General features: G+C 41.2%; 1 protein-coding gene and 1 long non-coding RNA gene across 2 annotated transcripts; one reads left to right on the forward strand and one right to left on the reverse strand.

Moving 5' to 3' along the window:
* Positions 1-17,068: 17,068 nt before the first annotated feature.
* LOC307197894 (thymosin beta-4-like) lies at positions 17,069-17,470 on the reverse strand. Its single transcript, XM_079944409.1, has one exon. It carries the CDS (start codon positions 17,415-17,417, stop codon positions 17,283-17,285), a length of 135 nt encoding a protein of 44 aa, XP_079800535.1. The 5' UTR covers positions 17,418-17,470; the 3' UTR covers positions 17,069-17,282.
* A 17,007-nt stretch (positions 17,471-34,477) lies between these two features.
* LOC307198560 lies at positions 34,478-61,411 on the forward strand. Its single transcript, XR_013831644.1, has 3 exons — positions 34,478-34,618; positions 57,274-57,372; positions 61,172-61,411. It is a non-coding gene; the product is annotated as an uncharacterized lncRNA (long non-coding RNA).
* The last annotated feature ends 82,768 nt before the right edge of the window (positions 61,412-144,179 follow it).

Genomic DNA, 144,179 nt, shown 5'->3' on the forward strand with positions numbered 1-144,179 from the left:
TTTCTCAGTAAGCTTTTATGTAAGCTGTGAGAAACGTTTGAATCAAGTTAACAGGGGCACATCATTCCGCATTCCTTTTCAGACGTTTCCCTCATATTCTCTTGCCCTCACTCACTCTGTTGATAACAGCACATGACCTACTGCGTGTGACTCAGACTCACACACACATCCACCCCCTTTGAAGCATCAGCCCCAGAGCTCTGTTGAGACCCGCGTCTGCCACTGGAGTCGGCTAGTACGTTGCTGGGTTAAACATCCATCCAGGATTTCAGAGGGACTTGAGAATCATTGTTTTTGGCTGGAATCCTGGGTTTGAGGTTTCTTCATGTAGGACTCAGAAAAAGGATTTGGAAATGTTGTCTCTAATCCCAAAGTATGTATTTGGGAGGCTGCCTTCACCATTACCCACCTAATAATACAGGCTCCCGGAGCTGTTTCGCCCAAGGGCATTCACTTCTTTAGTAGACTCAAGAGGAACTGATCCAGGGGATGGAAGACCTGGGTTCCAATGCCGGTTTTGATGGGCAAGTTATTCACTGCTTGCAGCCCCGTTTTCCTTATCCTAAAATGTGATGGTTGGAATGGACAGTCTCTACATCCCTGTCCAATTCCAAAATTCTGAGTGGGATTCCGAATTCTGCTCTGCCACCAACAGTGTGTCCTCGGAGCTTTGCCCATTACTCATGAGAATGTCAACATTTGGGTAAATAGATATTTTGGGGTCAGCTCTATAAAACCCCAAAGTACGTACTGCATGTTGATTTTGGCACGTGGACAAGCCTGAGCAGAGCAGTGTCAAGCATTTCACCATGATAGCTGCTGGAAGGAAAGGCCCAGGGTGGGGCGGTCTGGGTGAACCACTTGGGATGAAGAGACTAGCCTGGGTCCTGTGGCACAGATGACCCTGCAGGAGAGGATGAGGGAGAGGCCCAGGAGTGAATCTAGGTATCATAAAAAAATCATTAGATCCACATTGGGTCTATGACACTGTCTCAAAGCCACATTCTTGGGCAACAAGGAAAGCTGTAAATAGATCCACACAGTTATCCAAGCATAGCAGAATAAAACGACAGGATGCCAGATCAAACAGGCTCAACCAAAGTTTTGGGTGAAGTCGTTGAATGTTGCTCATGCCTTCAGAGTGGGAAACTCTGTTCAGAAGACTCACAACTGTGGGTGCTTTGGAGACAGCTCCAGGCTGCTAGGCTGGCTCTCCGCTCCCACCAGGAGCCACCTCAGCATAGAGGAACCAGAGGCAAAGACACTTTCTAAGGGGTGGCCTTGTCCTTGGAGGACTTGTAGCATAGCTCTATTGTTACTCAAGTGAAAAAAGAACTTAAAAAGCGTTTGAGGCTCCCAAGCCTGCATGACTGAGAATTATAGTAACATGGTGGCATCTCAAAAAATTTTTTATTTTAACGTAATTTCAAACTCCCAGAAAATTTGCAGAATTATACTGCATACTCTTTACATTCAGTGTTTGACCAGTTCTCCCTCCCACGCTTTTTATCCCCCTCTCTCTTTTCCTTTCTTTCTTCCCTCCCTCCCATCTTTCTTTATCTTCCTTTCTTTCCTTCTTTCTTTTTTTTTCCTGTCTTTCTTTCATATATACATATATATTCCTCCAGAACTGTTTGAGGATAACTCATAAAAATAATGACTTTTTACCCTTAAATATTTCAGTGCATATTTCCATATTTCCTGAAAACAAGGACACTCTCTTATATAATCATCGTGCCATTATCAGAATCAGGAATTAACACTGACATAGCACTATTATCTAGACTTCATTCAGGTCCCCAATTGTCCCAATAATGTTCTTTATGGTAACAGAAAATCCAGGATCTCCTGTTGCCTTCAGTTAACATGACTTTAGTCTTTTTTAATCTGGAAGAGCTTCTCAGTCTTTCTTTGTCTTTCGTGATATTTTTGATGAAAACAGGCCAATTATTTTGTGGAATGTCCCTCAATTTGGGTCTGTCTGATGCTGTGGAATTTCCTTTTTGCTTCATGAGCCGCCTCCTGAAGTACGAATGCCGAGTTGAGATGGGACTGGCTGCAGGAAACAGCTTCCCCAGCCCAGCAGTCTGGAGCTCATGCAAAAAAACTCCCCTTTGCCCTGTCTTGGGGGTTTCCTCACCATCCTCCTCAAGCACTGTGGTTTCTCCCCCTGCAAGCTTTGTGGGAAAGTCAGAAAATTTGCTTGTTGGCAGTTGGACTTACCATATTGTTGCCCACATACATAGTGTTGGGTGCAGCAGATAGATTCTTTGATTCTATCAGAGTCAAATAGGAGGAGCATTAAATACCTATTAAAAGGCTGGGGAAGGGATTCAGGATGTGTAACAACTTCTTTGGGAAGATAAACTTTGAGTTCTAAATAAATCTACGTACAAATTAATTTCTGGAGCTTATAGAGGACTCTTTATGGGTGGGTTTCTATTTGTTTTATGGTTAAATTTGCTCTCATATGATCCCATCTTGGACTCTACTTGGGTAGGTTTCATTACTTAGGCTTTACACATAGCTTTACTCTAAATGAGTTTCCCCTACAAGTTGGTCCCGTGGCATGAAATCTGGAAATGAAAGTGATGTAAACTTCCAGTGAATCTATCCATGATTTATCAAGCTCACTGACCCTGACATTTCATTATCAAACGAAGGAGTTGGAAGAAAATGGGATGGTGTGGAATCAGAGATGTACTCCAAGTGCTTCATCTGTGACTTGACAGACAATTGAGGGTGTTCTCTAGGATTGGGGCATTTCTCAACAAACCTGCCAGTCAGCTGAGGAATTCTCTGGATGAGAATCACAGAGTCCGAGTCTTAGCAGTGCAGTGATTCTTACAAATTGCAGTCAAATCTGAGAACTGTTTCCAATGTCATCCCTGAAATGAACTTAGCAAGATCATCTGGGTATAAGGAGTGTCTCCAGCTTTAACCAATAATTAGAAGCCAACATATATAAACACTTGAATGAATAACAATTCTCAGGACACAAATAAGAGTTAAATTAGTTCTTGAAACATAATTCCAGTTCTCAGGTCTTTGGAGTCATGGGAGATTTGTATAGTTATGATTCTGTATCGTGTGAAGAACAATCTCATGTTTTACAGGTCACTGTTGACTGTGGATATACCTCCCTTTTAATCAATCAGTCAATTATTATTTTAGGGGTAGTGTAAAGAATACTGTTCTAGAAATCAGAAGGATGACATCCTAATTGTTAATCACTCGTCAGGCACTGGGTACTAACTGTGTGATAGATACTACGTAGCCCCTAGGGATCGAAAGAGAAGTGAAAAATAGTCCCTATTTGCAAGGAACTATAACTGTAGGAGAAGAAAAGATAAACTAAAAAAGAGATAAGTTCCTCTTTGAAGTGTAGTGTGAGGCATTAAAAATAGAAGGAAGCACAGAGGATCATGGAGGTAGAGATGGACAATAGCTAACTCAGCCAAAATTGGTGTGAGCAAAACTATGGCGAAAATGCCCAGAGGAAGTTATGATTGAGCTGAGTTTACAGAATGGATAGAAGCCAGGCAAATGGATGGGACAGGGAGGGTGGGCATCACAAGCAGAAGCTATAACATGTTTAGCACATAATGGTGGGCTGCTGGCTGGGACTTTGGGGGACTGTAAGTTATTCAGTATGGGTGGAGGTAGGGGAGAAGCAGGAAATGAAGCTGAAAGAATAGGAAAGGGAAAATTATGGAAAACTTGTAGATCGCATATGGAGCTTGAAAAGTCTTCTCAAGGTTACTCAGAGTCATCAAAGGGACTTCAAAAAAAGGCAGGGTTGTTGAATGGCAGGGGTTGGAGGGGCCAGAGATTAGAGGTGGGCACAGCAGCTAGGGAACTGTTGTAATAGAATATCAAGCAGTAATAATGACCTAAACTAAGATAATGGCCCTGAGGATAGAGAAAACGGTGTAGATTAGAAGGATGTTTCAGAGATGGAGGCATTAAGACTTGGTGATTGATGGTATATGAAGTTTATGAAGAAGCATCAGTGAAAGATGACACTAAGATTTCAGTCTTTGGTGACCAGGAGGGTGTTGTTACTGTTCACTAAAGTAGGGAAACTACTAGTTGGTTTGGGGGAGAAAAAAAGATGTTACATTCAGATTTTTGTACATGCAGAGTTTGACGTGCCTGAGGGACATCCAAGTGATGATATAAGAAGTTGGAGGTTGAGTTCCAGATCACTGAAAGAAAGTTGAAAGTTGAAGATAAGACATTTGGAAGCTATTGGTACAGAGGTGGTAATAAAATTAATAGGACAGGGCTTCCCTGGTGGCACAGTGGTTGAGAGTCCACCTGCTGATGTAGCGGAGACGGGTTTATGCCCCGGTCCAGGAAGATACCACATGCCACGGAGCTGCTGGGCCCATGAGCCATGGCCACTGAGCCTGCGCGTCCAGAGCCCGTGCTCCACAACGGGAGAGGCCTCAACAGTGAGAGGCCGGCGTACCGCAAAAAAATAAATAAATAAATAAAATTTAAAAAATTAATAGGACATATGAACCCAGGAAAATATGTATGGTGAGACAAGAAGGATACAGAGAACAAGCACTACAAGAGTGGGATTAGGAAGAGTCATCTGCCAAGGTGAGGCTGAAAGGAAGCAGTAAGAGAAGTGGAGGAAAACCAGGAGAGAGGGCTTTCACGGAAGGTGGCCAAGGAGCAAGTGTTAAGGGCATCATGTAGGCAGAGATGTCTTATGGTAAAGACAAAAATGGCTTTATTGTAAGGTTTGCCAATCACAGGTCACAGGTACCCTTAGGAAGACGACTTTCTGTGGATTGGTGGGGGAGGAAGCTAAACAACAGGATTAAGGAGAATGGTAGAGGAAGAGGGGAGAGTGAGTGTAGGTGAAACCATCCAGAAGCTTGTTGGAGAGAAGACATAGAAGACAGTAGCTTAAAAGAGGGCATAGGTTCTAAGTGAGGGAGAAGTAAGGGAAATATGACTTTATTTATATGCTGGAGCCAAAGATCCAGTAGAGAGAGACTAGTAGAAGTTTTAGGAGGGAAAGAGTCAAAGATTCTGCATCTAGCGAAATTATAGAACCTTGGGCAAATCCCTTCACCCCCCTGAATTGCAATCTCTTTTCAGTTTCCCTTTTTCTTCAATAGTACACTTTGGTGATGTGTTCCACATTGGTAAGGTAGATTGCTTCGTTTCTCTCAATGATTGCATATTATTCCATTGTATGGATTACATGTAATTTATTTAGCTGATTCCATAATGATGGGTCAGTTGGGTTAGACGGTTTCCAATATTTTTCCTGTTATAGGCAATTCTGTTCTATCTCACTTTGCACATGTGCAAGTATATTTATAGAGTAACTATCTAGAGATGCTATTGCTAGGTCAAAGGGTATGTGAAATTTTAATGTGGGGATATTTGAATTTGAACAGGTTTGAAAATGCTCAGAATGAAGGGCGATTGGTTTAGGCCTAATGCATCACCTGATTATTCACTAGGGAAAGTAGGATAGACAGTAGGATGGGAAGCAAATATGTGGCCACACCTCTGTGGACTTTTAGTCCAGTAAAACAAAGATGTGAGTCAGGACAGAACTAGACAAGAACATCACTCTTCTGTGACGCCATGGCCATTGTGTGGCCAGCACCCCTGAAGATCCCTAGCCTATGATATGTTCCATGAGGTTGCACCTGAACTTTGTATGCCAGATGTCCAACTCCTAGGAAAAGCTTGGCATTTTCCCATGGAGAGGGGAGGTTCTATCAACTCCTACCTTAGGAGCTTGTAATCCCAGGCAAGTGGCCTCTTTAAAGCCAGGTCTTGGATTAAGCTATAACATAGGAACTTCAGGGTGAAGGAGCAAGTTATGAGACTAGATAAGTAGCATATCAAAGCCAGAGCAGTAACAATGAAACCAGTCTCCATCACATAAGAGCCTGGTATATCTGCAGCTCCAATCTCCACCTCTTGTCCCTTAACATCAAAGAGATGAGATAGACAATGCAAGAACTGGGTGTCATAAAATCAAGGTGTCCAATCCCTTGCAATCTACTCCCTATGGAGCCCCAAACCATAATTACATTTCTGGGGCCAGAGTCCCCCAATACCAGATGATGTTCCCATGAGGAATTAGGTGTTTGTTTCAACAGGGAAAGATAAATCTCAGACACCATGTCTGGTAGCAGGGCACTCCCTTCTCCAATCTCCTGCACTTTAACATATGTGTGTTAACAGGTAAGGTCAAGGAGAAAATGGGGCTGGAGGAGAATATTCACATCCCCCAGAGAAGATATAGGAAAGTAGAATGAAGAAAGCTATGGCCACCCATTCACCCATATTTATTCCTTTATCAAAAAGCAATGGAGGTGGATGTCTCTTTACCTGATTTAATGTTTCTGCAGTTCAGGAACTACCACGTACAGCAGTTAAGTCAGAGTCGTGGGTTCTGGACCCAGCTCCTCCATTCTCTGGTTGAGTGACCACGGAATTAATCCACTGAGGCTCAGAGTCTAAGTTTATAAAACAGTAGTAATAACAGTATACGTGTCTCAAAGATAATATGGGTAGAGACTTGACATATGGCCTGGCACATATGAGCTAGTTAATAACTGTCAGCTATTACCATTAATAAGAACCCCACAGCACCAGGTGTGTTACAACTTGTTTTGTACCAAAGCCAGTATTATAGTACCTATTGTTACAAACCCTCGGACAGCATCATGTCTATGGATTCTTCTCTCCGGACCATTTGTGGCTTCTGTCTGTGCAGACATGGCCCAGGAAATTACGTGGCAGGAAGATACAATGCATTTGCAGAGCTGGGAGTTCGGCTAGTGGTTTTTAAAGTGTGTTCCTTGAACCAGCAGGATCGGTATCACCTGGGAATTTGTTAGGACCGACTCAAGGCCCCAAGTGATACTGAGATCATGCTAAAGTGTGAAAACCACTGAGCTAGACTCTGGAATGCCACTGAACTTTCCTAATAGACACAGGAAGAGTTGAGCGGAAGAAGAAATCCAAGATGGCATGCCTGTAGCTCACAGCCAGATTGGGGTGAATGGCTTAACAATCTTGCCTATTCTTGAATTCTCTCTGCTATGGCTGGGAACAGCCTGTAAAGCTGCAGACATTTCCTTTTCTCTTTCTCTCCCCACTTCTCTCCCACAAGACACAAGATAGTTCCTGCCCAGACATCTCAGATTACCATTTTTTTCCTCAAAGCCAATTAAAGGTCTCTAATCCCTCCTGTGTTTACCTAAAGGATGAATTTGATCGGAAGAGATGAATGGGAAGGGCAAAATCCTAGAAGGGCTTTTTGGGAAAGGAAGTTTCTGCTCCAGTGGTGGGAACACGCCCTCTCTCACTAAGCTTCTTATGAACTGGGGAATTTTTTGAATTACAACTTCCATCCAGCCTGACTTTCATCTCAAGCCCCCGACTGTGCCTTCAAAGGCAGTGTCTGACTTTATCCTTAGTATTAATACTTTGGAGATATTTTTTCCCCAAGTATAGCTCAAAGATCCCCAAAGTAATAGTTTGAATCATTTGAATTATTCCTTTTTGTAGGTTGAAAGGAGGTGAATATCAGCAATTTCTTATGATTAAACTTAATATATGGACCAAAGAATGCTTATCTGTGACCCATCATTCTGCGTTACTCAGGGTATTTTTTGAGGACTTCTGGGCATAGATCACCTCCTTTGAGGGGCCACCTAGAGTTGTCACTTCCTGGCTGGAGTCCTTATATAAATAATTTGACCTCCCAAGTCTCACTTTCCTCACCTCTAAAGTAGGGATGTTATTACCTTCCTTACAGGTTGATGTAGGATTAAAAGGGAAATCGTACATGGAGTGTCTGGTGTGGTACCCTAATTCTAATTGGTATTATTGCTTTAGTGGCCTTGTTCAGTGAAGCTGGAGGTAACACTCTTGAAATTCGTATCTGTACCTCTTCTGCTATGTCTTAGCTCTGTTCTGCACGTGTCTACGTGGTGATCTTCCAAGACATAATTGTTATTCATCTAGAAATAAGGGGTCTGGACTTTTTTTTTTTTTTTTTTTTAGGCCCTTAGACAGTATGCATTGTTATGAAATGGTAAGAAAGTGAAATATTTTTTCTGCCTTAAGTAAACGTTATTATTCTTCATTTCAGAGAAGGGTCGGATGAATTTATTTATGTGTTTTGGAATCTCAGTAGGAGAAGAGAAAGCAGCCCAGTAAATGAAGGCAGAAAGTTCTCCCTTCATCATTAACTGAACTGTGCAACCTCTGAGTGTCTCTGTTTTCCTGTCCTGCACAGGAGGATTACATACATGCCTCAACCTACCTCAGTGAGGATGGAAGTGATAGAAAGAGCTAGTGCTTCATGAAAGTGCTTTGAGCTTTGGAAGCAGAGATGTTGTATAGATGCAAGGTGTTATTATATTACACAACGATGATCATTTTTCTTTGGCAATAGTCATGACACCAGGAAAACTTATCTTCTATTACAGTTCAAAAGCAGAATAGAAAGAACAAAGTGGTTTTTTTTTTGTTAGTTTGTTTGTTTTCAGTAGAACCATCATCACCCCAGAGATGTTTTGGAAGGTGTAACAAGAGTATTCTCAATGGCCTTCAAAAGCTAGGTTAAGAGCTCCCTGCACTTGGTTCTTCCTCCCCTACACAATGGTAAGAGTCCTGACGGATTGTCTTTCTGGCTAATTATTAGATGTTAAAAAGGTAAATGGGAATCTGATACCCTGTAAGTTGGACTGTTGACAAGAGACACTGTGAATTTTCAAAGGTGGGCATTGATTGGAAATTTGCATGTGTTCCTAGCCAGTCTTGTTTACGGAGACGTCCTATTCTTGGAAGTAGACAAGAAGCAGCAATTCAACGTCCCCATCGATAAAATGGCTTGCCTTCCGCAGCTAAAATGTTCTGTGGCTTATTCGTAAACTGAGAGTTGAATAATAATGGGTGTATGGGGCCATGCACCAGCAAAGAGCTGGGAAGCTTCACTTTCCTTAATGTGCAGCTGTTTGTATTTGTAGAGAGATGGGGAAAGTGACGTTTGAATGGGAGAACTTGGAGTCTGGGGGCTCACCTTTTTCTCTTGTTAAGTTAAAGTGCTTGTAGCTTTTTGTTTATATCAAACTATGCAGCTGAAACTCATGCACATAAGGAGAGAAATCCTATAGAACTGCCAACAAAAAATATTTACTGACTCGGGTTCTTTGCCAATTTTTGCCACTCACCACTAGAGGATCAGCAGTCTGCTGAGCATAGATGTGTATTTTGAATACTTTCCTCCCTTAAAAACATTCCAGCCATTGCCACCAATGCCCCACTCATGGGGCAGTCACTCTGTGGACATTCCTTTTTTTCCCCTCTCTCTTTATTCTCTCTCTCTCTTTTTTCCTCCTTTCTCTCTTTTTTAAATTGAAATATAGTTGACATACAGTATTATTAGTTTCAGGTGTACTACGTAATGATTTGATATTTGCATACACTACAAAATGACCACCATGATCAATCTAGTAACCAACTGTCTCCATATAAAGTTAGTACAATATTATTGACCATATTCCTTAAGCTGTATATTATACCCCATGAATGTTTATTATCTAACTGGAGGTTTGTACCTCTTAATCCCCTTCACTTATTTCTTCCCCCCCCGCCCCCCGCCCTCCCTTCTGGCAATGTGGACAATCTCTGTTCTTCCTTAAAAGTAAAACATTGTAAGGATGGCCTCGTCTTTTTCCATTCTCTTTTGCCTTTCTGTTCATTACCATGATTTCCTGTTTACATTCAGAGCCCTAGTTTTTGTTTTTAAGGAGTAACCACAAGCATAAGCAGATCTGAAAAAAACCCTCGACCAAATCTATGCTCGTTCTGACCACGTTCTTTTATCTCTTGTGGAGAAGACAGGCAATCAGAATTACTAACTGGAAGTGATAAGTCAAGCGAAGGAAAAGTGAATTAATACCCTCACTAGCTAACCCCAAGGCAGGTCAAGACGGAAAAATTCCATAGTTATATCATTTGATGCCTGCGAGATGGTAATTAAAAATTTTTGTTTTACATTTTTAATTTGACAAATACCAGTTTTCTTGTATGAGTCTAAACAGATTGTGGTTTCCACAGAGGCAATTTGGCAACTTGGCATAATATATATAATGTATATCTACATCTGTAAAGCATCTTAGCTTGATTAGAGATACAGGAACTGAATGCTGAGAGGTGATCAAGTGAACTTGGCTCCAGAACTGCCTCTCTCTTTACAGGTTTCTGAAACACCTCACGGCTGAAAGAGTTACATGGCCAGAGCACAAAGCTTGAGTTAGTACAACTATTTCAGATGTCACTGGAGGAGTTGAACTGGGAGCTGAGGCTTTTACTGTTAATAACATCTAGCTTCAGATGCCCTGGTAACCCAGGCTGGGTGCCATTGCTGATTCACCAGGTTTCCTGAATGCACCTAAGACAGAACTAGTTATGCAGCCTTCGGAATCATGGCAATTTATAGGTGGTGGCTCAGCCCAAACCAGCTTTCCTTCTCTTCATGCTGGTTTGAGCTGTTTTCCTTCAATTCAGTCTTTCTTCTATCCTCAGAGACAATAAAGCCGTAACTCAAGGGTCTGGGGGGGTTCTGTTAGTGTAGCAGTAAGTGTAATCCGAGAGGAGGAGACTTGACACGGGAATGCAGTATCTGTTCTTGGATAGAGCCTCAGTTACATCCCTGTCCTGCCACCCCTGGAAGCTAGATGGCCTTGGGCAATGTCCTTCGCTTCAGAGTTTTCTCACCTATTAAATGGGCTGATGACAATAGAACAGTTGTGAAAGTTGAGTTAATTGACGTACAGCACTATTAAGTTTTCCATAATTGTTCACTAGTGTTACTATTGATTCTACTGAGAAGTTGAAGCTGAGTAACGTATTCATGCCAACCTTAATTATCAGAACAGGAGAAAGGAGCCTTGTGAAGATGAATTTGGAAGAAAAATTGTTGTCCAATATGACAAGAAACCATGTTATTTTCTGTTGTCTTTACTCCTTGGTGTCATTGGAAACCACATCAATTTTGGGGGTATGTTTCAGAGTAAACCGGTCCAAACTTCACCATTTTCTATACAAGTCATGATTTCACTTCTTTTTTTTTTTTTTTTTTTGCGGTACGTGGGCCCCTCACTGCTGTGGCCTCTCCCATTGCGTAGCACAGGCTCCGGACGCGCAGGCTCAGCGGTCATGGCTCACGGGCCCAGCTGCTCCGCAGCATGTGGGATATTCCCGGACGGCGGCACGAATCCGTGTCCCCTGCATCGGCAGGCGGACTCTCAACCACTGCGCCACCAGGGAAGCCCTCCGTTAATAATTCTTGAGTAACTCACGAATGGCTTCTTCAGTGACTCTCAGAGAATGCAGTCCTGACAGCTCTAAAGTCTACATTCTAAATTTTTGAAGCACAAGTATTGTTCTAGAACCTAAAGGATGATCAATTCTAGCCCCTTGTATTATGATGTATACACATGCCACCTCATCCCTCATCCTGCCACTTATACACATGAACTTAAACGCTTAGACCATCTGGGCATTCCCCTTACCTGATCATTTGGAAAGTGTCCCTGCCATCTGGGTAAGTTCAGGCCATTTGGATGTCTTCAGATGTGTATCTTGGTAGGACAGCAGTGTTGATATCCTTCGAGTATTTACTGAACAATTACATGAAAATCTCAATTTTTATTTCCAAAGCTCAAAACGAGCTAAACGTTTTATAAGACATGATTTTATAAGAGACACAAAGACTGTACAAAACCATCTTTGGCAAACATCTAGATTCTGTGAAATATCTGTACCCACATTACGTTTAATACAGAGGCTATTAAATGACTTAGATCTTTATTGTTTCTTAATATTATGAATGTAGTCCAAAATCGTTTTAAAACATTCTTAAAGTTGCCTATAAATACCTCCTAGTTCATATTAACACAGAATTTTTCCTTCTGGCTATTTTACTTACAGACATCATTTCATTTATTTTCTTAGGATTCTGGTCTATTTATGACTGGGCTGGTCATTTCCACAGTAAACTCTTCTCTGGCGAGCCTTTTGTTCATCAGCTACATAGTTTAATAGACAGTTAACCCAGATTTAATTCACTTTGTTAATTTAAAAAGAATTAGAACACAATAGAGTTTAATAAACTTTCCAAACCCCATTGAACATCATTTGCTCTTTTCTGTACAGTATAAAAGGGACCCCAGCACCTTGTCATGCCTCATGGTCGTCACTAATGCAATAATTGTTACCACATTGCAGAAGTGTGACCACGCCAGCTCATAACATGCCACACACATTGATGTCCATGTGCTGAATATCCAGCAAGCTCAATCTTTGATTCTAATCAGAAGAGCTGCTTCCTATTCATATCTAATTATCTTAATTGCCACTGCTTCCCATTATGCCACATAAGTAGATAAGAATACATTAGCTAAAAATTGTCAACTCTACTATGCAACACAGATCAGGCATTTTATCACATTGTTCATGAAAGTGTGGGAAATGTATTTGCTAGCTGTTGTGTTAGGAATCCAAAGGCATTTCAGGGCAGGAGCGCCAAATTTCAACAACCTGAGCTGTGGAGTGTTTGTGTCTTCTTCCTTGCCAATACTCCATCCTTAACTGGGCAACTTTCAGGCTTAGGCTGCTGCTGTCTTTGACTGTCAAGTGATGGCTTTGGGTCTGACTCCAGTGGGTGCTCCCCTTTCTGGCCTTTATCTGTTGAAGAGGGAAGTTACTTTTTTGTGTGAGCTCCTTCAAGAACCAGCAGTTGAGTTTAATAGATCAGCTGCCTCATTTGGGCAGCGGCAGAATTCAGACATGTCTGTAGCCATCTCATGACAACCCCAAAGTGAATAGATTCATTACAAACAAGTCTCTTGGTTTTAGTCAAAATAATTCAATTTCCTTTCTGGATAAAAGAAGTTTTAGTTAATTTACTTTCTTTCCTTTTTTTTTTTTACCTTTTCTTTCCCTCCTATCAGCCCATCAAAACTTCGGCCCTTTCTTAACCCTAATTCAAACATCACTTCAGAAGTTAACACATTTGAGTTCCAAAAGCAATGCTTTTAACTTCTGTCCTGTGGTCAATAAGGGGGCTAAGTCGATGTATAAACAGTGTCAGATGGTGTCTCACACATGGCACTTAAGAAACCTTACCCCTGATAGTGCCTTGACCTCGGGCCCTCCGACCAGGCCATCTCGGTGACACTGTACAGGGAGCCATCAAAGAAAGGACTTGTGCGGTCCCGGGACCCTGACAGCCCGGCCTCGGGGAGAAGGTGCTGACGACGGGCCCAGCTTGGGCCTGACGTGGCCACTGAGCAGTTTTACTTCAGCTCGTGACCTGACTGGGGAGAGGCAGGCTCATTTTTCCTCTGCGGGTCCATTTCTCATCTCACCTGCTTCTCAGCTGATGGAGAAACTTCGCAATTGGACCCTGATGGATTCAGGGGTGCCTTTGAAGGAAGCTCAAGGAAGGCAGGCTCAGAACTTGGGAGGCTCTGAGTAGTCTCCAGGGATAGCAAGGTGACCATCTACTGAGCAGAGCAGCATTTTGATGTAGTAAAAGTCCTACAAACGGTGTCTACGGCAGACACGGCTTGTTTCCTGGAGGCCCCTGGCAGGTGGTTTGGGGACACACTGAGAGCTTCTGGTGTCTCTGTCTCAGGGTGTCCTGTGACCCTCAGGGTGTGCGTTGCCTGTTTACAGGGCAAACGCCCTCAGGAGGGGGGTTAGTGAATCAGCACCCAGCTTTTTGCCCCTCAGTGCATAATTCTAGGGTGCGTTCTATACAGCCCTTTGGGGGGGGCCCTAGGGTTGTACTCCCAGTTTCCCACAGCAAACCACTCACAGACACACTGTGTATTGGCTTTCTTTACCTTCCTTGTGTCCCTGCTCCCCTCTCTCACTTGTACTTCCTGAGACACTTCCCAAGTAACCTGCCTGCACCCAAGGCTTTTCCTCAGGGCCTGCTCGTGGGGAAACCCAAACTCTGCCAGAGTCAGATAAAAATTAAGTTGTCATAGCAAAAAGAATTTAAGGGACCCATTGAAAGCTCTATCTCCACCAAGCTGATACCCCCGTGTCTTGGTTCGGATTCCCCAGAAGCAAACGCTAAGATGAGGATTTCATCACAAGTAGTTTATTTGGGAGATGATTCCAGGAAATGCTTGCAGGGGAGTAGGGAAGTGAGACAGGGAAGGGATGGAAGAGATAAAGTGAGCGTTATCAAGCCGGTTACCAGCGTGGGCAGCTGGAGCCCAGTCCTGCGGAGGCACTTTGCCTCTGGAACACTGCAGAATGTGCCTCCGAGTCAGCCCACTGCGGGGGTGAGAAAGCTGCCGAAATGACCCACCGCTCCACCACCTCTCCATCCACCAATGATCGCGGGCTGCTTCAGGGATCTCACTCTCCAGCACATCTGAGATGACCTGCACTCGGGCTGACCATGATCTTGTGGCCAGAAAAGAAGCCCTCGGGAGGAGAGCCTCAGTTTGCCGTATAGAGGTAGATGCTGAGGGAATTTGGGAAGGGCACCAAAGGCCCTGCTACACACACAGCGACTCTAAACACCTACGGATATGTCTCTGAAAGAAGAGAAAATGCAAAGGAGATACTCATTTTCTCATCTAACAAATGTTTGTGAAGTCCTCTTTATGCAGAGTAAGGTGGCCTCGCTGGGGTGTGAACACTTCTCTCCTGTTAGGAGCTCCACGGTAGCCAGCATGGAGGGACAACTGTTTTTTTTTTTTTTTTTTTGATGTGGACCATTTTTAAAGTCTTTATTGAATTTGTTACAATATTGCTTTTGCTTTACGTTTTGGTGTTTTGGCCGCAAGGCATGTGGGATCCTAGCTCCCTGACCAGGGATCGAACCCGAACCCCCTGCACTGGAAGGCAAAATCTTAACCCCTGGACTGCCAGGGAGGTCCCAGGAGGGGCAACTTTTAATCCTGATGTGACTTCTTGAGTTCACGGGTTGTCATACACACCATTGACCTGAGAGTTAGGAAACGTGTGTCCTTGTCCCTGCTCTGCCCTTGACAAGCCATGTGACCTTGGAGGAGTTGTCTTGCCTCCAAGGACCTCAGTTTCTTCTAGTGCTAAATGAAGGAGCTGGCGTTAAATGTTCTGGGGGCCCTTCCTGCCTGATCTGCAGTAGCCAAGGATCCATGTGCAGAAGTGGGTGTGGTCACAGGGCTGTGCTGTGTGGGTCACTTGCTGTGAGCAGCCTCTGGTCTGGAGGCATTTCAGGTCAAGGGAAGTCTGACCTGGGAGAAATGTTGGAGCTAGAAACTTATTTTTATAATTAATAGCAGTGACACTTAAGGAAGCACCATGCCTTGTGCAAGCTCACCCAGCTAATTAGGGGGCAGAATTGGAGCCAGAACCTACTTTCCTATTCCTCAATTGATGGACCTTTCTATTAATCCATGAACCATACTTTTTGTGTCAAGCTATAAGGAATAAGCCTTCCTAGATGGTGGATTAATGGCTAAAGAAACACACTTGATCTGAGTACTGTGATCATGGAATTGAAAGACATCCTCATTTAAGGGCTTAACCCAAACCTCAGAGGCTATAAGCTCCTTAGAAAAGCTCTCCTGCTGAATTGGTTCTATGTGCTACCCATAGAATTCCGAATCCCACCTGTAGGGATTGCTATCAAGTGGACAGGTAGACCAAACAAGTGGATTAAAAAGATCCAACCTTACCATGAGTGCTTGGGTCAGTAGATACCACCTGTGTTATTTAGCCTTAGTGGATCTCTATTCAAGGTGGCAGGTTGGTAATAGTGATAGGCAAGGAAAGGGAACAGAATTGTGGAAAGAGGTGGGGGAATCCAGACTCTTTAGAATGTGAAACGAATTTAGATGTGAATTGAGAACGTAAAGATGTACCAGCACTGCTTCCTGTGTGAACACATATGCGTTCATTCATTGAACGACCATCTAGGTGGTGACACCTTTGGCATCCCATAGGACTGAGTTGAGGTTGGTGATCACAGGGTGAATTACAGGTATTATGCAAATCACTGCCTATTTTCTGGCCTGATCTTCACGTATTACATCCTGTCCCATCCTAGTAAAATGTTAAGCCTTGGAAAATCCAGCACAGTAAAAGTCCACTCTAGACTCTTGTGTGGTTCATGGACCACCTTCAGCAACATTACTTGGCGAGCTTGTTAGAAATGCAAAATATCAGTCCTGACCCCAGACCTACTGCATCAGAATATCTGCATTTTAACAAGATCTCCAGGAGGTGTGTTAAAACTTGAGAAGCACTGTTGCAGACGTGAAGTGCTGTTCAGAACAAGTGGGTACTTCCTTCAGTGGAACCACTGAAAAAACTCTCAGCCAGAAATAGACCGCTTAAGGAGACCTTGCAAACAAGTGGAAAAACTGAATGTAATTCAAATAATCGATACAATGGCTTCATGTTTAGTGCTGTTGTGAGCTAATATTGAAACAATACTAAATCAAACACAGAGCTTTTAAGCTTTTAAGAAAAACCTGCTTTCGTTTTTTTTTTTTTTTTTTTCAGGTGTGAAGATACGGGAAGATGTTATTTATAGTTATCCCTTAGTTCACTCCACAAAGGATAGATAGACATGCCGCTATGAAGCATAACAGTTATTAATGCAGAGAAAAACTCAGTACTGGTCAAGGGCTGCTGTGATGAAAGGTTTTTATTCCATACATGAAATAGAAGGTCTCAGAACCATCAAATTCCCACCTCATCTTTGAACCCACAGAGGTAACTGTCAATCTCAGTTCCAAAACATCCCTCAGCCTTTTTTTGTTGTTGTTTTATTTTTTTAAATACATCTTTTTTTTTCAGGTTTAAAAATTTTTAATTTGCATATTAAAAAATTGTGCATTCCAATAATTAAAATCATTTGAACAACAACAGCAAAAAAAAAAATGGCACTCTGATTAAACTGCATTTTACAGCCCGCAGGACACCTTGGACCAGTTTGCTCTTTACTCTAGATTTCACTGTCGTCCCACTCAGCCTCCTTCACCAACATGCAAGTTCTTTTCCTTCCCTGCCAGCCAGACAGGCGGATGGGAGGCAGGCGCGGCCTTCGTTGTCAGTAGTTCTCCATTCTTTGATGTGAAAAAGGGCAGCACAGTCATTTAAACTTGATCCAACCTCTTTGCATCTCACAAAGTTAAACAGCTAAAAGAAGTAAAATAAGAAGGCAATGCTCGTGGAATGTACAGTGCGTATTGGCGGCGCACGCCTCATTACGACTCGCCTGCTTGCTTCTCCTGTTCAATCGTTTCTTGTGAAGGCAGTGGATTTTTCTCTTTCGTTTCTGTTTTCTTCAGTTTCGATTTATCGAATTTCTCAATCTCAGCCACATCGGGTTTGTCAGACATGGCTGCAGAGGAAGCGGAGCGAGTTACGAGCGAACGAGGTCCGACCTGCGCAGTGGTCGCCGCCGAGTGCCTTAAATACATCTTTATTGGAGTATAATTGCTTCACAAAGCTGTGTTAGTTTCTGTTGTACAACAAAGTGAATCAGCCATATGCATGCATATATCCCCATATTCCCTCCCCCTTGAGCCTCCCTCCTACCCTCCCTATCCCACCTCTCTAGGTCATGGCAAAGCACAGAGCTGATTTCCCTGTGCTATGCTGCTGCTTCCCACTAGCTATCTATTTTACATTTGGTAGTGTATATATGTCAATGCTACTCTCACTTCGCCCAGCCTTTTTTAGTAGGGAATCTGAGATGTTTGTAAAGAATGGAGGTTAGATCTGGCTTTTTGCTTTCTTTTTCAAAGACTCTGAAAGGAATCATTTACAAAACAAATTTCGACTAAATACACTTTGTTGGGAGAAGTGGTGATATTTCTAAAGAGAACAAACTTTTAAAAGCAACTTGAAAGATTTGAGAAGCATCCTTTCATTGGTAGGTTTCAACAGATTAATTACAAACTATTTTTTATAACCACGTGAAAGCAGGCAATTGCCTATTGACTGCTAGGCTTGGACATGGCACATGGTCACTTCTGCTGTGTTTCATTTGCGAGAGCAAGTTCTGTGGCCAATCCTATGTTCAAGGGATGGAAAACAGACTCTAACACTTGATGGAAGAAACTACTAAATCACATTGCATGGGAGGGAAATAATTGGGAGAAATTTCACAATCCATTTACCACATCAGGATAGACTGATTGCTATAGCAAACAACCCCCAAATCTCAGGATTTTAATACAGTAGAGGTTTATTCCTTGCCTTTATTACCATCCAGTAAGGATGGGCAGGGGAGTGGGGGAGGAGCTCTGTTCCACACAGTCACTCAGGAACCCAGGCTCCTCCTATCTAGTTGCTGTGTCATTCAAGGCCATGGAGCCTTCCACCAAGAGTTCTGTTTCCAGCCAGTAGATGAGGGAAGAGGGCAAATATGTAGAAGGAACATCTCCTACTCATCTCAACCTGGAGGTGTCATATATATCACTTCTTTCCCCTTTCTCATGGCCAGAACTGGGTCACGTGGCTGAATAGAACCACAAGGGAGGCTGGGAAATGTGGTCCAGCTGTGTTAGGAGCAAAAGGGAAGATGGTTTGTTGAACACCTGGCCAGACTCTGCTACAGCTACAGACTCTGTGACTGAAGAACACGTTCCAGAAGAGGCACCGGGACACATTTCAAAATGTTGACATGTGACCCTGTGTGGTGGACAAAGTTTAGAAAGACAAGGTCATAATTAGGAAGGGAAGACAGACCCAGGTCCCTGTGTAAATACCTGGGAGATCAGGGCAGGAGTCTGGGGAAGGGTTTGGAGAGACTTTGTACCAGGTGGGAGCTTTGGGGCAGTGGAACTTTAATAGGAGGAGACAGAAGTGAAGGGCATAAGGAGAGCGTTGAGCCACATGGGGAGATTAGGTTTGTGTGCTTGTTTGACATTGTTGCCTCTAGTGGGGCCTAAAGTCGCTGCCTTAACGTGGGTCGCCTCTGTTAGTGCTGGTTAGAATAATGTACCCCTTAGGGCTACATTAAAAAGCTATGCTCGGCGCCTCATTTGCACCGTCAAAATATGCGCATACATGTGCGGGCCAGAAAAGGCTGCGCTCAGAACATGCATTCTTACGTGAACTGCAGGTAATTGCACAAGCAAACAGGAAGTTGCGTAGGTATGCAGGCAGCCGCCCGCTGGAGATCTGCGTGTTGGCACGGGCAGGCATGTGTCTTGTTCGTTTGTGTATGATTTTAAAGGATTCTGCAGAGGGGAGGGAGAGAAAGCAGGCCTCTGGGCATCTGCTTCTCCAGCTACAGCTGTCCTTTGTCCTTCTCAAGGTTTTCTTTCTGGGCAGGGCCAAGTTCAGGGCCTGTTTGTGGCTGTAGGAAAACGGTGCATTTTCAAGGTCTTTTTGGGAGCACTCATGCAGAGGGGTTTGGCCTGAAAGTTTGTGTCCCCCAGACATTAACGTGTTGGGACCCTCAAGCCCAGTGTGATGGTGTTAGAAGGTGGGGCCTTTGGGAGGTACTTAGGTCCTGAGGGTGGAGCCCTCATGAATGGAATCAGTGCTCTTATAAAAGAGGTCCCGGAGAGCTCCCAGGCCTCTCCCACGATGTGAGGACACAAGAGGAGTCTGTGACCTGAGAGAGGGCCCTCACCAGACCATGCTGGCACCCTGATCTTGGATTTGCAGCCTCCAGATCTGTGAGCAGTAAATTTCTGTTGTTCATAAGCCGCCTTGTCTGTGCTGTTTTGTTACAGCAGCTGGACGGGCTAAGACACAGGGTTTGCAGGTGGCCGTTTGGACGTGCATTAGTTCTGTGCTGGGAGTCTGTGGCTGTCTCTTACGCTGACTGCTGAGCTGCTGAATAAACTCTTCCTTTGAAATTCTCTTTGCTGGGATCTCTGTGTCCTGGTTCTCCTCCTGATTCTGCTGGTCACTTTCCTTTATCTTTATTCACTGTCCTCTTCCTTCTTTCATCCCTCAGATGTTTTCCTGTGAGTCTGTCCTTAAACATCTTCTAGCTTTCTGGACCAGCACCGTCCACTAGAACTCTCTGCAATGGTGGAAATGTGTATCTACGCTGTCCAGTACCATAGCTGCTCACCATTGAACACCTGACATGTGGCTAGTGGGCCAGAGGAAATGAATTTTACATTTTATTTAATTTAAACTTAAATAGCCATAGGTGGCTGGTGGCTGCTGTATGGTAGCCATAAGCTCTAGAACATTCTTTATGGGAAATAATGTCTACTATAGTGTCAACACTATCCACCCATTATTACCTATCTGAATCTCTTGCTATGCGCTTTCTGGACCTATTTTTACGACATCTCGACCTGGTTGGTCTGCGGTCTCGTCAAATGCAGTGTGCCTAATGTTTAACTCTTTATCTCTATCCACAAAACACATTTTCTCCTGGCCGTCTTCCTATCACTTTACGCTTGTTCATTTTTTAGAACCAGTTGTGATCATACTGTGTCATTCATATATCATCATTGAGGTGGATCCAGGTTTTGGAAAACCTAAACTTATACAAATCTAGGGGATACTCCATAAGAAAAAGAATACAACAGTGTGAATGCAAAATTAGATTCAGAGCATTGCAGGAGCCTGGGAAAGTGAGAGAGGTATCCCTGAAACTTAAGCCTTATCCCCTTTACTATAAACTGGCCCCAGTTTATCATTAGAATATTTTAGTTTCCGGGTTTGAATCTCAATTTGACCCTCTTCTTGCTGTACGAACATGGGCACAGGGCTTAACTATGCTCAGATTCAGTGGGCTTACTGGGGATAACAATAATAATGCCTATTCAACTGGGTTGTTACAAAATTAAATAAGATAATATACAAAAAGATGAACATCTAGAAGGTATTTCCTGAAAATAATTTTATTCCCTTGTTCTCATTACATAGGGAATAGTACCAGCAATAATAATGGTAATAATAATAGCAGTTAATGTATCAGATGCTAGGTTCGAAACTTACATAGAATATCTCACTTATTCCTAGAAGGTAGGTATTCTCCTGTCCCCATTTTACAGATATTCTCCTGTCCACATTTTACTGAGGCCCAAAGAAGGTAAGCAATGAGTGCAGGTTCTCAGATGCTAGTTAGGAGGGGAGCTGGGATTTGAACCCAGGCAGCTGGACCTTGTGTTCTTAGTCTCAGTCCTTGAACAGGGCATGTGGGATTCTTCACAACTTCTTTGCATCAACATGCTGAGTTTCCTCCACATGTGTCTATGTTCTTGCTGGCCAGCCTACTAAACATTCCATGACTTGTGTGCATGCTTCTGTTTCTTTCCTCATGCTGTTTCTTTTCCCTGGAATGCCCTTCCCTCCTCCTCAATTTCCTCTGTGTTTCCATGTGCTGTATTCATGTCTTAATGTAATACCCTTTATTGCTCTCACTGTAAAGGAGTTGCTCAAAGGGTTTTATTTTCCTCCCCATCCAACACAATGTCCTTTGTAGAAGCTTCATGGTTGCTTATCTCATGAGCAACTGGGGTGTTGTTACCTCACAGGGGAGCTTTGAAAAATACAGAAGCCTGGGTCCCCCACCCCCAGGCCACATACATCAGAATGTTTGGGCTTGGGTTCAGATTCACTGACCTAAAGGACTATGTTTTTCCCTCTTTGAGCTGGTGACTAAAAAGCCAGGAACCAAATGCTAGCTCAGCTCTGCAACGAGGCAAGACCTCGGGCTTCATTTCATCTCTTCCCCTGATTTTCCCTTCGCCCTTTATTTTGAATCGTAAGTCACCTTGCTTTTTGGCATGCATTTTTGTAGGTCACCTAACTTAATTTTGCAATCACTAGAGGTACAAATATAAATGGTGATGATGCTATTGACGATAACAGATTTACCCTGGAATGATCAGAATATTTCTTGACAGCAGCCTATTGGCAGACAGAAACAGATGGGTAGGAGACACAAGATAAAATAAAATTGAAGTTTTGAAGAAAAAAATTCTCTTTAAATCCAGGGATGCCAACCACCCTAGAACGAATCCATAGCCATGGCCGTCTAAATGCACCTCTCATGTGGCCATTGGTCTGGTGGCTTCATCTTACTTGGACCCTTCTTTGATTCTACCTTTATTGAGGAGATGAAAAAATCTGCCTGTTAAGAAAGGTATATTAAGTGAAATCTTGTCAAATAAATTCCCTTGTTTATTTGAAACGACCGACATATATAACTATGCAGTGTCTAACTCCACCCCTCAATTCTCCTTATTTTGGGGACTTCCTGCTCAGGTGTACTGATGTATCCGGTAATGACCTCTGAGTGCACTGAGCATGGACGCTGGGTACCGCTGCAGGATTTTCAGTTTCCCATCTGCTGGCCTCCGCCCTGACTCATCTGAAAGCCGGCGTAGGGGCTGTGGCTGTGAAATGGCTTTTCGTCGTCGCATGTTAGGTGCTTTGAAGGCCTCAAATGGCAACACGGAGAGGAGTGGCCAGGGAAGAGGGCCTGGCGAGGTTCCCTTGGTCTCCAGTCGGCCTTCTGCCGCTGCAATGCCCGCAGATGGAGGGGGCCGAGGTCAGGCCCCTCAGGTGGGAGCTCTGGGCCTGGCAGCCTCGTGTGCCCAGCACCTCCTTAAAAGCTGATTATCAGGCTTGCCTCCTTTGTGAGCCGGCTCATTACCATTTCATTGTGTCCGGGTAATTCTCACCCTGCGCAATGAATATTGACTTCAGGCTTGCTTTTCTAGCTGAATTACAGGGGGCAGTGTGAGGGCCGCCCTGGCAGCCACTTGAATAGTCTCCAAGAAAAGCTGTTAGCTTGAGCATTTAGGGATAACAGAGACTGTCACAGGCTGCTACAGTGATTTATTAAAAGACAGGAGAACGGGAGAAAAGACACTTACTTAGGTCTTGCACCAGCTGCCTGCTTGCTTTGCTTTCTTCTTTCCCTGTCTCTCCCTTTCTCTCTGTCCTCCTTCTTTCTCTCTTTATTCTTCCTCCCTCCTTTCCTCTTTCCTTTCTCTCTTTTTCCTTTTTCTCTCTTCCTCTCCCTCCTTGCCTCTCTCCCTTTCTTTCCCTGCCTTCTCTTCTCATTTTTAAAATGTGTTTTAGGGCGATGCTTGAGGGACTTCCCGCCTGTATTCTACACCTGAACACATCACCCCGGTAAAGATGGCGAGTCCCCAGGTTGATTATCTAAGGGTGATGAGACGGGAATGAGCGCTTGCAGATGTGCCCGCGCACGTACGCACCACACCCACGGAAGCAACATGCGTACTTTTTGTGCGCACGCGCACGCACGCACACGCACGCCTTGTAAGGCACGCAGCTGTCCTGGGACTAGGAACCCCTCCTCGGGAACGTAAGGCAGGTTGTCGCCTACTCGCCCCTTCCTCCCACCGTCCCACTCCAGTGGTCCTGACCTCGGGCTCCTCCCGTGCCTGGAGCAGCACCAGCTCCTGCACAGGCCACCTCCGCCTGTGCGCCTGGGTGTCTGTCCCTCAGGAGCGGGTGTCCTGTCCTCCCTGTGCTGATTCTCCTCACGCCTGTTCATCCACACTGGATCTATGGTGGCTCCTCCTGCCTCGGGTCACTTGACAGATGCAAACGTGGCTGCCGGGAGGGCAAACCTTCCAGGTGAAGATCCAAGAAATTGCCTTGGATGATAATTTCTAATGAGCCAATCCACCCAGGGACCACTGAGCAGGCTGTGTCGGGGGACATCGGCATCAGAAGGCAAAGGAGGGCCAGCTGGTGACCCTGGGCATGCTGGCCACTGGTGGGCCATCACGGGAGAGGGGGATGGGGCAGCTGTTCAAAATTAAGCCACAAGGACTTGGTTTTCAGGTCTTCTCTGAGATGCAGGAACATGGGCCTTATTTGCGTGGCTTCCAGTTTTCCACACATGCATTTTCTTGGAATCCACATTTAGTGTCTCTGCTTCTCTGTGGAGCTGATGTCTGAGACCCCTCCCCTCCCTTCTCCAGCTCCTTGTTTGCTCCATGTCCTCTGTGGAATTCCCCTCTCCTCCCCGACTCCCCATCCCCCGCTTTCCCTGTGCTGTCCCCAAATGCCTTGGCCCTCTTATCTCCCCACATGAGGCTCTAATTAGCCTCCTCTCAACCCCATAAATCAGCCGCCCCTCCTCCTCCGGTTTGCTTCCTTCTCAGAGGCAGCGGGCTCACCTTTCCCTTCCCAGATGACAAATCAGCCATTAATCTTGGCTTGAAAAACGTTTATTGGCCGACTTCCTTCAGTGGCTTCTGAACTGTTTGCAAATAAAGAGGAGGGATCTGGGGTGACCTCAACAGAGATAGGAACTCACAGGTGGATTTATTCTCAGGTTTGATTTTTTTTTTTTATTTTTTCATGAAAAGGGTAAATATATAACTCTGCCTCTCGGTGCTTGTAATTTCTTCGTTTTGAAAGTTTTCGGATCTTCTGTTGGGCTGAAGTGCGTTTGTTTGTATCGGTCAGTCTGCTTGGTTGCTGTGTTTGCATGGAGACGGGGTGACCTGCGGGAGTGAAGAAGGGAGTGGCTTGACTGGGTGCTCAGTGACTCGGAACGGTTCCAACAGGGCGCCACCATAATGTTCCATGGTCAACGGACAACGGCTGCAGAAGAGTAGCTAAAAGTTTAGGAATGGAGGTGTTTTGAACCTCTCCATCAGCCTTGTGGTTTCCCCTGCCTGATCCCCAGGTGTTGAAGGGAACCACCTCCCTTCTTGGGCTCCAGGAGGTTGGATCATCTTATAGTCTAGACTCAGTCCCCGGGAAGAGGGATGAATTTATCAGCTGAGATGTTCATTAAGGATATAGGGAATAAAGCTGGAAAGCTCAGGGGAGGATAGGAAGGGTGTCTCCTGAGGGAGAATCTCTGCAAAGGGAAGAGCAAGCTGTCAAATGTCATGGGTTACAGGTGGGCTGTGGGTAAGATGTGGATGTTGGGTCCTTAAGGTTTCCACCTGTGCTTTACCCTAAGGAATCTGTGATGTGGGCATTTTGGGTGTTGGGCCAGGGCAGAGGGGTAGATATTTTCTTGTTCCTCAAGCCCCATGAAGTCTGTGCCTTTCAGAGAAGATTAATGGGGCTCCATGACCTCAAGGAAATGTGTAATCTTAAAACTTGAAGCCCTTGGGACACGATCTATAAAGTGGTCCACACCAAAGTGGGGACGTTGGAGTTTGTAATCTTGTTTATTGTCTGGTGACAGCACATTTGCCCCCTCTTCCCCCCATTCCAACAGTTACTTTAGACTGAGGATTACCCATTCAACTGATTAAAAAGAAAACTTTTCAGTCACCAGGGCTTAAAAACAGGAGGCCACATGCATGCTATAAAATGTGTTCAACAACTCTATCTTTTCCTCCCCACACTCTTTGACCTTGTCAGAGAGATGGTGTCTCCCTTGTCATTGGAAAGTCCTTGAGGATGGGAGTGTTGTCATTTTCATCTTCATGTTACTGTCTCCTTCCCTGGGAGGGATCATCTGTTCTTTTCCCCATATATTTTAGTTGACGTATAAATTACTTGTCAGTGAAATGCACAGATCTTTGGTGTGGGTTCAGTCATTTTGGACAAATTCATACCCACATGTAACTCACAGAGCATTTCTGTTTCTCTAGAAAGTTCCTTTGGGCTCCTATGAGACAGTCCTCCTCCCCTTGCCAAGACCTGTTTTGATATCTATCACTGTAGATTCATTTTGCCTGTTTTAGAACTTCATAACAGTTGGAATCATACAGTATAAATTCTTTTGTGTCCTTTACTCAACATACTGGTTTTGAGATTGACCCATCGATTGATGACTGCCATGGTTGGGGAGGTGACCTTGATCAATCCACAGAATTTTTACCCTTATGGAAAGGGTCAGGGGATGCTACTTTTATCCGGGATAATTAACCTGCCAGTGCCCATTTTGAACATTTTGAACAAGCGCCTGGAGAGGAAATCAACCGCCTGCCTCCTGTGTGCTGGGGGTGGGGGTGGGGTGCACTGTTTTCTTCCTCGAACATGGAAGATACTTTCATTGGAATCACTTTTGCATATAACTTTAGGTCTCGTTGAAACAGTTCTATGACTGTTTGGAAGGCAGGGGTTCTTTGTTGAGATTTCTGTGGGCTGGCTAAGATACTTATCTTTTGTGCAGAATGTAGCTCCTGTATGACTTGCAAATGAACCTAGCCTGTTGAAAATGAAGGGATGCCTTGACGGTGGTATTCTTGGTCCTGTCACAGGGCCTGGGGTGCAAGTCCAGACCTTGGAGAGTGTTCTAGACACGCTGTGCATATGTGTTTCGTCCCTTCCCTAATCCCAGGCAGCTTAGATTTGCCTGGCCTTGGTAATACATCCAGCTAATTCTTAAGGGCGGGTGTTGTACCAGTCTAGCTGCTTAGGGCTGCACCCTGGGCACAGCCCAGAAAGTCACCTTAGTACTTACTTAATTTAGCTCCTTTGCCAGTGGTGCACTGTTAATGATTAATGTCTTGTCCTTCATAATTGAAGATAATCATACACCCCAGAGGTTTTATTTTAAGTTTACAGTTCCCTCTAGCAATGCTTATTGACTTGTGCAGTAAGTCTCTCATTTGGTTCTTAGATATCACAGAATTTTAGAGCATTGAGTGCTTTGGGAGTCATTTTTAATAAAAGAAATGAAAATACATGTCAGAGAGCCTCACAGATATCTGAAAGTTACCACACTAATTAGTGTCAGTGGCTGGATGGCTAAGGTGGGAGGTGGGAGACCCCTGCCTTCTAGAACAACATATATATATATAATCTTTTATGTATACATACAAAATCTTTGTGCAAATATGGAAACCAAGAGGCTATATATTAAGATAATTGGATTACTAAGTTCCACTGGCCGTATGTGGCCACTACATTCTTTATAAATAGGTGACATTTGAAGCAGAGGGTTTTTTATCTCGGGTGCCTTGGTGAGGAGATAATTTAACGTGTCTACATTGATAAAATTTCTGGTGTCAAGAAATTTGGGAATCAGCTGTAGTTCAGTTTCAACGTACTCTTTCTTGCTTTTGGCCTTCTGTATTGGGTAAACCAAGCTCTGACTCCTTATCATTTCATCTTTAGGTAAAAGAGGAGGGCAGGTAACCTCATCCAGCCTCAGGGTCTCAGGAACCCCCCTGTTGATGCCTGTGAGAGCTGAACATGTGTGTCTGAGGCTTCAGAGGATGTGGCCTTCGGGGTTATGGATCTGCTGGCTATAGGAGAAGTCGACCTTGACTGTGAAATAGTTTAAAAAGCAGCTTACCCAAGGGCCCACGGCTAACGATTCTGAAGTGTTAACTAAAGTATCAGAGTAAACAATAGCAGGCTTTCCTAGTGTTTACTTAGCTCTGTGATTTACAAAGGAATTGCATGGGGCTTCCATCCACACCACATTGCTGGCTTGTATCACCACAGTCCGTTTTGAAGCAACTTAAGTGATTTTGACCTTTTGTTTAGGTTGTGGGTCAGTGCAGAAAGGAAGTTTTCTATAAACCACAGTGATGTTTGTCTCAAATCAGAATGGGCATGTCTTTGATTAGAATTCCTTTCATATCCAGGAATGGCGTCAAAGGGCTGGATGGAAGTGTCAAACAGGAGGGGCATGCGTCTTACACTTGTCAGATGTTCACTTCTTACTATGTTTAATCAGAAGCATGGCAGACTATGTGAGATGTTTAATTATGGTTTCAATCACTCAAGCAAAGCATGTCCCATAGACATGTGCGCATTCTATTGCGCTTTCACAAGCAGCATTAGATGTCCTGGTCTTAACACCCAAGTGCTGCTGTGGAATTTCTCAAATGGAGAAATTTCCTCAAACTTCGCCAAACAAGATAATTTTGAACCCCTAACTGCACAGCCTTTTTCAAAGAGGCTGGTATTATGTTTAAGAAAAATTAGGCACAGGCTTTGCCGAGAGCTCATATGTGAAAACTGATATAAAATTAGCATTCTGAGTATGCTGGATATTATTATTATTACTCATTTCTCCAAATTCTTTTTGAGATGTGAGGGGGAACATGTACATGCATTTTATCAACCCAAGTTTGCTAACGGAGACCCTGAAGTTCAAGAGACTCGAACAATGTAGGTAACGTTACCGAATAACAGAACTGGGACTAAGTCCTAAGCGCCCCAGTTCTTGTTCCTGACTTCTCAGTTGGCCACATGGCTCAGGGTGACACGCCAGCCTCAAAGGGTCTGTCAGTTCTTTTTACTCTGAGCTGAATGGCAGCTCTCCTCTGAGCCCCTCCACTACCTTTCAGTCTTGTCACCACACTCACCTCATCCTGTCACCACACGTGAACCCATTAGATGCCACGTAACTGCCCTCATGGCATTTCTCCTGCAATTCCCCATATTTCAGACTTTCCTTGACCCCTTCTCCCAACTACGTTTAACCAATTCTGTGTCCTGTTTCCCCAGAACAAACATAGACGGCTTGATAAGTAAAAAGGAGGGTAACAATAGGACTTGTCATGGCGCCATGTATGTCTGAGACCTTCCTGGAGAGCAGAGACCTTTCTTTCATGCCTTGGTTCAGAGCAAGCCCATAGGCTTCATCCTAAAACATCCAGACTCTCTGGTATGGATAGTTGGTTCTGAATAGTGAATGAATGAATAAGTGAATGAATGAATGAATAATTCAAGTCCAGTGTGTTTATTCTAAAGGGGGAAATCAGGACTCAGAGAACTGGAATAGTCAGAGATCCCAGCAGCAAAGCAGAGACCAAAGCCAGATCTCCTAGAGGCTGCACTGACCTCTTTCAGGGTCAGTTTAGGTCCTGTTTGCACTAGGAAACCCTCCAAAGAAACTTCACCCTCTCTTTTTCAATCTCCTGCCTCCTTTTGACCCATTCCTCCCTTTACACATCTCACCACTTGATTCCACTGAACACAGCACTTTTTAGTGTTCCACTGTACATTATTCTCATCCAAGCTCAATGCAAAAATACTCTCTAAGTGAAATAAAAATGTCTTCCAGTTTTTAATACACATAAGTCCTACTTCCTGAGCAAGGGGGTAGACACCTGCCTTCTAATTTTGTTTGTATTTGTACAAGTCACAAATGTGCCACGGGCGCGTAGTAGGTATTCAACAAAGATTTCTTGAATATAATTGAATTTCCTGGTAGCCGAACAACTAGACAGACTGGTGGATAGATATAAATTAGCAAAGCAGATTTAAACCATGTGTTGATCATTGAAAAGTCGTTTCATTTTTAGCCAAGATAAATGCTTTTTTAATGTGTAAAGAAATCTATAATTTTCTGTGCTTTGAATTAAAGCTCCTACTTCCCAGGTTTCCTGCCTGCTTCTGGCTGCTCTTAATGAGCTAATTTACCCCACCGAGGTGAGAGATTTCCTCTTGGGAAGGCATTTAGATGTGCTTCTCTCCTATCCAGGGCCCCAGAGCGTTTCCTTACAGGGCTTTAAACACTCTGAACGTATTTAAGAGAGAAGCCAAGAAACAAATCTGTTGTTTTAGCTTTATTCCTCGAGGCTCAGCAGCTCGGCTTTCCTCCTGCTTTGATCACACTCACTGGAGTGGCAGGGCTGGAGACTGTGGAGAAGGGCTGGGTCTCTTTAGGAAGCCCAGTTCAGGGGGACCCACCCAGCTCCACACAATGAAAATAAAGTTGTCAAGCCTTTGAGGTGGCTGTGAAGATTTATTCTTCCTGGGCAAATTGGTAAGACATTTGTATTTTTTAAAAACGCTTTGATGAGCTTGATAAGGAAGCCGTGGTTTGAATGTGGAAAAACATTCTAGAGCTTTTTCCACCGCTGAACTGGGTTCTCAACATTCACTGTGAAGCTTGACCTGTGGAAATGAACTTTCCCTTCAAATTAATGATAAGACCATAAAGGACCATTTGGGGATTATGGAACACGTGCTTCCACTGTCTTGGACTATAAGCCTCCACGAGGCAGGAGGTCTTAGAAGCCTTGTGCAGATCTTGACATCTTCACATCTCCCAGGCCTCATTTGCCCACCACTCTTCTGATTGCTCTGTTTTCATTATTAGTTATGTCACTAATTATGGTTCTGTTAACTTTGGTGACTTCTACCAGCTAAAGTATGCATATAATGGAAATAGCTTCTGTCCTTCCTAAGTTCAAGTGTTGTTTGTTTGGAAGAAGTGTCACACACTGTTCCCAGTATGTCTTGGTCACATTCAGGTCTCGAGGGATCTAGGAAAGGAGAGGAAACTGGTGTGAAATATCTTTCTCCGATATGCCAGAAAGCCTTTTTCGCCAGGAACATCTGCCAACATCCCTGAGATAGTGCTCTTAACCTCCTTCAGTTAGGCAGACCATTATGAATGGCTCTTAAAAGGCTGTGAGCTCCAGACCAAAAAAAGCATGAGCATTTATCAACTGGCAGCAGCAGAAATTCTACAATCATTGGGGGATTTTCTTGGGAAAAATCAGAAAACTGTCTTTCTGTTATTGGGACAACCCTGTCTTGGGTTGAAACTGGCAATGTGGCTCAGTGGAGAGCCCGTGGGTTTGTGACAGATGGAACCAGGTTTGAATTCCATGGTGGGTACTTACTTTCTGTGTCACCTTGGGTATATTCTTAATTCTTCTTGCTCAATTAGCTCAACTGTAAAATCAGGGAATTGCATTTTGCTGATTGGAGCCGCTCAGGTTGTAAGGATCACAGGCAGGTTCAGGTTACGCTGCAGATCAGGGATTTTACTACAAGAGACACAGGCACTTAAGGAAATGTGGCAAGTGGTCACCATGCAGGAGAAGGCAGCCCCTTCATGAGAGGCCCGGCCATTTTCATGGCACGGTTTCTTCTTGTCTCCTCCTCTCTCTGTAAGTCTGTCTCCACTCTGCCTTCATGGCTTTTGGTTCTTTCTACTCTTTCTATCGCTGTCTCTCCTTCACCTTATATTACATTCAAACTTGACCAACAGAGAGAATCCCACTGAATCAGGAGGTTACCACCAAATAAGGAGCCCTCTTGGTCAGAGTTCTCATGCAAGGCTTCCTCAAACCTGGCTAAGCCTAGGGATGGTTGCCTTTGGATCCAATCCCTGAAACCATCTTCAGTGGCCTGGCCAACAAGGTCCCATGACATCAAACATGGCTACATTGTTCAGTGAGGGACGGTCCTTGATAATCTTCATTTGCTTCTCCGGATCAATTCTCCATTATTCTTTACCCTGCTGTGTGCCCTGGGACTGGCCTCAGGACATAAAAAAGGGGGAACTCAATAACTTGAAGCTCCTATCAATATTCTACCATGTGTGTGTGGAAAAAGCTAACAATATTGTGTGGTTAGGAGACAAAGTCTCTGCACATGTCCCATCTAGTTTCTTCAATAACCTAAAAGTGGTCACTTGCAAGATAATGGAAACGATGTTCATAGTCTCACCAGTGGCACAATGTTGAATTATCTGTAGCAAATTCAGACAGATGGTAATGTGACAGGCTTTGTGGGATACTGTTATTTTTTGTTAATTTAAAAAAAATTTTATTGAAGTATAGTTGATGTACAGTGAGATATTAGTTTCTGGTGTACAGCAAAGTGATTCAGTTTTATATATATATATATATATATACTTGTTTATATATATATATTTGTTTTCTATGTCTGTGAGTCTTTCTGTTTTGTAGATAAGTTCATTTGTATCATATTTTAGATTCCACATATAAGTGATATCATATGATCTTTGCCTTTTTCTGACTTACTTCACTTAGTATGATAATCTCTAGGTCCATCCATGTTGCTGCAAATGGAATTATTTCATTCTTTTTTGTGGCTGAGTAGTATTCCCTTGTGTATATCTACCACATCTTTATCCATTCATCTGTTGATAGACATTTAGTTTGCTTCCATGTCTTGGAAGCAAGAAGCACTTTGTATTGTAAATAGTGCTGCTGTGAACACTGGGGTGCATGTATCTTTTTGAATAAGAGTTTTCTCCTGGTGTATGCCCAGGAGAGGGATTGCTGGATCATATGACAACTCACTTTTAGTTTTTTAAGGAACCTCCATACTGTTTTCTATAGTGGCTGCACCAATTTACATTCCTTTGTGGGATATTATTTAAAGACATGATATGCGGCACCTGTTGTTAGTACCTTATTAAAACAACATAACAGAGTGGGCCTGAGCCGAGCTAAGAGGAGAGCAGGAGTGGTGACTCAAAGTGGGAAGAAATAAGGAATGAGGTGGCTTTTGTTGGATTGCTGCTGCTGTTCCTTTGCAATAAAAAGTTCTGGGCAACCAAGAGTATATGACGGAGTATCAGGGAAGAGGTCACATTTATAGCTAATTAGAAAAAATCCCGAAATGTTAGACATGGAAGGATGCTCAGATGCACCATAGCTCAGGTGTCTTCTTGTACAGATAAGTCAACTGAAGCCCAGGTCAGGAGGACAGATGTGTGGTCCATGCATGGCTACTCCTTCTCCCGTGTCCTTTGATGGTCTAGGCAGGTACTACCTAGAAACCCATCTGCCATCCCCTGGATGTTGTCTGTTACTCTCAGACCCAAGGTTTAGTGATTATAGCTCTCGAGAGTGATAGAGCAGAACAGTTCTGATTTTGCATTTTAAATCTTGAGTTTTCAAGTTTCACAGTTATACAGATTAGCTGAAATATATCTTTTTTTATGATATGTATAACTCATAGTAAGCTGCAGGCATGAGGGGGAGGGGATTGGAGGCCGACATGTACATGCAGCCTTTGTCATCCAGCCTGAAAGTTACCCAGGCTTATGATTTCTTTCTTTTTTTCTTTCCACCACCTTCCTTTGGTCTATTTACCCATCAATTTCAACCACCTCCTTGAGGCCAGTTAGAGGAAACTCAAATCAATCTCTTTTTCTCCTTGCTTGGCTAAAGTGTTTGGTTGGCTCAGAGTTTCCAGGCGATCTGCTGCCGGTTTTGGTTATTCATTGTCATTTATCCATGGCTCTGGTGAAAGACAGCAGTGGATTTTAACAAACAACGCTGCCTGTTTACTCACGTTACACATCATTCAGCCATTTGAAAGGACCATGAAGATTTACGGAAGATGCCTCTTTAGGTTTTCTGTTTTTTTGGTTTTTTTCCTCTCAGTGACCTATGGGGTTGAACCATGTGAACTTGCTAATATTCATCTGTTTTTAAACTACAAGAATGGCAGTTTCATTTGGTTCAGTCTAAAACTTCTCACTGACACCTTCACACTCTTGTAGAGAAATCCCTGAAAATATGTCCACAAATGGTAGATATTAGTAGTAAACAAGATTGTTTTTGTCTGAGAGCAATTATGTGACATACAGTAATGATCGAAGATATCTGTGGTCACTAGGTCAGTGTCTGATGAAGAGAAGGCAATCCCACCAAGCTCAACAGCCTGCTTCATACCTCTCGAAGCTTATAAGACCCAGGCAGAGCAGATGCCCCGAACAACTTTCACATTCCCTTGCCAGTAAATGTGTGTGATGCTCATGGAACCAGATTATCTCCTCTCTTCTATAAGTTACCACCCTATATAGTAAATATTGGAAATATGGCCCCCAAAGACTTAAACATTTAACCTAAGTAGTTGTTGGCTAGATTCTCTATGGAGCCTCTGATATTAATGAGAAAAAAAAGACAGGTATGAGGAGCATTCAGGAGTCCCAGTCTGCCTGTGGGCTACCTAAGCCTTGTTTGGATTTTGGATTTTGTTTGGAATTTTATTTCACTCAGTTGTCTGAAACCTGCCCGTTGTGTGCCTTCCCGTTATGTGCTCAGACTCTGTGAAGGTGGTTGCCATTTGGCTCTTAATTTATAGGTTTCATAGATAGCAATAGTATAGTGGTTAGGAACTTGGGCTCTGGCCTCTGGAATTACAGGAACAAGGTGCTCAACCCAGCTTTACTACCTCTAGGGGTGTGTGTGAGCAGTTTCCTTTATCCTTCTTAGCCTCAGTTTCCCCAACTATACGATGGTCGTAATAACCGAACCTACTTTGTTGTTAGCTAATGCATGTAAAGTGCTTCATGAGGGATACCTAATCCTCAAAAAGGTTAAGTATTGTTGATTGTTCTTGTAGTAGCCGCTATTGTTATGATGTTTTCGCAACACTGTTTGCAAAGTTGGGTGCAGTCATGTCCTGCCCAGATCCCTTTTGCCTGCCGGGTGCTCCTGTGCCAGCTTCTGCCAACCGCTTGAACCTCTGACCGTCAGAAGGTTTCCTCTGTGCACTTCGAGCTGCCTCACCCACACTGAGAGCCATGCGGGCCTGGGAGTTTGCATTCCCTGCCAGCCCCAGCCTGACTGTCTGTAGCCAAGACTGACTGGGGTGGGACTAGGAAAGCCCAGCTCCTTCACCTTAATGCAGGACAGACTGTGAGCTATAAGTATGCTCTAGAGCTCCATGGGACCCGGCAGAGGCTGGGAATTTGTGGGACATTTCAACCTTGCTCAGCTTCTTCCCCTTTTCTGCCCAGTGACCCCCTCCCCATTTCTCTTGACAGCACTTCCTTAAATAGATCACCGGTACAGGAATCCTTGCTTCAGCCAACTGCGGAGAGTACTGTGTTTCATCTACACAAAACCTTCGATGTAGCGTTCCCATTTTACAGATGTGGAAATGGAGGCTCAGAGAGGCCACGTGACTTCCTGAAGTTCACTCGCTGGTAGGTAACAGCACCTGGACTCCCACCTCCAGATGCTCTGTCCTTTCAGGCGCACCTGTTTCCAAGTCACTTACCTCCATTTCCCCCAGTTATTCTTAAAAACAAGAGAAAGGCTAGAGTGAATGATCTTAGGAGGCCTTTGGGATTGAGGTGGCAGAGAAAAACTTGAACTAGGTTAAAGAAAAGGGTTGTGAATCTTATCACAAAGCCTGGATCCTGTTGCTTTTGAAACCACATGGTGAGAGAGATTCTCTGATAGCAGCAAGCAGGGCCTGGGAGGGGACCTGAGGGCTATTGTATTTCTGTGTGCTGTGTACACTGCAGCCTGCTTGATGCTGGCTTCAGCTTGCTTCGTGCTTAAACCGCTTATTAAAGTCTAGACGCAACATAAAAGCACGTAAATTGGTTCCAGCCATCTCTAGTAAAAACTTCAACTGGAGCTGGGAAGTGATTGGAGCATCTCTCGGTGTAATTAAAATTGACTCTTAAAGTTTCTTTAGCTTAATTGGTAACACTTTCTTTGGAAGTTGGTGAAAGCGTCTTGCTGGGAAGGTTAAATGCATTTCTGTGTATAGATCAGAATTCAAATATAGTTTTATGGACACATTTACAGTTATGTTCTACCCGGGTGGTCTTTTTTTCCTGTATCTTTTCTATTTAAGATTTATGCTGTCATTCACCACAGTCTAAATGTGTTTTGATAAAAGGAAAAAAATGAACCGTCGCTGACGCATTTCAAACAGAGTTGGTAATATTTTGAAGCTTTCGGTAAATGGAATGGCAGTTTGGCTTAGCCCAAGCTCCTTTCCCTCAAGCCCTTCACGTTGGAGTCTAGTGCTTGAACTTTGTTTGTTATCCAGAAATTGAAAGTAGCTACTACTATTCAGCTGGGTCCAAAGGTAGGAAGCTGGGTACTTTCTAAGATGGTCATGTCCTTGCTGTGGTCAAATGCATTTGACCCCATTATTTGAGACCACGAATGTTTATACACATGAATGTGTTTATATGCACTGGGACTTTTCTCCCTCAGTTTTGCTTCTTCAGGGATCTGTCAATGTAATAGGTTCTGATAGTCAAGAAGCCCATGCATTAAAATTTTTGGAGCGTGATCAGGGATGAAGCTCCTAATGCCCTGAACCATCCTTAATTCAGAGTTGGGGGAAGACCTGCTGGATTTTACATTCGTGAGCATTTACTCCCCATGATTCCCAGGGCCATGACTTGATTCTTGCCTTGGCATCTATTTCCGCCCATCCCTGTGGAACAGAGGGGCCAGCCATCTTCAAGTCAACCTCAGCATTGTCTCTTCATATGTGTATGGGGGGCAGAAACAACGCAAACATTGTTTTGCATGCACTTCAAATGTGTATGGGGTTTGCAAACAGTGTTGTTATGAGAATCATAGTGGAAATAAAAACTGCTCTGGTCCTCGGATCTAAGTGCAACAACTGTTCGTATTTCTGTGTTTTTCCTAGTACTTGTCTGCAGGTAGGTATATTTTTATGTGGTTTTCGTCTTCACCATATAGATATAATTTTTAACCAATAATCTGTTTTTTGAAATAAATAATAAAAGTTACATTTTCCCATTAGGTATATAATTGTAGAACATTTTAAAATATAGAAAAGTGTGGTACCATTATTCAAAGAAAATGCCTGTTAACATTTTAGTGTTTATTTCTTCAAATTTTATGCATGCATTGCTATTCTTTCTACATAATTTGATTACGTTACATGTATAATTTTGTTTTCTGATTTTTTATTTCATATGATGTTAAGTATAATATTGTAAACCTTTGATAAATATCAGTTAAATTGTTACATAATATAGAGAATTAACAGGCTGTAATTTGCTTTAGCATTCTTTTATGAAGATAATGTTCCCTATTATTTTTTGCTATTATAATGCTGCAAATGGGTGTGAAAATCATAAATTCAGGGTTTTTTTTTCTGTGTCCAGGATTATTTTCTTACTATAGATTCCCAAAGATGAAATTTTGTGATCAGAGGTGATAAAAGGATTTCAGGCTCTTGATAATATTGTCAATGGCTTTCCAAAACAGCATTCAATTTACAGTCTCACTAGTGACATATAGGCTACCACTCTTGGTTATGGTTATTTTCTTTTTAAAAAAATTTATTTATTCATTCATTCATTTATTTATTTTTGACTGCGTTGGGTCTTCGTTGCTGTGCGTGGGCTTTCTCTAGTTGAGGCAAGTGGGGGCTACTCTTCGTTGTGGTGCGTGGGCTTCTCATTGCAGTGGCTTCTCTTGTTGCGGAGCACAGGCTCTAGGTGTGTGGGTTTCAGTAGCTGTGGTGCGTGGGCTCAGTAGTTGTGGTGCATGGGCTTAGCTGCTCCGTGGCATGTGGGATCTTCCTGGACCAGGGCTTGAACCCATGTCCCCTGCATTGGCAGGTGGATTCCTAACCACTGTGCCACCAGAGAAGGCCCTTGGTTATGGTTATTTTCATAGAAAAATGGCATCTTGTTTAATTTGCATATCTTTGACTAACACAGTTGTCTAGTTCCCCCTTTGTTACCCAACTCTGACTCTTCTCAAGTAAATCATCTGTTTTCATCCTTTGCTCACATAGCTGTGGAATCTTTGTGCTTTAAAAAATATTGATCTGTGTTATATGTGTTATAGATGTTAAATTTATCTTGATCTTTGTACTGCAATTTTTGGAAAAGTAATGTTTGCTTTGCTTTGTGGGTTAGATACCATTTCTACTTATTTGTGGCAACTCTAGGTATTCCAGAAGCGCAGTGGTGATGTCTTGAGCTGACATTACCTCTGCTTTTCAGGGAGACAGACATGCTTCTCAGCGTGGCTTCCACATTCTGGGTGTCAACCAGGAGGTCCTCACATCACTTCTTTGCATATGGAAATCCTATTTGCCTTTGAAGGCCCAAGTCACACATCATCTTTTCTTCCCATTTCCTGGTCGTCTTCTTCCATTGCTGTTTCCTGTTTAATAGCCCTGATACTTTGTGCTTGATTAGAGAGAGAACCCTTCTCAGGATGTAGAGAATTTTGGGGGTAGGGGGAATTTTCAAGTAGGTTTTCTTTTCTTATAGAGCCATGTAGTGTAGCTATTGAGGTCCATCTGAAGATGGGCAGAAAAATATGTAGATGGGATAAAGGGATGTGAAGCTCAAGGAAGAGTGAAAGGCATAGTTTGTTGTGTTTTCTTAGCCTCCTGCAGATGGTTGAGGGTGTGTGTGTGTGTGTGTGTGTGTGCGTGTCTGTCTGTCCGTGTGTGTATGTACATGCATTAGCCTAGAGTCTACTGAAAAGCAGAGCCTGAGGCAAGGATTTGTGTGCAGATAGGTTATTTTGGGAAATGATCCCAGGGAGCGGGAATGGGAGACTGGGGAGAGTGCCAAAAGGAGGGAGAAAGCCAGTATCATGGCATATTATTGAGCTGGTTTTTGCTGTGGACAACTGGGGCTCAGTCCAGACCCACCAGAAGCCATGTAGGATTGTCTTCTGAGAAGAAGAGATCATTTATCCACTGTTTTCCATCCCTCATTGTCAAGAATGCCTCATGGGTTGTTAATTCCCTCACACTTCAGGCTTGCACTTGTATCAGAATGGATGGTTGGATTCCTGCTGGCATCCCTCGGGCTGTGGTGGAGAAAGCCCCAGGACAGAAAGTGAGAGGTATGCAATGCAGTTGGGGTGTGATGTCAGCTTCTGTCACGTGCACGTGGTTGCTGCAGCAGTGCTATAGTGAAAAGGTAGAGAGACTGTAGGTAAGGCACGGGGTCAGATACAGTGTGTGTTGTAACTTCATATACGCTTTTTTAAAATTTAGTCTGTTGACTTGGCATCTGAGTAGAGGCAGCGTCCATTTACCCTAATCCTGAGTTTTTCTTTCTGACCCCACACCCTCACTTTCTTTCATCAGAGTTACCCCCCCATTCCCTTCTCCCACCTCCTGTGTTCTCCAGGCCTGACTGAATAGGACATTGCATTTCCCCTACCAAAGTGATTGGCTCAGGGTGGGTATGTGATACAGTTAGAGTCAAGGAGACCCAGTCATGGCTTTTCTGGGACTGTTAGAGAGTGATTTCCTTCTCTTTTCCGCTGGAAGGATGTAAGACTGTACCACTCAGAACTCGAGAAAGAAACAGACAGTGGAAAGCAGGGCCAAGATCCAAGGAGAAACCAGGTCCTGATGGGGTGGCATTGTTTGAATTCTTGGATTCAGCCACCCATGGAATGTTTCAGTTACGTTAGCCAGTTAAATACCTGTTTTTGCTGAAGCCAGTCTCACTTGGGGTTTCTGTCACTTGCAACCAAAAGAAACCAATAGATACTTTGAGTTTACTCCCATTTAAGGTGAATCTTACCTTTTTACTTTATTCATGTATTTATTTATTCATTCAAGTAATATTTATTGAGTGTCTCTGGTACTATGAAAAAGCTCAGTTTCCAGTTGCATGGAGAAAAAAGGGATATAAATTAAAGCTCAAGGTAACTGTAGCCCCTGGAATATTGCCTGTACTACCTTCAGGTAGGTGTGGCTTTGAGTGATAGCTGAGTAGCCAGAAGACACAAAGGAAAGTTTTTGATTCTTAACATAACTCAAGAGGTGGGAGAGAATCAGGCCTGAGGGAAATTGTGTGTGCATGTGTGAAGGGGCATACCTTTTATTGAAAATTTATAATGGCAGTAATATTTGTAGAGTATCTAGAAATTGTCACCAAATATAGTTTTTGTTACTTGTTGTATCCGTTATCTATTGCCACAACAGTGCAGCATAACAAGTAGTCACAAAGCCCGAGATGCATATGACAGCAAACACTTTTGTTCCCACATCTGTGGTTTGGCTGGGGGTCCTGCTGCTCTGAGCTGAGCTTGGTAGGACTTCCTCCTGTGCCTGTTATCAGTTTCCATTTGGCTAGCTAGCTTTGCTGGTCTTGGCTGGACTCCCTCACATGTCTGAGATCTTGACTGGGACTAGTGGGGTCTGCCCCACAAGTCTGTCTAGCCAGGGTGTGCTTGCCTGTGAAACAGAGGAGCAAGAGACTAAGTGGAAACCATGCACGCACATTTCAAGCTTCTCACATCACCTCTGCTGATGTTTAATTGATCAGAACAAGCTACGTGGCTGAGTCCAGGGATTAGAGGTAGGCATTGCACTATTATGCAGCCAAGAGCAGAGATTTAGGGAGAGGCAAAGCATTGAGGCCATTTTTGCAACCTGTCTGCTACACGAGGTTGGCTCATATATAGTTAATTAAAATACATATTCATGTAGTTAGTTTGGTTTGTTAGAGTTTAAACCACTTAGTCCCTGAGATCCCTGAATAATAAAGGTCTCCACAGATGAGTGTAGATCAAGTCAGCTCTCCTTCAAACACATGGGACTTTCCCTTTTCTCCATAGAAAGAACCCAATATTTTGAGTCTTTTTTTTTTTTTTTAATAAAAAAGAAAAATGCCTCTTGGACCTAGAATGTCCTGCCTTCTTCTATGCAGCTTTAATTCCCTGAGCCAGAAGCTATGTATGTCTTTTTTGCCAAGGTCGGCTCTGGGCCTATTATTTCCACTGTCTTATTGGAAAAAAAAAAAGAAAGAAAACAAAATTCCTACTATGTTCTTCCTCCATATGTTACATAGACTTTTTTTTTTTTTGCGGTACGTGGGCCTCTCACTGTTGTGGCCTCTCCCGTTGCGGAGCACAGGCTCCGGATGCGCAGGCTCAGCGGCCATGGCTCACGGGCCCAGCCGCTCCGCGGCATGTGGGATCTTCCCGGACCGGGGCACGAACCCATGTCGCCTGCATTGACAGGCGGACTCTCAACCACTGTGCCACCAGGGAAGCCCTACATAGACTTTTAAAAGGGCTGATAGCTTCAGGTATGAGTGGACCAGAAGAATGGCTACAATTAGCTTTTTAAGGACCCTGTTACAGTTTTACTTTCAATTTTCTGATGTTATGGATATTTGATGTATTTGGCCTTTACAATCCCAGGAAGTTTTATCTAAAACAAGTCTTAAACTTTTTCCTGGCAGTCCTTTATAGGATTCCAACTCTGAAGGGTGATTGGGGTCAAGAACCTGTGTGGACCCCTACATCTGGCTGTCATTTTTGATTAACTGCAAGGACTTTGAAAGTGGGTAGTGAAGATTTGAAACCAGGCTCTAGCACTTATTAGTTGGGTGGCTGAGGCAGGTTATTTCATTGTTTTCAGCCTCAGTTTTCCCTCCTGTAAAATGGGTGTCACAATACATACTTCACAGAGTTATCATGAGGGTTAAATGAAGTAATGCAAGTGAAGCCCTTTGCCCAGTGCTTAGGAGATAGTAAGCCCTCACTTAGTGGGGGTTATTCTTATCTTACCTTGTGAACTTGTCTCCCAGTCACTGTCATCAGCGATATCCTTGAGCACCAGTTACTCGTCTGAAGAACCTCCTTAGGTTGGTGATGGCTGCTCGGAAACAGTTTCTAGGCTTGCCACGGAGGACTTCAGGAATGACTCCAGCAGGTGGGCCATGGCAGGAGGAAGCACATGGAGGCTTTTCTCATCATTATCAGCTGCTCTTCTTCCGCCTCAGACTTCTTATGTGCCTCCCTGCATGTCCTTTCAAGGGGCCCTCACTCTCCAGTAAGGCATTATGAAGATACAAAGGCGAGAACCAGTGGCTCTCAAATTTGGCTGCATAGTAGAATTGCTTAGGAAACTATAAAAAGCATGGATGCCTGGACCCCACCCTAAAGATTTTGGTTTGCTTCACCTGGAGTGGGGCTCAGGCATCAGCATTTTAAAAAAGTTCCCCATGTGATGCTGATGGGTATGTAGACTGAGAACCACTGGGGCAACCTATCTCAGGGCTTCCATGCAAGATTTCCAGTTCATTCTGCTTTTATTATGGTCCTTCTTCTTGTCATATGGTTGCTTCAGCTTATAAACATTGCTTTGGAAGAGGTGTTTCTTTTCTTGATAGGAAACCAGCATTCTCTGGTGAATAAGCTAATGGCTTTATCATGATGTTCTGGGAGCTGGTAGTGCCTGACGATACAATTAGATTTGTAGGCTGATTGGGGAATTTTCCTTTGTAGATCCCAAATGTCCTTCTGAAAAGTGGTAACCCAAATGTGTGCAATAGGAATGATTTTACCTGACATTTAGGCCATTATTTATACTTATCCATAAGCTTTCACATTTGATATGAGAGGTATTGCAGTACAGTGAAGGATCCCAACGTAGGAGTTGAAAAATATGAGTTAGAATTACTTAAGTCATTAATCAGTTATTGGGACTTTGGCTATAGCTCTTAAATTCTCCGAGACTTTGTTTTCTTACTTGCCCTCTAGAGAATTCCAGTGTGAGGTGTAGACTAGACATCACTGTATCTTTGTCCCATTCAGCAGATGAGGAAACTGAGGCATAGAGTGGACATGTGAGTCACCAAGGCTTATGCAAAGGCTTGGGACTCATCAAAGTCAGGCCCCCATGGCTCATGTGCTTAGCCCAGTGTAGGTACTACTGCCCCACACTAGCTAATTGTCCAAAGGGCTGGAAGGTGTATTGTTTCAGCTGCAAGAAATGGGAATTAGAGGACCAGCTCTGTGCAGACACACCAGGCCCTTCCTCCTCCCCATTCCTATTCTTCTGCCCTCTCCCTAACTGCTGGGCCAGTGGAGAGGCCTGTGAGCAATGGATTCCCTTTCATGGTGCAGGTGAGCGATCATAAAAGCTCAAAGTCTCCTCTATTGTGTTGGCACTGGCATGTCTGTTCTTGTGGCCTTCTTGGAGCACAGAGTCAGAGAGCAGTGGTAGAGACTGCCTAGATGTTCCCCAAATGTGCTTCTTCCCGGCCCATAACTGAAGTACATTTCCCAGCCTCCCTTGCAATTTAGTTAGGCTGTTGACTGAGTTCTGGTCAGCAGGATGTGGGTGGGAGCAACGTGTGCTCCTTCCAGGCCCTGAAAATCTCCCGGGGGATGTCCTCTGTGGGGTTTCCATCTCTTTTCTTTCCACCATGGAAGCCGTCTGTTTGAAGACTCTGGTGAAGTAACAAGATAGGAGCCTAAGTCGCTGGATCAGGGCTTGAAGAAGAGCTACGTGATCAGGAAAACCTGCATTAACCAAATTATATGGGCCAAAACTGCTATTTTGTTAAGCCTTGGAGATTTTTTTTTTTTTTTTTTTTTTGCAGTACGTGGGCCTCTCATTGTCGTGGCCTCTCCCATTGCGGGGCGCAGGCTCCGGATGCACAGGCTCAGCGGCCACGGCTCACGGGCCCAGCCGCTCCACGGCATGTGGGATCTTCCCGGACCGGGGCACGAACCTGTGTCCCCTGCATTGGCAGGCGGACTCTCAACCACTGCGCCACCAGGGAAGCCCATAGCCTTTGACATTTTAAGGTTTGATTACATTACTACTTTAAATAACTTTGGAGGAATAAAGAGAGGATTGGTGGTTTGGTGGGGTGATGCTTCTCTCATCCAGAGTTCTCTATGGGATCAGTTGAAACCACATCCTTCTGGAGCTCCTTCCTCTGCCCTGTGCTGCGTCTGTCACTGTCTTACAGGTTTCACCTGAGGGTCCTCCCTTATAAACCACATGCTCAAGGATCCCCATCTCAGACTTTGTTGCATGGGGTCCCAATGTCCAAACTAGAACCTAAGGGCAGGAATGTTCTTTCATTCTCCATTGAATTTCTAATTACCCAATGAATGAATGTTTAAGTGCCTTATATGTTTAAGTCACTAGACACAGTGAATAACTCTAAAGAACTGTAAGTCATGAATTTGGCTCTGTGTTTTCTCAAGACTCATCTAAGGTTACAGTAGTCCTCCCTTATTTGTGGTTTCACTTTCCTTGGTCTCACTAACACCCACGGTCAGTAGCAGTCTGAAATATTAAATAGAAAATTCCAGATATAAACAATTCATAAGTTTTAAATTGTCCTCAGTTCCGAGAATCATGATGAAATCTCGCTCCATCTGGCTTGGCCCTGCCTGGGATCCCCAGCCATGGACATAGTCTGCTCCTGGTATCCAGCCACCTGCAGTATGGCTCTATGATCCAGAATCACCGGAAGCAGATGATCCTTCTTCTGACATGTTGTCAGTAGGTCAGTAGTAGCCTAATGCTAGGTCACAATGCCTACGTCATTCACCCCTCTTTATCTCATCATGGAGGCATTTTGTCATCTCACATCATGACAAGAAAGGTGACTACAGTATAATAAGGTATTCTGAGAAAGAGACAACATTCACACAACTGTTATTACATTAGATTGTTATAATTGTTTTATTTTTATTATTTTTGTTGTTAATCTCTTAATGTGCCTAATTTAGAAATTAAACTTTATCATAGGAATGTATATATAGGAAAAAACATAGCATATGTAGGGTATGGTACTATCCATGGTTTCAAGCATCCACTGTGGGTCTTGGAGCATATCCCTGTGGATAATGGGGAGCGACTGTACTCTTTCTATGAACCTTAAGAGAATGTATAGAATATCACATTTATTTTTCATTGTTTTCTCTTAATGGGCAGCAATAAAGAGATACTACCATTTTATTTAACGCTCTTATTTTTAAATCCAAGTGAGGTTTAATTGTGGAAGTAATTTTTAAGACAATTTTTCTTTTCCTTGATTAGTTCTTTATATGCTTTTTTTTTTCCCCCCCTGAAGACTGGGCATCTGGGAGAATTGCTTTTTTTGAGTAAAATTTGGAAAGAATTTCATATAAATTATAAAAGTTAGCCTGGCTGTGTAGGCAAAAAACATATCCATTTTAGAGCACTTTTAAATCCAAACATAATTCCTTTAAAGAACACTGTAACAGACAATGTGGCCTTTGCTTTGGAAGGCCTGCCTCTGGCACAAGGGAAGTGGGGGCTTCTCAGTTGAGCAGTGCGAGAGAAACGGTGAAGAGCATGGAAAAAGCGATTGCTTTAAGCGTACTGGCTTTTCCTTTCATATCTGCGATGTGATCCTATTATTTTGAAGCAATGAGGTCATTTAAGTGTGCCTGGCTGGAGATTTGCTATTTTCCTCTATTCTTTCCTTTAAGTCTTTTTGTCAACCATGTTCTCCTCGACTAGCAGAGCAGCTGTCTGGGTAGTTATAATCCCATTAAAAAGGCCTCTATTACGTCAATAATATATTTATAGAGAAATTAGTCACCTGGGGTTGTTGGGTGATTCTTCTGTTTAGACATATTGTACCCCAGAAAAGCAGGACTATCCCCTTCTTGTTAGATAAGGCCTGCTGCCTTGTCACGGTGCCATATTGGCTGAAACCGATTAGCAATTAACATGGAACATGCCTTCCTCTGTTTGCAAAGCCCCCTTAATCTTTGCCACTGATCATATTCCTCTCAAGCTTTTCTGATAAAGCTGAGATTGCAGATGTGCCTGGGTGTACAGGGCTTATAGTATTTAGTGAAAATATGACAGGCATTAAATGACCATCCTGGTGGGAAAGGTGGGAAATCTAACCACAAAAACTTTCTAAACCTGCTCAAGTGCATTTGAGCAGTATCTTCACATTAGTAGTGCATCTTCCTCCACAGATTCCATTCTTTTTTCTAAAGAGATTTTACATTCTTGCCATCTGAGTTCAGGTCTAATTATCTCCTAAGAGAAAGTGGAAAGGCAAGGGGCTGAATTGCAGTAAAGGAATACGTGAGATTATTAAACTATCCACCATTAGTAGGTTGAGGTTTATTTTTTGCAAACTCATCATGTTTTGCAAGCCATGAAAAATAGGGCACTTTTTATTAGCAGACTTTAAGGAGGGTAACACTGAAGTCAATCCCTATACTATGGCATGTCCTTTGTACTGATTTTTCTTTATTTTTTCAAAACATGAAGGACTGATTTTTGAGGCACAGAAAGGATCCTCTTCGAGGATGGCCTCAAGAGCACTCACTGTAATTCCTCAATAGTTTAGGAAATGCCTGGAGGCAGAAAAAAGTCATCTATTGGCTAGGTGGCACTTACTCTCAAAATGTTGGTGGGAAGTTGTAAATAGAGGCTCAAAGTAAAGCAACCTTCTGAGTTTCAACTGTTGTTATCAAGTTTCAGTGCCAAGTAGGCGTTCAGGAAAACCCTAATCAAATTTGCAAAGCAGACCATAAGATTTAAATAAAGGGGTATAAAACAGATGAGTGAAGAAAAAACAGCAGTATTTATAGAGCACAGTTGAAATTTCCTCAGCTGTTTGGAATTATTTAAAATATCAAATTTAAAGTGAAATTTAAAGAAGCAAGAGGGGTTGGCCAGGTCTGTAGTTATGCTTGTTAGGTGTTCTGAAAGTTCCCTCCAATCTTGCCCTCTAGCTATTTCCACTCCTCACCTAGAGAAGTTTTCTCACTGGCCTTCTCTGTGTTCTGCCGACAACCCCCCCACACCCCCCACCCCGTGTAGCGCTTTGCCCTATTCAGAAAATGTGTACCTTTCTACCTTGGGTGTATATAGGTTTACATTTGAGAAAATTGGGAATAAGGGTGGAGGACTATTAAGACATCAAATTGTGTAGGTTCAGGAAAACTGCTTATTTTTTGCACTTGCGTGAATTCTAAATTTTAACAAACTAGCAAACCCAAGTGATATTCACTAGAGAAACAACCTGTGGTGTTTCCACAGCCCCTCATGCTCATATTTACTTTCAAGGCCCCCAGGACTCAAGATGCCAATTTCCCACATAGCTGGTAAAGGGCCATATGACAGCACATCCTGTCTTGATCTTAATTGCATCTTCTTCAAGTTTATTTCTCCTTGTGACCTCAGGGAAATTCTCTGAGCATGGAATAATCTCGAGCAGTGCTGTCCAATAGAACTTTCTGTGATGATGGAGGTGATACCTGCATTGTCCTGGTCAGTAGACATTAGTCACCTGGGACTACTGAGCCCATGAAATGTGACTAGTGTGACTGAGGGACTAAACGTTTATTTCGATTAAATTTTAATTTGGGCTTCCCTGGTGGTGCAGTGGTTGAGAGTCCGCCTGCCGATGCAGGGGACACGGGTTCGTGCCCTGGTCTGGGAGGATCCCACATACCACGGAGCGGCTGGGCCCGTGAGCCATGGCCGCTGAGCCTGCACATCTGGAGCCTGTGCTCCGCAACGGGAGAGGCCACAGCAGTGAGAGGCCCGCGTACCGCAAAAAAAAAAAAAAAAAAAAAAAAAAAAAAAAATTAATTCATTTAAATCTAGTCTCATGGGGCCACTGTATTGGTAAACTCTAGTGAAGTAGGGAACTTGTCTAGTAGCTAAGATGGGGAACAATGGTATGAACCACATGTCTTGAGATACAGAGTAATGTAGTGACTGAGAAAGTTGACTCTGGAGCCAGACTGGATGGGTTCGTGCTTTTTTGAGCTGTGAAGTTGTGGTACTTGCTTACTCTCTCTGTGCCTTAGTTTCCTCATCTATAAAATTGGGACATAGTGGCAAAAACAGTATCTACTTCATAGCATTTGTGTAACAATTTATTGACTGATTCCTAAAAAACACATAGAGTAGTGCCTGGCATACCAAAAGCCAGAATTAAAAGAAGACAATACCAATGACACAATAGTCCTGAGACTCTGCTTCTGGAACCCATGAAATAAATTAGGAGGATTAAATAAAACACTGAGCTATTCATAGATGCTCAATCACGAGAGTTTTCATTCCTCCTTTTCTTTACTTTCAGCTAACCTTTTTCACTATTAATTAATTCATATAGTCATCTAAAAAATAAAACTGCTCTGTGCCAGTCTTGTCCTGGGGGCTGGAAAAATAACAGTGAACAGAACATTGTACTGGTCAAGTTCATAGTCAGGTGGGAGAGACCATTGAAGATTGAATGTAAATATAGCCCCACTTCTTCACCTCTCTCTGTATCACACCCCTTTATCATGTGACTTTGCAGCAGCTCTTAGCAAGAGGAGTCCTTCTTCTCACTCTTAAATCTGGGCTAGCCTTGTGACTTGATGTGACCAATAGAATGTGGCAAAAGTAACCTTGTGCCAGTTCTCAGCCTAGACCTCAGGTGGCCTTGTCCATCCCCACCCCCTTTCTCTCTCTCTCAGATCCTGGTGTGACTGCTTTGTGAACAAGCTGAAGCTAGCCTTCTGGAGGATGGAGACCATACACACATGGACCAGAGCCAAGTCAGCCCAGTTAAGACCATCCTGGACCAGCTAGTGCCCACACAGCTGACCACAGATGCATAAGCATGCATAACTGGGCACAGCCCATGAACTCATGTTTGAAGTTACTGAATTTTAGGGAGTATTTGTGGGAAGAAATCACTCACTGATACAGAGATAGTCCAGTCACCGTTGCAGTAATCATTGTAGAGTCATAGAGATAAATACAGGGTCTCCTAATGGAAGACATTGCTAAGCTGAGGTTTGAGAGATAAAGATGAGGGAAAGGCAGGTGTCAGGAAGATGGAACAGCATGAGAATACTGGAACAGAGAAAGCAACAAGTTATTTTCTACCTGCTGCCAGGAACATAGGAATATAAATATTCTTTTACTCAAGGAGCTTCTTATGTAGCTGTGATGTCAAGATCCACACGTGAATAAAGAAGTCAGTTCTTACACAAAGTGAACTTACATAAAGTGGTCCAAAAAGTGGGAAGAGCACACAGAGAGATCAATGAGGACTGAACGAAACAGCCAGGAAGGCTTCTTGGAAGATAAGCTAACTGTGATGGGACTCAAGGAATGTGTAGGACATGGTTGGGAGCACAGGAAAAAGGAAAATTTTCCTGGAACCATCTTGGGAATTTTATGGGAGGGCCCATTGAACACCTACTGTGTGCTAAGCCTTGTGGGAGGAACCATGGGAGAAGAAAAAGAAGCAGGAAACACAACCATGTCTTCATGAAATTGAGAGTTACGCTTGCCTTTGGGGTGCCAAGCTCCTCTTAAGTTACATCTTGGCTGTTGCACTTCATAAGCTCAGCCTATCATTCATTTCCATCTGCATTGTTGAGGCTGTTTCTTTGTGGCAGGGTGTAAGGAGAACCATGAAATTGTAGATCAATGAGTACGCTTTTAGATGTTCTCCATAGCAGCTAGGGGCTTGGTGGCCAGTTTTTCCAGAAGATGTCTCATGGCCACTTTCCAAAGAGACTGGAGTGTTCCATTTCTTAGCCCCCTGAATTGTGGATTTCACACTGTGCTGAAGATCTGAGCCGCAGGACATCTGCGCCCGTTGAGAGCTTTATCTTCTCCCCTTAAAATTGCTACTGAGCCTCCTTAGGATTTAGAGGCTTATGTGGTGTTTTCTTAGCCAGAAATCTTTGTAAAGCTTGATTATCAGAAATAAAACAAGAGCAACCCCCATCTCCTGAAAACAGTGCTTAAGAAAACCTTAGCTTGCGGGGAGGGGCAGTCCAGACAGCACTGGCATTAGCTCAGGCTGGCAAACCTGGGCCGAAGCAGGGACTTGCTTATTTGGGAGAGACATATTTGTTGAATCATAAAGCTGCCATCAAAACTAAGCCCAGACATCCAGGGACATGTGTGGAGATAATTCATGCCATCTGCTTTTCCAGTTTGCAGATATCTTTAGGACGACAGGGTTGGGGGATGGGGGCAGGCAGTGATTGTAAAGACCCCCAGGAGCCCCCCTGGCTAGTGGAGTCGCCATCTCTAGCCCTGTCTGCTCTTATCTAGGATTTCCTCATGGGCTCTTGAAGACATTTGAAAATAAACAAGTGAGAAAGTTTCTCAAGACCATCCGAGCAATCCATTCTGACACTCCTGAGACAGTGGGCCAAAGCCGGTCCCTCTCTATCGCTTTTCATGGTCTAGCATTCTGAGATTCTTTTCCTTATTAGTTCAGAAGTGAGATTCTACATGTTACTGTCAAGTGCTCTGGTCAGAGCTTTTGCGTTTAGCCACGATTTTAGAGAACTATTGTTAGAATGGAGACAGATACTTTTAATATTATCTGTGGCTTCTGGACACTCATTTCAAACATATTTAAGTATAGGAGGTAGTTTCTGGCTAAGAAAGTTCCTGTGGTAACTGGTTTTTCTTGATTTATAATAACCATTTGGAAAAAAATTGCAATTTATATCAGATAAAGGGGACATTTCTATAATATATAAAGAGTGCTTACATATCAATAAGGATAGGCCAGAAACCCATAGAAAGATGAACTAAAGATATGATCAGATAGTTCTCTAAGAAGCAAATTAATCAAATTTATCCTGCATACATAAATAGCCACACAACCTCATCCGTAATAATAAAGATGCATATTAAAACTATGATAAGGTAATTTTCGCTTCCCAGATTAGCAAACGCCTTAATGTTTAATAGTTAGTTGAAAAGACGTGAAGAATATGGAACTCTCATAAATCATTAGTGACCGCATAAATTGGTACAGTTTGGGAGACAATTTGGTACTAGCTACTAAAATGGCAAATGTCCTTTGACCTTGAACTCTACTTCTTGAAATTTATCCTACGGAAATACCCACCCAGGAGTGAATTGTTGAACGCACAAAGTTATTCATTGTGGCACTATCTGTAACTGCAAAAGGTTGGAAACAATTCTGAATGCCTATCAATAGGGGACTAGATAAATATATTATGGTACACCATAATACACAGTATTATGCAGTAGTTTAAGAGGATGAGGCAGATCTTTATTCATTGCTGTGAATACTATCCAAGATGTATTGTTATGAAAAAAATGCAGCGTGCAGAAAACTTTGTGTTGTGAGTTATCAGTGTTAAAAAAGAAAAAAATGTATTTGTTTTTATGTGCATAAAATATCTTTGAATACACACACACAAAATGAAAATAGCGTTTTCTTTCAGAAGGTGGGACCTGGGTGCTTGGAAGACAAAAATGGGAGGGAGATGTATATTTTACTGTATATCCTTTTGTACCTTTAGAATTTTGTACCACGTATTTGACTGTATTACCCATTAAAACTCTGAGCTCTAATCAGAATTCTCAGATAAAGGTTTCTTTTAGATTCTCTTCTCTCTGAAAATTTGGAATTATTCTTCCTCAAGCCCACATGAGACTATTTGATTCACAAAGCCACAGCCCACCACTGTCTTCTCCCCTTTGCCTAATCCAGTGCCTGGCAGAGAGCAGGGTCTCAAAAATATTTGTTAGAAATAGAAAGGAAGGCAAAGGATGCATGAGATGACTTCATACAGAGGCTTGCCACTCCCACTGTGGAGACAGTGGGGCTGGGTTATGCCCCGCCTGATTTACAGGGGAAAAATTTTACATTAAAATTGGTTACTTTCCTTTTTAAAGGAAAACTGAAGAAAAGAAATGGACTTACTTGAGAATGTGGTATTAGAAACCTGTATATGGATAGAGCCACTGTCTTAGCCACAGTCATGGTCCTTGGTTACTGATGAAGTCTTTCTGAGAGGAATGAGAGACAGCAGAGGAATCTGTAGGCATCATCTTGACCAGTGATGTACTGGTAAGAGTTTAATTACTGGCTTCTTGGGTGAAAAAACAAACCTTGGTTTGTAGTGTTTGCCAATTTCCATGGGGTGAATTCCCCCACCATAGCCGATTTCAAGCTACCAATGTGACATCTGTGAATATGAAATTGGGAGGGTATGATGACAGTTGGCTCTTGTGACCCAGTAGGAGCCAAGTTCAACTGATCCCAGGTTAAGACCAGGAAAGAATTTTCCTTCCATAATTAACAGCAGAGGCTTTAGAATGTAAACAAACTCTGAAGGGTTGGAGTCTTAGAAATATTTTGTAATTCTTCTAAGCCGGTGGTTCTCAAAGTGTGGTCCAATGGCAAATTCTTGGGCCATTCCTCCAAACCTACAGAATTAGAGTCTCTGGGGACGGGGCCCAGCAATCTAGATTTTAAAAAGCCCTGCAGGTGATTCTGCTGCATGCCAAAATTTGAGGTCCACTGCTCTAGCCTCTATTTTCTCTAGAAAGGACCAGGAGTATTTAAAAAAAAAATGCAGGGCTGTAGTAAGGATTAAACAGAATAATGATTATAAAGCACTTGGCACAGGGGATATTAACTGTGATAACGAGGGTGACTTTTCAGTGAGTCAGCCACACATTTAAGAGGCATTTAATGAGTTTGAGGTATGCTCGTTCCTTTTCTTATGTCCAAGGGCAAGAGGTATGCTAAGAAGGCACATCTGTAGCTTTCTGTACAGTTGGACCATATGTAAGTATCATTTTTTTTAATTGAAGTATAGTTGCTTTACAGTGTTGTGTTAGTTTGTGGTGTACAGCAAATGGATTCAGTTTTATGCATATATATGTGTATATATATGTGTGTGTGTGTGTGTGTGTGTGTATGTGTATATATATATATATATATATATTCTTTTTCAGATTCTTTTCCATTATAGGCTATTATAAGATATTGAGTATGGTTTCAGTAAGACCTTGTTGCTTATCTATTTTATATATAGTAGTGTGTTTCTGTTAATCCCAAGATCCTCATTTATCCCTCCCTGGCTCTTTCCCCTTTGGTAATCGTAAGTTTGTTTTCAATGTCTGTGAATCTGTTTCTGTGTTGTAGATAAGTTCATTTGTATCATTTCTTTTTTTTTTAGATTCTACATATAAGTGATATCATAGGATGTTTGTCTTTTCTGTCTGACTTCACTTAGTATGGATAATCTCTAGGTCCGTCCATGTTGCTGCAACCATGTGTCATCATCTTAATTCTTATAGCATAATTTGGGAGCGGTGAATACCAGCATTATTTCCCTTTAGCATGCTTACGTAGAGCTAGATGCCTCAGACTAAGGCTATAGAGGCGATTTCCCTTCAACGCCCAGCTCCTTGGCACCCCCCACCCCAGCCTTTGCTTAACTGATTAAAGCAACTTATCATATGTGTCAAAAACCAGTCTCCATGAAAAGAAGACAGGAGATGTGGGGAACATGTTTGGAGTTCTAGGACTTGAATCTCAGGAAACGCTTGGAGTTGGGTAACAACACTTGTGATTTTGGAGAATATTAGCTTCAGTTACTGAGCATCTACTACCTACCGGACGTTATAACATGACTCTTCGCCATAGGTATTTTCCATCCGTTTTACAGATGAGGAATCTGAGATGGAGGTGTTCAAGGTCACAGAATAGACAGTTGGATTCTTAAGAAAGGCACAGAGCCAGTCTCTTTTCCTCTATGCATCTTTTTTCCCCCTTATGCTTGTCACTGATATGTATCTTAGGAAGAGAAGGGCCACTCACCCCTATTGCAGGGTTTTTTAAACATTTTTTTGCCTTTGGGCATATTTCAGAAATTCTCATACCAGAAAGGTCCATGGTAGTCTTCCCTGAAGGTACAAAGATGAACTTCTGAAGGAGTCAGTGCAGTATGGTGGTAAGGGCACAGGGGTCCTGCAGACCTGTGGGTGGATTCTAACTGTACCACTTATTAACTCTCTGACCTTAAGTACATGATTTTTTTATCACTAAGTGTCTTAGGTCAAATTCCTTAGAGGCAGAGACTCAGATGGAGATTTTTGTGCAAATGATTTATTAAGGGAGCACGCTCCCAGGAGAACTCTGAAATAGAATGAGGGAAGCATGGAAGGGAAGGGGAAGATACTGAATGTAGAATCCAACTTAACTGGAATCTAGGTTCAGCCTGATTCCACGGAGAGCTCTGAAGTGTAAATTGTACCAGAGAATTGGTCTCAAGAGGGTCACCCTTTGTACCCTTGTGTCAGTTTTTGTCTAGGGGCTTCCATGGAGGGGTGCAGTCTCCCCATGAAGTGTTATGTCTCAAGAAGGCAATTCTCAAGAGAAGGCATCTCAGCATCAGCAGCCATTATTCACAGCAGCCAGGTCTAAATGGGATCTGAACAGGGTAGCAAGCTCTGACGATGGTCACTCTCAGCTTTTCTTTTTAAAATGCAGATACTTGTGCCCACTCAAAGGGGGTATTATAAATACTAAATGATATAATTAATTCAGAGGATTAAGCACAGTGCCAGGCACAAAGAACACACAAAATCAATGTTAACGTCATTTTCTTTCCTATCTAGTTTAAAGAGAGTGTCTTCGTTTCTCTGGCTGAGATGAAGGATATATTCTCAAATAGCCTTCAGGTTAGAAGAAGAAAATATTCTGGAGGGTTATTCACTTTTTCATTCAAAAATATTTCATTTAGCACCTACTGTTTGCAGTTGTAATAAGACACAAGATCCCTGCTCTACGGGGGCTGCCATTCTACTGTGGAGGAGCAGACAATAAGCAAAGAAATAACTCTGGTAAATATTGGCTTGTGATAAGTACTATAAAAAATGTATGTTGCGGGGTTAGGATCCAAAATGACTGGAGAGCTACATTAGACTAAGTAGTCAGGGAAATCCTCTCCGAAATGACATCGACTTGAAGGGCAAGAATGAGCTGGTTGTTCAGAGTTGTGGGAGAAGATTGTCTCAGGCAGAGAGAACAGCTAATGCAAATGTGCCAAGGCAAGAAGAAAGTTGGCAAATTCAGCATATGCAGAGGAGAAGCCAGTGTACTGGAGTGCAGAGCACCAGGGGACAATGACCGGAAATGAGCCCAGAAGATGAGGTTGGAAGGTGGGCACAGGCTAGACTCTTCAGAGCCACAGTAAAGTATTCTAAGAAATTTAGATTTCAGTATAAGTCTCAAGGGAAGCCAGTGGTGAGTTTATACAGGGGAGTGAAATAAATGTGTATATATATATATATATATATATATATATATATATATATATATTTAAAACATCATTCCAACTGCTTTGTGAAGAATGGATGGTAGAAGAACAAAAGTGGAAGCAGAGAACTCAATTAATAGGTCATTGCAAAGATAATGTTGTGTTGGAGCAAGGTAGTGGAACAGAAGAAATAGATGTAAACAAATTCACAAAGAGATGTAATGGATTCACAAAATGTTTTGGAGGCAAACTCAGTAGACCGTGTTGACAGATTGGATGCTGGCCATGAGAGAAAAGGAGAAATCAAGGATGAATCCTGTATTTATGACCTGAGCCTTTGGACAGATGGTTTAGCTATTTACTGAGACAGGAAAGACCAAGGGATCTTATGTATCACAGAAAGAGGGAAGCAAATGAAAGACAAGGTATAAGGAGTGAAAAGAAAGAAAAGGAACATGGCACATGTACATAATAAAATGTAGAAAATGTAAAATTAGAAAAAAATGGAGTAAACAAGAGTTTAATTCTGTTGGCTGGAAAATTTGATGCACAATAATGTGAGATGTGTTGGAGTTTGAAAGGCCTATTCAAATGAGTTTGACCTGGTGATCAGCATTTTTCAGAGAATGGCAAATGCAAATTTATTCTTCCAGTTCTTCTAGGAGGAAGTAGTGTCTGGGGGTATTTAGGTTCTGGAATCTTGGAAGGACTGAGGGTTTACTTACTTTAGAATTATAAGTGTTTTTTTTTTTTTTTTTTTTTTCCCAAATCTAGTCATCAAAGCCATAAGTATCAGGGATAAAGTTCTTTTCAAATGGGAATATTTTCTGAGTGGTATACTTTGAAAATCTCAATAGATGGGTAGAAAAACAGCAAAATCTCAGCTTTTTCCATTGGCCCAACTTCTTCTGGGGGGGCGAATAAGAGGCAGGAGCTAGCATTCTCTTTCCATCATATTCAGTAGTAAAAAATCATGAAACAAATTTAGCATTTCTTCTTCAAAGATTTAAAATTAAGAAAAATATTTTGGGGTTGGAAACTTGGGAGCGATGTGCTGTGCTGATCTGTCCGTCCAAGACCAAAAATTCCAGTGAGCTTAGAAGAAAACACAACAGAAACCCTCCTGTAGCTTTGTTCTTGGTTAACTGTTCTTCCTTCAGGGCAGACCTTATTCTTCCCAATTAGGCCTCCTTCTATTTTAAATATTTTTTAAGAACCCCAAAGGTTAAAGAAGAACGATCAGTATAGAGGTGGTTGAGATGTTGAGATTATTTTTCGTGGTCATATTTTTATGTTCCTGAAAGCAGCTCCCAGGGAGCCAAGGGAAGGAGCGGGGATTCCTTCAGAGACATCTGAAATCATTTAGTGGTCACGCAGTTGAAATTGGGATCTTCCAGTGAGGAATCTTTCTTGCTTCTCCTCCTCCAGTGGCAAAGGCTAAGATCTTGGTGCAGTTAAAGGGAGGTAGTTGTGGGTCCTAGCTGAGAGTTTTGATTGTGCTAACATCTCCAGTCACCTGTGAACTTATCTGGGTGGGTATTAATTAGAAACCTTAATGGAATCAGCCAGTCGCTAGCATCAGGAAATTATGCCAAATTCCAATACAATTGAGATGACTAGAGGGAAAAGCATTATTTTTTTCTTTCTTTCATTTTTTTAAACATCTTTATTGGAGTATAATTGCTTTACAATGTTGTGTTAGTTTCTGCTGTATAACAAAGTGAATCAGCTATATGTATACATATATCCCCATATCCCCTCCCTCTTGCATCTCCTTCCCACCCTCCCTATCCCACCCCTCTAGGTGGTCACAAAGCGCCGAGCTGATCTCCCTGTGCTAAAAAGCATTATTTCTTGATATCTACTATGTTCCTAGTCCTACACTGGACATGTTATACATATTACTGGATTTATTCCTCACTTCAACACCTGAATATTATAATTTCCATTTCAGTTCCACGTGATTGTAGTCCTGCCTAGCTGGATCTGAGGTGTGGATACATCAGGCAGGAGAAGTTGGGTGCCATCTCTTTCTCTAGGTTACTGTTTATATTGACTGATTTTCATGAGATTCTAGAAATTTCCAGTAGGAGGAAAATACCTTGAATTGAAATGGACTTGGCAGGGGGAAGGGTTATGACAGAAGCCAAGCTTCATGGAGGGACTCTGAGATCTCAATGAGAATTCCTTCCAATAGAAGGAAACAGCATGATGGGGCAGAGTCTGCAATAGTATCTGCATTGATGTTGCTTCTGGGTTTAGCACTGAGGCTGGCACATGACATTCTGATAGCATGCATGAGCCATTGGAAGAAAAGGGCGATATTTGCAAACTGGAACTCTAGTTGACTCTGTCCAGTGGAACTTTCTGTGATGATAAAGATGTTTATATATATTCTGTCCAATACAGTATTCACTGGCCACATGGGACTATTGAGCATTTGAAATGAGGCTAATGTGCTGAGGAGCTGAATTTTGATTAAAGGGCCACATGTGTCTAGTGCTCAGAACAACTACATTTTTTAGTTCCTACACTGCTGTTGGACCCCCACAATTAAGCATAGCTTGGTAAAGCCTAGTAAGAGGCGTGGAAGGCAGTGGGGGCAAAGGGCGGTAGAGCGTGGAATGAGAGATGGCCGAGCATACAGCCTAAATAAATTTAGAACTTGATAGGAATCAGCTTATACTGAACTTGTTGTGTAAGCAGGGGGAGTTTTAGAGCTGGCTGAATATGTGCATTAATGACCTCATTTGGACCCACATGGCAGTGAGCTTTAGGTTACAGTCAGAAGGGACCATTAGGCTCGTTGCTCAGCAGGGTGTTCAGCACCTACTATAGTCCTTAGCACATTGTATGTGTTGAATAAATATTTGTTTTGGATGAATAAATGGATACATGGGACATAAACTCACCTGAGATCATTGTCTTGGTTAGCTATTAACATAGTAATGCTGCATAACAAACTGCCCCCAAAACTCAGTGACTTAAAACAAGGTTCATTTATTCTTGCTCATAGGTCAGGAGATTAGCTGGAATGGCCTGTGTCATGTGAATTCATCTAGGGACACAAGAAAGCTCTTTTCAAGGAGATGGCAACAGCACATGACTTCTTTAGGTGAGTGCTCAGAACTATCATGCCGTCACTTCCATCCACATCCCGTTGGCCAAAGCATGTCTCCTCACTAAGCCCAAAGTTAAGGGCTAGAGAAGTACCTGATGGCCACAGTTCAAGGGGGAGAACTATGAAGTTATATATCAAGGAACATGGTTCAGGGAGGGGTAAAAAATTGAGACTGCAGATTTGATCTGCCATAATCATGTGACGAGTCAGGGAGTGCATACCGTTTTGTCCAGTTCCAATGTCTATGTTTTTTCCTCTGCTCCAAATGCTTCCTGTACAATCAAAGACAGTTTTACCATGCATGTGACTCCTAGACTCCAGGGTGGATGTTATGTTTCCATCCTTTAAAAAATTTGATATTCTGCTTTTAAACAGTTTGTTATTTATCTCATTGAATGATTGTCATTTTTGTGGTACTGGACTGCAATCAATCCACATGATTTGGCTCTGTCATAAAGTTGGAGGTGTAGTCTCATGGAGCTTCAAAGAATCTGTTAGTCTGCACATATTTTTGCTTTAATCACGGACCGTCTCAGTTACTAAGGGCCCAAGATGCTGCTGCCAATGGCTGAAGCGCAAGAAGGTGGAATTTTCAGTCCCAGTACAATGCGTTTGGTTTTCAACTTTGAGGTTCCTTGCTGCTGTCAGAACCTACCATTGCCTTTAAAAATTTTTGTTCACTTAAAAAAATGCATACAGCAAAATTCTCTCTTTTTGGTGTATAATTCTATGAATTTGACAAAGGTACATAGTCATGTAACTACCAAGACAATCAGGATATTTCCATCACCTGCACAATTCTCTTGTGAACTACCCCTTGGTAGTTCATCCTTTCCCACACATCCGGTCTTTTCTAGAATGTCATGTAAATGGAATCATATTGTGTGGCCTTTTGAGTCTGGCTTCTGTTAGTTAGCCTGATGCATGTAAGTCTCGTCCATGTTGTGCATATCCTAGTTCGTTCCTTTTTGTTTCTGAGCAGGATTCCACTGTAGATGTTTGGCACTTCGTTTATCCATTCTGTGACTGAGGGACATTTGGCAGTTTGTTTCCAGTTTTTGGTAGTTATGAAAATCCACTATGTATATTGGCATATAGGTTCTGGTGTGAATGTAAATTTTCATTTCTCTTGAAAAAATACTTACGGAGTGGAATTGCTGGATTGTATGTTTTGTTTGTTTGTTTTGCGGTACGCGGGCCTCTCACTGCCGTGGCCTCTCCCGCCGCGGAGCACAGGCTCCGGGCGCGCAGGCCCAGCGGCCATGGCCCACGGACTCAGCCGCCCCGCGGCATGTGGGATCCCCCCCCGGACCGGGGCACGAACCCGTGTCCCCTGCATCGGCAGGCGGACCCTCAACCACTGCACCACCCGGGAAGCCCCAAGAGTATGTTTTAATATTCCAACTCCCTATTAGAATATTGGAACCCAAACCAACCTTTTTACGAAACACCCAAATTGTTTTCCAAAGTGGCCGCACCATCTTGGATTCCCATTAACACTATGTAAGAGTTCCTACTGTTACTTTTTAATTTCTCTATTTTCCTCTTTGCCACTTACTTCCTTATATGAATTTGCAAACCCAGACCCCATCTATTTCCTCAAATTTATTTTTTGCCTTCCCTGGTGTTTTAAAAGAGGCTATTGCAGGTCTTTTATCAGACCTGTTTTGGAATAAAGTGCATCACTATTCTCTACATGGTGTAATAGGTGAGAATATTGGAGTTCAAGGGCATGAAATTAGAATATAATTTGCTGTTAGTGCACTGGTCATCCAAGGGCCATTTTCTTTTCTTGGTGACCTCAATACAAAAATAAAGGTGCTGATCTAGAAAATATGTATAGTTTCTATAAAGCCAATTCAATGATTTCTGGTTTCTTAGCCTTATCAACCTACCATCATTTCTGATATTTATCAAGCTGAATTCCTGACTTTGGCTTTTACCATTTCAACATGTGCTGGCCTAACTTTCAGCTGCCAGCACTGCCTTTATTTCATTTGAGAACATTCTCCTGTCATCGAAGGCCATTCTGCTCATGCACATGGCAGGTTAGAGTACCATGGAATCAACACCACCAGGAACAGTCATCAACCACTGATGGAAGGAAGAAATAGGGTGAACTTGTATAAACACCCCATCTCCCTCACCCTCTGGGTGGGGTAACTCTGAGGTTTGTGGATCTATACTGGCTTCAGCGGTTCCCCAGTGGGTTTAAGTTCCAGTTGTCCACAGTAGTAATTTGCTTATAAGACGAACTTCATTGGCTGCCTTCCTTCCCTGCTTGGCTTCTCTACTCTCTTATTGGTGCTCCTCTACTTCCCAAATCAACCAGTCAAAATCAGTCCTTGACTGTCTATTTTTTGGGGAAGCCACACCAAGACTGGACTCTTCCTGATTTCTCTCCTCAACTCCCTTTTTTGGCTGCCTGCTTTCCTGACCTCCATGTGTTCTGTTCTCCATTAACTGAGTCTATTCAAACTTCTGTCTAGTTCTCCAGGTCCTGACGTATTCTAAGTGTCCCTGCTCTCCTGCAGCCCATGAGCATGGTGTAGCATTTGCTATGGTGGAAAGATTATGGCTGTGGGAGACACATCTGTGTGAAGTTGGATGAGTGACTTAAACTTCTCCAAATATCAGTTATGGCACCTGTAAAATGAGGTTACTGGATCCTATCATGAAGATGGTTTAGAACCTTAGAGCTCCTATGGGTAATTAGTGGGTGGTGTAGGTCAGCAGCATAAGTTAGTTCTCTTGTTTCTCATTGTCTGATCACTTAGAGACCAAGTCTTATTTCTTTCATGGCTGACCACTTTTCAAGAGCACATGTCAAGGAGTCTGTCTGATTTTATCCATGGTATTTTGTTTTTCATTGATCTGGGAATGTTATATGATATATTTGTGCCATAGTTCTTGTCTTAGTAGATTATTTCAGTAAAAGAAATAGTTCTTTCAGTGTTGCAAATTAGGAATTTAGGCAAAAATTACAGTTTCATAAGTGAGTACTGAGATTGAGTGAAAGAGGAAAGTGTGGTACAAAAGCAGTTGTCTTATTTTTGCTTTGAACCCAAGCATAATAAAAAAGAGAAGACTCAGGGCAAAACAGAATCTTAGATTTAGAAACAACATGAAGAGTCACCTGGTAACAATAATTGTAATGGCTAATGTTTATTGAATACGGGAATGTGTGCCAGGCAGTGTTCCAAGTGCTTTTTAGAGGCTCCCTCCACAACAGCCTTCTGAGATCGTTATTATCACCATGCCCATTTTACAGATAAGGAAACAAGGCCAGAGAAGTTAATTAACTTTCTCAAGTTTACATGGCCAGTAAGTAGTGAGGCAGGAGTCAAACTCAGGAAGTGAGACACCATAGTCTACACTTTTAACTTCTGTGCCATGCCCTCCCCCACCCCTGCAGCCTGAGTAGCCCTGTCTTGGAGAATCAATGGTTTTCAACACATTTTGTTTCATGTTGAATAATCTTGGTTTTTTTATCTTGAGTATAAATCAGCTTCTAAGTCTCTTATACTTTTTGATCCTAGTTCTAACTTTCAGAAAAGATTATTTCTATCTTCAATGCCTTTTGAGACTTAATCCAACACCCTTGGGTTTTCCCTCCTACAATAAAAATAGGCCCTAAAAATTCTTGCTGAAAAATCACTTGTATAGTATGTGTATTCACAATCACAAGAAGGCTGTTGCACATCCCTACTTGTCATTGCTGGCCCTGTTTCTTCACCCAGCCATCAATTTGCATTAGCTTTCTGTCATGCCTAACCTTAGGTTTGTTTTCAAGGAAGAAATGTTCAAAAGGACCAAATGGAAGCAGAAGTTCAATATTCTACAGGAAGAAATGAAGAATTCCAAACACAATAAATATGTGGGTAAACATACAATTTATTTTGTCTATGTTCTTGTTTTTTTAAAATGATAATTGACCAAAAAAAAAGATCATTGACTGTTTCAAGCAAAATAAACAGTGTATTCTGGGGTTTACAACATATATAATAACAATCACATAAAGATAGAAGGGAAGTTAAAGGAAGAATACTGTTGTAAGATTCATATATTAGATGTAATGTGGTCTAATATTAACTCATGCTAATTGTGACAAGTTAAGAATGCATATTATAGTCCTTAGCATAACCACTAATAAGATAACCAAAGAAATATAGTTGAAAAGATATTAGAGTAGATAAAAAAGAATACCTAAAAGATAATTGATCAATCCAAATGAAGACAGGAAAGCAGAAACAAAAGAACAGCAACAACAAAGTGGAACAAGCAGAAAACAAATAGTGAGAGTGTAGAGTTAAATACAGCCATGTCAATAATTACACTAAATGTTAATGGACTAAACACTCAGATTGAAAGGCAGTGATTGTCCAACTGGTTGAATAAATAGAGCCCACCTATGTTTTATTTATGAGGGATACGTGTCAATATAAAGACAAGAAAGGTTAAAAGTAATAGATGGAACAAGACATATCAGGGACTGAACCATATAAGTTGGGCAACTCTGCCTTACCTGAAGCAGGAAGTATAGGGAACCTACATAGATTTCCAAAACCTTAACAGAGGATGGAGGCAACACTAGGAGAATGACTTCTTGGAGCAAGGAAGTGCCAACTGATGATGGATGCTGAAAACATTTCCCCAGAGATCTGACAAGTTTAGCAAACAATTAAATAATGTCTTTTCCTTTCTGCTTTGTAGAAAATTGACAATAAAAAGCCATGTTTAGTGGTGTGGAAATGGTGATTTTTCTGCCACCCCCTCCAGGATAGCTCTTCAGTCTCACCCAGCATCTGAGCTATGAGCACTAGCACTCACCTGACTTGGGTACCAACTTCCTTTACCAGTTGGAGTTTGGTGATGGATTTAGCTGGATGCCATCTTTTTTCCTAGTTCAGTATGTCCTCTTTTCCTGCTGGCCCCATGGTAGTGACTGTTGCCATAGCAAACAATGACAGAATATAAAAAAGAGAAATGTTGGCATATTTATTGCTTCAATTTTGATGGTGGACTGAAGGCTATAAAAATGAAAGGGATGCTGCTGTGACTTTGTCTCTCCGCCTTTGCTGTGAGGCTGTTATTTGGCAAAAAGTAAGCTTTCTAAGTGACGAGTTCCTTTATACACATGCAGCACATATGCAGTGCATGTCTGACTCTTCCCAAGCTGAGGAAACTGCTAGGTCTCTGTGCAAGAAAAAGAAGCCTGGAATATTCCCTTTCTCTTTCTGACCTCCTGCTAAGACTCTTGCTTGACATCCTTCCAAAAGGCCCCTCAGCTGGGCAATTGCAGAGATGTAATTTCATTGACAAAATTCATGGTTTCAGTCTTTTGTGTGAAATAAATTTCAGGTAAACTGGAGATTGTCCAAAACTGTGATACAGAGTTAGACTGGGCCAGGGAGAAACTTTCTATGGTAGGTGGTTGTTTTTCTGGGAGTGACTTTAATTAACCTGTCTACTTTATGCCTGTACACTGGAAAGGATCTTGAAGGTGGCGTTTCCCTCCTGCTGTTCAAAGGGAATGAAAGTGACAGTTGAGTTTATTCTCAGCATTGTTAATTTGGTTGATGTTGGGGCCTTTCCAAAGAAACCACTAAAGCTATCATAGAAAATGAAGGGTAACACATTTGAGAAGGATTCTGGAACATTTGGCTCTTGTGGTGGCCTGCAAAAAAAAAAAAGGGAAAAAAGAAAAGGATGAATTCATTATCTCCAAGTAGTGGAAAATATTATAAATGGCAGTAAATGAAGTAAATGGGAGTTTCCACTGTAATGTACAATTCTTTAAGCCAGCCACCCAGAAAGAACACAGCTTGGTTTGCTGGGTGGGGAGTCTGACTTTAAATGCAGGAGACTGTTCTTGAGCTCCAAATGCTGTTTGGGAGTAAGGCATTTCTTCTGCTGCTGTGGATCTTCTGGTTTACTGCCCATCTAGACTGTGTGTGTCTTGCAGCCTGCTGAATTGAACCCAAATGGAGCTCTCACCTCTTCAACTTAGATCTGACCTTAGGGTGTTGATTTCCTGCCTGACTCAGTCTCCAGAGGAAAAAAAAATAAGAGACTAACCTCTTTTTGTGTGTGAGGAAATGGTCTCTCTTGCTTTTGGATGGCTCTCCCACTCCGGCTGCCTTTGCTGGCCTGCAGAACAAAAGCCGTGGCTGTGACTCCTTGTCAGGAGGAGGCATCGCTGAGCATGTCTGCTCAGGCCTGGGCTATGACTCTCCCCTACGGACCCCACCCTCCTATCCTGAGAGCTGAACGTGTGGGTTGACAGGTTTCCCACACAGGACCAGGAGGCCACATGCATCACCACCACCACCACCACCATCTCCCTCTCCTGCTACAGAACATCTGTGAAGGGGATCCCCACCTTCACCTAAATGAGTGTGTTACCACTGGCCCAGAGTGGAGGTGAGGTCCACCTGATGGAGTCTCGTCCATTCTTCTGGCTAATAAAGTAGGTCATCCACAGCCTAGCATCTTCTCAATCGTTCCTTAACTAATTTTAATGATTTTTGAGGAATTATGCAATATAGACATTTAATTATAGACTCTTGTTACCTGATACTTGCTATGGAATCCAGAAAAAAAGAATAACTGTCTCTGTAAATTTTAAAATAAACTCATCTCTAGGGTCTTATTTTCTACTTTTTATTCTGACTATAAACTATTTTGTACTGAGCAAAATAAAAGCCCTGAAGTTTGGTCTGTGAAAACTTGCTGGTCCATGGAAATTGAGGGGTAGTGGTGCCAAATTCAGTTCTATAAGTCTTGTTGAGAACTCACTAGTGTGCGAATTCCAAAAGAAATATGAGTCATAACTTCAGACCTTAATACACATAAAATCTATTTGAAAAGACAGAACAACACATATGGAACACCTGATCTGTATTGCCTCCTATTTGATGTGTGTGGATGCATATGTATGTACATACATGCACACCCACACATGCACACAAATAAACACATATGCATGCATTCGCAAAATACATACATGTACTTATAGATACATATATACACATACCCATACCCACACATATATAAATACTATGCTTAGATATACATATATACACACATACATACATTCATACATTTATATACACCTACATACATATATACATACAAATACATTCACTCCCATACACTCTCACACATATATACTTATTATCTCACATATATATACACATACACTCATATTTTCACATGCATGCACCCACACACATATACACACATTGATAAATATATACACATGGACATAACACACACACATACACACTCACATGTTTATACACATATACACACAAATACACACACTTTTTTTTAATAGATCTTTATTGGACTATAATTGCTTCACAATACTGTGTTAGTTTCTGTTGTACAACAAAGAGAATCAGCCATATGCATGCATATGTCCCCATATCCCCTCCCTCTTGAGCCTCCCTCCCATCCTCCCTATCCCACCCCTCTAGGTGGTCACAAAGCACCGAGCTGATCTCCCTGTGCTATGCGGCTGCTTCCCACTAGCTAGCTATTTACATTTGGTAGTGTATATATGTCCATGCCACTCTCTCACTTCATCCCAGCTTTGCCCTCCCACCCCATGTCCTCAAGTCCGTTTTCTAGGTCTACCTCTTTATTCCTGCACTACAACTAGGTTCATCAGTACCATTTTTTTTTTTTTTAGATTCCATATATATACGTTAGCATATGGTATTTGTTTTTCTCTTTCTGACTTACTTCACTCTGTATGACAGACTCTAGGTCCGTCCACCTCACTACAAATAACTCAATTTTGTTTCTTTTTATGGATGAGTAATATTCCATTGTATATATGTGCCACATCATCTTTATTCATTCATCTGTCGATGGACATTTAGGTTGCTTCCATGTCCTGGCTATTGTAAATAGTGGTGCAATGAACACTGTGGTACATGTCTCTTTTTGAATTATGGTTTTCTCAGGTGGGATTGCTGGGTCATATGGTAGTTCTATTTTTAGCTTTTTAAGGTACCTCCATACTGTTCTCCATAGTGGTTGTAACAATTTACATTCCCACCAACAGTGCAGGAGGGTTCCCTTTTCACCACACCCTTTCCAGCATTTATTGTTTCTAGATTTTTTTATAATGTCCATTCTGACCAGCGTGAGGTGATACCTCATTGTAGTTTTGATTTGCATTTCTCTAATAATTAATGATGTTGATCATCTTTTCACATGCCTCTTGGTCATCTGTATGTCTTCCTTGTTGAAATGTCTATTTAGGTCTTCTGCCCATTTTTGGAGTGGGTTGTTTGATATTGAGTTCCATGAGCTGTTTGTATATTTTGGAGTTTAATCCTTTGTCTATTGTTCCATTTGCAAATATTTTCTCCCATTCTGAGGGCTGTCTTTTCATCTTGTTTATGGTTTCCTTTGCTGTGCAAAAGCTTTTAAGTTTCATTTAGTCCCATTTGTTTATTTATTTTTTTATTTCCGTTACTCTAGGAGGTAGGTCAAAAAAGATCTTGCTGTGGTTTATGTCGGTGTTTTTCCTATATTTTCCTCTAAGAGTTTTATAGTGTCTCTTCTTACATTTAAGTCTTTAATCCATTTGGAGTTTGTTTTTGTGTATGGTGTTAGGGACTGTTCTAATTTCATTCTTTTACATGTAGCTGTCCAGTTTTCCCAGGACCACTTATTGAAGAGGCAGTCTTTTCTCCATTGTATGTTTTTACCTCCTTTGTCATAAATTAGGTGCCCACGTGTACATGGGTTTATCTCTGGGAATTCTATCCTGTACCATTGATCTATATTTCTGTTTTTGTTCCAGTACCATACTGTCTTGATTGCTGTAGGTTTGTGGTATAGTTTGAAGTCAGGGAGCCTGATTCCTCCAACTCTGTTTTTCTTTCTCCAGATTGCTTTGGCTATTCGGGGTCTTTTGTGTTTCCATATGAATTGTAAAATTTTTTGTTCTAATTCTGTGAAGAATGTTATTGGTAGTTTGATAGGGATTGCATTGAATCTATAGATTGCTTTGGATAGTGTAGTCATTTTCACAACATTGATTCTTCCAATCCAAGAACATGGTATATTTCTCCATCTGTTTATGTCATCTTTGATTTCTTTCATCAGTATTTTATAGTTTTCTGAGTACAAGTCTTTCACCTCCTTAGGCAGGTTTATTCCTAGGTATTTTATTCTTTTTGTTGCGATGGTAAATGGCAGTGTTTCTTTAATTTCTCTGATTTTTCATTGTTGGTGTATAGCAATGCCAGAGATTTCTGTGCATTAATTTTGTATCCTGCAACCTTACCAAATTCATTGATTAGTTCCAGTAGTTTTCTGGTGGCATCTTTAGGATTTTCTAGGTATAGTATCATGTCATCAGCATACAGTGACAGTTTTACTTCTTCTTTTCCAATTTGTGTTCCTTTTATTTGTTTTTCTTCTCTGAATGCTGTGTCTAGGCCTTCCAAAACTATGCTGAATAAGAGTGGTGAGAGTGGACATCCTTGTCTTGTTCCTGATCTTAGAGGAAATGCTTTCAGCTTTTCACCATTGAGTATGATGCTTGCTGTGGGTTTGTCATATATGGCCTTTACTGTGTTGAGGTAGCTTCCCTCTATGCCCATTTTCTGGAGAGTTTTTTTAATCATAAATGGGTGTTGAATTTTGTCAAAAGCTTTTTCTGCATCTATTGAGATGATCATATGGTTTTTATTCCTTAATTTGTTAATGTGGTATACCACATTGATTGATTTGCATATATTGAAGAATCCTTTCATCCCTGGGTTAAATCCCACTTGATCATGCTGTATGATCGTTTTAATGCACTGTTGGATTCTGTTTGCTAGTATTTTGTGCAGGATTTTTACATCTATGTTCATCAGTGATATTGGTGTATAATTTTCTTTTTTTGTTATATCTTTTTCTGGTTTTGGTATCAGGGTGATGGTAGCTTCGTAGAATGAATTTGGGAGTGTTTCTTCCTCTGCAAGTTTTTGGAAGATTTTGAGAAGGATCGGTGTTAGCTCTTCTCTAAATGTTTGATAGAATTCGCCTGTGAAGCCATGTGGTCCTGGACTTTTGTTTGTTGGAAGATTTTTAATTACGGTTTCAATTTCATTACTTGTGATAAGTCTGTTTATATTTTCTAATTCTTCCTGGTTTCATCTTGGAAAATCACACCGTTCCAAGAATTTGTCCACTTCTTCATGGTTGTCCATTTTATTGGCATATAGTTGGTTTGTAGTAGTCTCTTATAATCCTTTGTACTTTTGCAGTGTCAGTGTGATTTCTCCTTTTTCATTTATAATTTTATTGATTTGTGTCCTCTCCCTTTTTTTCTTGATGAATCTGGCTAAGGGTTTATCAATTTTGTTTATCTTCTCAGAGAACCAGCTTTTAGTTTTATCGATCTTTGCTATTGTTTTCTTCATTTCTATTTCATTTATTTCTACTCTGATCTTTATGATTTCTTTCCTTCTACTGACTTCAGGTTTTCTTTGTTCTTCTTTCTCTAGTTGTTTTAAGTGTAGGGTTAGATTGTTTATTTGAGATTTTTCTTTTTTCTTGAGGTGAGATTGCATTACTATAAACTTTCCTGTTAGAACTGCTTTTGCTGTGTCCAATAGGTTTTGGGTCATTGTGTTTTCCTTCTCATTTGTTTCTATGTTTTTTTTTTTTTAATTTCCTGTTTGATTTCTTCAGTGATCTCTTGGTTATTTAGTAGCACACTGGTTAGCCTCCATGTATTTGTGTTTTTTACAGTATTTTTCCTGTAATTGATTTCCAGTCTCATAACATTGTGGTCAGAAAAACTGCTTGATATGATTTCAATTTTCTTAAATTTTCTGAGGCTTGATTTGTGACCGAAGATGTGATCTATCCTGGAGAATGTTCCATGAGCACTTGAGAAGAAAGTGTATTCTGCCACTTTTGGGTGGAAAATGTTCTATAAATATCAATTAGATCTATCTGATCTATTGTGTCATTTAAAACTTGTGTTTCCTCATTTATTTTCTGTTTGGATGATCTGTCCATTGGTGTAGGTGGGGTGTTAAAGTCCCCTACTATTACTGTGTTACTGTCAATTTCTCCTTTCATGGTTATTAGCATTTGCCTTATGTGTTGAGGTGCTCCTATGTTGGGTGCATAAACGTTTATAATTGTTATATCTTCTTCTTGGATTGATCCTTTGATCATTATGTAGTGTCCCTCTTTATCTCTAGTAACAGTCTTTATTTTAAAGTCTGTTTTATCTGATATGAGTATTGCTACTCCAGCTTTCTTTTGATTTCCATTTGCATGGAATATCTTTTTCCATCCCTTCACTTTCAGTCTGTATGTGTCCCTAGGTCTGAAGTGGGTCTCTTGTAGACAGCATATATATGGGTCTTGTTCTTGTATCCATTCATCCAGTCTGTAGCTTTTGGTTGGGGCATTTAATCCATTTACATTCAAGGTTATTATCGATATGTATGTTCTTATTACCATTTTCTTAATTGTTTTGGGTTTGTTTATGTGGGTCTTTTTCCCCTCTTTTGTTTCCCACTTGGAGAAGTTTCTTTAGCATTTGTTGTAAAGCTGGTTTGGCAGTGCTTAATTCCCTTAGCTTTTGCTTGTCTGAAAAGCTTTTGAATTCTCCATCGAATTTGAATGGGATCCTTGCTGGGTAGAGTAATCTTGGTTGTGGGTTTTTCTCTTTCATCACTTTAAGTGTATCCTGCCACTCACTTCTGGCCTGCTGAAAAATAAGCTGATAACCTTATGGGGACTCCTTTGTATGTTATTTTTTGTTTTTCCCTTGCTGCTTTTAACATTTTTTCTTTGAATTTAATTTTTGTTAGTTTGATTAATATATGTTTTGGTGTGTTTTTCCTAGGGTTTATCCTGTATGGGACTCTCTGTGCTTCCTGGACTTGGGTGACTCTTTCCTTTTCCATGTTAGGGAAGTTTTCAGCTATAATCTCTTCAAATATTTTCTCAGACCCTTTCTTTTTCTCTTCTTCTTCTGGGACCCCTATAATTTGAATGTTGGTGTGTTTAGTGTTGTCCCAGAGGTCTCTGAGATTGTCTTCAATTCTTTTCATTCTTTTTTCTTTATTCTGCTCCTTGGCTGTTATTTCCAACATTTTGTCTTCCAACTTACTTATTCGTTCTTCTGCCTCAGTTATTCTGTTATTGATTCCTTCTAGTATATTTTTCATTTCAGTTATTGTGTTGTTCATCTCTGTTTGTTTGTTCTTTAGTTCTTCTAGATCTTTATTAAACATTTCTTGTATTTTCTCAGTCCGTGCCTGCATTCTGTTTCCAAGATTTTGGATCATCTTTACTATCATTACTTTGAATTCTTTTTCAGGTAGATTGCCTATTTCCTCTTCATTTATATGGTCTTGTAGGTTTTTACCTTGCTCCTTCACCTGTGACATATTTTTCTGCCATCCATTTTTTTTTTTTTTTTTTTTTAATGAGTGGGATTGTGTTCCTGTCTTACTGGTTGTTTGGCCTGAGGCTTCCAACACTGGAGTTCGTAGGCTGTTGGGTAGAGCTGGGTCCTGGTGCTGAGATGAGGAACTCTGTGAGCCCTCACTCTGATGAATACTCCCTGGGGTCTGAGGTTCTCTGTTAGTCCAGTGGTTCAGACTCAGAGCTCCCACTGCAGGAGCTTCATCCTGACCCCGGGCTCGTGAACCAAGATCCTTGAAGCCACCTTGCGCGGCAAAAAAAAAAAAACACAAAAAACTGTAACAAAGTAAAAAATAAAATTAGACTAGGAAACTAACAGATACGTTAGGAAGAATACAAAAATAAAAATATAGATGAATCAACAACCAGAAGGTACATCAGTACCACAAGAGTAAAAAAGAGGAGGAGGGCAAAGAAAAAAAAAAAGGGGGCTGGAAAGGCCTTGGCTGTGGAGGATGGAGCCCAAGCAAGGGCCAGGTTTGGGTGGTGGGCCGGGCCAATGCTCAGACCCTCAGGGCTGGAAAAGCCCCTGAGGGCTGTGGGGGTTGGGGTTTAGGCTCAAGGAACAGAAGGGGCACAGGTGTGCCCCCTACTCCTGGTCTCAGAGGGCAGGGGACCTCACCTCAGAGGCCAGCAGGCTTCCTGGGCTTGAGTGGGCAGGGCAAACACCCTCCTCTCCTCTCCTGCTCCTCCAGTCTTGGAGGGCCCCTCCCACCTGCCTCTCCTGATCTCCCCCCAGCCTCCCTCCTATGCCCCCAAGGACCCCCACGGCCTGGAGGGGCTTTGGAGGGCAGGGAATCGGCCTGGGAGCTCAGCAGGCTCCCCTGGCTAAGTGGGCAAGGCAATCACCCTCTGCTCCTCTCCCGTTCCTCCTGGGTGGCTCCTCCTGCCTGCCTTTCCTCATCTCCCATCAGCCTCCCTCCTATGCCCCCAAGGACCCCCACGGCCTGGAGGGGGCCTTGGAGGGCAGGGTACTGGCCTGGGAGCTCAGCAGGCTTCCCGGCCCCAGTGGGCCAGGTGATTGCCCTCCGCCCCTCTCCCACTCCTCCTGGAGAGTCCCTTCCACCTGCCTCTCCTTGCCTCCCTGGCCTCAGGGGTACTGATCCTGTCTGGCTTCCACTTCTCCTCCCCCCTCAGTCCCCGTACATTCTACCAGTTCACTTTGGGGTCCTTCCATCTCCTTGGGTGTCAGAGTGCTCCACCAGTGGTTGGCAGGTGCCCTAGTTGTGGGGAGATGGTAACTCCATGTCTTCCCACACCGCCATCTTGACTCCACCTTCCCACATGCTCACTTATAAATTTTAGTCAATTAGTTAATTTGTTAGAACCCTAGACCCATATTAATTAATAGTCATGTATCCTTATTTTAAAAAATAATTTTGATGTAGATGCTTCTAAGGTTTCACCATGAAAAAGGGTGTTGACTTTTGTTTTGAAATATGTATATATACTTATATACATATTTTTTTTCATATTGACAGACTTTCTTTGTGTTCTTATTTTACTAAGGAATTTTTTTTTGTTCAGAGAAATTTGAAAACTATCCAGAGGTACAGTGAATAATAACACACATTCATATATCTGCCAGTCAGAACTGGGGATTGGATATATTTTCCGCTCTTTGCATCATCTTAATTTAAATGAAAGAAATAAAGTGCACAGAGAAAGCTGGTGTTTTCTTTGTCTTCCACCTGTAGTTTGCTCTTTGTGTCCCAAGCCCAGAAGAAAATGTGAACTGAACACGTATATTTTTCACTCCATTTTAATACACTTACGTATGTATGTCTTGATGAATAATATGTAAATTTCATTTTTGTGTTTGGAAGTAGGACATAAATGTCAAGGTGTGTATCATCTGAAACTTGCTTTTTTCCACTCAGCGTTTTGTATGGAGCTCTAGTTATATGGCTGAATAGGGAGAATTACATTATTTTAACAGTTATATTGTATTCTAGTATATAAATATACGAAATGTTAGTTATTTGTTCTCCTATTGAAGTAATTTAGACTTTCCCCCCTATTTTATTATTATTATTATTTTATTTATTTATTTTTTTGCGGTATGCGGGCCTCCCACTGCCGTGGCCCCTCCCTCCGTGGAGCACAGGCTCCGGACGTGCAGGCCCAGCGGCCATGGCTCACGGGACCAGCCGCTCCGCGGCATGCGGGATCCTCCTGGACCGGGGCACAAACCCGCATCCCCTGCATCGGCAGGCAGACTCCCAACCACTGTGCCACCAGGGAAGCCCTCCTCCCTATTTTAAAGAGCCTTGCATTGGAAATAATTGGAAAAGTCTGCATAGAAACCTATGCAAGAATTTCTCTAGAATATATACCCAAGAGTAGAATTTTTCAGTCACAGTACATAGGTTTTCAGTTTTATTAGATACTGCCAAATTGCTCTTCAAAGTGATTTGACCAGTTTAAACTCCCAAAAGGAGTATAGGAAAGCTCTATTTCACACCATCTTTGCCATCTTTTTTATAGTTGCAAATGTTTAAATGTTAGCCTATGTGGGGATGTGAGGTGGTGTTGTACTGTTGTTCAATTTTCAGGTTCTAAGGAGTTATTTAAAAATGGAAATAAATGTTGTTTCTATTCAATGCCTTTTCTGAATATATTGAAGTTTTTTTTTTTAATCCATTCACATTTTAAATTATGTTAACTGACTTCTCATAATTGAATTATCTTGTGATTCCCATAGGCCATGATTTGTTGTTCATCTAATGCATTGCCTAATTGCATGTATTAATATTTAATTTATGAGTTTTATATCCATACTTATAAATAAGTTTGTAGTATAATTTTTTTCTTAGGCTATTTTTCTCAGATTTTGGTATCGGTTTATGTTCTCGTCATAAAGAATTAGGAAATATCCTTTCTTTAGATTCTGGAACATATTATATAGCATACGGAAAAAATCTCTTTGTTTTCAGAAATCTTTTTTGAAAAAATTCATCCTTGAAACCAGCTGATCCTGGTGCCTTTTGGGATTTTAAGATAGTGTAGGTTGGGAGGGGCTTAGGGAAGATATGGAAGTAGCTTTATAAAGTTTTAATTTTTTTAATTTAAAAAGTTTAAAATTTCTTCGTTGACTATTCATGTTAGATTTTTATATCTCAAATAGTTTCAACTTTGCTATTTTTTCCCTAGAAAGTTAGCTAGTTTTCCCAGGTTTCAAATTAATTCACTTATAGTGAAAGTCAGATATCTTAATGATCTAGAATATATAAAGAACATTACAACTCAACAATAAAAAGACAACTCAATTAAAAAATGAGCAAAAGATCTGAATAAACATTTCTGCAAAGAAGATATATAAATGTCCAATAAACACACGGAAAAATGGCTTAAAATCATTAGTCACTAGGGGAATGCAAATCAAAACCACAAAGAGATATGACTTCCCACCCACTAAGGTAGCTATAATCAAAAAGACAATAACAACTATAGGCTAAGGTATGGAAAGGAACCTTCATACATTGTTAGTGGGAATGTAAAATGGTTCAGCTGCTTTGGAAAATAGTCTGACAGTTTCTCAAGAAGTTAAAAATTGAGTTACCAAATGACCCAGCAATTTTACTTCTAGGTATATACCCAAGGGAATTGAAAACATATGTCCAAACAAAAACTTGTACACAAATGTTTAAAAAACATTATTTATAATAGCCCCAAAATGGAGACAATCCAAATGTCCATCAACAAATGAAGAGAAAAACAAAATATGGTATGTCTGTACAATGGAATATTATTTGGCCATAAAAATGAGGTACTGATTCATGCTACAACATGGAGGAACCTTGAAAGCCTTATGCTAGGTGAAAGAAGCAAGACAAAAAAAGCCACATATTGTATGATTCCATTCATGTCAAATGTCCAGAACAGGCAAATCCATAGAGACACAAAATAGATTAGTGGCTACCAGGGCCTGAGGGAAGAAGAATTCAGAGTGACTACTAATAAATACGGAGTTTCTTTTTGGGGTAATGGAATGTTCGGGAATTGGATAATGTTGATGATTGCACATTTCTGAAAATATACTAGAAATAATTGAACTGTACACTTTAAAGTGGTGAATTTGGTGGTATGTAAATTATATCACAATGAAAACATATTAGTGATATTAAGAACATAGAATCTTAGAGTTGGAAGGGATTTTAAAGGTCATCAATTTCACATTTAATCTAATACGGATGGTCAGGGATCTTTGGTTGAAGTCTTTACTTCTCTAAACTGGAGCTCAAAACCATTCAATATCGACAAGCTGTAATGGCTAGAAAAAGTTCTTTTTTATTAACTTGAAATTTTTCTTTTTTAAACTGTCTCCTACTAATTCTTGTTCTGGTATAATGAGTGAAACAAAGGAAGTCTCTCTGCCACATGCTTCTCCTTCACATATTTGAAGATGGACATCATGTCCCCTCCATGTCTCTCTTTTCCAAAATTGTTAATTTGGGGATAGTGGCATTACCAGAGGTTTCATTCTATGTCTCCCTTCCCCCCACCCGCCTTTTTTTTTTTGTTTAGTTAGTTTTTCTAAAATTACTGCAAACATCACATTTGTTATGTAATAGGAAGAAAAAGATATTGGCAAAATATGCCCTCCCAAATTGAGAATGACTTGATCAGGGCAAGGGGCAGTGGGTCTGTTTATTTCCTTGTTGCAGGTCTGACTTGGGGCAAGACTGTAAGGATTACCACTATGTCAGATCCCCCCTGCTCTCACTCCCCCCACCCCCCAACCTGGCCGGTTGAGGGCCCTCTTCCATGTTCTCCTGCAAAGCTGTGCTTCCTGGACTCACTCCTCAGCTGAAGGTGCGAGGAGGCAGAAATGGAAGACCCAACTCCAACCCTCAATTAATTCAGAATCCGTGCCCTCTAAAGATAACAGTTTCCTTCAGTATCTTCTAAGTTTGCAGTCATAGCGAAGAGTGGAAGAGTTCTCTTCTCAAGAAGAGGCTAGGATTAATAGAAACGCAAGTGAGAGAGAGCTTAAAAAATTCACATGTCCACTGCGGGAGTGAATGGATGTGGGTAGAATCTGGGAGAATAATGCATGTTTCTTCTCCTTGTCCCAAACATGCTCCTTGGATAAACCTGTCAGCCACAGAACACTAGGCAGATGGACCCTAAGCCTTACCCAGTGCACCTGTGTTCCTCCCCAGAGTGTCTGTGATTGACAGATACCATGCTGGTTAAACACGTAGACTACAACTGACAGCCTAGGTTTGAATCCCAGATCTCATTTCCTCATCTGTGAAACGGGGATGATAATGCTTACAATGTACAGGGTTGCTATGAAGATTAAAGCTAACACACACACATATGTATATACACACAGGCATATGTAAATCACACATATGTGTGTATATTCAGAAAGAGGACAAGAGAGAGAAAAGAGAGAAGAAAGAATACTTAAAGTAGCTTCTGACACATCGTATGTGCCATGTATAAATGGTGGCTACAGCCACTGCTCTTGTTGTTTCAGGTAGTGTTTAGGCCTCAATCTTCTAAATCCAGTGTTTATTTTACACTTACAGCACATCTCAGTTTGGATGCTAAATTTCCCTTTGTAGTTGAGAAACCTATGCAGGATAAATTAGATTCCCAGAACTAAATTGTTCTGGAGGGAGCCTGACTTTCTCCAGCTCATCTTTCACTTTCACCTGTTAACCCACCCGTGCTTTGGTTCAATGAATGCTCAGCAAGGCTGTTCACTAACTTTCTACTTAATCCACCCACGGCTCCTGCTGACCTAGATTTGCTGTCTTTATTAATCCTATTCCAGCTTTTCACAGCCACATTGCAAAGCTGAATAGGGCGTGGTTCACTGAGGCAGCTCTCAAAACCTTGAACCTCCCTAATCGATAGGTGGTTCCTGACTGCTTTGGCTGTCTTGACTCCCTGCACCCCCTGCCCCAGGTAGAGAGCCGCTAGAGATCTTCCCATCTTCACTCCATGGCCTTGTGCGTGGGACTCTGTCTCCCCTCTATTCCTCAAGGCTGGCAGCTTCTGGGAGCACATTGGACTGTCTCTTCTCTGCCCAAGTCTGTTACATGTGCTTTGTGCTCTCAGCCGTTCCCGAGGTGAATCATCATTCATTCCTTTGCTTGTACATTCATCTAGGAAGTCTTTATTGAAAGCCTACCACATGCTGCGCTTTGCAGGGAATGGATGCAGACAGACGCTGGCCCTGCCCTCACCAGAGACGAAGGTCTATGGCAGTGAAAGTGGTACTAACTTTTCATCATCAAGGATTGTTCCCAGACTTTTTGCAGTGTAATCTGATGAAAAAAGGCATTTAGGCAATTGTAGAGGAGAAAGAGGTTGAGGGTGAGGTGGGGAACCGAACATGGTGTTTAATTTTGGATATGGTGCTTTGAAGGTACTTGTGAAAGACCCAAGGGGAGATGTGGCTAAATGGTCTAGAGCCATGCTGTCCAACATAAACATAACGCACACCACATATGGAATTTTAAGTGTTCTAGTAGCCACATTAAAACAAGTCAAAAGAAACAGGTGAAATTAACTTTAATACTATTTTTATTTAACCAAGTATATCCAAGATGGTATCATTTCAGCATGTAGGAAATCCTGCCATTTGCAACAACATGGATGGAACTTGAGGGCATTCTGCTTAGTGAAATGAGCCAGACAGAGAAAAACAAGGGCTGCATGATATCACTTATATGTGGAATCTTAAAAAAAAAAAAATGTCAAACTCATAGAAGCAGAGAGAGTAGAAAAGTGGTTTGCCAGGACCTGGGGTTGGGGGTGGGGAAATAGGTAAAAGGGTACAAACTTTCAGCTATAAGATGAATAAGGTCTTGAAGATCTAATGTAAAACATGGTGACTATAGTTGATAAACATCGTATAATTGAAATTTGCTAAGAGAGTAGAATATAAATATTCTTACACACAAAAAAGGAACTATGTGGGGTGATGGATATCTTAATTAATTAGATGGTAGGAATTCTTTTACAGCGTGCACATATATCAAATCACTATGATGTACATTTTAACATTTTATTTGTTAACTATCCATCAATAAAACTAAAAAAAAATTTGACAATTTTTTTGTTCTAAATCAAATACATATTTTATACTTACAGCACACATCAATTTGGAAACTAAATTTCCATTTAGAATTGAAAAGTTTGTGGTTGAAAAAGTAGATTCACGTATTTAAATTGTTCCAAACATAGTTCAAAGCATTCCAGTAACTGAATTGAGTATCATTTTAAAAATCTAAATAAATTAAAATTAAATTGAATTAAAAATTCAGTTGCTCAACTGTACTAGCTGCATTTCAAGTGCTTAATAGCCATTGTGGTTATTATCTACTATTGCGACAATGCAGTTTCTAGAGCTTAAATGGGAGAACTGGCCTGAAGATTCCTCAGACTACAGATGGGATTTGACACTTCACCCAGGAAGAATACATGGAAGGAGAAGAGATGCTGGGTGACCTCCATGGGCCTGGCCCTCTCTGTGCTATTTCTGAAACTTAGCCATTGCTTATAATGGTTCATTATCTGAGATGTGGGCATATGATGAAGATCCTAGGCCATGTTTGAAAATGGGACCACTGAGATTGTCATTGAAATGTGGATATCTGTTGTTTGAGTATGAGAGTATGTAGGTGTTTGCTGAGCCCCCCTGTTTGCTGAGTCCCCCTGCTCCCTTGGAGATCTGGGTTAACTTAGCACAAACCCCATCTCATGGCCTGCCAAGGCAGGTGCTCTCCTGAGATTCCTTCAGCTTCACCATCTCCTCTAACCTGAAGGGTGGGTTTGGTTTCTGTATCACTTGAAGTCATCTAGTCTGGACACCTTGACCCTTTACTGCTTTCTACGAAAACTTCCCTCATTGTTGAATTGGGCATCTTACTGAAGGTTGGGGTCAATGACAGAGTGGAGCTGTTAACGGCGTCTCTGGCTTCCCTCTGAATCCTAACCCCTCCTAACTTTTGCACGGCTCTCCTCCTTCTCCTTCCTCAGGGACCAACACATTGTCTGGTTTCCCCATAACAGTTCTGTAACTTAAACTGATTCTTGTGTTTTTCCATAAATCCTAAATGTTTTGTCAGATGTTTTCATCCAAGCAAATGCAGTAGCCTCCTTAAATAATTTAGATGAATAAAATGGGTCCTTCTCCTCCACCATTACAACTACTTTCTGAACTGGGTCCTTAATTCTTTATCTTATCCTGTGCCATGGCTCATCTTTATGTTCCCTGTAATGCCTGCTCACAGAAAGTGCTCAGGTTATATTTGTTTAATGACTGCCCCTGTTTCCTACTTCCCATAAAACCTCTCTTTCAGAGGAGAGTTGAAGTAATTGTTCCTTTGCCCATTTCATCCAGGCCACAGACAAAACCACAGCTCATATTGTGGCTGAAGCTTACTGAAAGCTTCCTTTTCTCTAGATGCAGCCAGTTTATTTAATCACATGGCAGAGTTGGCCTGAGGGTAACAATGGGCCAGGGTTGTTGGAAAAGTGACTGCTTATGGTTGAGGGATGAGGGCCTTCAAGATTTAGCATGCTGCGGTCCCCGAAATTGAACCTTCAAGTCTACGAACTTGCAATGAGTGCGGTCAAGATGAGAATATTGGCTGGTTTTGAGCATCATCAAGAAACAAAACATAATCTAGGTAGTTTGGATGCCTACTGATGGCTGAGAAAAAGAAAATAAGAATTTGTGTAGCCTTAAAGGGTAAAACTTAGAGCACTGCCAATGGCCTTTGAGGCACATCATATAGGCCAAGTGAAGTGGCAGCTTTAGTTGCTAAAGAATTATTTTGTTCACTCATTCATTCGTTCACAAGGCGTCTTCTAGGCTAGCATTTATTGAGTGATTAACATGTATCAGACACTCTTCTAAACACTTGCATCATCAGCTCACTTAATCCTCCCAATAACCTGGTAATCTGGCACTGTAAGAAGCTAACTTGCTCAAGCTTATTGAGCCAGTAAATGGTAGAGTCAGAAATGGAACCAGGATGTCTGACTCTAGAATCTTTTGACTTTACCACTAGGTAGGTGACAAGACTGTGCTCCTGTTCTTCTGGACTTTATGTTCTAGTAGGTGAGACAGCCAATAAGCATAAGTAAATATTAAATAGGAAATATTATTTCAGACAGTAAAAAAATGGATATTGCAGAATAATGATATTGACTAACTAGGAGAGCAGCGTGGCTCCTTTAGCTGGATGGCCGGGCGTGGCCACTCAGAAAAGACGATATTTGAACTGAAATGCAAACGATGACGAGAAGCTAGACACATGGAGATCTGGAAGGAGGGCGTTTCAGGCAGAACTTAAACAAGTTCTAAGGCAGGTCTAGTAAAACTGTTGATGCTCTGCCTAGACCCCCTTCCCTGGGCCAAGGCACCCATTCTGTAGCTGTGGATGTTGGTTGCTATCTGCTCACAACTTCAGTTTCCCTCAGCCGGAAGATAATGCCTGAGATTATGTCCTCCCTCGGCGGGTGGACCACAGTCAGCGACTGACTGACAGAGCAGTACAGGATGCTGGTCCCTTGTCTCAACTGGTGCCATGGGATCACCTGGCTGAGCCTGGTCTCCAGTGGAGACCACATCTTTGCTTGGCTTCTTCCCATTTCCTCTTCAGCTTCCCTCACTCTCTCTCAGTTTTGTCTTGAGATCCGTCTCTCAATAAACCACATGCACAAGAATCCCCATCACAGCCTCTGCTACTAGGAAATCCAATCCAAGACAATGGGAAAGAGACTGGTGTCATGGAAGGACAGATAGCAAAGGAGGCCAGTGTGGCTGAAGCATAGGGAGCAAGGGAGAGAGCGTTAGGGGATGAGAGTACAGGTGGGGGAAGGGGATGGCCAAAGGAAAATTAGGCAGACTAGGTGAAAGCTTAGATTTCATTCAGAGGCCAACGGGAAGGCTTTAGAAAGTAAGTGAGGTATTCAAATACTCTCTCCAGTTGTGGTGTAGAGAATGAAATGTGTGTGGGGGGTGAGGCAGAGAGCCTTGCTGACTCAGTTGTAATATTCCAGCCAAGAAATCATAGTGCCTTGAATTTTAAAATGTAGTGGTGAAGGAGGTGAGTAGTGGCTGGATTTAGGGGATATTCTCGAAGCAGAGTAGGACTTCCTGTTAGATTGGATCTGGCAGAGTTAAGAAATCTAGGTTTACTTAGTAGTCAGGCAAATGGCTAGGTTGGTGGGAACAGTACTTGCTTTATCATAAGCCCTGGAAATTTCTCAAATGGGTTGTCTTCTCCTAATTCCAGCTTCCTCATTGGTGCATGAACCTGAAAACTAACACAGTTTTGAATTAACATGACACAAGATGGTAGTTAGGGGAAAGTAATAGAATCATTTAGTTGTGATTTTTCTCTATGAAGTCATCCCTAGAGTTGTTCATACCTAAATGTGTTTGCTCCTTCTTACTCTGTTTCTTTAACAGCTGCAGTGTGGCTTTGATCAGATGCTCCTTTTAAGCTGAGAGAAGGCAGTTCCATAGCTCCCTGCTTTCTTCTGGGCAGGTGACTTTGAACATGGCTTCCTGCCACAGCAATGGCCTTGATTAAGCAAAGGCCAAGGAGCCCTGCAGCACCAGGGAGGGCAGAACACCATTCTCTTCTTGCTCTTGATTCCAAGCGGATGTGAGTGGGAAAGAAAGTAAGTGTGGAGTGACTGTGTGAGAATAATTACCTTTTCCCCCAGAGAGCCTCCTGGAATATGGAATAGATTAGGACACGCGGAAGCTGTGAATACTGCAGATCATGCCGAGAGGGGCGGTGAGCATCCCAAGGGCCCAGGCCTCCCTGATTTCAGGGTGAGGCCTGGAATTAGCGGGAGGCCCTGGATGGGAAGTCTGGGCTCCTGGTGCAGGAAGGGAGCTTTCCTTCATTCTCCTTTGTTCAAAAGAGAGACTTTTTTTTTTTCCCCTCTGGTGGGAGGTAGGACACATGTATAGCCAAAAATTTATTAACTCTTCTTTCTTAAATCAGGGAGGAAAATGTTAGCATCAGGTCTTCCAGGAGCGTATCACTCACAGAGCTCCTTGGGCATTGGGGATGCAGTGATTGGAAAAGCAGATCCACTAACAAGAAAAGTGAGTCTTGATCACAGAGAGATGCTTAACAGACCCACAAAAAATTGGAGGGACGGAGTCCACATGGGCCTTTTAATTGATGGAAGTAAAGCATTTACAGTGTGAACAATAAGTGGAAAAGAGGTCACAGCTTTTCTTGATCCACTGTGCCCAAGCCAGCCTCCCCCATCACTTCCTGCTTCATGCAATGCCATTGTGCCTTGACTTGCAGCCAAAATAAGTACTTAATTTTCTATCTCTATGTGTACAAGCAATATTTGTCTAGTTTTTGGTGATGTCTCTGTTATCAGTGTCTTGCACAGTGTAAATTTTAAGAGGACCACGAGGCAACATTTGGTGCCAAACACAGAAGTAGGTGAAAATTTGCTGCTTTGGGTCAGGATCTGGCCTTGTTTCCTATCTCATATTCTTCCCCCATCCAGGTAAGATCAATTTTTTCTTCTACCTATATACCTGTTGAGCCTCAGTCTGACACCAGTTTCTACCCCCAGCAAAAATCATGTAAGAAGCTTCCTGAAAATTAGAAAGTGGTTCCTCGTGACACATCAGTTCGGCTTTAGTTAACAAGGCTAGAGGAGTCAGGGGGCCATCCTTAGCAGGATGTCAGGCAGGCAGCTGGGGCTGTTTAGCAGGTGTTAGGGATGTAATGTGGAATTTAGGAGTCAGTCAGAAGTAGGAATATACCTTTGGGAAACACACAGTGAGGATGGGAGCCAATGAGATTCATCATGGGATAAAGATGGACAGTGCAGTAAGCAGAGAACAGGCCTAGGCTGGCATTTTGGGGAATAATCTCCATTAAGTAATGAACAAAGAATAGGGAAAAAACACTGAAGGACACTTCAAAGGAGCAGTAGGCCAAGTCAGAGGGAAACCAACATCACAGAAAACCTAGGAAGAGAAGGGTTCATCTTGAGAGGCGAGAGTGCTGCTGGGAATAAAACCAGGATGGGCGGCAAACCAAGGCCTTTGATTTCGTTTGACCTTTGAGAAGATAATTTCGAGGACAGAAGACAGGAAGAGCCCAGATGCATGAGAAGAAGGATCAGGCCTCACATTTATTTGGTGCCTTCTTAGTTTTGTACTGGATGGTATTCAGACAATATCTTGTTTTATTGAAGGATAAAGAGAGACGAGGAAGTAGAAGACTAGGATGGAGACTGATAGAAAAAGCAAGGCTAGAGATTGGAGAGTTATTGGTATTTGTGTGTTCATTTCCTTTTAGATGAGAAGGTTTGAGCATGTGTTGAGGAATTGGACAAGTAGCCAGTGGAGAGGGAAAACAGAGACCATAGTCATGGTAGGAGGCAGGTATAAGGGGTTAACTGGTCCATGTGGCAGGGGAAAGTTTCTCCCAAGATGGGCGGGAAGGAAGAAAGTTTGGGTGATGATCCAAAGAAAACTTAAGGAGTTTGGGAGGAAACTTGTGGGAGTTCTCATCAGATGTTCTCAATTTTCCCAGGGAAGTAGGTGGGAAGGTCATCTTTGAGAGTGAAGGGGCAGGGGAGGCAATGGACCTGGAGAATTGAAGGTGGTGAGGAAGGCTGTGGTGGTGAATTCCAGGACCGGGAGGATGTTGTGGGTGATAAAAAGGGTTGCAGCTAGGCACCGAGCCCAGGTACCAAGGTCCCCCTTCTCTCTTTACTCTGCCCCAGCCCCCTTTGGCTCCCATGCTGACAAAGGCCAGGAGGGCCTTTACACGCTCAGAGATTTATTGAAAGGAGGGGAGATAGTAAAAGGGAAAAACTCAGAACTGCTTTCAAATAATGAGGGAAGATTTTACAGAAGAGGAGAGAGTTTAGAAGAAGGCTGATCTGAGAACACACAGAAAGTTCAAGGAATAATAAGGGGCCTCTTTGGAAACACATCCCTTAGTTTTGGGGGGAAGGAGAGAAACGATTATTATTCAGTAGATTGCCTGGATTCCTCTTTTTGCTCCATTGTACCACTGCCAGAAATTGACTTGTAATACAGTTCAGCCAACCTTATCACTTCTTACCTCTGATAAACAATGGATCAGGGCTTTTTTAGGTTACATGTGTTTTTTAAACCATCAGCATTATGCCCTATGAATATTTTCATAGCAATATATATACATTGAATGCCAGAGCATTAAACCAAATGTGGGGCCCTTCTAAGCATGGCTCCCTACGCAACTGTATGAGTCATATACTCAAGATATTGTTCCTGAGCTTCCCTGGTGGCGCAGTGGTTAAGGATCCGCCTGCCAATGGAGGGGACATGGGTTTGAGCCCTGGTCCGGGAAGATCCCACATGCCACGGAGCACCTAAGCCCGTGTGCCACCACTACTGAGCTTGCACTCTAGAACCCGCGAGCCACAACTACCTAAGCCCACGCTCCTAGAGCTCGTGCTCCGCAACAAGAGAAGCCACCACAATGAGAAGCCTGTGCACCACAACAAAGAGTAGCCCCCGCTCACTGCAATTAGAGAAAACCCGCATGCAGCAACAAAGATCCAACTCAGACAACAATAACTAAATAAATTTATATATATAAAAAAAAGATATTGGTCCTGGAAATAACCCAAGGGCAGTAATACAAGTTGCAGAAACCTCACCAGCTTTCTCCATTCCTTACCTCTCACTACTGAGCTTTAGTTTTGGATACTTGGTCTAAACCCTGGGCCAGGTTCTCCTTTAACTCTCCTTGTAAAAAAAAAAAAAAAAAAAAAAGGAACCAGCCCAGTGCACCACTGTTAATGATCTGCTGCTCTGTGACTCCTCTGGGAACCTGGACTGGGAGCTGGGAATGGAATGGTATGATGGACAGAGCTGGGCATGGGTCAACCTGGGAGCCATGTCCCAGTATGGATCATGCATTGGCTCCTAAGTAATTTTTAATTCTTGCCCAGAAGTGACTTTCTTATAGAACCGCCTATGAGGTGTCATCTTCTTGGTTCTTTTAAAACAAAAAATTGGCAGCCAAGGCAGGCTATTCAAGTTAGGACAGTCTTGAGGGGAGAGAGGGAAAAGCCCACTTTGCCATTGGGCATAAGCTTCCAATGGAAAGTACGGGTCCAATTTGTGATGATATTCACAGTAGAAACCCCCCCCCCCCACTTCTCTGCTTTCTGATGGATGGTATTCTAAGCCCTGACTATAAAGTTTTGTCTTCAGTGACTAACAGTTTGGTAAATCTCATCTAACTTAAAAGATTTGGAGTGGAGGGAAGAGTTCTCCATCCTTGAGGGAGTTTTTGTAGCTGCACTGGGAATTGTATCAGGATGTCCCATCAGTGTGACAATGAGGTGGGACTTGAGATTCATACAAGACCATGGGTTAGAAACCCTAAAGCCTGCTAAAAATTAGGTGCAAACAACTATGCAGGTTCAGAATAAGTAGGTCAGAAGTTGAAGAGAAGAAGGAGACTTGGTGGAGAGGGGCAGCCCAACCTCTGGATGGCATAACAGAAAGGTGCTGGAAGGTTCGGGAGAACAGCATCTGGGGGAGTGGTGGAAACTAAGAGAGTGGGACAAGTAGGAGGACAGAGCCAAAAAGCCAGCTATATAAAAGCTTTGGTTACCAAGGCAACTAGTTCAGCATTTTCTTCTCTTTCCTCTAAGGTACGTGGAGTGTAGTTGCCAAGCAGAGGTGGTGCCTGTTGGCTGAAGTGGGCCTGGTAGGAGGCAGAGCAAGAGGAGGCTCTATAGAAAAGGGTGTAGAAACATACGAGTATCAGCATAAGCGAGTGTAGAAACCTATACCCGTGTAGTCCTCGACATTCTGTTGTTCTGAAGAGGAAATCTCTGCATTTTCTATTTTTGGTCTGATAAATAAGCTCTTCCAGGGTAAGGACTATTTATTCTGTTCTTGTCCTTCTATTCTAGAACATATGACACCATTATCAAGCCCTCATTCTCTACCCCTTATTTTGAGGGGGTATGATTGAGGCATAGTTTGGGTACAGTAAAATACAAAATTTGAAGGCTATAGTTGTTGAATCTCTATGTCTCTATATACCTGTCTAACCACCACCTGGATCAAGATAGAGAACATTTCTATTCCTCCATAAAGTTCACCCATTCCTATCAATACCTACCCCTCTTAAACCAGAGGGAGCTGCTGTTCTGACTTCTAACCCTATGCAGTAGTTCTTCCTGTCCTTCAACTTCATACATATTACTTTTATCCTCTGTATGCTCAGCCCAGTAATGTGAATGCTGTATGTGGGCTTGGTTGAATCATAGAAAAAACTAATAGCTTAATCAAAAGAGCTATGGAAACACGGTGATGTTACTAAGGGACTGTGATTTTTACCAGTTAGACATCTTGTAATCTAGAGAAAGTGGCTTTCTTTTTTTTTTTGGCTGCGCTGCATGACTTGTAGGATTTTAGTTCCCAACCAGGGATTGAACCCAGGCCACGGCAGTGAAAGCACCGAGTCCTAACCACTGGACAGCCAGGGAATTCCAGGATGCCAAGGTGGGACAAGAGGAAAAAACACCAGGGGAAAAGAACAAAGATCATAAAGTGAGAATGCACGTATGAAAGATTAGGTATTCTGAAGAAAAGCACTTCAAGTGAGTGGAGGAAATTAGCAACAGCAAGGCGCCTTAATGAGGTAAACGACTGTCTGCTTTTCGTACACATTTGTAAGCCTTGCAAGAGCAAGGCCTCAAAAGATTGGGTAAAGACTCAGAATTGTTTCTCTCCACGGAAATCTTTAGTAAAAGGCGAAAGAGTTATACGATCTGAAGAGAAACCAGAGTATGCAAGTGGCTTTCTGAATCTCAGTTTCCACATCTGTAAAGTGAGGGCCATAATTCTTTTTTATGTGCCTCAAAGGTAAATTCTGCATGAATCAAATACTTAAGGCAGACTATTTGGCATTTGGGGTTACGGTATCTTTTGGAGAGCATTAATTTAGATGTTACATAAAAGCATATATAAACTGTAAGATGCATTACAAAATATGATATTAAAGTATTAAGGTGTCCAATGATTGTAATCCTGGATATTTCTATCTGTGGATGCCTCTATGGAACTTGGGTTTCTCCTCTGTCATTCCAGTGGTGTATGTCTGAGTGCAATGTGGTTATTACATGAAGTCTTCACTCTTCTGGAACCTTCTGTTACATGCCTCTGGTCTTTACAAAGTGATCATTAACTTCCAGGTGGCCTCCCATTCTGACTCAGGCAATGGGCCAATTTCTTGATTCTATCTCACAATGTAACTTCCAAAGTAAATGTCTATTAAGCCTTTGTGTAAACATTCCAGGCCTGTAGCAAAATCAACTGAACATAAATCACCCACCGAAAAGGGTTTAGGAAAATGTGTAAGTTTGAAAAATGAAGCAGTACAGTACAGTTTCATTGTGGATCTCTGGCCTCAGTTACCTCAACTAAGATTTCTCTGGTCTACATCACAGTTCATCCTCAGAGGTGGTGGTTTTCAGTTACTCCAAAGGGCTTTGCCCAAATATAGAGAAAACAAGCCCTCTGCATATAAAGACACCAAGATGCCTATTTGGAAATGGGCTTAACCGACCTCTAAATAAAAGCCAGAATCTACCATGTCCTCGTCACTGACTGTATCTTTTCCACATTTAGAGGGTTTGGCTTTAGAAATCCAAGAGAGTGATTGTGATAAGTTTGTTTTGCTTCAGTATTCTTTCTTTATTTAGAAATGGATGGTGGATGAAAGTTTTTGCTTTTATAAATTGATTTTGGATGTCTTTCCTTCGGGAAGAAGGGTAATAAGATGAAATGAAAGCCCTGCCTGGAGGGATGAAGGGGAGCAAAGGGAGGGTATTTGATGAAGTTAAAGAACTTGACTTGAGACTTGTCTTGGGGGGCTCAGGTGTGCATTATATCTTTCAAGCGTAAACTTGTCAACTTGACAATAGTTACTGCAAACTTTACTTTTTCCGAAACTATGACCCAGAAAGCATATTTGTGGCGCTACTCCTGTGCAGAGGAATCAACCTATTTGAAGATAGTCATTTTCAAATAGGTTATCACATTTTCACAGTAGAGCATTTCATCTCAGAGAACATTTTCTTTTCCACATACCTAGCAGGCTCTGAAGCAATATCATGGCTTCTCTTTGTGTCTTACCAAATAAAATATATTGTCAACCTTACTCTCTCTCCCTGTTGAAAAGAAATGTAGAAGAAAAGACTCACCAAAAGGGAATTTTGATATTATGTAAGGATGTTGTGGAGTTTGATAAGCTTTGGGTTGAGTTACCAGGAAAGATCACACCGTATCCTTCTCCAGAAGATAATTCAGGAGATGTTCTTGGCTGAGTTCATTTGGCTTTGGTGCTGTCTGGATGCACAAGAGAGTCAAGGTACTCTAAGACTTGCGTTGTTTCCCTGTAGTCACCTATGTCCCTGCCCGGCTCATATTCCTTTGCCCAAGCCAGGAGGTCACTTGCAGATGGCTCTAGTATATGCACTCTAAGCCTGAGTGCATCTGGTCCTGCAAGGCTGCTTCTCCTAGGCATGGAACAGGCTGGAAGTCTTCACTGCTTCCTTTCATAGCCCCAGAATTGCCCTTGACAATGAGGGATGGAGTTAGCGGATGAACTCCCCAGCTACATCCTCCCTCAGAGGGACAGTTCTGAGGTGTGTTGTGTGTTCTAGAAAGTCACTCACAGGGACCCTGGTGGGATTGTGCCTGGTTGACCACAGTGGTAACCTGCTCATAGCACACCCTTCATTGCTTCCTTCGCTTTCCTGCTTCTGCTGGTTCTTCACCTCCCGTGTATTTGCATGCAAATATGTTTCTCATGGTCTGTTTCTGAGAGAACCCAAACTAAGACAATACCTGACCTCCTCGCTTAAGGAATTGCTTAGGCCAGGCATGGAATCTGACGAGTCTTTATGACATCAGCTGTAATATTTAAATAAGAAAATAATAATAATTTATTTAGCATTCACTATGTGCCAGGCATAGTTCCACATGTTACTCTCTCTATATATATCTATATCTATGAGGTGTGTATGCTTACCATCCCCATTTTGCAGATAAGAAAGTAGAGGCATGGTGATTTGCTCAGTATCACAAAGCCAGTAAGTTTCCAGCCAGGATTCAAACTCAGGCATCTGCAGCCAGCATTCCTAACTACTAAGCCGTCCTGCCTACTCCTTTGAGAATCAAATAAAATAATGGACATGAAGGTTACTAAAAAAAAAAGTTCTCTGCAAATGAGAGGGATGATTATAACTAAAACCTACCCAACCTTACCCTTTTACTACTCTTGTGTGTTGAGGGGATTTCAGCAAAAGCAGAGGCTGGCACCAAGTCTGCCCTGCTCACCGAGAGCCGCTTATAGATGAGTTGAACTCAGTTTAAAAGGATAATAGATTCCATTTCCTAATTACTGTTTGTTGGAGTGATTGTAAAGACATCCATTGTCAAGATTAGGGAGGTTTCATTGCAGTGGATCATGGGAGGCACTGGGGCAGCTAATACATTGAGGTGCATTAAGAATTATATCACCACCAAAAGATAATCTTGCTGCAGATGAGATTGCTTTGGGCATGTGTTCCAGTGTAGGTGCCAAAAATGCCAAGACTTGGAGAAAGGAGAGGAGAAAGTAGAGCTACTTCCTCTGTATGCTTTGCTGCTTGGAAGAGAGAAAAATAGCAGGAAATGCTCATTTCTTCTCCTGGGATCTTTCAGGGACCTCCTATCTGAACAGGACGGTTGAATTTTGCTTGGGTAAGGGATGACTTGCCAGAAGATGAAAAGCACAAGTACAGTCCTTCTCTGCTGCTCCGGAGCAGTAGTGAGAGATGGTGTAAAAAAGGTGTGGGGACAGGTGTGGCTCCAGCTTCACGGCTGAAAGCATCCCTGGAGGGCAGCTCCAGCAGAGCAGTTGGGAGTCAGAATCCTGAAAAAAAGCAGAAACAAAGAGGCATTCTGCTTTTCCTTTACTATCTTCAATGAGGCTGTTTTTAGAGGGGCATAAAGGTAGTCATGATTTCACAGGCAAATTGGAAGGGACCTAATCTCCACCAGGCCTGGGAAAAACTGTCTAGATATTACAAAGGCACAGAGCTGGGGAAAAGAAATTCAGGATCCTGAATGTTTCCATGGACTTCAAAGTATAAGTGGTGGGGTACAGTTGACAATGGAGTTGACCTCTGTTCCCTTGGTGCTTCGGTGGACTGTCTCAGGACTTGGCACACTGCCGCCCTTCCAAAGCAGATGGGGGAATAAACACCATTAGCACACTGATAAGTGTTTGTTTTCCTTTGGCATTAGGGCTAAGAAAAATAAAGTGGGGAGGGTATCAGGTCCTGAAGTAAGCCTTTAAAAGGTTTCCCTTTTTGATTTTTTTTTATGATTGTCTATTTATAACAGCAACAGTCACAAAGAAAAAAAAAAAAACTTTAATTACCCCGGAACACATTTTGCCAGAATTGCATTTAAGTACTTTTTATTTATGAGCAAGACGCATTATCTTTTATGATGTCTTTAAACCAGTGAGGGGAAGTTGTGGGTATAAACCAAGGTGTTCTGTGGCCTGTTGTCTTTTTTTGAATCCCTGGAAAGGATCACCAAGAAGGATGCTCCAGATAACTTCATCTGCCAGGCAGTTTGCACGAGACGAAAGAGGCCTTTCTGAAGTCCATTAAAGATGATTCATTACTATTGGTCATACACGTTTGTGTTTTATTGCTTAAATGTATAAATCATACATTGGCAACTAATTGTATCTGCCACACTATTTTAGGCCCTGGGAGGACTAGAGAGGTACAAGATGTGATTATTATTCCCAAGGAAAGTGCAGTTCAATTAGGGAGACAAGATGGCCATGTGTGTGATAGTTAGAGACAACACCAAAGCATATGATTAAGCAGCAAGTTGCGAATTACAGGCTGTGAGTGCTGTAATTCTCTTCGCGGTGACACAAGAGGTGTTGTGGAAGCAGCAAAGCTTGAGACAGGTCTTGAAGGACTGGGGCAGTTGGAACAAGTTGAGGAGGTGTGGAGAGGTCATTCTGGGTTAGGAGAATGGCATGCACGAAGAGCATGGAGGTGAGAATGCACATGAATTTCTATGACACCTCAAACAGAGCAGACTGCTAGATTGGAGGGTTTGGGCAAATGAGTGAGCAGTAAGATGAAAGAAAACAGAGCCAGAGAGAGGAGACAGGCTGTTCTAAAATCACACATTCATCTTCCTCTCAGTTCTGTTACAAATCCATGTTAGATCATTCTGTTTTGTCCATTTGCTTACTGTCATTTTTGAAAGGCATAATCTGTGTATATAGCATGGTGCTGGGAGACATGGTCTGTCTTAGTTTGCGTTTCCCCAGGGGCAGACCCTGATACAAGGAGTCCAAGGCAAGTCATTTATTTGGGAGGTGATCCTAGGAAACTCTAGAAGTGGGTAGAAAAGTGAGACAGGGAGGTAAAAGAAGGCCATAAGGGGTGCGTTATCAAGATATTTACCAATGTGGGCAGCTGGAGCTTGATTCCACTGGGGAGCAATGGAACTCAGTATAGGATGTGCCTCAGATGGTCCTGCCTGAGGGGTGAGGGAGTTGGGGTATTTATCCACCAATCCCCTTCAGTCACTGGTCAAGGGCTGCTTTTGAGGGCATTAACTCCCGAACACTTTAAAAAAAAATTATTTTATATTGGAGTATATGGTTGCTTCCATGTCTTGGCTATTGTAAACAGTGCTGCAGTGAACACTGGGGTGCATGTATCCTTTCGAACCATATTTTTCTCTGGATATATGCCCAGGAGTGGGATTGCTGGATCATATGATAGAATTCGGTAAAGTTGAAGGATACAAAATGAATACACAGAAATCCCTAACACTTTTGTGCCAGAAAAAGTCCACAAGCAGAAGTTGCAGGTGTTTGCAGTAGGCAATTTTGGTGCTAATATGTCAGTATTTTTAGCCTGGAAGTTGGAGATCATGCATTTTAGGCGCCTTGGGCTGCTATAATAAAATACTGTAAACTGGGTGGCCTACAAACAACAGACAATCTGAGGATGGATGTGTGAGATCAGGGTGCCAGCATGGTCAGGTTCTGAAAGCCCTCTTCCAGGTTGCAGACTGCTGACTTCTTGTTGTGTACTCCCATGGTGGGAAGAGGATGAGAGAGTTCTCTGCCATCCCTTTTATATCGGCACTAACCCTATTCCTGAGGGTTCCACCCTCATGACCTAGTTATCTCCTAAAGGCCCCACCCCCAAATATCATCACAATGGGCTTAGGGTTTCAACATATGAATTTGGGGAGGTCACAGATGTTCAGTCCATTGCACTGTGCTTCACATCCTCAAATGAAGGTCAAGTCACCCTGGGACCAAAGTCCTTAACTAGCGGTTATTTACCTTCTCCCATTACTTCCCATGTGTTACCATGGTCTGCTCTGATGCAGAGCAAACTTTGGAAGGACAGCTGTACAGTTTGGGATGTGGAAGCATGAGGGAGAGTTTTAGTTATAGTAAGACTCTACCTGGGTTGGTTTCCTTCTAGTTCAAGGAGTTTCCAACACAGATGTGAGTGAGATTAATAAATATGATAATGGCTCAAATTTGAAGGATCCAGAACAATGATTCTGGGTTGGACCCTGGGTTTTTAGTGGAGAATATGTGTCAGTGAACTGAACCCATATTTTAGTTTTCATGGGAAAACTCAGATGGCCTCATTAAAAATCAGAAAACAAAATATCCACCCACCATCCATCCTTCCCCCAACACACATCCCTTCCCCTGCCCTCCATGACACGTAGCATTTCCACAAGCTACTTGGGAAATATAAATACATTCAGGGGTTTAGCTCAGTAATTTATTTTCTCTCCATCTGCAGCAACACTTTATGCCAGTCGTGTTATGATCCAGTGGGAGAGAGATCAGTTAAAGAGAAACCACAGTAGAGAAAGCATTTAAGAACAACATTCTTCCTTACTAAATTTTAATTTTTAAAATTTGCTTTGGGTTGTGTTCAGTTAATAAAGAGAAGAAAAGAAATAAGGAAGGAAAACCAAAAAACATTTTGTTTTTCCATATGCCTTTGTGGAATTCTGGAATCGAAAGAAATCCTGAAAGGCCATTTTAATGGTCTTAACTTTCTGTCAATATTTGTTGAGTTGAACTAAAGTTATATTTCATATGAGGGATAGAAGACTTACAGAGAGATTAAAGCTCCCTCAATAAACTGGTATTGTCTGTCCATCCATCCATCCATCCATCCATGCATCTTCTTACCATTAGAAAATTCTTTTATTCCAAGTGTCGTCAATGTCAATTCTTTTTCAGTACATGAAAAGGAAAAAGAATCTTTCTTTATTACAAGACAGATTTTAGAGCAGGAAGACGATTTCTGCCGAAATCGATTCCTGCCGAAACCTGCATCAGTGTGAGTTAGATTAATTAATTACAGCATCTCTCTCTGATAAGGGTTTGTGTCTGGGTATCTCAGGCTAGCTTTTTCCCCTGGATAATTTTCACTCCCCCTTTGTAATCTAACTGGTACTTTTACTACCTGTAAGGTCAGAGGGTTTTTTTTTGTTTTTTGTTTCTTTAAATATTTTGACATAAATGAACAATTTTGGGAGTGCACATGAATGACCTGAAAGATGTAAAAGATGACTTAAAAATGGAAAGTCATGCTCATAGATAAGAAGAAAATGAGATAAGGATGCCAGTTCTTCTTTAATTTATAAATTTTATGTAATCCCAATAACAAGAAGATTATTTATTAAAACTAGGCAGCTGATTCTAAAATTTATTTAGAAAGGTAAATAATTAATAATGACATTCTAGAAAATAAAAATAATGAGGGGTGACTATTAAATTTTATAAAAACTCATTAATTAAGGCAGTATGGTACATGTGTATGAATAAGAAAACATCATTGGAACAGAATAGGAACTCCAGAAATAGACGCTAATACATAAGAATTTAAAATAAGATGAAGGTTGTATCTAAAGTCAGTGAAGAAAGATTATTCAATGAATTAGGTTAGGACAACTAAATAGCACATCACACCTTACAGTATGATAAGTTCCAAATGAATAAAATAGTTAGATGTTAAAAAAGAAACCATAAAAGTATAAGAAAATGCAAAAATTATAACTATAGAAGGGGGAAAGTCTAATGGTGACAGAAAACCTGTAAGACATAAAATCAAAGATTGATTAAAAATAAAGTATTTGTAGCCAGTAAAAATCACCAACATCAAAGTTAAAGAGAAATGACAAACTGGGAAAAATATTGTAATTTTGTCAAAGTGTTAGTTTCTGTATGCTATGAAGAAGGCACACAAACCAACAAGAAAATGACTATCAACTAAATAATGAACACAGGATGGTTTACACAAAGGGAAATTGATAAGAAAAGATCATTTACTTTGCTTATAAAAAGAGAAATGCAAAGTAAAGCTAAACTAAGCTAAGATACAATTTCACCTGTCAAATTGGCAAGACTTGAAAGTTGGTAATGCCTGGTGTTGCCAATGGTGTAGGTGAATGCAGACTTTCAAGTATAGTGGCACATAATGTAAATGGTAGGGGTCAGCACACCACAGCCTGTAAGTGAAATCCAGCCTGATGCCTGTTTTTGTACTGCCCATGAGCTAAAAAACATTCACATTTTTAAATAGTTGAAAAAACATCAAAAGAATAATATTGTGTGTCATGTAAAAATTATATAGAATTCAAGTTCCATGTCCTTAAATAAAATGTTATTGGAACTAAGTCATTAGTTCTTTGGTTGTTCTATGGTTGCTCTTGTGCTCCAATGGCAGATTTGAGTAGTAGCAACAGAGACTGTCTGAACTGTACAGCTGAAAATATTTACTTTTACTTTTTCTATAGAAAAAAATTTCTGAGCCCTGCCCTACAACTTGGCAATATCTATCAAAATTATAAGTCCCCTTTGACCCAGTGAATTGACAGCTAGGAACTTATTCTGTAGACGCACTTTCATATGTGTAAAATGACATGTCCAGGATACTTCATTACAACATTGGTTGGTAAAAGTTTGGAAATGAACTAAATGTATATCAGTAAGGGACTGGCTGTGTAATTATAGTACATCCACATAGTGAAATACTATGCAGTTATAAAAAAGAATCTACATACCAAAATGGAATAATCTTTAAAATACATTAGAATTTTTAACCATGTGATTATCTTATCTGTTCAAAAAAGGTTTTGAAAAATTTCCTTCCCTTCTCCCATTCAGTTATTCTCTATCTCAATTCCTGGTAATATTTTCTTCATACTATGTCTCCATCTGAAATTTTTGTTCCTGTTTATTTCTCTAGTATCCTTCCTAGACTAAAGACTCTTCAAGACTGGTGACTTGGTCTGTATTGCTGACTGTCCCAGTGACAGCACCTGAGCCCTATGGAATGAAGCACCATCTCCCCATTGCTTAAGAGGCAAGGATGTGGGGGGTGGAAAGCATATATATGGGTAAGGGGCTCCCTTAGGAAAGAGGGACACCACTCAGAGTCCATGCAGGATTCTGACAGTGGGAGTCATAATTCTATAATCTTTGAACCCTCCAATAAATCCAGTCTTCTGCTACCACCATTATCACAACTGGAGACCAAAGATGCAGTGAGAGAAAAACCAACAGTCAGCAAGTGAAATAAACCACAGACCTTGCTGTTTCACATGTAGCTCCTGGTGTTAGATATTCTAATGTGCAGCGTAGTTTGCAACAGAGGAAAATTAGAAATAATCCGAGTGTCCACTGACAGATCCATGGTTGGGAAAATGCTGGAGTACCTTGCAGATATTAGAAGGAAGAAGAAAGGCCACTATAAATTGACTTGGAAAGATGACCAAGAGATGTAAAGTCAAGAAAGCAAGTTATAAAATAGTTTGTGTGATATGACCCTGCTTTTTAAAATGTTATACATAAGAAAAATTAAAAACAATGGAGAAGGCCACTCTGTTGGCACTGGTTGTTTCTGGGGGCCTGTGAGAAGAGGAAATTTCACGTTTTATGTTGCATATTTATGTAATGTTTGAATGTTATTAATGTTTATAAATTTCTTGTGGAATTAGAAAGAATAAATGAATCTGTATTTGTATTTAGCTCTGTGTATATGTCTGAATTCCTGACATGGGAAGCTTATAATAAGGAATACACATAACTTATCTAGAGAGCCCAGCAAAGAATAAATGACAGGAAACTAAGGTCTGGAATCTGGAAAGCAAGGGTGCCCATCAGGATTCCTGAAATATGACTCTTGGGAGCTAGAAGAGTATATTCTTTTGACATTGGCTCCCTAAAAAGAAATTGAACAGGGCTGGAGATGTGGGAAAGAAGGATGGTTGTCAGAATAGAGGGGCCCTAATGTTGAAATAATAATCCAAGGACTAAAGTGGCTCCAGGATGGAGTTGAGGAGACATGTCCATATACCACCCCCTATAAACACCTGCTGTCTTTGTTATTATGTCCTGCTCTTGTTTTCTTAATTTTTCCTGATGCAGCTGAGACAACAAGACAGGGTGGTCCAGGGCTGGGAGTGGAGACACCTGGATTCCAGTCCTTCCTCTCCCCTGGACTTGCCCTGGGACTTCGGGTTGTCCACAACCTTCCTCATTTCCTCAGTTTCCCATCCCCAGCAAGGGACTGACCATGTCCTCGTGGTCTCAGATGACAGTGTGTATATCATGGGATATGGATTTTTCTTAGACAAATGTTTGCTATAAAAGTGTGTGTGGATTGACATATATACACTAATATGTATAAAATGGATAACTAATAAGAACCTGCTGTGTAAAAAATAAATAAAATTCTAAAGTTCAAAAAAAAGTGTGTGTATCTCTTTAATCTTAATTTTTTTCTGGCATCCTATCCAGAACTTTCTATTGTATTTCCCCTTTGCATCTTCACTCTGAGGGTCATCATGCAATGGTAGGGCTGGAGGATGACATAGAAACCATCTGGCTCAAGTCCATCTGTTTCCAAATGAAACCCAGGGAAAGCTGAATGTCTTGGTCTGGACAATTCTCCAACTTCAAGCTGCACAGGAATCACCTGGAGAACTTGTTAAAACACAGATCCTGATACAGTAGGTGAAGGGTGGGCCTGAGATACTGCATTTCTAACAAGCTCCCAGGAGATACTGATGCTGCTGTTCCCAGCCCGAACTTGGGAAACCAAGAGTACCGGATACAGAGCTTCTCAGAGGCAGAGGATGACCTTGGCCCAAATTCCCCCACTCACTGTCTAGTGCTGTTTCCTACAGGGGACATAATTATTAATCCATTTGTTGCAAGACCTAAAGCTGTCATCTATCTGAGAAATTTGTGTCAGAATCACTTGGGGGAACTTTAAAATTTGGGGGCATCTGGGCCTCTCTCCCAGAGTTTCCACTTGGTTACTACAGGCTGAAATCTGGGACTTAGTATTTTTATAAGACCCCCTGATTATTTTGACTTATTCAGCTCATGACCAACTTTTGGAAACCACTGTCTAAGTCATTTAGGAATATTGAATTATATCTGGTCTGATCTGAGTTTTCAACTTTATTTTAACTTGTTATTTTGTTAGTGCTTATTGAGTCCCTATATATTTCTTGTCATTTCCTTACACTGAGAAGAGCAATGTACAAAAGAAAAAAAAATAAGGAAAAAAGAAAGAAGGATAGAGTATGTTAACTCCCATGAAACTAGAAGGATAAAAAAGAAAATATAGGAAAATGATAGAGGAGAATACAAAAGTCGAATAAGAGACTCTCAATCTTATAAAAGCCATGAAAAAATAATATACTGAGCTAAGTATGCACATAAATGTTAAGTGCAGCCACATAAAAACAATTCAGAATTTACCATCTATGGGTAAAGAGATGGCAAGACTGTGAATAACTTATATCAGTGGAACACATCATATTCACATTTACCTTATGTAAAGTTGCCTCTACAGGCTTACTAGAAAGGAGAGGGTTAGAGAAAAAGAACTGTAAAGTGTGGACAGTTTTGTCCACTGTTCCCTTAAAGGAGCAAGGGATGCTGAGTCAGTCAGACCCACTTCCCTTGCACCACTCATAGTATAAGCCGCTTGTAATGCTGAGACTGATTGTTAGGTTTGAAGATAAACTCGAGCCAGTTTCTTCAGTGATCTGTTTGTATAACAAAGGAAATACTAACTGTATAAAAAAGAAAATTAAAAAAATTCCCTTTGATCAAAAAAAAAAAAAGAAAAATCACATGCATTTATGACTGTGAATACAGAAATACACACAGCCACCCATGTCCAACTCATACATATCCTGGGTCTGGGGGCGAGTTGTTAGAGAAGATATATTTTAGACTGAAAAGACCCTTGGAAAACCTTTTCTAGAAATGCATTTACTGCCACCTCCATTCTCCTTGTGTATTTGGATTAAGACAACCTAAGTATCATCTTAGAGTAAAGAACACCTAGATTTTATTCTAAAAACCTATGTTCCAAAGTTTTCTGAATGTTTACTCCTGTTAACTTCGGGCAGATTTTCTCTTTTTTGTCTTGTTTTTTGACTCTTGTGACAACCAAACAATAGTGGGATTTGCTCTCTCACCATCAACATCCACATCACAGTCTGGTTGGGGAAATAATTCAAGAGCAGCCATCTGCTGGAGGAGCCACGTGAGCCAGGGAGGTTGCACCGCAAAAAGGAATGCTCACGTTTTGTGTGTTCTCTCAGTCCTCTATGGCTCTATACTGTTGCTTCCTCTAAGGTGCCCACAACAAGGATGGATGAACCTATCCTCACGCAAGCACAGTTCAGAGGCATATCTTTTCCAAGCTTCTCAGAAAGAGTTGTGCTTTGTTCTAGCATTTGACCTCCAGCAACAAGAGACTTTTTCATTTTTTATCAGCATTTAATTGCAATCACTGCTGTTTTATGACCTGACAAAGGCCTTCATCTCCACGGTTTGGTCATTGTTTCCTGCTCTTTGGCAGGGCTTGATGGTCACCTTCCTTCCCAATGTTCACAGAGGTGTTAGCCCAGATGAATTTTCTAGCCTACAACTGGGTGGGGCAGTGGCTGAGTCACGTGAGTTGAGTTTTGACATTTAATAGGACATGAGTTATCTTTGAACAATATATCCCTGCCACTAGCCTACTGTAGGCAACTGAGAACATGCTCTGCTTGCATAATGACATCTCAGTAATGGAAAGAAAGGGTGATTATTCAGAAGCATTGGCATCTAGGGGAAAATCTGGAAAGCGCCAGGCCTTAGCCTGTCGTCACTTTTATTCTGCCTCATTGAGAACCCATGGTCTGCCAGATGATGGGAGGTTGATGATATGGAAAGTAAAAGATGGGGCACCAGGGTGATTGGTAGTGGCCTCCTTCTCTTTAGCTAACAATGGGCTATCCTTTTTATTTGTCATATAAAATGATTTGGTGGCAATCAAAGTACAAATAAAAATGTTCAAGGCTCAGATGAAACAAGTTTGGATGCTTGTCACCTCCAATAACTGTCTTAAGAGAATGGAACTGTCAACATATTTAAGAAACTAATTTATTTTTCTGGCAAGAAATAGAAGCAATGATCCTAGACTCCCAGGATTCTCAGGGTTTTCTCGAGCATTTAATATACTGTTCTCCACAGTTCTTATTTATTTCATGTGTATTCGCCTTGACTCCCAGATAGACTCTGTATTTCCCAAAGGTAAAAAGCAGGTCTTTATGTTTTGTTTCTTTTCTCCTTACACACAGCATGGAACATAGTTCCTAGCATACGATAGAAACTGAATAAATCCTTGCTATTGCTAATAATAGCTATACTTAGGGGCCTCAACTATGTGCTAGTTATTAATCTGGGTGCTTTACATAATAGTTCATTTAATTCTCACCCAATCCCTGAGATGGATATATGGTATCTCTTCTGAGACTATGGGAAGGATGTTAATACTTGCATAATGGCAAAGGCCAAAAGCAAAATTTGAACCCTCGTGATTTTGGACCTTTTCCCTGCGCCGTGTTATATAGATTGCACCATGTTGATAAGCCTTGTTCTGGGTCTGAGATGTGTCTTCTTCCAGCAGACCCTGGCCATCAGGGTCTGGCCTCAGATCCTTCTTGACTCAGTAGGTGGATGACATACTGAGAAACATGTAAGTGGACCTGGTGTGAGCAAAGAGAGGGTGTATTCTGCGGTGGTGCTCTTGAATTATTTTTGTATTTTTGATCATTTCTCCTGGTTTTGGATTTGGTATAAGCCCATGTATTTATCTTTGGATTAACCAGGATAAAACCCAAGAGCTGATCGAAACCCTGCTGTATTTGCCTTCTTAAAAGTAGTCCAGCTGGAAGTTGTGAGAAAGAATTATTGGGAGAGAGGTCCAGGAGATGAGGGTCAGCTTATCCTGTTGAACCTAATGGTGGGAATCAGTCACTGCTTGACTCTTGTTTCATCTTAGTGTGAATTAGGATAAAGGCACTACTTCATCAAGATCTATCTCTATTAGCTGGAAAATTCTTGCAGTTTACTAATTTTATTAGAACTGCCCAAGGCCTAATATTCCTTCTCAACATAGCACTCCTGGCAGCTTCCACTAACCAACTGGAGTTGGCATATGTGATAAAAACTATTTGTGATCCCTGATTTAGAGGTTTTTGTTTTCTTCTTTCTAATGTGTCTTTCTTTTCTAGTTGCAAAACAAAACACCAGAAAAAGATGTGCTTCATTTTGGTTGAAGCCATAGGTATTCCCTTGGGAGGATCCTTAGTCGTTGGGCTGGTTTCTTACCAAATCCAGCTGGAAACTCAGGCATAGAATGTTTCCTATCTAGTTGCCTGTTTTTTTCAACCAATAGTGATGTAGTGGGTAGGGAGTGGGGAGATAGATTCAGCTCTCTCTTGCTGTTATTTAGAATGAGAGCCCAAAGACTTTTGGTGGGAATACATGGTCATGGGTAAGTTGAAAATTCTGTATGCCATCTTAAAACCTGGTGGCAGCTTTCCTGAATTTTTCTGAAAGTGACACAAAGGAACTCAAATGTCTTCATATGAGAGAGATATACTTTTGAGGGAAAATATACAACTTAAATGATCTGGAATATTCCAGAATATTTGTGGTAGATTGATTGCAAATATGTCTCCAATTTTCTATCACTTTCTATATCCATACCATTGACAATGTGATCTCACAGCTCACTTCATCAATAGGTGGAATCTTTCCCATACCCCCTTGAACCTGGGCCAGCCTCATGACTGTGCTTTGGCCAATAGAATGGCATCCAAGGGACGATGTGCCCATTCTGATTCTAGGCCTTGGAGGCCTCATATGCTTCTGCTTGCTCTCTTCTGCCCTTGCCATGTGAAAAAGCCTGGAATATCCTTTAGTAGGAGGTAGAACAGAAATGAGCCATCCCAGCTGAAGGCATCCTCGACCAGCCAGTCCCCAGCCAATCCAGGAACATGAGTGAACTCAACTGAAATCAGTTAAGCCTGGCATGAATCCCCAGAGCCACCCAGCTACTCATCAGCAATAATAAATTGTTGCATCTTAAGCCACTAAAATTTAGGTTAGTTATGCAGCAAGTGCTAACTGATACATATTCTGATTCTAAAGATTGTTTTAATGGATAATTTACATAGTATGCCTAGAGGCACTGGCTTTGGCATCTAGCAGATAGTTAATAAATATCAATTCTTGTTTTCATTTTCCTTCCCTAAAGGGATGTACTCCCAGACTGGAGTTTGCAGGTTTCAGCCAGAAGATAGAATAGCAACTTGATAGTCACATCACATAGGTTTACATGAGTTACCATATCTCATAACAGTCACTAGAGATAGGGAGTAGTTTTTTCCTAGGCTAGACAGACTAATATTTCTTTCTTGCCTTAAAAAGAGACTTCAAACATTTAAAAACACACCCCTGAACTACTGCCAAGTAAATGATACTATTTCTGGGTTTATGTAATTTGGGGGAGCAAAACTGTCAAAATATGGAAAATACTGTTAGGAAAATTGAGAGTCCTGAGTCTGTGTGACTTTGTGCAAGTCACCACCTTTTTCTGGGCCTCAGTTTCCTCATCTCTAAATTGGGAAAGTTGGCCTTCCAACATGACTTCCAGCTCTGACCATCCACAACTCTTCTGGCGGCAACAGAGTGAAGTTAGGAACAGAAGATCCACACCCAGATTACTTAACACTGAAACCTGGCCCTGATGCTTTCTAGTTATGTGCCCTTGGACATATTAGTGCCTTAGTTTCTTTATCTGAAAATGGGGCTGCCACATGGCATGGTTGTGAGGATTACATGATATAACCCATGTTAACTGCTGAGAACAGTGCCTGGCACACAGAATGTGCTTAACAAAAGTTAAAAAAAAGTTATTATTTCATTTGGCATAGGGTCATGTCTTATGCAACTGCACTTTCATGGGATTTAAACGATGAAAGTTCAAATGGCGAACGGACATCAACCCAACAGATAAAACTGACACGTTTCTGAAATTCACCCCCACACAAATGAATCTTAACTGTGCTCCAGTTTTTATATTCATCATTCAAAAGGATATTCTCTCACCTAGTTGGGCGTGGCATCTTATATAAGTGAAATTTTTGGCTTTAGCTCTGAGCTTTTTGTTTTCTCTCTCTGTTGCTGCTACTCTGTGGCAACAAGCAAGGGGCAGTTTAATGCAGAATTAAGAGGGTAGGGTGCTAATTCTGGCTCTGCCACTTACTAGCTTGCTTTGTCCTTTAATTACTCTGTCCCTCCATTTTCTTGTATGGAAGATGTGAGTAATAATAGTGCCTGCCTCTTAGGTTTATTGTAAACATGATGCATTTAGAAAAGTACCTGATACGCAGTAGGCTCTTAATAAATACTGTGGATTAGTATATTATTATATTCTGCTCCATTTGAATTGTTTTAAAGCAAGCATTAGGGGTCCAGATTTTGTCCAGAAGAATATCTTTTGAAATGAATCAGGATAGGTAAGTATAGGGATGCTATTGCTGACCCACCCAGATCTCCTTTGCCGGGCTGGTGTTCCCATATCCCACGTGCTATGAGCATTAGCTATTAATGGCTTACAGCTGCCTCTTTCTCTGGAGAATTGCCATTGGCCAAATGGGAGTTGCCTAGCCTAGAATTGCCTGGGAAGTTAAGCAACTCTTCTGCCCCTGGGTGTGGCCCACAGCCAATGCTTGACTGATGCAGGGGCACAAAAGGACCTTTGCCTCAAAAAGGGCAGGGGGCAAGTCTGTGGAGCAATCCATGCTCCAGAGCTCCCAGTGGGGTAAGACTGAGGCCAGACTTCAGCTGAGGCCACACCCTAATTCTGCTTCCCTTTCCCTGTCCGGCTTCCCTTACTCTCTTTTATCTTCCTCAATAAATTACTTCCACGTGAATGTTCATCTTGGGCCTGGAAGGAAGGAGGAAGAAAGAAGTGAAGCATGAGCATTGCAGAGATTTTGAGACATTACAGTTGGACTTTCTGGGAGGGAAAACACCTCAAGGAGGTGTGGTTTTGATTCTCTCCAAGTCTTTGTTTAGGAGAAGAGGCTGGAGGGACTTAATAGAAGTTGGGAAAACAATAGGACCTCAGGTAATGGATATATGAACCGGGCTCTGTGCTACTGAGGTCTGTGCACAGCTTTGAATGACCCATATGAACCTAGACACAGATTTTGCTAGACCATGTTACTACTACAATGATTAATACCAAGTAGACCTAGAGTCTTCCAGGACCCAAGATAAACTCCATCCTAAATTCCATGCTGACTTCTTTTGACTATGTGGAGACCCACTTTTGTGTTATGACAGTTGCCTTTCTTCCATACTTACCAGACAAGATTGTCCAAAGGCCTTTGGGGATGAATTAGGATGGGAAGTATGAAGTTGCCCACTACTGAAGTGCTGGCTGAAGTGCTGGAAAACCTGGCTGCAGGTTTTCCCTGATGAGATCATGGTAGTTTGTCCCAGAAAGAGATAAGAGATAAAATGACCTGCAGATTTGTCTTGGGTTTACAGACACTGAAGAACCAGCCACCTACTTGAATTCAAAATTCTCTTCCATCCTGATGTTTCAACAGGGGAGTGAAATACAGAATCTTCTTTTTTTTCTCCCAAAGAAGGGGGCAAGGGATCATCTCTCATTTTCCTTTCATTCATTCATTTATTCTCTGTCTCTGCCCCTCTGTATCTTTTCTTTTACTCCAATCTGTATGTGACATCTTATAAACATGTCTCTGTAAACTCAATTCAACAAACTAACATTGGTTAACATGTTTTATTTTGTCCCTTTTTCAAAGGATCTTATAAAATTTGTCCATTGCTTCTCAAAGCCATGGAAGACTATCTACAGAATAGAACCTGATGCAGATTCCTAGAGCATCACCTGAAAGTGCTGTTACACAATTTGTAACTAGTTTTATATTGAAAGAGGGTACAGATAATTTAGACCAGTATATAAATAGTACATGAACTTTCAAGATAAATATGAGATTTCAAAGAAAAAAGTTGCAATGATGGTGGACTATAATGAGTTCACCCTTCAGATCTCTGGTGTAGAACAATGTTCTCCTTTTTTCTTTTTTTAACATCTTTATTGGAGTATAATTGCTTTACAATGGTGTGTTAGTCTCTGCTTTATAACAAAGTGAATCAGTTATACATATACATATATTCCCATATCTCTTCCCTTTTGCATCTCCCTCCCTCCCACCCTCCCTATCCCACCCCTCTAGGTGGTCACAAAGCACCGAGCTGGTCTCCCTGTGCTATGCGGCTGCTTCCCACTAGCTATCTACCTTACGTTTGGTAGTGTATATATGTCCATGCCACTCTCTCTCTTTGTCCCAGCTTACCCTTCCCCCTCCCCGTATCCTCAAGTCCATTCTCTAGTAGGTCTGCATCTTTATTCCCATCTTGCCCCTAGGTTCTTCATGACCATTTTTTTTTCTTAGATTCCATATATATGTGTTAGCATACGGTATTTCTTTTTCTCTTTCTGACTTACTTCACTCTGAATGACAGTTGCTAGGTCCATCCACCTCACTACAAATAACTCAGTTTCATTCCTTATTATGGCTGAGTAACATTCCATTGTATATGTGTGCCACATCTTCTTTACCCATTCATCTGTTGATGGGCACTTAGGTTGCTTCCATGTCCTGGCTATTGTAAATAGAGCTGCAGTGAACATTTTGGTACATGACTCTTTTCGATTTTTTTTTTTTTTTTTTTTTTTTTTTGTGGTACACGGGCCTCTCACTGTTGTGGGCTCTCCTGTTGCGGAGCACAGGCTCCAGACGCACAGGCTCAGCGGCCATGGCTCACGGGCCCAGCCGCTCCGCGGCATGTAGGGTCTTCCCAGACCGGGGCACGAACCCGTGTCCCCTGCATCGGCAGGCGTACTCTCAACCACTGCGCCACAAGGGAAGCCTGACTCTTTCTGAATTATGGTTTTCTCAGGGTATATGCCCAGTAGTGGGATTGCTGGGTCGTATGGTAGTTCTATCTGTAGTTTTTAAAGGAACCTCCGTACTGTTCTCCATAGTGGCTGTATCAATTTACATTCCCACCAACAGGACAAGAGGGTTCCCTTTTCTCCACACCCTCTCCAGCATTTATTGTTTCTAGATTTTTTGATGATGGCCATTCTGACCGGTGTGAGATGACATCTCATTGTAGTTTTGATTTGCATTTCTCTAATGATTAATGATGTTGAGCATTCTTTCATGTGTTTGTTGGCAATCTGTATAACTTCTTTGGAGAAATGTCTGTTTAGGTCTTCTGCCCATTTTTGGACTGGGTTGTTTTTTTTTTTTTTTTTTGATATTGAGCTACATGAGCTGCTTGTAAATTTTGGAGATCAATCCTTTGTCAGTTGCTTCATTTGCAAATATTTTCTCCCATTCTGAGGGTTGTCTTTTCATCTTGTTTATGGTTTCCTTTGCTGTGTAAAAGTTTTTAAGTTTCATTAGGTCCCATTTGTTTATTTTTGTTTTTATTTCCATTTCTCTAGGAAGTGGGTCAAAAAGGATCTTGCTATGATTTTATGTCACAGAGTGTTCTGCCTATGTTTTCCTGTAAGAGTTTGATGGTATCAAACTGGCCTTACATTTAGGTCTTTAATCCATTTTGAGTTTATTCTTGTGTATGGTGTTAGGGAGTGTTCTAATTTCATTCTTTTACATGTAGCTGTTCAGTTTTCCCAGTGTACAATATTTTCTTATGCTAAAAGGACAACTTTGGTGGAAGTGTCTAAGAAACACTTCTACATATGACTTCGGCCAGTTCAAAAGATGATGTAGGCAAGGCTTCACATAACTGTGCAACAGGAGGGAGGAAAAGATGGGAAAACTTCTAGTACCATTTTCATCCCAAGACAGAAATGCCAATAATATTCCAAGTTTAGATGACTAGCTCAAGGCCTGGCTTGCAAATACAACTCTCTATATTCTCTGGAAATTAAGAGTTTACCTCAGTGAGACATAGGTATGTTTCTTGAGGGAACAATCATTGACACCACTGTGGTAGATGAGATACATGGCCACTCAAAGCTTACTTCTCAGAAGCAATTAATTAAGCGGATGCCCAGCAAATGAATAGCGGTCCTTATGACTCTTTGGCTAGAAAAAAAAGAGAAGTGTGTTATTTCATGAGTGAATTGGCAACTGTTAAGTCCTGGGAACTTTGAAGGCTTAACCTGGCCTGATAGAAGCCTTCCTTCTCAAGGATTCTAAATCACTATTTTGTTGCTACTGCTCTGGAAATGTCAGCACGTGAGTTGAGTTAGACTCGGGAATTTTCCCAGGTCAGTGGGAAAGGCCATATTTTCTCACGTAAGAAAGTGATGGTGCTTTTGTCCAGCCTTTGAGGCTGAGCAGTACTCTGCATGGACTGTACTCCTTCAGAAAAGACAGGTGGAGAAGACTTACTTTGGGCCAAGGTCGCTGGTTTTTTTCTAGGTAGGGTTGATTCGGACATCTTGACTTTTCAGGAAAGAGCCATACAGCAAACTCAGGGACATGAAATTTGAAATTGGTTTTGGACCATGTCAGTTGCCTTTTCATAAGGTGGCAAGCATAAAACAGAGAGTTCAAGGAATATATAAATAGAAACCTTCTCATATAAAATCTAGAAAAGAGTATGAGGATATCAGCTCCAAAGAGAGACCTTGAGAAGAGAACATACCATAAAAGAAAGGTTAGGAAACCAAAGCCAATTGTTTGACCAGAAAATCTTTGTCTCTGCTTAGTTTTTGGTTCTGCTCTTGGAGAGGCTATGTTTAAGTTTTTCTTTTTCTTCAGGGAATCCTTGGTGGGCAGAGTCTATTCTTCCAAGGCCTGAGGCAGGATGGAGTGGGGTGCACACTAGGTCTTTTGATTTTGATTTCACTTGCAGCTGTGGGGATAGATTTCATGCTTCCTTCCTGCTCTTTCCCATGAGGCATACAATTGAATGCGTGGCTCAGCCAGAGAGGCACAATAAATACTTGCTGGTGAGCATAATGGAGGGGACACTAATGGTAGCAAGGTGTGTGCACCCCGCCATGTTGCCTCTCACAGGTGGCATCAATGTGGTCCTGCCCCAGCACCTGTGGAAGATTTCATGGCACTGTCTGAGCCATGCTCCCTACCTGAGCTTCCCGTGCAGCTGCTCCTTCCAGAGCTCTTCATTTCCAAGAAAAGGAATCACTCTTTCTCCTAACAAGCATGCAGACAGAGGAGGGAATTAAGGAGACAAGGAGAAACCACCCAGCAAGAGGACTTGAAGAGTATGCAGGGGAGAGTGGGGGTAAGGAAAAATGTGTCAAACAATATTGCGTCAGTTCTATAACTTTCCACTGATCCATATGTGGATTTGTATTAGCACTCATGTCTTACAATCCAAGACAAGAGCCAGACAAAAAGTCTTGGACTTAATAAATCCATGAGAGAGGTTTGTTTATCAAGGTCTCTCACTGTTTGAAAACTCAACATCTGTCAAAGATTTGTAGGGCTTTGCCCCCCACACTTTGGGCAGGTGCTTCTGGTCTTATGACACTGGTGAGTGGATTTTAAAGAAACATTTGGTGAGAAGATCCAAGGTCATCTCTATCCATTGCCACTGCCTTTTCTTCCCATCAGGACCCCCTCATGTCTCTCTTGGGCTGTCATAGGGTTTCCAAATGGGTCTCTTTGCCTCCCATCACATCCACACTCATCTCGGTCCTCTACACAGCAAGTCTGTCTTTCCAAAGCCTAACTTAAAGATCTTAAAAACTCATTAAAACTCTCTAAACTTCTTAGTAGGATCTTCAAATTCTAGATCATTTTGTTTCTTCCAGTCTAATTTTTTTTTGCCACTACTCTCCCTCGGGTGTTTTGCTTTTTTTTTTTCTTGTATATTTAAATGTAAATAATTTTACAGAAGTATAATGTAAGTGTAGAAAAAAATGTGTACTATTTGATGAATTCTTATAAAAATTTTATGCCCATGAAATTAGCAACCAGATCATGAAACAGAATACAACCAGCACCCAAAACCCCTCAAGGTCCTTCCCAGTCACTATCCCTGCAGGGGTAACCATTGTCCTGACATATAATCCCATAGATTAGTTTTGCCTTTTTTGTGAACTTTACATAGATGTAATTACAGAGTATGTATTTTACCATGTCAGTTAACATTATGTTTGTTTCATCCATATGTACATGTCGTTGAAGTTGATTCATATTTATAACTGTATAATATTCCACTGAAGGATATTTATTTAACCAGTCTACACTTGATGAACATTTGGGTTGCTTATAACTTTTGGCGATTATGAATAGTGTGGTTATGACAAGTTCTTGTAAACAATACCCCAAAAGTGCTAAGTGTAAAGGGAAAAGTTGGTAAATTGGCTGTTAAGCCTTTCAAAAGACACTTTTGAGAGAGAAAGGGAAACCCATAGACTGGAAGATATATACCACACATATATATATATATAAAATATATAGAATATATACCTGGGTAAAGGACTCATATATTTAATATATAAAGAGCTTCTATACATCAGTAAAGAAAAGGCAAATGACTCAGTAGTAAACTAGGCAGAAGACTTGAGATTTGAGTAGGCACTTCACGAAAGAGTATACCCAAATGACCAGTGGCCCTAAACACATGAAGGGGTGTGCAGGCTTTCCTTTTCAGCTTTACTAATCTCTTCACTTCCCCCACTAGGTCATACACTTTCCTATTTCAGTATCTTTGCACAGGCTTTTCCAGCTACCTGGGATATCTTTATCTCCTTTTCCACCTACTTTTCCTTTAAAGACAACATCCCCTCCTTCCTGAGACCTTTCCTGATTCGACTAGGTAGAATTAATCATTACTTCTTTGGAATCCCAACGTTTGATTTCCTAGAAGTGAGGTGTTTAACTAACATGTCTTTGCACCCTCTGCACATAGCATTGCACTTGGTGTATAACAGATGACAATCTCTTTTGAGATTGTCTAACTTTCCCCTCAAACGTCCAGATAGAATCTAAAAGCCAATGAGGTATATGTGCTAACAAAACCTTCCTGTGTTGAACATGGGAGTGTTTATTAGCCAATACAAAAGTTACTTCATAGGGAAAAATGCTGGCCTATTTCCCAAATCATAGCTCACCTTTAATGAATAGTGTCATCTTTAATGAATAGTATCACCACAAGCCTGCGGACAGAAACCTAGTGCTCTATAGATTAAATTGCGTGTTAAGATACATACTAATAAGTAGGTCTGAAAAACAGCATTGCCTTCCGCAAAGGTAACTGAAGTGAGTGACTGGAGTCTTGTTGTAGGTCAATAACATTTATTTCACACCTAAGGGAGCTCCACAATGGTATCAGCCTCCATTTAAAGTCAAAGGGCTACATGGTACAGTGGTGAGAGGGAGGAGAGAGTTTTTTGCCCTTGTATGATGACTCAGCCAACATTTCTGACTACACCAATTTTCTTTTGTCATCTCATTTCCTGGAACCTCTCGTTTTCACCTGCTCATGCTTTTATATGTTTCTAACCTCCCCAATCCCCATTACATGCCCCCCATTAGCTTGTTTCCAGCCTCATTGAATTTCTTCAATTCCAGCTTTGTTCTTTCACTGTTCTCAATTATTTTCCTTTTAGCCAGATGGTAAGAAAAAAGCTTTTCTCTCTCTCTTTCTCTCTCTGTCCCTCCGTTTCTAAGGGGGAAGATCTGTTCTTTATGAAACTTTGTATCCCTGGCTAGATAAGCTTAGTGCCTTATACATAGTGAATTCTCAATAAATATTTGTTGAATCAGTGGTTTGGCAATTTCTTACTAAATTGGGGAGAGTTGCTGACCCCTAACCCTCCCAAAGACATTAGCATTTCAAAATGAGATGCTTATTAGTTCAAACAAATTTCCAAATTATGCAACTTCAGGTGATAAGAAAAATAAATGAAAATGTTTAAGAAAACAGGTGGGGGAAGAGATTCTGAGGCAGAGAAGGCAACTTTTTCTTGGAATTTGACCCTGAGTCGTTAGATTGATTCTTTAGACACAATGTTCTCCCTTTCTTTTGCTTTGGTACTTTATTCTCTAAATCAATAATACACACCTTTTAAAAGTATCAGAGTCTCTCTTTAACATTAACAAAACTTACATACCTGAGAGTATTAAAATTGATGAATCTAAAGTGACCAACATTTACCCTAAATTGAATGTTATGTAATAAAGTGAATTTTAGTTACACAACATTCATATGCATTTGTCATTCTTGGTATATATTTGTATGAGGCATATCATTAATGTAGTCTATAGACAAAGGATGGTGTGGAAATGAATAAGTGAGTCCTTGTCAATAACTACAAGGACTCCTGGACCACTGTTGTAAAAGCCACACCTTCCCTCTCCCCAGTGGCTTTCAGAACACACAGAGCAATTGTTTGTAAACACATATTGAATATTAACTGGCCACTACCTACTATTATCAGGGAGGAAATGCTGACTTCATGAACTTTTATTTATGGCTTGTCTTAAGTTGTGTTTCCTAGAAGCAGAGCCTGAGACAGGGAAAAGTTATTTTTTGAGGAAGAAAGGGAAAGGAAGAAGCAGGACAGGAAATGGGAAAAAACACAGCAAAGACAAGTATTCAGGTAGAGTCTAGCTCCAGTCTGATCCAGCAAGGAGCTCTGGTGTGTGAATGGCACTGCCGAGAGTTTGTTTTACGTGAAAGCTGGGCTTTTGACCTCACGCAGTCAGTCATTGTCTATGGGATGCCTCAAGGCGACTGTAAACTCCCTACAGGTAAGGGCAGATGCCCAAGGGCAGTCCTCCAGAGAAGATGCAGGCATGAGCCCTTAGCAGCCTGAACCACACAGCAAGTGGGGATGAACAGAACTGGTAAAGTGATCTGGATAGGACACTAATAGCAATCGTTATGAATAGCCTGGCTCATTCATTATTTATTCATCCATCCATTTAACAAATATTCATTGAGTGCCTACTCTGGAAAAGTTCCTGTCCTAGGAGCTAAGGGTAGAGTAGTGAACAAGCCAGATAAGGCCCTTACTTTCATGAAGCCCACAGCTTGTGGGGGAGACAGAAATAAACTGCTAGATAAATGTAGCAATGAGATAACTTCTGAGAGTGATAATTTGCTAAGAGAGAAAATAAACAGTTAACTAGATTGTGGAATAACTGGGGCAAAAAATGGGCACTTGAACAGAGACTGGAATGGTGAGAAGAGCAAGGTGTGCCAAGATGTGAGGGCCCGATGTTTAGGCAGACGGAGTGGACCTCGTCAAGGCCCATGATGGGCAGAAGCTCATGTGGTTTTTAAAAAAAATTTAACATTGAATTATCGTTGATTTATGGTGTTGTGTTAGTTTCAGGTGTACAGCAAAGTGATTCAGTTATACATATATTTATATCTATGCTTTTTCAGATTATTTTCCTTTATAGGTTATTACAAAATATTGAGTATAGTTCCCTGTGCTATACAGTAGGACCTTGCTGGTTATCTATTTTATATATAGTAGTGTGTATATGTCAATCCCAAACTCCTAATTTATCCCTTTCCCCCCTTTCCCCTTTGGTAACCATAAGTTTGTTTTCTATGTAGATGGGTCTATTTCTGTTTTGTATATAAGTTCATTTGTATCATTTTTTTTGATTCCACATATAAGTGAAAACGTATGATATTTGTCTTTGTCTGGCTTACTCCACTTAGTATGATAATCTCTAGGTCCATCCATGTTGTTACAAATGGCATGAATTCATTCTTTTTTATGGCTGAGTAGCTCATGTGTTTTAAGAACAGAATGTAGGGCAGTGGTCCTGTGGTGGACTTGAGAAAGTTGTAAGAAAAGGGTGGAGAAGTGAGAAAAATGGACAGGATAGATGGCGGGAGAAGCCAGTGTTGTAAGGAGTTTGGTGACTTTATATTCCAATTGTAGAAATGAGTTCCTTCACCTGCATTAAGATGGTAAAAATGCCAATTTGTCAGACTTTGACATTGATTTGCATTAACATTTTTTGTTAGAAGAAGTGTTTGCTAAGTAGATTCATGGAATAAATAAGGAAAAACTTATGACTAAAAGACAGTTCACTGTTTTCAAACTCCAGGAGCATAGCAGGCATTGAATTCAGACATCTTATATAGTAATTATGAGAAAATTTTCTCTCCTTGGTAAAACATTCCCAAGATTTTAAAAGATATATAGTTGGACTCAACCTTCCTTTGTCCTTGGCTGGTTGACAAAGCAGCATTTTTAGAAAAGAATGTAAGTTGGACTTGACCTTGGCTAAATGCAGGGAAAGTTATCAAGGTCACTTTCTTGTTTGTTTGTTTTTACTGTAATTGCTATTAAAATGAATCAAGAAGTGAGTACAGACCATCTCTTTTTTGCTCAACATTCTGCTCCATGCTGAGACCACGAGTCTTAAGTGCAGGTCTGTTTCCCAACTGCCAAATAATGATGCATTTTCCTTAATTTTTTCAAAGTCCACTGGAGAAGGTACCATGGTTAGAAAATGCCACTAGATTGTGATTATGGAAAATGCTTCCTGAACTTTATTCCTGAAGAGAGATAATAGTTACAGAACACTCACCACCAAAGCTGATGAATGGAACCCAATGAAATTGTATAAAAGAAGCCCAGGAAAACAATGTTTTCTGTCTGACCTATTAGGTCATTTTTGAAGACCAAGGTCAAGGAACAGCTCTCTAAACTAGAATAAACAACATTTCAAATCAAGATGAATTGAAGTATAAGTAGTGTTTTTATTCTTTCTAAAAATGGATTTTTCAAATGGTTTTGATTTAACAAAGATGTGAAATCTTTTTGTCATGCTCTTCCCCACACCAACCCCTGCTCCCACCCGCTTCATGTGTGAAACCCATGTTTAATTCAGGGGGAACTTAATCCATATGTTTCTGATTCATTTGCACAATGTTCTTTGGTAACAGCTAGTTGATGTCCAAAGAGTCTTCTGGGAATTTTTATAAGTCTTTAAAATTTTTTCTTCAAGCCAAAAAATTATATTTTCCAGCTCAAAGTGCCCCTCCAAATCAGAAATACTCTGGGCCTATTGTAAACACTATTTTGAGGAGGACTTAAATTCAGAGGTAAAACACAACTGCTGTTGTGAGCTGTGCAACCAGATCCACTTGAGCAGCCCCTGAGAGATCGGTGGAGAAGCAAGGGAGAGGGGACAGAAGGGGGAACCTGAATAGCATAGGGAGTCTTGGACCTGCCATGTTTTTCCATTTCTAGGAGCAACCAGTGAAATTGCACAACCTATAAAGTCAGACTCAATTTATGGTGCACATCTGGAGCCAGAAAATTTCCAGTTGGCTTTGTGTAACATCTTTGAGCAAGGGCAGAGAATTCTAGAACAGCTTTCAGATTCATAAATATAAAAAGACTTCATTTGTGAGCACACTTATCAGTTGCTCAGCAATTCAACAGCCAGGCTTCATTTTCTGGAAAGCACGATAAAGTCTAAAGGTGGAGAATTTTTGCCTATGGAATTAAATTAGCTCTGCCAGGAATATAAAGATTGTGGGCCTATTAGGGTCAAGTGAACAACTGTTAAATAACAGTCTAAGAATCTGTTGCTGGAGTCTAAGAATCATTTCCTTTGTCCCATTTACTTCAGTTGTTCTATGACCCAATTTTGTACCACCCTTTAAGGGCACCTGATGTCTGGGAAAAAAAATAATCCATAAATTACCCTTTTTAACCAAGTACTTGGCAATGAGTGCATACTCATCAGAAAATGGTCATTTTACTGCTAAGAGCTTGGATTCATCCTAGTTCATGTGTCAGTTTTCTACTGGACTAGAAATGTGCCTCTACACTAGCATAATCCCAAGTTTGGCTATTTTGCCAAAGTGAGTTGCTATTCAATCCTCCTAAAACGTTTTCCAATCCCCCCCATACAGGTAGTTTAGAAAGCAAGGATGGTGATAAAGCTTTCCTTCTCAATAAATGTCACTAACATCTTTGTAAAGATGAGAGAAAAAGAAAAGCAGAAATAATTCTTGATTCTTTTCATGCCTCCGAATGCAATCTATCAAGTTCTACAGAATCTTGCTTCTCAACCGTGGTCTTCAGATCAGCAACGTTAATATTAACTGAAAGTTGTTAGAAATTTAGAATCTCAGCTCTACCACCCCACCCCCAGAACTGTAGAATGAGAATTGGCTCTTCAGCAAGTTCCCTGGTGATTCATGGGCGTGGTAAAGTTTGAGAAGCACTGCTAGACCACACCTCCATAAACACCTCTTCATTCACTGTCCCCCTCTTGCCTGAATTACTGTAATTGTTTCTCAGCTTCTGCCCCATCCTCCAGCATATTCTCAATTCAGCCACCAGAGTGGTCTTCAAAAAAAAAAAGTTATTCACACCAATTCATTCTTCTCTTTAAAACCCAGAACTTCCCAATGCATGTGAAATAAAATATCAACTCCTTGCCAGCGCTTGAGTCCCTTAAGAGTCCCACCAGCACCAAACCAGCACCAAACCTCCATCCGAAGTTTCACTGGCAGAGTTGCTCATCATTCAGGACTCATCACAGATGTCACCTTGCGATGAACTCTTGGCTACCAAATTTATCTATCTATCATCTATTTATTTATATTAATTTTTTATTGGAGTATCGCTGCTTTACAATGTTGTGTTAGTTTCTGCTGTACAGCAAAGTGAATCAGCTATACATATACATATACCCCCTCTTTTATGGATTTCCTTCCCATTTAGGTCGTCAGAGAGCACTGAGTAGAGTTCTCTGTGCTATACAGTAGGTTCTCATTAGTTATCTATTTTATACATTGTAGTGTATATATGTCAATCCCAATCTCCCAATTCATCCCACCCCCCACTTCTCCCCCCTTGGTATCCATACATTTGTTCTCTACGTCTGTGTCTCTATTTGGCTACCAAATTTAAATCTACCTCCCAGTCACTTTCTACCACATTGTCCTGTTTTATTTGTTATTGCTTTCTGAACCATCTGAAATGATCTTGTTTGTTTATGGATGTATTGATTGTAAACAAGAGTGGACACTTTCCCCATCTTATTCCAGTTGTATCCTCAACACCTAGAATGGTACCCAGAACACTGTTGAATTCATTCATTGTCGAATGAATTATGGAATAAATTTATATCTATACAATCTGGACAAAAGTCAGTGTCTTATCATTTATGCTTCTTCCACTTTCCCTCCCTTCTTTCCTTTGACAAATATTTATTAAGCAGTTAACCTATGCCGGGTGTAAGGCTAATAACTAAGAAAAACAGGGAACAGACCCAGTCTCTGCCCATATGGAGCATAGAGGGGAGTGGAGGGGAGATGGATATTAATCAAAATCAGAACAATGCCATCCCATGGAGCATATAAAAAAATTCCTAACTCAGTTCAGGGGGACAACTGGGAGCTGAGGACTGAAGAACGAATATACTCACCAGGAGAGGAGAATGAGGAGAGTAGGAAAGGGAGAGTATTTTGTGCAGAACGAATAACATATCCAAAGGCAGCAGGGAATGATGAAGGAGCAGAAAGAGGGTCAGTAGGATGGGGGTCCAGAAAATGAATGGGGGGCTGTATGTGGTGGGGCTGGCAGGACAGGCAATGACCAGACCAATAGGGCCCTATAGGTACAGTAAATATAAGTTCTGGTTAGCCTGGGAGAGTTCCAGCTTATATCTGCAACCTGGTCTAATTATTCATAAATCTTTTAGTCACTCTCATAGGCCGTGTCATAGGCTTTTATCTTCAGAGGTCCTCCACAAAGCCTAATAGTTAAGAATAAGAACCTGCACCCAGATATTCTGGATTTGAGTAAGTGGTTTGCTGTCATTTGCACTGTTCCCCCTTAAGCAAATTGCTAAACTTCTCTGGACCTTGGCTTCCTCATCAGTAAAATGGGAACTTAGTAACTGTAGTATTCAACCCAGGGTTTTAATAAGGATTAAATGAGTTAATGCATGTCAATCTTGTAGCATAGCATCTGGTACACATAGTAGGTAGGTAACCACTAAGTGTTAACTATATTATTCTTATTATTGATATTTTTAATGTACAGATAATCATGGGAGCCCATGAAAGGTGTTAGAAGGGGGTGACATGGTCAGAGTTGTATTTAGACTTTTATGTGGAATAATATTTGGGGGAGGGATTAAAAGAGAATATACGTATAGAGCTTTTCTAAAATGATATATAATATGTTTAATAAACAGGAAAAGTAAGTGATCATCATAATCATCTTTTACTAAGACTATAAGAGTCCAGAAATAACATAGTTCTTAAACAGTTCCTACCAATTTCCATTTAGTAGTATTTGGGGACAGTGCAGCTATTTGGAATTAGAGAGTTAACTGAACGAGTATTGTCTTAGAATCAGTGGGAGAAGTAGCAAAGGTCAGAGTTGGAAGGACCAACCAGTTTACTCTTATAAGCCAGATTCTATACTCTCCCCAAAGCAATACAGTTAGAGTCTTTGGACTGCACAAAGGATTTCCATATGGATATCCTATTTGGTTTTCAATGACTTCCAGTGGCGGGAAAAAAATCAGCAACAGCAAGGAGTTGGAAGGTTTCAGCAAATTCCTCCCAGTGGGCCTTGACTTGAACTTTCCGGGCCTGGAATATCTCCTCCACAGCTCCCTGACACTCCTGTTACCCCAAGGGTGAGAGGAAGCGCCGAGTGAAAAGGGGCCCCATTCTCCTGGGGTTAGTGTGGGATACACCTCACAGTCACTTGTCACTTTGAAATTCCCCTCTCCCAGGAGTGTGGAGAAGGATTACAGAAACCTGGCAGATAATTAACGTTTCCTGGTGTGAACGGAAGGGATTTGCCACACAATGACTTTCTCACTAAACCAGGGGGAAAGTAGGTACGGATTTCCAGGACAATCCCATTGAACGATGGCTGAGGAATGGGAGTGTTGTAGTAAATTGTTAACCATTTGATTAACCAGGACTCATCGTATTACCACATCTGGATTTCCCAGTTTAAAGACTTAGAATATACTGAGGTGATTTTAGCAAAGTTCTCCGACCTTTCCCAAGGACTTTATAAGCCATTGGGAAGGCAGTATAATTGACTAGAGCTGATGGGAGGAAATTTAGCTTTTCAAATTCTTTGGTGGCTTGGCTTTTGAATGAAAGAGGATCTATCGTATTAAATTAGACATTGATGGTGAAAATCTTATAGAACTCTAGCAGATAGGAACTGAGAAAAGAAGGTAACCACCTTCAGATGTGAAGCAATCATTTAATCTCTAATTCACCAGTAAACAGATTCTACTTATTTGTAGTTGACAGAGCACCTAAAGCTAAATGTCCTTTTATTTTTTTAGGTCTCCAAGGATCAACAAAGAGATTTGAAGCCATGTTGATTGTCATGAAAGTACTTCAAGGAAGTAGGTCTTAAGGTTGGTTTAGAGAGATGGAGAGGTGAGGAGAGCAAAAACTGGGACAGACATGCCAGGTGGGAGGAATGGGGGAAGGAACTAGGAAGAGATGTACCATCTTTCTTGTATGACAGGTAGAGGTGCCAGTAATGAGGAAGAGGATAATGTTAACATTTAATCAGTCCTTATTTCTATCTCACCATCTCATTTAATTCTTAACATTATCAGGGAATTTATGTCATTCTCATTTCATAGATGAAAAATAATTGAAGATTAGATAGTTTAAGTATCAGGCAACTGCAAAGAAACTTGAGTGCCAAGCTAAGCAGTTTGTAACTGTGTCCTCTACGATTGACGATTTTGTTAACTTTATTGGAATGCAATATATTCTGAGCTTTTGGGAGAGTGATATCAAGATTTAAGTGCCTGCCTTATAAGCATTTTTGGGCAGAACTCAAATTAATATAAGAGTACTTTGTTAGAAAGGTCCCATCTAATTCATAAGTAGATAAGATAATATTTTCAAGAATGTGATGTACGAGGGAAGAAGAGAAGCCTACTTCAAAAATCTCTCTCTTATTGCTCCATATAAATATGTGAAGTTCCACAAGTGAAGATGCTTTTCTTGGAGCCCAAGGATACTTTGGAATTTTCTGGAATCTTTATTCTTTTCTTTCTTCACTCCCTCTGTCTTTTTCTTTCTTTCTCAAGCACTTAATGTGAGCTCCTGCTTAGTATGTGGTATTTTGGTCCTAACTGAGGATAACAAAAAGGCATGTCCTTCCTGGTGAGGAGACAATCAGGGCAGCCAGTCATTGCCACACAACCCATCAAGGGCCAACCATATGGAGAAAAAGTGCCTTAAAGGAGAATGAGACCATCAGAAAAAATTGGGTGGAGGAATAAGTAATCTAGCAGAAATCTGAAGGATACATAAGATAGGGGACTGGCATTCCAGGCAATGGGGACAGCCTCTTCAAAGGTGTGGCATGAAATGAAACCATTGTGAGGTTGGAAAATGGTAAGCTGTTCACTATTTTTAGGGCATAAATTAGAATTGGAGGAGGATTGATAGGTGAAGGATGTGTGTGGGTCAGTTGAGGGCCATATTTTTTCTACAAAGGAGTTTAGATTTTATCTGGCAGCAGATGAGTAACTCTAGTGATCAGTATTCTTTCAGCTAAAAGTAACTGCAAGGTAATTGACAAGCACCTGGGAAGCCCAGGGTTGTATCTGACCTCAGGCACAGCTACGTCCAGTTGTTTCTCAACTCTGCTTCTTGTGGGTCAGCTTCTTTCTTAGGCAAATATGGCACCTAAAGGTCTAGGCTTACATCTAGCAATCCCTGCAAAAAGAGGGTAATATTTTCATTATATTTCCATTAAGAGTCCCAGGGAGAATTCTCAATGCCTCTGTTTGGGTCATGTTCCTTTGTCTGAACCAGTCATTGGAGATAAAAGGCTGTTGACTGACAGGTCATATGGTCAACTCTGGAACCGGAGAGTAGCATCTACCCAAATCCCCTGGGCATTTCCCTAAACGGATGTTGGACAAACCACAAAGATTTCCAATAGAAGAGACTTTGGAAGATTTTGAAGAAAGATGTGACATGATTAGTTTGGTACTGAAAACCTTGTTTTAGCTTAAAAATACATACCGTTTTTGCCCTAACATAAAGAAAAAGGTTTATATTTTTTGCCAACAAGAAAAAAAAAAATAACGTCAAACCATGGCCCCGCAAATATTGAGCAACATTGTCTTGGAAGATGTTCCATTATATGATGGCCCCACATATTATACATAGCAGGTGCTATAGGTGGCCCACCCAGACCCCCTTCCCTGGGCTGGTGGGCTGCTGCAAGTGTTGGCTCCCTGTCCCACAAGTCAGACCAACTACATGGTGCCATTCACTCTCTGGAGCTCCCTGAGGGACGAGGCTGAGGCTGGACTTCTGCAAACACATCTTTGCCGGACTGTTCTCCTGACTCCTCTTGCTCTCAATGCTTCCTCACAGGTTTCTTATGTGAGTTCTCCCTCACTTTATCATTTGCATAAGAACCCCCATCTGAGGCTCTGCTGCCAGGGAACTGATGACCTAAGACACCCACAGACACATTTCTGTGTAGCTCAAGGGCAATGAGCCATTCTCGCCTAAGATCTTTGAAGAGAGTCCATGAGTGCCAATTGCTTTCTAGGAATGGAAGCTGAAGGAAAGGACAAGCAGAAAAAGAAGATAAACTCTATGCTACTTCATTGCTCTGTTGGCAGGCCTGTTTTCTCTGAAGTTCTGTGGGCCTGTCTCAAATTCTGTTGCTTATTCTTTGCTGAGCAAATATCTATTGCTGTGTGAATTTTGGAATTTTCTTGGGAAATTCAAGGTCTTTGATTTGCATTTTTCATAATCCATGTAACCCCGCCCTCCTGGAGCCTTGGGATGCCAAGTATCAATAGAACCCACAGCTCTGCTTAAACTTCATGGTATTCTCCGTAAATGTAAAAAAATGAATTCTGACAATCTTAATATGATACATGTGGTTATATTGTAGCTCAATCTGAGGCCAGCCATGTAAATCCCAGAGATTTTTAGATTCTACTTCCTTTCGCTTCTAACTGTTTCTACTACAGAGATTAATTGAATGGAATCATTTGTCTGGTTCTACAAGGGATTGAGATTTTGGTAACGGTTGCCCTTGGATTCTGTAAGAATGACACGTTTTAAATCACAGAGCAGCTGCACAGGTTATTGTAGAAAGTACTAAATGATGAACAGCAAGACCTGTTGATTTTCTAAAAGTTCATGAGTTAGAAATATAAATTTCTTTTCAGTCATCCCACCTATTTGGAGTCTTCTGATTTGGTCTGAAAATTCTTCTACCTCTGGAAGAGGCATCACTTGGAGAAAGTTCACTGAGGACAGGGTGTTGGTTTTACATCTGACCTTTGTTTGGGAGCTTTAGCAAAGTTTCATGGTCCGGTGCCCAGTTTCCCTATCAAAATAATTACTGAAAAGAATATTTATTCTGATTTAATTTCCACTGCAGTTCAGGTGTCAAGGGCTGAAAGTTATTGGCTAAGCGTTCAACACTGCTATTTCTACCATAGACAGACTTGTAAGTCCAAAGAACCTGAAAAGACCTGCATCTTAACCTGGTACCACGTTGATTGTTAAGAAGGGTGTGGGTTATGAGAGAAATTCTTAGGGTTTTACAAAACAATGAGATCTACATATCCTCAAGTCCCATAAAAAGGTTTCAGTTTATTTCAGGGCTCCACCTAACTTTATCCATCTGCCATTTGTGGTCCCACCCTCGAGCAATTTTCCTAGTGCCCCACTCCCTGCAGTACCACATTTTTTTTTCTTTTGACACAAATTTTTTGTTATTGAAACTTTATTTTTCTCCACCCAGCCTGAGGATGAGTTTTCTACATACCTAGAATTTTATACTGATTCCCATCTGAAGCAGCGATATTCCTCCATCACTTTAGCACATTTTCTCTTGGATGCTGCCTTTTTATTATCTATATTTTTTCTTTTACTTCAATATTTATCTTTCCAGGTAAGCTTTCAGGAAGCAGAAAAGAGAACTGAACCAAATGTGTAATTATTTCCTTTTTGACAAGTAGGCTGAAGGCTACTAGATACATTTACAGAAAAAAAATTCTTAAAAGTTTGATTCTGCAGTGTTTTCCTAGATTTAACATGAATGATCCAGTTGCCTTTCTTAACTGAACTGGAGAAAATGCAACAATATCGGGGTTGTTGGGTAACTGATGTGATTTTATGACAACAGCCCAAGAATGATTTTGAAAGTTTTTGCCAGACAAATTACAGAGAGAAAACCTTTGCAATGAAAACTGCAGCTTAGAAAAATGGAATTATCCTCCAAATGTTGTCATAAGTCTAAAAATAAAGTAGTGTACTAGTAGACAATAAAATGGTAGTATCCAAGAACGAAGTCAATTAACGAAACTTTCCTAGAAATGACATAGAAGGAGAGCAGCTGGGCATAGATGAAGTAGAGATGACAGTGACCACATAATTGGAAACATATACACAGAGATATTTGTGTAGATCTGATCATATTTAATAGAACATATACAGATCAGAACTTGGAGCTTTTTTCAGTCACCTGCGCACAGCTCTGTACACAGTGCTTTCACTTTGGTGTGTTGCCCTAGGGATTTCGTTATAACTTCAGGAAAGTGATGCTCCAATTCTTGATTTTCCATGACAATGCCAGCCAAAGAAGCATTTTCAGTCTCTTGTTCTGTATTCATCCATGAAATTAGTTATTTTCAGCTTTTAGAGGTACTTGATTTCTTAGATTTTTCTTTTGACCTTAAGGTTCTGTTTGTCATTGAAATGGGCCTCGGCTCTGCAGACATTGAAAAGCTGGTGAGTTCATCCTTAGACGATGAAGTCATCATTGACCCCTCTCATGGACATCTTTGTGAGCTCATGCTGAGCACTAAGTCCAACTTAAATGAATTTTGACATATCATCTAGGAATATGATTATGGGATTACATGACCACAGATAGTCCCAAGGTAGTGAACGCATTTTATTGAGTGGTGTTAGCGGACCAAAGCCAAGCAAACATTTTGGAAACCTAGACAGACAGGCTGAGAGAGAGAGGAGAGAGAAATGTGGTTCAGATATCCAAGGAAGATGGAGGAGACCTTGAAAAGTAGAAAGAGCTGCAAAAATTCATCGCCAGGGAGCTGAACCTTGGGGTAACTCATTTAGTAAAAGCTTATTCTTTTTGCCTTTTTTCTGTTTTTATATTAATCCCCACTCCCCTCCTCCCCCAAGATAGAAATGTTTCCATTTGGCTTGAAAAACATGTCCCATCCTAAGCCATTTCCTTTGTAAGGAATATTTTTGAAAAAAGTTTTTGTAACAATTTCCAAGTAGAGAACAATGAATATTTCACTATAATTGCCTTCAGAGATTCGTAGTGTGCTGACTCTCTCTCTCTCTCTCTCTTTTAAAATTAAACCTTATAATGTCCTCTTTATGTGCTTCATATATGTTTTAGGAAGATCAGTAAATTCAAGGGCCTGACAATAAACAATCTTTAACTGGCGTCCTAAGTTGCCCAGTACTAAATGTAAATACCACCACTTGAATTCTTTCAAAGCATGTCTTTTTAAAAAGGAAGAACTGTCATGTGGGCATCAACTTTACAAGTACTGCTATGTGTGACTTAGAATATTCTTTTTTGCCTTTTTCAATAGTGGACTAGCTGAGCAGTTTATGCCTACTATAATTCTTGATGAATAGTTAAAGAACAAGGCAGTAAAATGAGTAAGATAAGGCTGATGGGTAATTAAGTTTAGGGAAGATGTCTGCTTCTACTGCTGACATGCTTGTTGTGTCTAAAGATCTGGAGGTGTTAATGGCTTTGTTATATTAAATTAGATTTCCATGTTCTTATGGACAATGTCCACATAAGAAACCTGATGTAGCCTAACTTTGGAACTTGTCCTGTATCCTCTTAGGATCTAAAGAGGAAAGGACATTTAAGTGGAAGGAATATTTGAAGATGTCATTTGTGTGTATGCATGGGCTCATTAGATACATTAGGGTAAGATAGTATCTAAAGTCTCAGTTTCACCAAGAAGTTGGCATATATGGGCCAAATGAGTTTTGAGGTGCTTTAATTGTCTGAGGAATTTGTTCGCTATTAAGATCTATGAAAAAAAATTTTTCTAAGAGTACATAGAATAATATAAACTTTTAAAATTTGCATTATTTCAATTGTGAATTAAAAAAATAATAGCAGTGACAACAGCAGCAATAGAAGAGGCTGACCATAAATTTTATTGTATAAATTGGGATATTTTTGAAAGTGAAAGCAGGTACTTGATTAAGGGCAGGACAGCCATTTTAAACCAGAAGATATAATAACCCTCAGAGAGAATAATAATGATAGAAGTAGTAGGGATAATGCATAATTCCATAATTCAAGTGGTCCTGTCCAATCAGGATAACATTTAAACACACACACACACAAACACCCCCCACCCCCCCCACACACACAGACGCACACAGAATCCAGCATCACCCCCTGAAAGTTTAGAAATAATCAAGTCCTTTACTTGCATTTCTTAATACCATAAGAACATACCATAAGACCATAACTTCAAATCTCTCTTTCCTTTTCAACGAATTTCCTTGCATACCACAGCCATGCCTTTCTCCTCAGGACCTCTTATTTAAACTCCCAAACCTATCTTGGCCTTCATCTTCTTTTTTTCCTTTGCTCTTGTGTGACAAGGCTGGACCCTTCTGGGAGGACCAAGGGACAGGAAACAACTAAGTCGTCAAAAAGTAGTCCTCTTTAGCAGGCAGGGAGTGGGCAAAGCTGTTAATAATTGCCTATTAATAGTCTTGATCCTGTGCCAATAGCTTATATTAATAGGGAAATCTCTATATGCCCGGTGCTATGAAACAATTATAAACCTCATCTACATCTCACCCCTGATGTAGTTGCTCTTGACATTGCCGTTTAGCAGAGGAGAAAACTGAGGTTTACCAAGAGTGGATAAGTTGCTTAAGTGGCAGAGCCAGGACCTAAACTTTGCGGTTTGACTAAAGAGTTGATACTCCTAGCCAGTAAGTCCAAGGCAGGCTTCAACTTGTTATCATTGAGATTGCTCAAATGTAGGAAACCCTCACAAGTTTTAGTAAAAAATTTGCTATAACAAAACATGTCCGGTGTAAGTACATGGTAGTGTGAGCAAGTATTTCTTTCCCACTTTGAAAATCACTCTGGTGTGAGTGAGGTATCTAGAGCGCTCTGATAAATGAACCCAATATGAAAATAAATGCATATAAACACAGGTTATTTGGAAGACTTAACGCAAGTGAGCAGAACACACAGTGAGAATGGGCTATTTTTCATACAGTTGGAGAGGGTGTCATTGACTGGGTTTAACTGCTATTGCCAGAAAGATATCAACCATTTTTAATGCTCAGACTATTGTTTTATGGCTGCCTGAAGGATATCAGGTGAACCGTCTGTTGTAAATCAATAATAATTTTCTTTAGATTAATGAGGAACTAAAAATGTTTCTAATAAATCTCTAAATGCTTAGCATATTTTGAAAACCAATCATTTTGTGAGATTAGATTTCTTCTGTCCTTAAGAAAGAGCTGGGTGGGTGGAGGGAAGGAAAAAAAGTAGCCAAACATTTTGGAAACAGAGAAATGTGAAAACAGTGAATGAGAGTGTATGCATTCCAGGGCTTTGTTTTGTAATCTCAGCTGTTCAGAGGCATGCTCTGTGGTTCAAAGCACTTAACAGCAAATAAGATGTCATGGTGCCCTCTGTACAGGTTCTTCAGCAAAGTCCATTGGCTGCTTAATGGCTGGTCAGAGTCTTCAGTACCTACTAAGTAACTGAAGTATATTGGAAATAGCTGGATTCTAGTCCAAATCATGGGCTGTGCATCCTGGCAACACTCTGCAGTGATTGGGTAACTGAAGCGTGTCTTGGAAAGTGGATGGATGGGTCTTGCCTTCTGTCTAGTCTTGTTTTGATATTTAGAATGCATCATGGGAAAAGAAGAATGTAGGCTCAACTCATCCATTAATTTGATACCTTTATGGGTCTATTTTTCCTGAGGACTTTCTTATGAAATTGGAAGGGAGAAAGAAATCCACTGTGGAGGTGAGAAGCAGAGAAATGTTTCTTCCCCCAAATGTATCTGAGTAATCTAACGTGATGCCAAAATTTTAAGAGTAATCCGGTGGTTGGTAAACTGCTAACCTTTCTGTTGACTGGACGAAGGAAAGCAAATTATTACTTATAAAATTCATGCCCCTAATCCCAGGCTTCTTTTGTGGAAGGAATGGAAATAGTAGAGAATATTGGGGCAAGATAATAGTGTATTCTGAACAAGGTTTACTGTCTGTAGCAGAACTTTTGCTTCAGCAAGCTTCAGCGAATGTAGGAATTTCAGATTCTGAGTACTCAATTGTACGAGCAACACTTTATCTTTTATTGAAGAATAAATATAAAGTGGGTGTATTGTTTTGTTAGTCACTTTTTGGAATGGAGTGATTTTCTAAGGAGCAGAAAGGGCTTAATCCTAGTGATGTGATTCTGTATAAAATCAGCTAAGAATCTGTGGCAAAGATTTGCCCCTATCTGTGCTCTCACATCGTCTTTGGGACACAGCTGGACCATATTTCCTTTACAGCTTCTTTTGGTCATGTGCCTGAGCTCTGTCCAATGGCATGTGAGGAAAATGGTAGATGCTGCTTCCAGGCCTGGCTCATAAAACCCTCTCAAGAACCACTTTTCTTTTTTTTTCCTTTTTCCCATGTGCTGGCTGAATGGTGAGGACGCTAGGACTTAGAGAAGGGTAGAACCAAAATGTAGAAGGAACCTGAGTCCCTCAGTAAGAGCATGGAAGACTCTCCCACCAGTAAAATCCATGACTGGCCAGTGAGAGGCATGAGAATGAAAACATTATTGTGTGAGGCACTGAGATTTAGAAATGCCTTTGCAGCAGCTAGCCTTACTACGTTGCTGATACAGGATTGATTCATGCCATGACTAGGGTGGTGGGCTTGTATGATCATAATGGTCCTGTTGTCAATGTTATATTGTCTAGATTCTGGTCCTGGCATCTGCCCAAGAGTGGATGCATGATTCTTGGCAGATAACTAGCTTTCTTCTCTGGCCTCAATTTTTCAGCAGCAAAATGAAGAGTTTCGACCAAAACCTTTAAGATAAGTTAGAGGTTTGGGGATTGACAGAAACTCTGACCAATGTAAGCAAAAGAACTTGTCATGAGGATACAGGTGGCTCATGCTATCAATGATGATGTTAGAGAAGCAGGCTCAGAAAGAGCAAGAATCAGAGAAGATATAGTGACCTAGGCAGCAAGAGGTAGTTAAAAATCTCATCATGGGCCCCCTCTGGTAGTTAAAAATCACAGGTCTTTTCCATTCTCATGTATTAGTTAGGTTTTACTGTGTAACAAATGACTCCAAAACTTTGTGGCTTAAAACAACATTTGTGCAGCTCATGATTTTAAAGGTTGACAGTTTGGGATGGGCTCTGCTGAACTTTTCTGCAGATCTGGACCAGGCCCAGCTGATCTTGACCTGGTTCACTTATGCAGTCAAATCTTCCATTAGCTGCCATGTTGGTTAAGGGCTGGTCCATCTACGATGGCCCAACAGGGATGGCTTATTTCTACTTCATACGGTCTCTCATCCTCCAGCAGGCTAGCAAGAGTTAGTTCACATGGCAATTGAGTGGGAATCCAAGAGTGGGGTGGACATATTCAAGGTCTCTCGAGGCCCATGTTCAGAACTTTCACAGTGTCACTTCTGCCACATTCTGTTGGCTAAAGCAAGTCTCAAGGCCAGTCCAGATTCAAGGGGTGGGGAAATAGACTCCAGCTCTTGATGAGAGGAGTTACAAAATTCACATTGCAAAGTATCAATAGTATGGATACAAGGACAGTTATGGAGAAAAATTGTGACCATTTCTGCAATTCACCAAACCTTGCTTAGATCATGTGTCTATTCCTTGGGTAGAAAACGGCTGGTCAATTTCATACTCCTCCTAAGAGTGAAGAGTGTGGGAGAAGTTAGTTTCCCAAAAGGAAATTAGGATGAAGGGGAGATGACCTGAGCTTGACAGACCTGGTTTTGAACTCACTACCGTGAGCTAAATATATGGCCTCAGCAAAACAGAGAACCCCTCGGAAACTACTTTCTCATCAGCCAAGTGGGTTTAGTAATTCTTACTTACAAGTTCTTACAAGTGAGTGTTAGAGATGATAAAAGTAAAGGCTGGGTACCATGTTTACATGTAGTAGACACCCAGTAACTTCTCTAGTTTTCACCTTAAATTGACACAGTGGAATGAAAAGTAGATACACATATTTTAGAACTTCTTTCCCCAAGTTCTTCAGAAAGTAACACAGGAGAATTTTTTACACAAAAGCTTAATATACTGTTGCTTTTACCATGGCATTTAGAAGCATTAGTCATTGAAATTATCTGTCTTTGCCATTCTCAGAAATTAAGGTTGCTCCAGGGCTGTTTTCAGCGGGTAAATATTAGGGTGGCCACATTGTATTCTTCAGCTTCCCCCTTTCTTATTGGTTGAGTGTGGGGTTGTGTCTTAGGCTGTTCTGACTGCTGTAACAAAAATATCATAGACTGGGTAGCTTGCACTGCGAACATTTATTTCTCACAATTTTGGAGGATGGGAAGTCGAAGATCAAGGCAGTTGCAGATTCAGTGTCTGATGAGGACCAACTTCCTTGTTCATAGACTGCTGTCTTCTCACTATTACTTTCACTTCTCCCATGCTCTTTCCTAGCTATGTGTGAGATGCATGTGTAGTAAACAGGGTTCTCATTTCAATAGGAAGTCAAACCTGAAAAGGCACAGAGGACACATTTTTCTTTTCCTAACTTTTCCCAGGTGCATCAAAATCAATACCACTCTTTCTAGGAGAGCAGGCACCGTGCTTTCAGTCAGGAGAGGCTACAGCTGACTAACTTCCTCTGGATTTGGTAGTGGGAGAAGAACTCAAGGCTCTGTTTCTTCCAGACACTTGGTGTACCAGCTGGTTGTGCCCTGGCCCAGGGGGCAGTCTGCATGATGATTCTGAGGCCTGTTTCAAATAGCAGATTAGTGAAGGTGGTTCTGTTAATGGTTTGATTTTTTTTCTCACCCAGTTCATGGAATTGAAGTCAAGATTTTGCAAGTTCATTTTGGTGAAGTCGAACTACTTTTTATAAATGAATTTTCTCAGTTTGGTTGCATCTTGTTCCAAACCAATTGGAAATCTTTAAACCAAAGCATTCAATGAATGAAGTGTCAAGAAAATTTCAGTGGTTGAAGCTTTTCAAGACCTGAAATTATTGACAACAATATGTGCAGCCAAGAAGACATTCAAGTGTATTTCTACACATTATACATTAAACAATGCAAACTCAAATGGTGTGCTAGATTTCCATTTGAAGCTATAATTGTTGCTATGGAAAAACTCTTGTGGGAATAATCTATTGGTAGAGCTCCTATTTTTAACTGGTAAATCAAGTTGTATTGTATATACTGGACTAAAATGAAATTGAGAGGGTCCATGATTCTGTAGCATCTAAGCTTGGCAAAATATTCTAAAGGATCATAAATAAAATTAAGTGTTTTTGAAAAGTTTTGAAATATTTGTAAAAATAGTTGCCTAAGAAAAGTACTCTGAAGAAAAGCAAAAAATCAGTACCTGTGAAATTATTGGGGCTGAAATATTGATATATTTCAATAAAAAAGTAGCATTGATCAGAGCCTTTGGTATGGACTGAATTTTGTAACCCTCTCCCCTCCCCTCTGCCCCCAATTCGTGTTTGAAGCCCTATTCTCCAGTGTATTTGGAGATAGGGCCTATAGGGGGGTGGTTAAGGTTAAATGAGGTCATAAGGGTGGGACCCTGATCCAATAGTATTAATGTCCTTAGAGGAAGAGACACCAGGGAGCTCTCTCTCTCTCTCTCTGCCTCCCCCTGACCCCACTTCCCCACAAACCAGCAAAAGAACTCTCATCAGAAATTGAATCAGCTGGCACTTTGATCTTGGACTTCCCAGAGATAAAAAAATGTCTGTTGTGTAAGCCATCTTGTCTGTGGTATTTTGGTATTGTAGCCTGAGCAGACTAAGACAGCCTTCATTTAGAAGAATTTACTGTGAGCTTGGCAGGTAACACAGCAAATATAAAGAGATTTTCTCCTTAAAAGAGTACAAAGTTTCACATATTTTAATCATGTACTTTTGAAAAAAGATCTCAGGCATTTTATGAAAACAAGAAAAATTATGAGATAATGTTAAAAAATATTATGGTATAAAGAGACTAAGATATATAAATAAGTACCAAGGAAAATTGTTTGCTTGTTATTTTTTAACATGCAGATAATATCATGTTAAAAATTTTAATATATATGAATTTATTCTATGTTAATTTTTTTTAAATGTTATTTTTAAAAAATAGTTTTGACCAGAGCTACCTTATAGTTCTACCAATAAGTTAAAATCAATATGTTGGTTAATTTTAAAATATTTTGAAATATCATTTCATTTTATTTTTCTTTACCATCTTTTCTCACTCTCATAATTGTCCCAGGTTGGACCAAAAATTATATGATCATCCTTTGCAAGGATAAAATATTCAGTCTGGAAAAGGCATTTTCATGGAAGTTTGTAGCTGTTGTCCCTTAATTAATTTAAATTGGGTTGATAAATGTAAAGTGAGCTCCTCATATCCACCTGAGGCAAAGACAGTGTCATGTGATATGCAAATCTCTGTATATCCAGGAAGACAATTCTTAGTATCCCTTGAAGTAGGTGGCAACATATAGCTGAATTCTAGACAGTGGTTACAGGCAGAAGTGAAATATTCCATATCCAGGACTGGTCCCTAAAATGTCTTGCATCATACTCCAATATTCTTTCTTTCCTATTCTACCAGATGAATGGGAATAATCCAATGGAGGACTTGAAGGCACTAAAAGATGGTGGAGCCAACTGACAGGTGGACCCAGGCCCCTGAATAACTGGAGGCAGACCATCCCTGCAGACTTGCATTGAACTATGACATGAACAGTAAATAATCATATTTTGTGTTAAGCTATTGTAATGTGGGGCTTCAGGATTGCTTACCTTCATTAATGTTCCATCCAACTTCCTCCCAGGAAAACTGACCTCAGGATCAGTTTCTCTGGCTGATTGGCTTTCCTTCTGCTTAGTTCCTAAGTGATGTGGTAGCACCTTGGTTTGAAAGATTTCCTAGGACTGAAGAATGTGCTCACCATCAAATCAATTGACTTTGAAAAGAATTTATATCTTTAAGGTATATGTAGGAGTAGCTATACATTCGTCCTTTGGGCTAATCTTATATTATGTCCTTATAATAAAAGTACATTAAATAGGCAAGTAATGTTAATAATACCTACCATATACTGATATGTAAAGCATATGTTGATAATCAAAACACTGTGGTAACTACATATATAAGCACGATCTTTATAGCAATCCTTTAAGGCAGATAAGTTATTGTCCCCATTTTACAGATGGGGACACTGAGGCTTAAAGAACTTAGATAACTTGCCAAAGGTCACAGATGTGGAAATGGTGGAGTGGGGATTTGCAGGCAGGTGTGCTGGACTACAAAATCTGGGCTCTTGATCATGATATTAACCATAGTGGAGACATTCACTGTTAGTTGCTCAACCTCTTAACTGTCACTGTGATTCAAGATTCATGATGATGATGGTGATTGACATTTCTGCACACTCACTGCTTGTCAGACCCTGTGGTCTGTGCTTTATGTACGATAGTTTATTAAGCATTCACAGCCATCATATGAGACAGACATCATTACTGTCTGTTACATGTATGCACACTGTATCTCGTAACCACGGTAACACTCAATAAATAGAAATCAATCTGTCTTCTTACAGAAGGGAAAACTGCAGCTTAGAGAGACTAAGCAGCTATAGCACCTCATGAAGCATTGTTTCAAATAAAGTACCTTGGGCACCTGAAATCTATCTGCTTCAGTTTGTCAGATTGCAACCCTCCTCTTCAAAGGAAAAAATGGGAAGAGGGGAGAAAATCATGTGGAACCCTATAAGTTAAAGCAAGCCCCAAATTAAAGAAGGATGAAGACATTTACATTTCCTAAGAGGGGTTTTATCCTCACCCCACCCTCAGCCCTCACCCTCCCCCCCAACCACCACACGCATACCCCTTTTACCCCTTTGCATTGCTTTTGTAAATCAACAACAGAGAACACAATTCCACTGAAATCAAGGTGGCAGGGTCTGGCTCATGGGACTGGTCACAGTGAGTCTTCACATTGACTCTGAGCCAGAAGGGAAAAAGCAGCAGACACGGTGATCAAGAGATTGTAGCTACATAGTCTGGCTCTGCCACCAAAAATGACGGAAAAGAAAAAAAGAAAAAAAAGAAGCAGAAAAACAAAACCCGAGACAGAAGGCAGGAGGAGACACAGGGCAGCTCCAGCTTTCAGCGAGCCGGCTCTGTTCCACTTCCTTTTGATTGTCCAGGAAAGCTAAGAAAAGTAAAAACAGGGCTGTGAGTGCGTGAAAGCAGCCCCGTGGAAACGTGTTAAACAATTGGCCTGTGGGTCAATTGTGAAGGGCGTTAATGTGCGAGACCCCGATAAAGAGATTTGCACGAATGGCCACAAAGCATTTCACATTTAAATACAGATCCAAGTTTGTTCTGCACAACGGTATAAATATAACTAAGGTGGGGTGGAGAATGAGATTTGGAAATCAGCCGATTTTAAGGAAGCCAACACAAACACTCCAACGAATGCAAAGTTTCGCACAGGCTTTTGTGCTCCTTACTAGTTGTTGGCATAAGCTCATAAAAACAGAAAAGTCCATGAGACATAGTGGTTGAGATATTGTGTGCCCGTGTGGTAACAAAATACACTGTTTACCTGAAAATAGCCTTCTTTTCATGTACACGGCCTTTCCTGGAAGGTGATGGTCATGTTTGATTTTGTTTCATGGTGGTTGTGACAGCCTAGAAAAGTGTACAACATCTCAGGAGGTTTTCTATCTCTTTTCAGTGGCTATCTCCTCATGAGATAGATCTGAGGGTAAAAGTCCCTAACCTTGAAGGCTTTTCAAATTGAGATTTTAATAGAAAGGAATAGATTTTAGCGTCTTTAGCAAATTCATATTGCATGAAAAGATATTTTGTAATAGGCTAAGCAGGCCATATAAAATTAAGTAAAGCTGGATCTGGTGCCTAAAACTATTTGGCAGAAATCCCTGGAAAGCCACATTTGAACATTTTTAATATATATTATAAGGCAGAAAAGAATAATTATCTTCTATTGAAGTTCCCAAGTGAGAGAAATGTATTCGTAGAGCCTTTTCAAAGAAAACTGTCTGTATTGCAAAATTGTTGTGCTTGAGATTATGTCCGCCCTCCTTTGGTTTATGGCTTGTGGCTTGTGGAAAAGAAGCAGGCACGACTCAGACATTACTCCACTGTTTTGTGAGACTGCTACCTTGAGCAAGGTGAAATAATTGGCTAAGAAGTTTCTAGAACAAAGACTCTTGAGCCCTATGGGTGTGACACCATGGATGGTTTGGGAACAAAAACTACCTTGAGTGACTATCTCTCTATTTTATTTCTAACCTGGGGCCTTGATTTAGAATCAATCACTCTCTCCTTCCTCTACTTATTTCTCCAGAGAGGGTCACCTTTCACTGGAAGTGCTCATATGTGTCCACAGCATTGCATTTCTGAGGTCATCCTCTATTTTAGTTTAGATTGCTCAAATGCAGACCCTCAGAAAAGAATTTTGGTCTAAGTAGATTATTTGGGAGTGGATCCCAGAAAGCACATTGAGGGAGTGGGGCAAGTGAGAGAGGAAAGGGAAAAAGCCAAAAAAGGATTGTGAGGAACAGAACACCTCCGTAGGGCCCACTCCTGCCAGGGACCCTCTGGGTCACTGTGTAAAACACAACTGAAAATTGTCCGTTGGAGGATATAGCAGCTTGGGCCTGTCTCTACCAACTCTGACCCTCTTGTGTTGAGGGTTGCTCCTGAGTTGTTACCCTCCATCTGAGACTTTCTAGCTTGCCTTAGGTTGATAGAGCCCCAGCCAGAGAATGACCTTCTGGGACAGAGAGAGATGAGGAGAACTGGGTCCTTCTACATGGGAACTCTTTGCAGGCTCCCTTGGGGATGAGCCAACTGGATTTTGTTGAAAAATTTTAAGCATCACTCTAGCCATCAACTCTGCCAGTTAAGGCAGGCTTCTTGCAAGGAAAAAATTCTTTGTTTTGGTAAGTGTCCCACCGTGTTTTTTCCCCCCTTAATGTGAATCTTCCTAGTCTTTTACAGTAAATGGATATCTATGGCCTTTAATATCTTAAAATGCTAATAAAAGTAATAATTCATAAATGTAATAATAATGGAATTTATCATTTATTGTCTCCCCTCTGTCAAACGCATTAATTTATTTAATTCAGCCCTTATTTCATGACATATTATAAAAATTAACTCAAATTAGGGTCTAGACCTAAACATAAAAGCTAAAAATCTAAAACTTCTAGAAGAAGATATGGGGGGAAATCTTCATGACCTTGGGATATGCAAGTATTTCTTAGCTATGACTCAAAAGCACTACTTTTCAAAGGAAAAAAAAGATTAAATGTTTGTGATCAAATTTAAAACTTCTGCTCTTCAAAAGATATTATTATTATTATTATTATTATTTTGCAGTACACGGGCCTCTCACTGTTGTGGCCTCTGCTGTTGCGGAGCACAGGCTCCAGATGCACAGGCTCAGCGGCCATGGCTCACAGGCCTAGCCGCTCCGCGGCATGTGGGATCTTCCTGGACTGGGGCATGAACCCGTGTCCCCTGCATCAGCAGGCAGACTCTCAACCACTGCGCCACCAGGGAAGCCCCCAAAAGATATTATTAAGAAAATGCATAGGCTAAGTTTATTCCTAGGTATTTTATTGTTTTTGATGTTATTTAAAAAAAATTAATTAATTAATTAATTAATTTGGCTGGACTGGGTCTTAGTTGCAGCATGTGCAATCTTCACTGTGGCATGGAGGATCTTTTAATTGTAGCATGTGGGCTCTTAGTTGCAGCATGTGGGACCTAGTTCCCTGATCAGGGATCAAACCTGGGCCCCCTGCATTGGGAGCATGGAGTCTTAACCACTGGACCACCAGGGAAGTACCTTTTTGATGCTATTTTAAATGGGATTGTTATCTTGCTTTCTCTTTCTGATAGTTCATTATTACTACATAGAAAGACAACAGATTTATGTGTATTAAACTTGTATCCTGCAACTTTACTGAATTCATTTATTAGTTCTAATTTTTTTTTGGTGGAGATTTTAGAGTTTTCTATATATACTATCATGTCATCTGCAAATAGTGACAGTTTTAATTCTTCCTTTCCAATTTGGATGCCTTTTATTTATTTTTCTTGTCTGAATGCTATGGCTAGGACTTCTAATACTATGTTAAAGCAAGGAGGTGAAAGAGCTATACTCTGAAAACTCTAAAACATTAATGAAGGAAATTGAAGATAATACAAAGAAATGGAAAGACATCCCATGTTCATGAATTTAAAGAATTAATATTGTTAAAATGTCCATACTACACAAAGCAATCTACAAATTTAATGCAATCTCTGTCAAAATACCCATGACATCTTTCACAGAACTAGAACAAATAATTCTAAAATTTATATGGAACCACAAAAGACCCTGAACAGCCAAAGCAATTTTGATGGGAAAAGAACAGGACTGGAGGCATTATGCTACCTGACTTCAACCTATACTACAGAGCTACAGTAATCTAAACAGTATGGTACTGACACAAAAACAGACACAGAGATCAATGGAACAGAATAGACAGCCCAGTAATAAACCCACACACATATGGTCAATTAACCTATGAAAAGGAGGCAAAAAATATACAATGAGGAAAAGTCAGTCTCTTCAATAAATGGTGCTGGGAAAACTGGACAGCTACATGTAAATGAATGAAATCAGAACATTTTCTTACACCATATACAAAAACTCAAAATGGATTAAATGTAAGACCAGAAACCATAATTCCTAGAAGAAAATACAGGCAGTACACTCTTTGACGTAAGTCATAGCAATATTTTTTGGAGTCTGTCTCCTCAGGCAAAGGAAAGTATTTGCAATAAATATGTCTGATGAAGGACTTTGGTCTAAAGTATATAAATAACTAGTACAATTCAATTATAAGACAGACAAATCAATACAAAAATAAGCAAGACTTGAATAGACACTTCAATATAGAGCTTATAAGAATGGGCAGTGTTATGGACAGAATGCTTGTGGTCTCAAAAATTCATATGCTGAAGTCTAATGCCCAATGTGATGGTATTTGGAAATGAAGATTTGGGGAGGTAATAAGGTTAGTGAGGTCATGAGGGTAGGACCCTGGTCTGCTGAGTTTAGTGCCTTTATCAGAAGACATATCAGAGGATGTCCTCTCTCTCTCTCTCTCTCTCTCTCTCTCTCTCTCACCACCCTGCCTTCCCCCCACCCCCGCCCACCACACTGTAAGAACACAGTGAGAAGATGGCTGTCTGCAAGCCGAGAAGAGAGTCCTCACCAGAACCCAACTAGGCTGGCACCTTTATCTCAGACCTTCAGCCTCCAGAATGGTGAGAAATTAAGTTTTTGTTGTTTAAGTCATCCAATCCATGGTTTTGTCATGACAACCCGAGCTGACTAATAAGCCACTAAGCCCACAAAAAAGATGTTCAGCATTATTAGTCACTAAGGAAATGTAAATTAAAAACATAATGAGTTCTTAGTACATACCCACCAGAATGATAAATTTCAAAATATTGCCAATACCAGCTGTTGGCAAGAATATGGAGCAACTGGATATCTCACATCTCATACATTGTTGGTGTGAGTGTAAAATTTGACAACCACTTAGGAAAACAGTTTAACCATTTCTTATAAAGTTAAACATCTATTCTATGAACCTGAAATATGTCTCTTGGATATTTCCACACGAAAAATAAAAATTTATGTCCACAAAAAGGTTTCTACATGCTCACGGTGGCTTCATCGGTAATAGTCAAACGCTGGAAACAAGCCAGGAGGATGGATAAAGAAATTGTGGTACCTTTGTACAAAGGAATACAACTCAGCAAAAAAATAAACTTCTGACACAAGCAAAAACACGGATGAATACTGAGCAAAATAAGCCAGACAAAAATTAGTATATCCTGTATATTTCATTTAATTGAATTTCTAGAATAGGCACAATTAATCTACAGTGATAGAAATCAGAGCAGTGTTTGCCTGAGCCAGGAGTAGACTGCACAGGGACACAAAGGAATTTTCCAGGTGATGGAAACGTTTTATAGCTTGCTTGGGTGGGTTGTTACACAGATGCATACATTTATCAAGATTCAAATTTACTTTAGACTTAAAAATGTGTGCATTTTATTTACTGTATATAAATTACACTTCAATAAGTTTGATTAAACAACAACAAAGACAACAGAAGTCTGAATCGTGGGTGTTTGTTATATTTTTCTTTGTATTTTTCTATATTTTTTAAAAGAATAAGTTTTCTCTCAAAAGGTGCCTGAATGGAGAATTCCTAGTCTACAGTCACGTACATTTCTTATTACTTATATTCCACCTCCCTTCCTGTTGCTTTAGGAAATTATCGTGTTTAAGGGAAGCTAATACACAATTCATTCTTCACAAAGAATTCTGGACAACTCTTTAAATCATCCATTGCCCTTGAATTTGGATGTATCAGATACTTCTTTATTATTTGGTTATATGGTGATTTTTGACTTGCAGCGTTCATGGATTGATGTAGTTGTAGGTTGTCTCAGAAGTTTTCCTAAGATGCATCTAAAAATGCAGGATATTTGTGTGTGTGTGTGTGTGCACTTTGGGATAGTTTCTTTCCCCCTTTCCTTGAAAAGGGATATTTGAAATGTTTATGTCCTGGCATGAATTCTTGCTAACGCCATACCCAAGGGGAAACATGGCTGGGATTGACCATCTCCTCATCCAGCCAAAATTACAGGACTCAGTTTTTCTTCCATCAAAGATAGAACATGGGAGCCTCTTTCTCTTGCATTCATCAATCTCAGACTTCCAGATAAACTCATTTTGTTCCTTGGTACAAAGTTCTCAACCCCCAGTGAGAAGTTCAAACTTTAATAGATCAAATTTGTAATGAAAGTTAGAAAACCTTAGTCATCTCATTCATTTTAGGGTAGCTGGTAGTAGGAATTGTTTCACCTTCTGGATAAGAACCTTACCTGTCCTGTTTACTGCAGTATCCCTAGCATCTAGAACCATGTTTAAAAAACACAAATTTTACCAATAAGGAAATAGGTGCTCAGGAAGATTTAAGTGAGTTGCTTAAATTCACCCAGTTAATGATCCAGCAATTCCAATTCTGGGTATATACCGAGAGAATTAGAAAGAGTCTCAAAGAGATATATGTACACTCATGACAATAGCAGCATTATTCACAAAAGCCAAAGGTGTAATAGCAACCCAAGTGTCAGTGGAAGAATGTATAAACAAAATGTGGTATATATACACAAAGCAATATTATCCAGCCTTAAAAAGGAAGGAAATTCTGACACATGCTACAACATCAATGAAACTTGAGGATATTATGCTAAGTAAAATAAGGCAATCTTAAAAGGTTAGACGTTGCATGATTCCACTTATATAAGATACCTAGAGTAGTCAGACTCAGACAGAGGGAAAGTAGAATGGTGGTTGCCAGGGGCTGGAGGAAGGGAGGAATGGGGAGTTGTAGTTTAATGGGTGTAGAGTTTTAGTTTTGTAAGATGAAAAGAGTTCTGGGGATGGATGGTGGTGATGTTTGCACAACAATGTGAACATTATTAATACTACTGAATTACAGACTCACAAACATAGAAGACAAACTTATGGTTACCAAAGGGGAAGCAGGTGGGAGGGGTAAATGAGGAATTTGGGATTAACAGATGCACGCTACTATATATAAAATGGATAACCAACAAGGACCTACTGTATAGCACAGGGAACTGTATTTACTATCTTGTAAAAAACCATAATGGAAAAGAATTTAAAAAAATATATAGATATAAACATATATATGTATAACTGAATCACTGCCATACACCTGAAACTAACACAATATTGTAAATCAACTATACTTCAACAATAAAAAAAAAGTACTACTGAATTGTACACTTAAAATGGTTGAGATGGTAAATTTTGTTTTATGTATCTTACCACAGATTAAAAAAAGTCACACAGCTAGCACATGGCAGACTGATAGACCCTAAACCCAGGTTTCATTGATCCCAGGTTCAAAATGGTTTTATTTATAGCCATCTGCCATTTTGGATACTGTTAGGTAGGTTTCTCCCTGGCTGATGTGATACAGAGGAAAAGCATGAATTTGATCACAATACCATGACTTCAACGATGCTGAGCTAGCGCTGCCACTCATCAAAGGGAGCTCTCCTAATGTGCTTGATGTTGCCTGACATTTCACTATTTCAATGATTCTCAGTCTCAGTCTCAGGTAGCACACTGGAATCACCAGGGGAGATTTAAAAAATATTGAGGCCTGGCCTCTGTTCCCCAGGTATTCTGATGTTATCAGATGAGGGTGTGGACTGGGCATCAGGATTCTAAAAGCTCCAGGTCCCAGTGCAGCTAAGGTTGGGAATGACTGCTGTTACCAGACGTGATGCCTTGATTCTTGATAGAACAGAGTCCCCCGGTGCGGCAGAATTCTGAACGTTTCTCAGATGCCAAGTACTTGAGCCAAAATGTAGGCTTGGGCAGCTTATCCTCAGCTCTGGAGGGAAGTTCATCAGATTCTTTCCTGCACTTGTGAGAGGGAGAAGGAGTTAACATAATGTATGTTTAAAGCAGGGGCCCTGGAGTCAATGCTGGAATTGAAATCCTGGTTGCATCCTCTGCTAGCTGTTCAACTTCAGCCTAAATACTTAACCTCTCTGAATCCCCAAATGAGCATGGCATGGCTCCTCACTCACAGAATTATTTGAGGAATGGGTGAGATAATTCCTCTAAAACACAATACCCAGCAAAGCCTGAAAATGTAATCAGTTTTACTACTGTCTGATGTATATTGCCCTGGGTTTCTGAAGGTCAAGAGTGGGAGGGAGAGAGGCAGAGATAATGGTGAGAAGAGGTGTGGTGTGTGTGTGTGTGTGTGTGTGTGTGTGTATGAAAATGGAGAAAATAGAGCAAGAGAGAATGGTCCAGCTACCAATAAAAGATGGGAACTGGGGACAGTTTTTCAACTTCCTGAACTTAATACCAGATGGAAACAGAAGCTTCATGAAGAGACTAGAGAGCAGAGAGTCCAAGCATCCTCCGAAGGGGGAGGGCTACCACTCAGGGACAACAAGGACCTTGGCAGAAGAGATGGACAGCATAAAAAAGAACGAGCCTTGGAATCAGCCAGGAGGAAAGAAACTTCAGAGAAAGACCCTGAAGGCCAACACTTCAAATACTTAACTTTTTCATGCTGCTACATGAAAAGTTAAACTTGGAGGAAGAGCATGTTTGGGGATATATTCTAAATCATTTCTGTAAAGGAGAAAGCTTAGCTCTGAACTGAGATATAGAAAATGGAGCCTGCCTTGTGATGACTCCTAATTCACCACCACATCTAGATTTGAGGGTGGCCTGAGTCTCTTAAGTACTGACCATGAGGTCTCGAGCTCTACCCTGGAGAGCTTGCAAGTCTGTTTACCGTACTCCCCCCATCGCCAAAGTCATACCTCCTGCCGTGGGGTGGAAACACGCCTTGACCCAGCTGTGGGGAGCTCAGCAGAGGGAGGCCCCTGCCCAAGAGAATGAGCTCAGACCCTCCAATAATGGTGCAGCTGGAGGCCTGGCAGGCACCTGTGAGGGTCACCCTGGATGGCTTTCGTCCTACAGAAGGGTGTGTCTATGTACCTCGGGGTGGGTGCTGGGAATGTTCATAGCTCATTCCCCATTGTGTTCGTTCCATTTGCTAATTCTTTTGAGACTGAGTCAGAGGGAAGGGTTTTGGCTGTTTCTTTCTGTGCACAAAACATGGGTCTCCACTCTCACTGGTTGGAAGAGTCAGACCTTTTCTCCATCATCTGGCAAGTTTACAGATCTCTGCTGTAAGATTGGTGACCCCTTTGCCTAGCCCTCCACTCCCTCTGTGTCCTTGCTAGAAGGTGTCAGAGAGTATAGTATGTGGAAAACTCTAGGGATTTTTTCATTCTCTTTTCTCTCTGCTCAGCATACCACCCCACACAGGGGTAAGTAAGGCAGTTCCCCCCCACCCCCTTTAATACTCACTTTACACCCCTCCACCCCACCAACTTGGTGACTCCCATTGGTGTTAGCTCAGAGTAAAGGAAATCTCCAAGGAGTTCCCATAAGCCAAAGGCTGGGCCCCCTGCCTGGTGCCATTGGATCGGCTAACCTATATTTTTTATTTTTTTGATATGACAGTTCAGGCTTGAAAACCAGTACATTTGGAAATATAAACTAGATGAAAACAAGCTATAATGAAAGTGGAAAAAAAACCCGTATCAGTTTACTGACAATTGAAAATGAGGACCAGATGAGACTGGGGCTCTGGGCATTTAATTCACTGGAGGAGGTCACTTGCTTGGTGAAAACCAAGTGCAGCCTGCACTGGCTTCCCCTCAGCAATACCGTGTTTTGTTTATGCCCTTCCCTAGTTTGTGGAGGGAAATAATGAGCCAACTTATTTGAAGTTCTGTCTGCCTTTCTATATCATGATGTGTTTCATGCTATTTCATTTCATTTTGAGAAAGGGTTAGAAAAAGGGCATCAATGGCTAACCTGAGAATCCAGTTTGTCTCCTGAAAAGTGCTGAGGGCCAGAAAAGGGAAGGAGAGGTGTCAGTAGGCAGGTAGGATGCTCAATGAAAGGGAAGAGAAGAAGCATAGGCTGCTCCAACCAAGACTATGAAATATTGGACCTTATGCAGTCCAATAAGGTGGAGAAAGCATAATGGAGTAGAAGTATAGAACAGCGCTACTCCAGGTGTGGTCCACGGGCCAGCACCATCAGCACCAGCTTCACCCAGAAGCGTTTAGAGAAACCAATCAAAGCTGTCTCATCAGACCTTCTATGTTGGAATCTCTGTGATTCTTTTGCTCAGAGGTTGCACACTGGCTATCCAAAGACCACTTTTAACCAACAGACCTGTTTTGTTCAAGCTACAGAGTGTTGGTCTGCAAAGTATATTTAAAAATTAAATTTATTGCCAACATTTACACATCTGGACATAAAAAAGAAATCTAGACTTCCGACTTGTCATGACAAAACCGAAAGTCTAGCATCACTGAGCTCACACTCTTGCATGGTTAGAGGTTCTGGTCATGAAATCCAACTTTTGGATGTATATATGCTGTGGATGGGGGTGCTCACCAACAAGAAATTCTCGGACACCCACTGAGTGTCCCACAATTTAACTCCATTCTAACACTGTCCACCTGGAGACAGCACCAGATCCCACAGGTGGAGGGCTCAGTCCTACAAGACTGACCTTTCCCCTTCACTTCAGAGGCCAATCACAAGTCCAGGTCATTGCTTATGTTTCCCATCAACCTGCTATAGATTGAGGCTTCAATGACCCCCTCCTCGGGTCTGATTAATTTGCTAGAGCAGCTGACAGAAATGAGAGAAACATTTTACTTACTGGATCACCCATTGATGATGAAAGGGTATGACTCAGGAACAGCCAGATGGGAGAGATGCACACGGCAAGGTGTGGGGAAAAGAGGAGGAGATTCCATGCTCTCTCCAGGTGTGCACCCTTTCCCCACGCTCCATGGTCACCAACCAGAAGCCCTGCCTTTGGGGTTTTTATGGAGGCTTCATTACCTCGTCATGATTGATAACTACTGGCCATTGGCAATTGAGTCAACCTCCAGCCCTTCTCCCTTGTGCCCCACCTCTGGGACCCCTGGTTAAAAAAAAAAAAAAAAACAAAAACCTGGTGCTCCATTTGGAGCTGGTAGGAGATTCAAGCCACACGAGGCCCTGTCTGCACATGGGAACCCTTACCCGGACCCACCCACAACACAATGAAAACACCAAGTCAGTTTCAGATCAGCCGGGGTTGGGGCAGGGGGCTGCCCTGTTCTCCCTGCAAAGTCTCATGATATAAACAATAAATCTTTGTATTACTTCTTGGTGTATGGATGGCATCACTATTCTTGACATCTGAACCAAATTTTGGGTGAGGATCCACCCTGTTCCTATGGAGTGGCCACAATAATTGTGTCGGCAGGGCAGCTGCCATATCCTGGTGTTCAGGCAACATTAACTCTGCACACCAATGCAATAAGGCATTATGATTATGATTATTAACTTTTAAGGATATTTTCAAATACACACGAATGTAGAGAAAACAGTACAGTGAATCCTTTGTGGTCATCACCTAGCGATAACAACCATTCTTTCTGTCTTTCTTGTTTCTTCTATCATCACTCCTTCTTTTGAGAAAGTTCTTAAGCAAATCCTAGCAAATTCACTTGTAAGCACTTCAGTAGCTATCTCTAATAGATAAGGACGTATCTTTCTTTTTAAACATCTGCATAAAACCACTATCCAACAAAATTAGCATCATTTTTTTAACATCATAAAATACACAGTGTTCAGTTTTCCTCGATTGATTCAAAAATGTCTTTTACAGTTGGTTTTTCAATCAGGATCCAAATGAAGTCCACTTACCTTTAATTTTTTACATGGCATGTAACACCATTTGATACTTTTCTTATTAATTTATCTTGTTAATTAGTTATTTAATCACCACTAGCCACACTTTATAACCTCATTAAAATGGAAGCTACATGAATGCATGAGTTCTGTCAATTGCCAGTCTCCCAGCCACTAGCATAGCATACATACTAGATTCTCAATAAATAGCTGCTGAATGAATTAAAGAATGAATGAAAGGACAAATATGGAAATTTCTCTGTCCACGCATCTCTTTGTATATAGTTACAACCTCCTTTTGGGGGCCCACAGTCCACAGGACACATGGATTTCCTCCAGAAAAGGGGAAGAAAAAGAGTGAAAACTGAGGTAAGAGTCATGAAATTATCCTGAGAGAGTCCTCAGAAGACTATATTGAATAGTAGTGTGCTATGATAAGATTGAATGATAAATGTAGAGAGATGACCTTTTTATTAAAAAGGTCAATTAGCTTTATTCTGAGGAATTTACCCAGTGAAATCAGCATTTCACCTAAAATATTTTAGGTACACAATTGGCTCTATAGTACTGTACTGTAATAGGTTTATAATAGGTTTATTAGTTTAGAAAGCAATTAAAAACATATTCACTTCTTTAACCCTTTATTTTCCTATCATCTATGATAAGAATTCCAGATTCTTTTGAGCTGAAACTCAGTTGAATTCACACAGAATTATATAATAGGAATATTTTCCTCGATTGCCACAAATTCTATAGGAGTTACAATTCAATCTTTAAACGAATGTTTGCTCTAAAATAGCAGGTAGTTTTAAAGCTAATCTGTAGGGGCATGAAGAAATGGCCCCAAGATCTCAAAGTCATGTACCCTGCCTTTATTACAGAAAGGGTACCCTTGCATTTTATGTTTTGTAAATTCAAGTAGAAAATCTCACAGAATTATTCTCATGAAACGGGGTGACTCTTGACATCTCCTTCCTTTAGGCTGATGCAGAATTGACACTGATCCAAGAGATTCAAATATTGGTCTAAAGGACAAAGGGGATACTTCAGACCTTGTAGCTGGCTTGGGAGCCAGTATATGGTCAGCCTATAATATTAAAAAGGATTGGAGAAAGAAAAGTGAAAAGACAAAGGATAATTTATTAGGAGCTCAGGAAAAAAACTTGGAACAAACTCAGTTTCTCTCTCTCAATTATCAGAGATATAGAAATGTTAATGATGTTTAATATTGCATTAAAATATCTATGTACAAACACACATACATTCAAGACATTAAGTCACTTTGGGAAATCCTGTACTTTTGCCCATTATTTTACCCAGATAATGCACGTGGCCCCTGAAAATAAAATATGAAAGTGGGTCAGGATACCAAAGTTGCCAAGATCACACAGAGACTTCTATTTTAGATGATCTGAAAAATTCTGATGATCACACACATAGATCTGAGAGATCCAGAGGCGCACAGCTGTGGCTGTAGAACCTCAGCTATATTTACATCTGTCTGTTAGCACCGTGGAACTTGGCTGAGGGAACTGCTCTGCAGATCTGAGAATTCTGTCTTTCCTTCCAAGCACCCTGGGCTGGGGCTTCCAGAGGATTAATGGAACCTAGGAGAAATCACTTTTTTCTCTTCCCAAACTTGGGGCAAAATGAGGGAAGGTTATTAACTTAAAGTTAGCTGTGGGGCCTTTCATATGTTTTTGTTTGTAACTCTGTGGCAGAGACAGTATTCATTCACCTTCCATGAGGGGAGTCACTGAAAATAGATGCTCAAGAAATTCCACATCCAAATAGGGTCATTGCTGAAATTGGTGGGGAAAGAAGACTCTGTATTTTTGCTGGCTAATACGGCACTTCTAGATGCTCATTAAGCTGTTAAAAAATGTGAAATGATGACTCATTGTGAACCTCTCCCAACCCCCTTCCCTGCTCCAATTTGCCTGCGGGTTGAAGGAATGTATACTGACTTGAGTTAAAGAAGAAACTTGTGGTTTCCATTATAGTCTGTAAACATCGATCGCTGAAAGCCTCAAGCGAGCTATCATCTCCCGCCACACACATGCTCTATATACAGTTCATCTTGGAAAGCAGATTGGGAGAGCACCGTGTTTACAGCTCCAGAGTAAC

The sequence above is a fragment of the Stenella coeruleoalba genome, assembly GCF_951394435.1.
Source record: "Stenella coeruleoalba genome assembly, chromosome: 15".
Lineage (NCBI taxonomy): Eukaryota > Metazoa > Chordata > Mammalia > Artiodactyla > Delphinidae > Stenella > Stenella coeruleoalba.

What these genes read in the sequence shown, in the direction of transcription:
- LOC307197894 (XM_079944409.1), bottom strand. Translation starts at nt 17,417, where the DNA reads ATGTCTGACAAACCCGATGTGGCTGAGATTGAGAAATTCGATAAATCG.